The sequence below is a fragment of the Callithrix jacchus genome, chromosome 12, assembly GCF_049354715.1.
Source record: "Callithrix jacchus isolate 240 chromosome 12, calJac240_pri, whole genome shotgun sequence".
NCBI lineage: Eukaryota > Metazoa > Chordata > Mammalia > Primates > Cebidae > Callithrix > Callithrix jacchus.
The window spans coordinates 68,688,144-68,832,322 of NC_133513.1; the positions used below are offsets into that span (position 1 = coordinate 68,688,144).

The 144,179-nt window shown below is 35.6% G+C and overlaps 1 protein-coding gene across 2 annotated transcripts; it reads right to left on the minus strand.

Moving 5' to 3' along the window:
* Positions 1–8,344: 8,344 nt before the first annotated feature.
* Positions 8,345–115,077, minus strand: CABCOCO1 (ciliary associated calcium binding coiled-coil 1). 2 transcript variants are annotated; one of them, XM_002756322.6, is made up of 8 exons: positions 114,959–115,077; positions 104,072–104,175; positions 95,310–95,479; positions 89,490–89,634; positions 84,610–84,682; positions 14,890–15,012; positions 14,068–14,208; positions 8,345–9,062 (listed from the first exon to the last, which is right to left on the minus strand). In XM_002756322.6, exons 1-8 carry the CDS (start codon positions 115,031–115,033, stop codon positions 8,988–8,990), a joined length of 906 nt encoding a protein of 301 aa, XP_002756368.3. In that variant the 5' UTR covers positions 115,034–115,077; the 3' UTR covers positions 8,345–8,987. The 2 variants fall into 2 exon arrangements, with proteins under 2 accessions (XP_002756368.3, XP_054098982.1); XM_054243007.2 differs by lacking the exons at positions 8,345–9,062; positions 14,068–14,208; positions 14,890–15,012 and adding an exon at positions 74,933–78,440.
* Positions 115,078–144,179: the final 29,102 nt, after the last annotated feature.

Below are 144,179 nucleotides of genomic sequence, written 5' to 3' on the forward strand. Positions count from 1 at the left end.
AGGTTCTTAAAGTAGGTATTTAGCAAATAATTTTTAGTGAATTAAAGACCATATCAGCTGAAAAAATGACCTTGGCCTAAGGGGAAAGCTACTTGCAAATTAATAATTTAGGGTCTTGTTTTTACATTTCTTATTAGAGAAATCCCAAGCCAACCATAGACATTTAAAACATTGCTAGTCTCACTTGAAGGAGAAAGTAGTTAAGGTGTGGACCCTGGTAGAAAATTCCTGTGTGTGTAATTCATCATACTTGTGAGGCTCAGTCAATTATTTCATAGAATGCCAGTTTAGGAGGGACTATGGGCTTATATAAGCTAAGAAGTAATTACCTTATAATAAAACTATAAGCAGGTCCCTAGTTAATGAATTTGCTAGTTGTTTTTCCAGTTTATAGACACTGACCCATATGAGACATATTATGTATGCATAACATAGAGAGACATATCCATTGAGTTAATTAGGGCAGGGTAAATTGCTGTAAAGAATGGACCAAAGAAAGAAGTAGCTCTAAGAAGTGGAAGTTTATATTTATTGCTCATCAGACAGTCTGGATGTGTGCTCCAGGTTGTTGAGTTTCTTCTGTCATGTGTTTATTCAGGAACCCAGGCTGATAGCTGCACTGTTACATTCAAATTCTCATTGTCCTCACTGCTATGCTGCTGGCAGAAGCTGAGAGGAGAGAACATGGAGGAGATGTTGCCTGGTCTTGAGCTAAGCCCATAAAGTAGCCAATTTCACTTCTGCCCACATTCCACTGGCTAGAACTTTATCACATGGCCCTACCTAACTGTAAAGGGATCTGGGAAATGGAGTCCAGCCACATGGTTAGGAAGAATGGGAAAATGGATTTTGGTGGGCGGGTTCTGACATATATGTAGGGTAATTGAAAGAGCACTAGGATGGAAAATATCCTAATTGGGGTGACCCCATCCTCCCAGGTTTCTTCTTCATTCTCCTCACTGCAATTAGAGTAATCTTTGCATAGTGCAAAATGCCTGTCCTTCATCAACCACCTTCAAGTTCTGCTTAAAATCTTTTAGTAACTTCTTATTGTATTTAGGACTAAGACAAAAACTCTTTATTCTGACTTACAAGGTTCTACACTCTCTCATCTCCAGTTACCTACTCATCCTCAGCTTTGAAAAATGCTCTTTCTTACTTAGAGACTCCAGCCACACAGGCCTCCTTTCACACCCTCTACCTTCCATGTTCTATTTCCACAGGTATTTGCACTTGCTGTTCCCTTTGTTTAAAAACTTCCTCCTCTCCTTGCTTAATGAGTGCCCAATTCATCCTGGACATATGATTCTCCCAGTAGACCCTTCTTTGATTTGGTCAAATTTCTCTATATAAGCTCTTGTTGCAGGGTGTACCCTTTTTCATAGAATGTATTATAGTTTTTAAACATGTTTATGTGATTTATTAAAATTTATCTCTCCCACTGGACTATAAATTCCATGAGGGCATGGTTATATTTGTTTTTGCTGATGGATGTTTAGCATAGCTTCTGACACACAGAAGACACCCGGTAAACATTTGTTAAATATAACCATGTTTGAATGAATGAATGATAATGTGGATGCTAGTTTGAACTTTGCCATAAATTACTTGTGTTATTACAGTGTCTTTTCATTCTCTTGGCCCTCAGTTTCTTTATTGTGAAAGGGTGAAACTAGAAGATGTTTAGGACTTTTAGTGTCGTGGTCCTATGGTTGCATTATTTTTAAATTGAATGTTGTTGGCCATTACTTTGGTTTGATCACTCAGTTATGCATACTAAACAGATGCGACAATTCTGGGTCTGGCAAAGTGGAGTGAGAACACTTTTTATTTGGAATTTCTGACTTTTACAAATTAATTGCGAACTTTAAATTTATCCTAATCCACAAAGTTCAATAACAACCTGAAAAGGGACTGGATAGAGATGATGAAAAATAATATCAATTTTTACACTGAAGTGGAAAGAAAATCTATATTTTGTTGGTCACACTAACAGTTTAACGCCCATGTGAAGCTGGAAGATGAGTACTATGTTACTTTTATTCTGGTTGAATGTGAGCCTTGGTTTTATGAAAGCTACCCATGTATTAACAATGCATTAATATAAAGTGTCACTGCTATAAAAACAAGGTCTACTTTTTCCCCTTTTTGATTTGAGATGAATATTCAATGACAATATTAATAACCAGGCTATTTTAATCTCTTTTTTTTGGTGATAGGATGGCAGGTGATATGACTATTACCAAGCTTTATTTCAAGTAGCCGGATGGCATTTCTTTATTTGTTTATGTATTTATTGTTTTTTCCATGTTATATAAAACAAGAACTGCTCATTTAGAGAAGTCTTAGCAGAATCTAAAGAAGACTTATCTCATAGTGAGCTGCTTGAGAGACTGGGACCATTTTATAAATGGTTGATATCTCTCTCTCTCTTTTTATTTTAGAGATGGGGGTCTCACTCTATCACTCAGGTTGGAATGCAGTGGTGCAATCATAGCTTACTACAGCCTCGAATTCCTAGGCTCAAATGATCCTCCTACCTCAGCCTCCCAAGTAGCTGGGACTACAGGCATGTGCCACCAGGTATGACTAACTTTTAAAAGTTTCTTTTGTAGAGACAAGGGTTGCCCAGGCTGGTCCTAAATTCCTGGCCTAAAGCAATTCTCCTGCCTTGGCCTCCCAAAGTGTTGGGATTACAGGTGTGAGTCACTGTACCCAGCCTGGTTGATCTCTCTATTTAAGATTAGCTGATAGAACATATTATGATGTTATGTTATACAGTGAGTTTGGTACTAAAAGAAATCAATGTACTCTGCCTTTATAAAGTATGCACATTTTTGGAAAGTTTCAAATTCTACTATGGAACTAAGTTTTTCAAATTCTACTATGAAGAGGTCTAGAATGAATGGCATTTACAATTACCTAATTAAAATGGGAGGCATTACTTTATTTTTATGAGCATATTTTTTCTAATTTGCGAGATGACTATATTTGATTTTTCATGTGACATTTAGAAGGGGGTGTCATTTTATTAATAGTGAAATCTGACCATGGACATTTTTTCTTCTAATTAGTTTTGTTTTGACTAAGATTCTTTTTAAAAAAATGCAAAAATTTTATTCTTTTAAAAAAGTTTTAGATTTTTTTAGAATAGTCACAGATTTGTAGAAAAATTGAGCCGATGGTACAGAATTCCCCTATGCTGTCCCCACTCCATCACTGCACAGTTTCCCCTATTACTGTTATGATTAATCTTACATTAGTATAGTATATTTGGTGAAATCAATGAACTAATATTGACACATTTTTATTAATTGAAGTTCATAATTTATTCATATTTTTTAAGGTTTCCTTTTTCTGTTCGTTCCGGAATCCCATTCAGGATACCTTCTTACATTTAGTTGTCATTCTTCTTAAGCTCCTCTTGGCTGTGACATTTTCTAACACTTTCATAGTTTTTGATGATTTTTGGCAGTTTTGAGGAGTACTAGTCAGGTATAGACTGTTTCTTTATTGGAATTTACTTGATGATTTCTTCATGATTAGACAGGGGTTTTAGGTTTTTGGCATGAAGATCACGGAGATCTTCACCACTTCCACTTCATATCAAGGATACATGCACTAACATGAATTATTGACTGTTGATGTTGACCTTGATCACCTGGCTGAAGCAGTGTTTGTCAGGTTTCTTAACTATAAAAGCACTGTTTTTTTTTCCATAGTATATTATTTCGAAGTCACTGTGTACAGCCCATATATCAGTGGAATTATGCTCTTCCTCCTTTGGAGTATAGTATCCACATAATTTATTTGGAATTCTGCAAAGATATTTTAAGTAGGTGGGTTTATCTGGGTTTGAGGATTATCTTTATAAGCATTTTGTGGTTATAATTCTACATGTTCTTTTGAAAAGGAACATTCACTTGTGTGTCATCCGTCTCTAGATTATAAACGTCATGAATTTCACGAACTCCCTCAAGTCAAGGACCTTATTTGTCTTATTTCATTCTGGTATTTAGAAAGTGCCCAGAATAAATTATAAGCTAGATTAAAAGAAAGAAACAAACACCAAAATGACCATCAACGACATTTTCAATGAACGTTCTCTGAAGCTAAAAATTATGTTAACATATAACACTTTGGCAGCTCTGACAAATAAAATATGATAAACCAATCTTCTTAACTGCAGGTACTTCTGTGAAAAGGAAAGTCATTCTGAAAGTGAAAGGAATATTTAGTATTTTCTCTTTAGTTTGGAACTTGTGAATTCCAAAAGGATGGAATTATTTTTATCTGGATTCATTTTTCTTTGGAAACTTAAATTGATAGGCATTTTGACTGTCATGAGGGGTCTTGATTTCTCTTATTTAACAAATGAAGGTCCAGGAAACAAATGAAACAAATGACTTTCATGTCCAGAAGAAGGACATCTTCCAGAGGCTCAAATTTGAGATGTCAGAAGTATTTCTCCTGTACAATTTTTGGGAAAAGGAACACATTTATTCTCTAGGGGAACTGAAGCATAATGAAATGCAATCTAAGAACATGCAAACTTATTATCTACCAGGATGATTGAATGGTTCCAGTCAAATGAAGGATAGAAATAGGGGCTTTATATTCAGATTTTGGGAAAATGAACTCCACAGTTATCTTTAGGCACAATAGTGCCTGCAAATACCTGAAAAAGTGGCAGCCTGTGGCTTGTTCATAACATAATGAATATATTTTCTCTTTGAAACTTATCTTGGGATCTATGCAAAAAGCTTTCCAAATTATTTCTGCAAATGGAAGAAACACACTTTATTGTGGATGATAAGAGAAAAGCTGCTCCTAAGGGATAGATTGGTAGTATTTTTAAACTGGCTCTTCAGAGGACAACCTTTATGCCAAAGACTACTTAGAGTAGGTGGACTCTGTGACTTTAAAAAAGTCAAGCACTTTCTTTGTTTTTACCACTCTTAGAAATTACTATGAAATGGTGCTATGGCATCATTAGCAGTAGGACTCTGGCATGGGCAAAGACTTCGTGACTAAAACACCAAAAGCGATGGCAACAAAAGCCAAATTGACAAATGGGATCTAATTAAAGTAAAGAGATTCTGCACAGCAAAAGAAACTATCATCAGAGAGAACCAGCAACCTACAGAATCGGAAAAAATTGTTGCAATCTATTCATCTGACAAAGGGCTAATATCCAGAATCTACAAAGAACTTAAACAAATTTACAGGAAAAAACAAACAACCCCATCAAAAAGTGGGTGAAGGATATGAACAGACACTTCTCAAAAGAAGACATTTATGCAGCTGACAAACATATGAAAAAATACTCATCATCACTGGTCATTGGAGAAATGCGAATTAAAACACACTGAGATTCATCTCACGCCAGTTAGAAGACAGTGTGGGAATTTCTCAAGGATCTAGAATGAGAAATATCATTTGACCCAGCAATCCCATGACTGGGTATATACACAAAGTATGATAAATAATTCTACTATAAAGACACATGCACACGTATGTTTATTGCAGCACTGTTCACAATAGCAAAGACTTGGAACCAATCCGAATGCCCATCAATGATAGACTGGATAAAGAAAATGTGGCGCATATACACCATGGAATACTATTCAGCTATAGAAAATGATGAGTTCATGTCCTTTGCAGGGACATGGATGAAGCTGGAAGCCATCATTCTCAGCAAACTAACACAACAGAAAACAAAATACCACATGTTCTCATTCATAAGTGGAGCTGAACAATAAGAACACATGACCCAGGCCTGTTGGGCGGTGAGGGGATAGGGGAGGGATAGCATTAGGAGAAATACCTAATGTAGCTGACGGGTTGATGGGTACAGCAAACCACCATGGCACGTATATACCTATGTAACAAACCTGCACGTTCTGCACATGTATCCCAGAACTGAAAGTGTATATATATATATATATATATATATATATATATATATATATATATATATAAAATTCCCTGTTCCAGGTCTCCATGGATAGAAGTCTTAGTACCAGAGGGATGACCTTTCTCAAAACATAAACCTGATGTCACTTGCTACTTAACTGCTGTCAAAAATGAGTCATTGTTTTTAAGTCAAAAATAAAAATCTGTAATGCGTTCCATAACCCCACAAGTACATAGGCTCTGGCCAATTGTGCAGCTTCAACTTGTGTCCCAGGGATTTGGCACATGCTTTGCTCTGTCATGAATGCATCTTCCTTCACCTTCCCTTTGGCTAAATTTTACTTCCTGGGCCCAGATCTGATGCTGATACCCAGAGAAAGCGTCTCTGACCTCTTTGATGCCACCAAGCTTCTTTGCCCTATATTCTCATAACTCCCTGAGCTTGTCTTTATCACAGTTACTATTAAGTGCCCCCACTAAGTTATTAGGGCAGATACCATGTCTATTTGGCTCACCACTAAATGCCCAGGCACACAGGAGATGCTTAATGAATACATAATACATGAATAGATAAATGGAGATGAGTTATATATTCTATCCTTGCACACGTTTTCCAAATAGTTAAGACACTGATTAGCATAAGCAAGTTTGTTCCCTTATTATAACAAACTTGCTTATTCTAATATTATTATTATATAATAAGGAAAAGGAAAGGTCAACTTTCCCTTTATTTCATGTCAACTATGAGATGGCTAGATGAAGATAAAGGTTAAGTACATGGACATGGGTTTTGTAATCAGACAGGCCCATGTTCCAAACTTAATTCTACCACTTACTGGCTGCAGGATCATGGAAAGTTACCTAAACTTTCTTTGTATTCCAGTTTCGTCATCTGTAAAATAGGCCAGACCTGGTTTGGAAGCCCCAATTCACCCATTGTTAATTGCATAACTTGGTTTAGGTCAATAACTCCTCTAAGCTTCAGGCTCCAAAACTATAAAATAAGGCTAACTATTAAGGGCTAATAGTATCTGTCTACCTATCTGTTTATCTCTTAGGATTATTAGGAAGACTAAATGAATAGAGTCTTCCTAATAATCCTAATATATATTGTTATCACACATTATATATGTTAAATGAATATATGTATACATTTGCTTACAAACATATGAAAAGGTGTTCAACCTATGTGGAGTAAAACAATAAAAGCAAATTAAACAATAAAAGCAAATAATGTGTGACATTATTTTCCATCAGAATCTCAAAGACAAAAAAATTGACTAATGTATGTATATACATACATACATATATGACTAGTATATATATTCTATATAGTATATATATCTATATCATATATGTATATATACTATGTATATATCTAGATATATATATACTATATAGAATATATATAATATGTATATATAGTATATATATTACTATAGATATACAGTATATATAGTAGATATACTATAGAAATACATATATACTATGTAGATATATATATACTACAGTATAGTATATATATCTATATATAGTATATAGTATATATTTATCTAGATATATATAACTATATATACATAATAGTATGTATATATAGTGTATATACTAAAGTATATATAGTATATATAGTGTATATATAGTATAAATATAGTGTATATACTATAGTATATATATTACTACAGTGTATATATAATATAGTGTAATATATATAGTGTTATATATAGTATAGTATAATATATACAGTGTATATATAATATATAATATATATAGTATATAATTATATATAGTGTATGTAATATATAATAATATATAATGTATATATAATATACAATATTTATATATGTATACATATATATGTATATAAAGTAAATATATATAGTATGCATATACTATATATATAGTATACACATATATATATATATATATGTATATATATTGTTTTACCTTAAGGGTTACTCTTCTTTTGCTGATCAGTGTAGTTAGAAAATTACCAAATGCTGTCAGATCTGCCTATGCCCCAAATGAATATATTTTGGGCAGTTTCTTTGAACTGATGGAGAAAGAAGGGTTAAAGCTGATATTCAACCAACTGTCACCCAGATCCAAGTACTGTATAACCTGGAAAATTTTGAAGAAATTGCTGCCTCCTAGCAATACTCTCCATCCTGGTATACTCTGAAGTATAAGGACTTTGGAAAAGACTTTGGTAGTAATTAATAAATTTGTCCAACTGGGGACAATCAGCTGGCAAATTGATATTTTTCTTTTGAAATTATATTTTAATAAAGGTATTTAAAGACTTGAGATTTAAAAAAATCATTCCACTGCAATATAATGGTTAATTCTGGGAGCTCTGTGAATTTGATTTGTATTTAAGATTTTTACAATCTATATATAGGTTGGTCTTTAATAACCATTTAGACATTGCTTCTTTTTATATAGGTCATGTATTCTCCTGGGAGAGTAACAAGATTAGAAATAACAAATACAGTACAGAATAAATTAAAGTGCTTCAAACTGCATTATATAATTTCAGAAAATTGGTTTCACACTGAAACATTTAAATAAGAAAACCAAATGATTTCAGAAAAAAGAACACCCTAGTATATGCATTTGAATTGCTATTGTTTAATAAATTTTATCCTCAGCAGTGTGGTATTGGTATCTTTTCCCAACGTTCCAGTACTGTGGCAGTTCATTTAGGTCAAAATGGATAAAATTTATTTCTGGTTATTTAAAAAGTTGGCTTCATTCTCCTTGAAGATGAATAGCATTTATTAGTCAAAACGTCAAAGGAGTATCGTCAAAGTATTTTTTATATATAATTCTCCAAACTCTTGTATACAAAATGTTCTTATTATGCTTGGTGCAGTCCATCAGAGGCTGTTATGGGACAGGAGATAGCAAAATTGGGACCAATACTTTTCTAATTACTTAGGATAATAAAAAGTGGGGCTTGGTTTTCCTTTCACAACTAAGTGATGGAGATACGACGCTCCAGAGAGTCTATTATTCTGGCTGGTTTTGTTTGTTTCTGTGAAGTTTAGCATCACTCTCCTAGTACGGAGTCCTCAGGCCTTTTTCAATTTTTCTATTCGTGCATTAAAGGCCTCTTCCTGTATTTGCAGTTTTTCGTTTATCTCGGTCTGTGAAGACAATCATAAAAAACATGGCTATGATGGAGCTATCTTTTGCTGCACATTGTCTTTGTGGTTTTGACATACTATAGTGCCTAAAGACAGACATTATCCCTCACACACCTTCCTGTTTTGCAGACATAGCTGTGTTTCAGCCTGTAGTGATGTGATAACACTTTATCATATTTCTCTGCACATTTCCAATGTATAGCATGTCTGCTATGAACAGGAAGTGGTATTTGGACAGCCATTTTTCACATGGCCTTGTGTTGGAAGATAGGATAATTTATCTGTATTTTCAGAAAGACTTTACCAATGAGCACCGAATCAGAATAACTGCTTTGGGCTCAGTTATTGCAGTGCTGTGGGTCCCTCCACCCATCTGCAATGGATGTCTGTGTCTCCTATGTAATTCATTCTAAATGAGATCCCAGGAAGCTTCTGTTGTGAAATAACAACACAAGTAATCTTACAATTAGAACAATTTCCATAATTAAGAGTATTCATCATACATTAGAACCCTTGGAATGATGCCACTTTGTGGTATATTTTTGGTACTAAGAAGTAAGCAGTTGCTGTCAGGTTTTGTGATTGCCGAGGTGGTGGCAGCATTTTGCCCCTGGCAGTGATCTTCTGTGGACTAACATCGATACCTGCACAATTTCAGAAATACTTTCACATTATCTGAACATTAGTAGCCCTGGAAATGTCCTCCCTTTTTCACAAGGGATAATACAATTATGTACAGAAAAACCCAGTGGGTTGATGTGGTAAAATTTATGTTTTTGTTCTTGTTTAGGTGCTTTTAAAAATGTCTAACACTGTATAAGGAGTATATATAAATATAAACATATTTATATATATTTGTAAATATATATTTACAATAGATATTTATAGATATCTATACATTTTTGTAAATTCAAAGTTTAGATTTCTAATGGCTATAACGTTATTTGGAGGCTTCAGGGTAACTGTACTTGACATCTTTTATTATTTTAATTTAGATAGAAGACATTTAAAAAGTATTAAAAATACTGTTTTAAGCCCAGATATACTTTTTCGTATTTATGTACAAGAGTGTAATTATAACGGATAGTTTGAAATGTCCATGCTGCTTTATCTGATGAGATTTGATTTCACCTCACAGTAAGATTTGATATTTCTGGAAAGACTGTATGAGTGCCAACAATTATGGGTTCAGAATTCACATAAGTATCCATCTTTTCTGGTTCAAGCTTTAGTGAACCTTGGAATCAAGCTCTGGCCTTTGGATTCTTACCTTTTCCTTTCTTGGTGGTTGGGTGGAGGAGGTAAGGGGGGTCTGGAACTGTCCTCCAGGTCACAGAGGACCTCTGTCTTTAGGAGTCACTGATCCTAAAGAAATCATCATCCATGCATGATTTTACATAGGGTTGAAAGGAGCCCTGGTCTCGAAGTAGGGAAATCTAGGTACTAGTTCAGCTGCATAGCCTAAGGTAAGTCATTTCACCCCCACCTGGGAGGTTATCTCTTATCTTAAAAACTAAGTAGGGGAATAGGATTATGTTAACATCACATTCTAGTTTTTGAATTCATAATTCCAACTTCCAATTTCGTTATATACTTCACCAATGTTATCTTTTGTTGTTATGATGTCATGAAATACTTAAAAATTTTCGTTACTTCTGCCTTATTAAAATAAATTTATGGCATACAACATGTTGTACCATATGGGGATTAACACGGTTTGAAATAATCTTATCACATTTCCAAAGGATTGGGAAGAATTGCTCTACTCAAGCAATCAATTCTTTCCATTTTCAATTAACGTTGCTCTGTGACCACCAGTAATCTCCTTTCTTTTCAGCTAAGGATTGATATACTTATCATCTACCAGTTTCTGTTTCACTACCTCATAGGGATTTTACATTAACTTGGAGACCTTTCTGGTATTTTACTGAGACAGAATTTATCAGAACAAGTGTATGCCTTGGGGAAAGCTTCATGAAGGTGGACCTGAAAGAGTGGCATACTGACAGAGATGAGTAATGTCTCAGATCTCCAGACTTTAGTGCTTAGTACTTCAGTGCAGTCATAACCAGCAGAGTTTGGACATAAAGCCTCCATGTCTAGTCAAGAACTGGCTTTCATTAGCCATGTCTCCTTGTCATTCTTCAGAACCTTGCTAAATAGACAAGCAACCCTGCAAATTCTATGGTTGGGTCTGGTTCTTTTTTCTTTTTTTTTTTAAGGAAAAAATGGAGAACCCATGATCTGGGTTCAGTAGTCTCTCATTGACCACTTCTGAGGTGATCTCATGCTCAGCTTTTCTAACCTAGAAAATTCAAGTTGACCTAAAAACATCTAGAGTCCTAAGATCGCAAACTTCCCCCAAAGTTTTTACATTATTTTACCCTATTGCTTAGACAAGGGCCAACAGCCAACATTTAATGTAAGAATTTAGTGTTAGCATTCATATTTTTCTGAAATGTAATTCTTTAAATATATTTAAGTTTGCTCCATTGGGTATAATTTTTATTATACAACTCAGGGCCAAAATAATTTCATTTTGAATGTATCTTTAAAATTAAAATACCTAAACTATATAGGCTTAAAATGTTTGCTCTATTCAGTATAATTTTAATTAACATATCAGGGCCAAGACAACTTCATTCTGAATAAATCTCTAAGCCATAAAGTGAGTCAATGGGAAAATAAGTGAATTAACATAAAAAACTTAAGGATTCATACTACATTTTCAGAAATTTCTGTATTATAGAAGGTAAAATATACCTGAAACCACATAGAAAAGGAGTTTTGAAAAAAAAACTGTACTTAAAACAGGAATTACTTACTGCCACTTATCTTTTTTTGCAAAAATTGTAATAATGCATGACTTTTAAACAAAGTAGGGGAAAAAACTGTGGGAAAATTTAAAATACCTTACAAGTAGCAATTCATTAAATCTTCCTACAGCAGGTCAGTGTGTTCAAATGGCCTATATACACTGACCACTGACATACAGCTACCTTTTAAAAGGGTTATGGCAGGTCTTAGAGCCAGGAACACTGGAAGGCAGATTTTAGAAGTGGAAAATAACCTACACATCTAAAATAGGAAGAGGAATTTAGGTAAGCAGAGAGTAATTACCCGACTTGGAATTTGACCAAAACACAAGGGTAAACACGGAAAAAGTGCCATACCATGGGAGTATTAAAATCCAAAGTAGTCTGGTTATGATATTAGAAGTTATGAGGTTTTTGTGGATAATACTGGAATTAGAACTAGAACCCAGGTCACAGCTCCCATTCAGGGTCTTTCCACAGTTGTTGACCCTGGAAACTCTGGACAAATAACGTAGTCTTTCTGTGTCTCATTTTTCAATTTATCAGGGGAAGTGCCTGCCTAACTCACATGGAGTTTACTAGGATTGCAGAGAGAAAATACATAAAGGGGTCTGTCATCTTGAGCCATTGTATAAATCCACATCATCATGCTATTTCATTGAAAAATTGGCAATAATTTGGCCCAGGCTGATGTCTACAAGTCCACTTAATATAGAAATGATTGTGGCACCTAGAGGATCTGCATCCCTGTCCTCTGGTCCTCATCCTCTCCATGCCTAATTACATTTAGGTGAGCAAGCTACTGAACTTCCAAGATGGCTTCAGGCCAATGGGAAGACAACACACAGACACATAGCATCATATAGAGTAGGGTTATAAATGCTACAGACTGTAATATTTAAAATAACTTCAATGAAGAGTTAAAAACATACTATTCACTACACAGAACACAGCTTTGGTAAAGATGTTTTCAATTTTGGGGGCCTGCAAACAATGCAATTACTGTCTAGTAGTTCCTGGGCAATAATTTCAGAGCTGCAGGATCGCAAAGGAGCCCAGAGCCACGATTATACATAAACTATATTTAGATGAAATGTTATCAAATCTAAAAAGGAGATATATTCTGAACTCAGCTTAATTCAACTGCACTCTGCCCTTCTACACAATAACCAGTTATTACATTCATGGGGTTGTTAACAATAAAGCTTTGTGTAAAACGTGTTCTTCCACTATTTCTGGTAAACACTAAACACCCCTTATTAAGCTGAGGACTTTGGCTGAGTCTGTTGGCACCGAATCATTAAATGTTCGTGTAAATAGTGCAATAACATTTGATGACTAAAAAAGTAACAAGGTATGTTTATGCCAAGCTAATCTTTTGCTCTTTTTAAATTAGTTGTTAATACAGTGTGCTTTTAATATATGGTCTCCTATTCAGATGACAACTAAATCGTCTCCTGAGATGCATTAATATTTTAAATATGCACTATGTTGTCCTCCTGATTTATAGTCATTTCTGTAAGAAATTGCAAATATACTCAAAATACGCATTTTACTTATTTAATCATTTGGCCTGAAAAATTATGTGAATTCCTGTAAGTCTTTGATTTGAGGTAGAAATGGTTGTTTTTTGAACAGAAGGAGAAAGAACTAAGCATAAACCTAAGCTAGTTGACAAATCATTGGCAGCTGCTATTCATAGGCTGTTGCTATCACCATTTTTATGTAGTTATTGGTTAAACTGCTTAGCCATTAATGATAGGTGAAGAGGAACAAACTGAGAGGCAGTTTAAGGATCTGAAAGCCTTTAGAAATTTGGTGAGAAGACTTAGCTAAGAATTAAGGTTTGATCTTGGGTGTTTACCATTTAGAAATGCACTCCAATTCCTTTTGCATGAGCAGTGTTTACAGTTTGACAAGGTATGAATTGTTTACCATGGTTTTTTTTGGTTTTGTCATTGATTTTGTTAACTGATAACATGCACCACACTAGATGCTGTTGGAAAATCTATTTTGTGATCTTACTGAATCTCTGATGACTCAACTGAGAATTACGTGAAGCTGTTAAACTGAACTTCATCATAAGCATCACTCATGCTAGCAGTGTGGGAGTGTTTATAGACATTAAGGTTAAGGTTGGCTAATTAACCTGTAATAAAGTAAGTGAGCATACTATCAATACTGAGCACCTGAATGCAGATTAAAATGTCATCTGTGACTTGATCCAGCACTGATTTTACATCTTCAATGGTGAAACCAAATAAAGGATCCACATCTGAGGTGTCAGTTTCTGGCTGAGACTCCTCAGGGCCTTGTTCTTGATCCAACCCCTAGAATATTGAAAGTAAACAACACTCAGGTAATTTCTAGAGCATTTGGTGATTTATATGGAACCTAAAACTTCTTTTTTAAAATTCATTTTATTTTACTTTAAGTTCCGGGATACAAGTGCAGAAGGTGTAGGTTTGTGACATAGGTATACGTGTGCCATGGTGGTTTGCTGCACCTATGAACCTGTCATCTAGGTTCTAAGGCCTGCATGCATTAGCTATTCGTCCTGATGTTCTCCATTCCCTTTCCTGCCCACCCTTCAACTGGCCGGGGTGTGCGTTGTCTCCTTCCCCGTGTCCATGTGTTCTCATTGGAACCTCAAACTTCTGTTGGATACTGTTCTAGCAGGAACAGTGTCAATCTGGAGGGAGATTTTGATTTAATGTTACTCTGCATTTATATTATTATTCGTGAAGGTTATGACAGATCAAGTCATGGTACCAACGTGGTGCCGAGGGGAAAGTGAAGGTGGAGATTAGGGAGGACGTGGTAGAAAAGATTTAAATTGCTGAACTACCATTAGTGGACCCATCTTTGATTCAACACTTAGAGAAATATTTGTATTTGGTTGGGAAAAATCAGGGGCAAAGAAAACGAGGAAAACGTTTAGTACATCTCCTCCCACCCCAAGAGACTATAATGATGAAGTAGGTTGAATGAAAAGACAAAAAGAAACATACCTTCATTTCTCTATCCAATGTTGTGGGGGGTTCTATGAATGTTGAGTAAATATCAAATGAGATTCCTTCTTCCAGAGGTTCTGGGAAAGGGCCACCTGCAGGCTTAACAACCTCTATCACTTGCTGATGGGAAGAAAAAGTTGAATTACAGCACAGCCTTTGGTGAGCAACCACAATTTCGGTCAGTTCCATTATATATGTACCATAGTTCCAAGCCTGTTACGTATGTACCATAGCTCCAAGCCTGTTATGCCACAAGTCAAAGTGCCACCTCCTTTGAATTTTTGATGCCACTGCCCTGTTGGTTCTCCAGTGCTTTTTGACCTCCATTTCTCAAAATTAGCACTTTGTTTTCCCATTGTCTCAGACTCTTTCTGTACTCTGTGGTTTAGGATTTCATGTAGTATCACCTCGGTCTTTAACTGTTTAGGGCTTCAGTATCCCCTTTCTCCTGACTAGAAGCTCTCTGTTGGTGGAGAACCAAGTTTTAGGTGCTCTATATATCTTCTCTAGTTCTGGCAGAGGATTAGGTGTTTAATACACTTGACATCCTGATGGGGATTGCTATTACTCAGCAGAATGTAGCTGCTGAAGTGGCCATCAAGAACTTGGTAATGAAGACAATAAGGGCTGCAAAGGTTAATATATAAAGCCAGTAGATCAGGGAGGAGATTTTCCAAAAACGCAAAGGGCAAGTTAAGACTACACCATGAGCATTTAACAATTCTTTAGCAACAGCGTGCCACTTAGGAGACTGATGATTGGTTAACACTGGAAATGAAGGAAAAGGAGAGTCAAGGAAGCCGACTTTGGCAGCACCCATCTCACCCTGACTCGGGGGAAGGAAAGCGGAGATGAGGGTATTAATAACATTAAACATTTGATTCATTTAATTAGTTGTTGTTCTAATTCCATGTTTAACAAGCAACATTTTAGTTATAATTTGAATTACCAACCCAATTGATCTGTAGAGACATGCCCACTTGAGGGTTCTAGTTTTCATGCCTACCACATGCCTTGTTGGAAATTGATGAATTGTTTTATTTCATATGAGCTTGTTATTGTGGCCCAGAGATGAAGTCACTCACAATACAGTGACAAAGTCAGGCCCTGAGCTTAGAGCTTCAAACACAAGTTTGAAGACAAACTTTTGAAAATGCATAAATTCAACAAATAATCATCCTGTGAAGCCTGAAAAAAAAAACAATGAACTAATCATACATTCATTTTTAATTACATTCATTTTTAATGTCTCCACAATATTTCAAACAAATTTGTATGTTTCATGTCATCATTTAAATATTAATGTTTTTATTTAGATAGGATTTGGAATGTACAGGTAGCTAAATTGTTTTTCTGGTCTTTTGAATGCTTGTGTGTTTTGCATTGAATTAACAGTATTAATTTTAACTTGATTTTATACAAAGTTGCTGCTTAGTATAAATACACAGAAGCCCCAATGTGTCCTAACTTTATAGTCAAAAAGAGTTGGAAACCAAGAGGTTAAATGATTGGCCTAAGGTCAAATAATTAGTTCTTACAGGGCTGGGAGTTAAACCCTGGTATGTTGACTTCTTGTCCTTCGTGGTTTTCAGTAAACTGTAATACGTCATTAAGTTGCCATACTTGGAAATTATTGCTATTATTAAGCACTTAATTTTTATTGTGTTAGATGACATCATTCCAGATTGTTTATCTGAAATCAACTAAACGTTAATCAAAGTTGAATACTGAGAAAACATATCAGAACAGTTCTTTTCTCTTATGCACTTCCACGAGCCATTGCATTTTTCCTAAATGGGGCATACAAGAATTTCATCTTCCCACAAAATGATCTGTGCCTTTTTCACCACTCTTGTTTTTCATCCTTCCTTTACCTTCTATTGCTCTTTATTTTACCAAGCTAGGAAAAGGAAACAGCTAAGCATATTTTAGTGGCCTCTGAAATATTAGAGGTAAAATAAATAAGTTGCCCATGGGAATCAGAGACAAGAGAAGATGATGAAGTATTTACTTGGTGGTATAGTCTTTAATATACAGTAAGGAACAGAAAGTTTGGAGTGTGGGTGGTGGGGATGAGTGAGACACTGACAAGAAGAAAGGAACTGAATGGAGTTCACTGAATTTACTGCAGGCACTGAGATATTCTGCAAGATACAAGTATTGTTTTTAATGCAGTAGAATTTTCTCTGGTCTACTGTCACCATATTTGTCTTGCTGCTGGGCTTGGCTGTGCACAGGCTAGGCCTTCCTGCTCACTTGCCCTCATCGCTGTGGAAGTTCTCAATAGGCTGCCTCTCTAACCCGGTAGTAGCTGATTCTACCATTGGCCCTTTCCTACTTGTACCCGTTTCCCCATCAGGTTGTACACTTAAATGTAGGCAGGTTTTGTGTACCTGCTTCTCTCATTGCTTTCCCTCACATCTCTGTGCCCTGGATTTCTTTATAAGGTTGGTGAATGACTCACCAACTAGCCTGTTTCCTGGTCTTTGGCACTGTGTGTGTGTGTGTGTCTGTGTGTGCTGCGCACACACTTGGAAACTTGGAACTTCCCAAGAACCTGAAGCTCTGACTGAGAGTTGAGCTTTTCTTCGCCTTGATTTTTCTGAGTGCAGTCCACATAACTATTAATTTGATTTAACTGGCACACAAAAACTTGGGGTGACCATTTCTTTTCTTCAGGATGTTTTGCATGCTATTAGTAAACCAAACCCTAGCTCTGTTTTTCTCTTTTATGAAGAATTACACTTAGCTGTGTTAGTGAGATACTGCAAGAGGTAAGAAATGTCCCAATTTCAGATGAGGGTAAATATAGTCTTTTCATTAATAATAATAAAGTACACTGTCAAATATATGGTTTGAAATAAACATAATGCCCAGAAGCATCACAGATTTTTTTTCACATTAAAAATGGTAGCTTTTTTAAAAAGCAAGTTTAAGGAAAATTAGAATCAATAATTGTGGTGAGAGCCCAGAGCCAGAAAATATGTTTAAATGAAACTGTCTGATGCAATAGTTTCTTTACAAAAATACAATTAGGCCTTTGTATTTTTTTTGGTAACAAAACCTCATGTTTTACAACATCACTGGTTCTGTAATAAAATCTATTTAAAACAGAGAGACATGGTCAGCTTTATTAAGTTAGATTTTCTGAAAGAATGTTATAATTTCCTCAAGTCTATGAATAGTTGAAGCAAATTAAATAAAGCTAGTTTTATAACTATTTTTATACATTCCTGTAGAATTGTAATTGTCTCATTTTTTTCCCTCAAAAGTCTAATATGTTACCTCTTAAATCTGGAAAAATAAAAACAGAAAAGGATCGAGAATGTTTATTAAAAACTCCTATTTTGTTCCTTGATTTAGCAACCTCCCTTTTTGTATATGAGAATAGCACCCATAATCTTCAGATCAGGAAACAAAGGGAAGGCCTTTAAGTGAATTGCCTGAGGCCTAATGCGGAGATTAAAAATCAGGAGTTTCTGATTATACACATGCATCCATTTGGCCAAATGACTGGTTTTGCTTGACTTTCAAATACCCGCTAAATATTACTTTGAATGTAAAGCAATAAATGTGTTTCTCTTGCCATTTTTGAATGCTTGAACACAAATGGATATAATAAAAACAATCATGTTGTTCCATGTGAATGCCATTTATATTTTTTCTGATAATGAGCAGACCATTTGAACCAAGGTGAGTACATTAAAAGCTCTAATAAAGAAGAGAATAGATTTCTAAACAGAATAATGGACTGTTAAGTGAACGTACAATAAATAACATCTACAGATGTGGTTGCTAGAAAATTAGTTTTGCATAACTTGCCAATATACATTCCCCCAGATGTTATCTGTTACATGAAAATTAAGTTAGTTACATTGTTCATTACGTGCACATTGCATTAGTGTTATTTAAGATGCTTTACATCTTTAGTTGAATTGGGCTATGGTATTTAAAGTTGAATTGTGCTTTAAGTTGAATTGTACTATGGTATTTGAAGAGTATAAAGTAAATGGCTTTTTGGCATAATTTAATCCTCATAAGTATAAAATTTCATTGCCAAACATTATGAATCTTAAAAAATCAAGGTCTTTATTGACAAGCTAAATAAAACAATAAGAAATCTTTTAAAAATTTGCATATTCAACATGAAATGGACATCCACCATGGGAATAAAAACTAAGAATTTTGAAGTCTTTTGGAACTCAGTGCCGGGTCAGTTCAGATCTAAAAACATGTTTACAGGAATCAGACTCTGCTTCCAGATCTTACTGTGTCTAAGAAGTGGTATAAAGATTCTATGTAAAAATTTTTTCACTTCATGCTTTCTTTTTCTACTTTTCGTGTTAACATTATCAATAGTACGAACTCTGATGCATTGTTTCACTTGAGTAATGCTTGTTTGGAGAGCATGTAGTGATTTGCGTGTAGTGTTTGTGCCACTAAAATCTATAACTAAGGGGGTAATTATTATTAAAATCTTTTATTAAGTTTTTGGAGATATTAAAAGTGTGATTGAGATGATAAATTTCCACTACTCTGAATAGCAGAAAGCAGGATAAATCTGCTCAAGCTTTTTTGAGCTACAGGCACACAGACAAAATACTGGTTTGCTTTGTAAAGACATTTGTTTGGAATTGTCAGATGATGACTTCATATGTAAATCAGAACTTACTATAAAATGTCAAAGTTTCAAAAAGTAAACTTTATTGCAAACTTTCCTGCCTATTAACTAAGGGGAAAAAAAAGGCACAGAAATTCCTGTAATGTTTTAGCTATTTTCCCCACTTGAAGAAAGGCATTACTCATTTGCAAGTCTAATTAAGAAGTACTGTGTGGTTCTGGAAATTTTTAACAAAAACTTGCAACCCATTGACCACAACATACTGCACATAAAGTAACCACATATGAATGCCACCTGCAAAATGCAATAAACTCTAGTAATGTCATACTGAGGCCATAAATTTTAAATGAAAAGAGGAAATTCAAAAGCCAAGATTATCAGAGAAACGAATTAATCCATTTTTAAAATATTTTGCTTTTGTGTTAGGGCTATTACAAACTTCTCAATATACTCTGTAAATGTAGAATATCAATTCTGTTACAAGAGTCCTCCTCCCTCTTTGCATTTTTGACTTGGAAATAAATTTGCAAATGCAGCACATTAATTTTCTCCTATGCTTAATATGCAGTATTTACATTTTGAAAAGGTTCAAAATGTTGCCAGGCTTCTGCAGAGTATGAATAGACATCTAATAGCAAGTTCTATTTTTATCCACAGCATACTGGTAGTTTGAACATTTATAACTTAATAGAGCTGTGAGACCATCAGATCCACACATGCTAATCACCTAAACAGTGAACGGTAACACAGCACAACAAGTCGGGACAGGAAATGAAGATTACCCATTCCAGCTGAAGCTGCAAGGAGAAATTTAAGTTGGCAGGCCACAGTAAACCAATTTGCAATCTGGCTAGGACACTCCAGTTAACACCTTGTGCCCATTTTTATTTATATCTCTTGATTTCATCTGGTTTAGCCTGGGTTTCAAATAATAATTGTTTAAAAAGTTAGATCATTAAAGGGACTGATTCCAGAGTATTTTAGATATCTTTTATATTTTTAAGTGTACTCCTGCTTACGGCCAATATTACAATTTGGAAAGAAATCTGAGTATTCCTATTTTAATGACCTCAGACAATAAAATCCTCTTTAATGCCTGGAATCAACCCAAATGCCCATTGATAATAGACTGGATTGGAAAAATGTGGCACATATACACCGTGGAATATTATGCAGCAATCAGAAATGATGAGTTTGTGTCGTTTGTAGGGACATGGATGAATCTGGAGAACATCATCCTCAGCAAACTGACACAAGAACAGAAAATGAAACACCGCATATTCTCACTCATAGGTGGGTGATGAAAAATGAGAACACATGGACACAGAAAGGGGAGTACTAAACACTGGGGTCTATTGGGGGAAAAGGGGAGGGCCAGTGGGAGGGGGAGTTGGGGAGGGATAGCCTGGGGAGAAATGCCAAATGTGGGTGAAGGGGAGAAGAAAAGCAAAGCACACTGCCATGTGTGTACCTACGCAACTGTCTTGCATGCTCTGCTCATGTACCCCAAAACCTAAAATCCAATAAAAAATTAAAAAAAAAAAATCCTCTTTAATGAATCCGAAAAGGAGCATCTTCTTGTAGTGTAAGTGCAATTTAAAAGGAAAAGATGTTTTGATCTGGCTGTGGTGCAAACATTTCCTAAGGGATAGAACAGTTCTTCAGATACCCAGATATTTTCTAAAGATGCAATAATCTGGAAGATAGATCACTGAATTATAGGCTTTAGACTTGGCTCTATACCTAATTGTGGGATGCTAAGAAAATCCCTAGACCTCAGTTTATTTATCTGTAAAAGGAGGATAATGGTAATTGCTACCTGGCTACTTCATCGAATTGTTTCAAGCACAAACTAGATAATGTGGAATGAAAATGCTGGGAGTTCTTCAAAGGGAAAGTATTATTAAAGCTCAAAGTGCATTATTATTATTACTTATAATTACTGTTATTATTGAAAGGGTCATCTTTCTAATGCCACCATTGAAAGACAGACTAGAGTAGCCATATTGAGGATGCTGGTCCATGCTACTTTTATATGTAATTGCTAACGTTACAACGCAGCCCAATTAACTCAGAAGAATTTGTTAATGAGGACATACCATCACTCTGTTTCCATATAGTGACAGTCTTTAAAATATCAAACATATATTCAATATCATGTTATTTGAAGATTTCCTTGGTCCCAAATGACTTCTCTTTTGAGATCTAGATAGAATGACATAATGAGGTAGATAGGTAGTACGATCAGGACTAGGGCAAGCCATCTATTTAGAAAAGGAGAGTGTTTACACCTAACTTTCCAATTAGAAAATCTGCCTCTCCACTTCCCCCATCCAATTTATCATTCTCTTTATCTTGTGTTTTTCAGCTTCAAATGTGGCCTGTGGTTGCCCCAATTGCATTTACTTTTAAAAGATTTCCTTTAACAAATTTTGTCAAAAGTAAAGAGTCAGGGCATACGGGGCAAACTTTCAGCGTCTCTCTTGTGAACATGAAATACCGGAGCTCTTCAGCTACTGAATTCAGCATTGTAGTTTTGATTCTTAGATTGACCTTACCTTGCAACTTCCTCAGGGTGAGAGATGGAAAAGTGTGGTTCCATTATGAATAGCTTAAAAAATCTAATGCTTTTCAAAATATTTTTTGGAAGCCACTCAGAGTATATTTGTTTAGCTTACTGGTTATACGCTAAAAGGCATACCCTTGAATTCAGTATAAAATATTTCAAACAATTCTAATCATAGATTTTTGTTTGGTTTCTTCTAGACTGTTTTATTTAAAATTGAGGTTTTTAATATTTAAAAATTTGTTTTTAGGGACATTGCATTTTCATTACATCTTCTGATAGCTTGTATTTCACGGCTCTCATATTTGAGAATACTCTTTTTGAACAAGTACCTATAATTTACAGAAGTCATATAAGATGATAAATTATAATGGTTAGAACAGGAAGAGACTACAATGGAAGAACCCTAGGTCTTTAGCTCGAGTTATTCTTTTTTCATGGACTTCCTGTTATTTTGACAGTTGAAACTACCTGAATAGGAGGAGGCTGAAACTATTTGGATAAAGCTATCATGTAATTTACTTAACTTCAAAGCCTACTGACTGAGTCAGTCCTGAAGCCTGCAATTGAAAGGTGGGGGCGAAACTTCTTAAAACTATATTCCTTTAGAACTAAAACGCTTTTGGTGCTAAATTAAAATGTTTGTGATTTGCTATGAAATCTTTAGAGAAGTCAACCTAATATTATTATTTCTGACCTCTTAGAGCCAAGATGTCTATTTTAAGTAATCTGACATTAAAAATGTGCTGACAAATATAGATTTGAAAAACAACACAGGAAGTTGTAAATCAGTTGGTAACCCTTAGCATCAAGGAAGTAAGAGACCACGAAAACGTAGTCATTTACTTTAGTCGACCTCAGCCTTAATTTTTAACTAAAGAAAATTTGTGGAAAGCATGATGTTTACGTTTAGATATTTTATTCATAGTTTGTGTGTTTTCCTTTTCTCCAGTAGGCTCATAACTTATTATCAGGAAACACGTTGTTACAGTTATAAATATTTCCCTCTCTGCTTAGCTCTCCCTTGCCCCTACCCTTTTTCTTTCTTGTTTTAAAAAAATCTCATTTACTGATTCTTTAACCGTATTAGGCACTTTTCTCTAGTCAGCAGGCAGGATTTTCTTGCTTTGGAGGAAACTACTGCCAATTAGTCGTATGTGCTTGGCATTCTAGAAACAGGACACTTAGAGTGAGCACCCAAGCCCTTCCTCCTATGCAAGGCAGCCTTTTATTCCATACATGGCACATGTTATTATTTCAGTGACCTAAAGGAGCATGTTTTCCCTTATAAAGAATGGGTCTGCGTACTCTAAGGTTCCCTGGCTTTTCATGAAATCTGAAATCTTAGAAATTACCAAACTGATTTCGTGGACAAAGGTGTACGTAGCAATACATGTTCTCAAAAGAGACCTTTCACTTACACTCTGCAAATCACACTAATTTAGTTAAAAATAAACAAACTGAAATAGCAGCAGCTCTGAAAAATTTAGGTGGTATCCTTATTCCAGATTCGAATGTTCTAAAAATGTGGATTTTTTTTTTCCCTTAAATATCTAGTCAGAGTTCTGGATTGGCTCTGCGGCTCGGTTGAGAGTAAGTCTGAAATGTGGTTTCTTTATTTGTAAAATTAGGAGTTGGACTAGGTCATCTTTAGTCCAGTTACAGATGTTGTAGCTTATGTTACTAAATATCAAGTGGTTTTTTTTCTCTGTTTATACAAAACTCGAAGTAGCTTGCCTGTGTAGATCCCCAGATTTAGTATTTTTCTGTTGTTATGTAGAATATTTGGATTACACATTTAGTGCTTACTGGAATCTTTGACAGGCTGAAGCTTGTCCACTTATTCCTCCTTAATTACCTTCCCCAAGCCTGCTTGTCCTCCAGATCCTTTATCTTTCGGTGGCCTCACTAGCCTCTCAGTTACTGGACTCAAAGCCTTGCAGTTGTCTTCAGTTATTCCCTCTCCCTCGTCCCTAACATTAAATGAGCCATAAAACTCATTGCGGGCATCTAGTGATGCCTGTCCCACCTGTGCCCTTCTTTTTTTTTGAAGCCTTCAGCTCCATGTTCTTGTCTTCACAGATCTCAAGCTTCAGCCATACTAGACGATTCTTTCCCTGCTTGCCCAGTGCCTGCAGCATAATGGATGCTCCATAATTGTTATATAGGGGAGAGGGGGCAGAAGAGGGAGAAAGAGTTCAGAAAAAAAAAAAAAAAAAGGCAAGGCAAAGTAAAGCAGAGCAAAGCAAACCAAGGCATGGAAGGAGCTGCTGTCTCAGCCCATTGCCTCTGTTGCTCCCTCTGCTGGGGGCGCTTTTCCCTGCATCTTGCCAGACCATCTCATCCCCCTGGACTTCCCACCCAGATCAATCCCTTCTGTGAAGTATCTCTTCATTGCCCTGGTGCTCTCAGAGTATCATGCCTATTTCACTTCATAGTATGTGTCACATTGGCCTTGAGTTACAGCCAGGTAGAGTGATCTCTCGCCACCGTGTGGAGACAACTGGAGGACACGGGGCACGCCATATTCCTCTTAAGGACCCCTAGCTCAGGCCTTGGTAAACAGTGGGCATTCATTAGATGTTGAGTATTTCATTAGAGTATCCACTTACTTAAAAATCTCCAGGGCTGTTTAGTTTGTTAGACCAGCTACAAATCAGTTTAAATATTTGTCTTGAAAGATGGTAACACTTGGAGAAGCAAACCTAGTCATTGTATTGTTGCATCAGTGCAACTATCTGTATTTCCTATCAGTGGAGCCCTAGAGTATTTGTTTGATTAACAGAATGCCAAGCAACCAAAAAGATTCTCACTGATTTGACTTCATTGATAGTTATTATTATTATTATTATTATTCGAGATAGAGTTTCGCTCTGTTGCCAAGGCTGGAGTGCAGTGCCACAATCTTGGCTCACTGCAACCTCTACCTCCTAGGTTCATGCAATTCTCCTGCCTCAGTCTCCTGAATAGCTGGGATTACAGGCACCTGCCACCACGCTAAGCTAATTTTTGTGCTTTTAGTAGAGATGGGGTTTCACCACGTTGGCCAGGCTGGTCTTGAACTCTGACCTCAGGTGATCCACCTGCCTTGGTCTCCCAAAGTGCTGGGATTACAGGTGTGAGCCACTGTGCCTGGCCCAATAGTTATTTTTAACTGACTTATAATTAAACTGTTTTATAGATACAGTATAGTTTAAAATCATAAAGAGTTCTCAGAGATACCACACCTGTCACCTAGCTCCTGATGAAAGTAACGTCAGTAGCTGAATTTCTAGGAGGGCTGACAAGTTGCCTGACTCTAGGGGCCACTGTTCACATTGCTTTCTGTGAGCCTTCTCTGGTCCCGAACTCAGAATACAGTGTGAAAGATACCCACTGGAGCTACGAAATGGGGAGGCACTAAGGGCAGTGCTGGTCACCACCAGGGAAAACAAACTGATGATGAAAAAAAAAAAAGCAGCTCTCATTTATTGAGAACTTACCCTGTGCTTGGGATTGGGCTAGTTAGAAAGTACATTATAAATAGTAAGTCCTTCAAGTCATATTGCATTGTAAGGAAAGGTTTTATTGACTTCATTTTTGATAAAGTGCCAAAAGCTACAAGAGGTTCAATAGCTCAGCCAATGCCACGCGACTAAAACATGGAGAATTGGATCAGAACTTGAACCCGGATCCATCTGACTCTGAAACCCAGGCACCTAGTACTTCAGGGGAAGGGGAACCCTAGTACTTCATTATGGATTCCAAAAAATGTTTCTCTCTAGTTTCTATGTGAGGAAATACAGCTTCAGAAAAGTAAAATGACATGCGTATACCAGCGTTGTGAAAGCAGGCATTCTCTGGTAAATTCAGAAAGAAAATTTGTTCACTGGTTCTACACTGTGTTGGCACTAACTACAGTGCATTGTTTCAAAATAAGTCAGTGAAAGTCAGGAATGAAGGACTGAATACTTTTTAAAGATGGAAAGATATAAAAAGCATTGCATGTGTAAAGAAATCTGAGAGCACGCTTAATTCATTTGTGTAAACAGGAAAGTACGGGCATCAGTTTGCTTTTGGTCACTAAAACTGCATGCTCCTGCTCAAATGGCAATTTGTCCTATTTGTTATAATTGTAATTACTGTTTTCATTGGAAAGAAAACACAGTTTTTTCGAGGAACAGGCATACGGAAAAACAACCAATAGCCTAGAGAGTTAAAACATACATAGAGAAATGGAATGAGCGTGTGACCAAAGCTCTTGCGATTATTCTTCCACTGTGTGCTGTAATGTGCTTTAAATCCATTTCCATATTTTTAATTAACACTTACTTCCAAAAAACTTTCTGGAGGCCATTTAAATCACAAATGGGGGAAAAACAAATTTACTTTATCAGAAAATTGGCTATAGACTATTTTGGTGGCTTTTATTATTTTTACATATTAATGATTAAAATTAAATATAGCCCGATTGTTCACAACAGAAGGCAGTGAAATAATTTCCATGGCTGATATAATTTTAAAGTCAAACCTGGGTGAATAAGATATTAGTTCTGTGGTGGATGAGTCTCATCGTCCATTCTGCAGCTCTGATTCCTGATCAGACTCATGCATTTCGTAAAAGGAATTATACAGCTGGAACAAGTTACTCCTTTAACAGAGACCCAGGGGTGCATTGGTTTTTTCTCATCAGTGGTCCCACAGGGCCTAGAGTGCTGCTTCTGCCCTGTGGATATTAGGCACCTATTTTCATGGTTGCAATAATTTATTTTTTTTAAGTCGGAAACAGAGAATGCGATCTCACTGCACAAATACTATTTTAAAAACTCTAACACCACAAAAACTGTATCATCTGTTAGGTCAAAACACTGTCACTGTCACCAGTCAAAGGCATAACTGCAGCTCTGAGGATACCCGTTCATTCACAGTTCTGCAGCAAGGGTCACAGTTTCCTCATCTAGAAAATGGCCATAATGGTGGTTACCCACTGCCTATTTTCTTCGGAGGACTAAATCATTGTGGAAGGTACTCACACAGTGCCTGCCACGTAGAAAGAGCTTAAAGGTGTGAGGCTTTTTTTTGTTTTTGTTTCTTAAAATTTCCACATCACACATTTATGTCTACAACAATGCTAAACAAAGCTCTCAGAGGGTAAGGACTTGATCTGTTTTTTCCCCAACTTCATGGCCTGGCAGGTGGCTAAGAAATAGTGGGAAAATAGTGACTATTAACTGAATAATTAAATGTAGAAAGTCACTGTAGTTTTATATAGTCAGTAAGTCACTATATTGCTGTTTTCCCCTGTTATATAGTCTCTTGATTAATAGTGCCAAATTTTTGTATTTTTTTTTCCCATATCCCCACCTCACCTCCCCAGTACAAGCTACCCATCAGGCTGCTCCTCATCTGGGTGTCCAATCCTGCTCCTTGACTTTTCCATATTCCTCCTCTGTTAATGGTCAGACTCTTCCCAAAAGTGTACATGCTAGATGAAGTTATGTATAATGAATTGATTGTGGTGATAAGACTGAAATATTAGGATGAGGATAGCCTGCTCCCTGATGAGAGAATTATTCAGGCCAGGAAAACCTTTGAAGGGTCGTTCTGGTTTTCACACTTGTATGAACATGGCCTTGATATGAGGGTTTGCTAATGAAGCTGGTGAATCTGGCCCAGCATGCTAATTTACTCGATTCAGACAACTTCCAATTATTTATAAATTAATTCTGTACATTAGGTAACTAATATTTAGAAAAGAAAATCAGAAAACAGCACATTCTGTAACAAAGCACTTCAACAGATTGAAGTATCAATTGACTCTAGCAAAGCTATATCGTTTAAATAATCAAAAACAAGCAAGGACAAAGAGCTACTGTTTGGAGATTCTGCTAGAAATAGGAAACCAGGGCTAAAAACATTCAGATAATAAAGTAACATTGCAAAAGCAAGCCATAGCATTAACCAGCTTAATCTAATTACACAATCTACAATTAAGCCTTAACATATTTCAGATTGCTAGTATCATTGGAAACACCAACCAACTGATTATCATCATTGCCCCAGGAAAAGATGAAGGTTTCACCATGGAAAGATCAGGTGTTCAAGGTATGTTTTAAAGAACAGATAAGACTATCAAAATGTTATGAAATGACACATTCTATTTCTTTAGCTTCTGTTTGTGTTAGAAGCTTTTTATTCTCATTCTGCTCAACAATGCTGTGTAAATACTAAGAAATGACTGGAAAGGCAATATTACAACATGAATTCTTTATCTAAAAAAAATCCGTTTCCTTACCGTGTATTTTGTTATAATTGGTATATTTATCCACTTATTGGTGAATAATTTTATTTTGGTTTTAGACACAGAAATACAACATTAAAACTAATTTATTCTTTTGTCAGATTGATTTTTCTCTTGGTAGATCATAAGACATTTTATTATTTGAACAAGAATTCTTTAAAGCGTTTGCTGTTATATCTCTGAACTTCACCATCTCACTAGCATCTGTCAGATTTAATCACCTACAGAACTACCTTATAAAGATTACCTTATCAGAAAAAGTGTCATCTTGTGAGCTTAGGTGTGAGAATTGCAAAATAAAGCTGAGCTACACTAACAACTGCTGTGCTAATTTATTGTAAATTATGTTTTTTTTTGTTTGCAGAGATAAGACATGTGAAGTGTTTCTATTTAAATTCATTTCCTATTATTTCAACATAAATACAAAACAGCTTTACAAAAAAGAGTGAGAACATAGAATATTCCTTAAATAGGCTTTAGTGACAGTGAAATTTATTTTCTAAGCTATTAGTACCAGTCACGTCACAGCATTCTAGGTGCAGAATCAGACAGAACCACTAAGACAAAACATGAATGCTTAGAACATGAGATGGAAATTACTGATTGTCATGTGAAGAGTGATGATTTATAGGATATGAACTGGAAATAATTGTGTAGCAAGCTGATATACAACAAAGCTTTAATTCACTGGGCTGACAACATATACTCACAATCTACCGACCTAGCACCAGTCATGATAGATTATAGCCATTCAGAATGTATAAGCATATCTTTTTCATGAACATTCTGGAAACCATAGTTCAGATGACCTCAGTAAAAACAACTGCAATGTTTTTAACCAAGCTGGTTCTTCAAGAAATGTAAAAATCATAATGAGTCACTATATTATTAAAGTTCAGAACTAGGTGGCAATGAATCACATGAAGTTATCATCTTTAAATCACCAAAGAGATCATAAATTAGGCCCTATAAAGCACCACAATTTTAAACAAGATGAACCTCTTATATAAACACAATTTTATTATTATATTTATTATGATTATTATTAAAACTAGAGTAAAATTTAGTGCTCATAAAGTGAAGGGCTAATGTTGCTGGCCAGAGACAGAAAGAGCATAAGCTTATATTTTATAGACTCCTTTGTGTTACTCAGCCAATATATTTTGACCTATTCTCCTTCTTATGAGTACATGATAAACATGGGAATTTGTGTGATTCTTAAACAAATGCATAAGCAGATAGGGTTTGTGGGAAGAGACCCTCAAATCCATCTTGGTTTTTAACTTGAACTAAGATCTGAACTCTAGTCTCAGAGAACCAGTTGCAGGTCAACCCAACTGTTTCACCCCCTCCTTTTTAAATAACACTTTGGGTCATTCAAAGAAAATAGAGTCGAAGTGCATTTAAGAAAAAAGTGAAAAGTCATCTTGCTGCATTTGCTGTGATCCTCTGCCAGTAAGCTTTATGCTACAGCACATCACATGTTTAAAAGAAGAGTCTTGTCTTTTGCATAAGATTTAGATTTTGGTTCAATTCAACTCATCTGTGTGCCTTCTATGTGCAAACCATGTCAAAGGCAGGATTTCTGCCTCATATGAGTTACAGTCTGAAGGTGGAGTAAGAAGACAAGAATACAAACACCTGTACAATTCATTGTAACAGTACATAAAAATGGCTACAGTTGGGCCATAAAGGGAGAGGACTGTTGGGTGAGTCCATGGTTTTAGCTGACAACAGAACAATGTACCTGTTAGGGATGGGCCAAAGAGGAGAGCAAGGACAGGAAGGGTATAGTGCGGTTTGTAGGTGGGCCTTGTCAACCAGCTACTCCTCACAGTAATTACCCAAAGCCAGAGGAATAAGTAGCATTAAGTGGCCTGGAATATAAAAACATGTCAAAATAATCTTGTCTCTGGAAGAATTTAAGCATAGTTGTTAACTTCTGATAAATACTACTTTGATTATAAAGAAGAACAGAAGAAATACTGTTTCTGGTCAATGGTTACTTATACTTAAAATGTTTATAGTTAGAAGGATACAAATAGACCTCTGGTCATAGATTATGAAAAACACATTTGATAGCTAGATATAAAAATCCCAATATTAATAACTACTGACATTATGTAGTTCTTTCCTCCAAAAGCCCTTGACAAATATTACTGACTGTATACACAGTGGAATAGCACTGAAATGCTGCTACCCTTTCAAAAGGCTAGACATTAATTCAAGGAAAAAGTAGCAAATGGAAATATAGGTCTGCAGAATATAGTGTGCATTTGGAAACAAACTCATACCATTTCACCTTGCTTGCAAACTGTTTGCCATATTTTATTTTAATTTTATTGAATTGCTGGTGTTATTTAACTTAATTCTCTTACTAAGACCTCTATGCTGTTTGTCATTTTTCTTAAAGGTAGGGCCTAAGCTGATTTATGATTGCAGTAGGGCAGTAAGTACCAAGGGCTGATGGTGACTTCTGAGGACAACAGCTCTGACTGTCTAGCGCCTCCTAGTGTGAGGAGGGCTGATATGCCAGCACAACATAACAGTGCCAATATACTGTAAGGACTAGTTCAATTTCATCACAGAGATTGTACGTGGTTAACTGAGAAATACCACCTGGCTCAAACAAGTTTCACTTTTGAAATATTAGATCAAATGGGTTGTTGTTGAGCTGCTTGATGACCCTGATTAAAATGATGCTATGTTTGTTCATTTGCTTGAACAAAGTGTAAATTACGTGGCAATAATCATATTTAAAAGCCAGGAAACACAAAATGTTTAATGTATACTTTTAGAGCCCTCACTATAAAATATGAATAATTTTACTGCATTCTCAAAGTATGACTGAAAATGACAGATGTATAAATTAAGATGATTTACATTTCCTGTAATAATATTATACTTTGGAGATTTCAATTCAATTCAGGGTTTATTTCAAATCATTTGTTTTAAATTTTAACATTCCTTCTGCCCTCTTCGGTAAATTCTGTGTATCTTCAAAAGTTAAGTTAAACCCTTAGCATTCCTTAAAGCTTTCATATTTTTTTCAGAAAACAAGGAACTCTATATTTTATAAACTCTCATTTATATGATCATTGTCACCATCACTGAACATGCACTACAAGCCAAGTACTGCACTAGGTCATGGGTATTCAGAGACAGACAACACATAGTCTCTGACTTTCAAGGTCTCGGTCTATTGTGTGGGTGAGTGGGGGGGGCTTGGTAGGAATAACATCATTTGCAGAATGAAACAATTATTAGAAGTATATGTAGGGTGTTCTAGAAATTTATTTATTTTTGGTGGGAGGGAAGAGAAGAAGGGATCCAGAGAAAGCTTAAAAACAGAGATGGTGTCTGAGTTGAATCTCAAAGGAGAAACAGGAGTTAGCATGCAGATGGGGTTGGTAGGGAGGGAAAATACAATAGAAAGAGGAAGTAGCATGTATAAATGAATAGATACATAAGGAGAGCATTCTAGAACAAAAGATGCACGTGACATTGATGAAAAGCTGGGGTTAAACTGGTCTGGTTCAGCCCCAGCTTTGGCATTTTGCAACTATAAGACCTCTGGGCAAATCATCTAATCTCCTATAAGCCTTGGGTTTTCCACCCATTAAATGGGACAAATAACTTGCTAATTGATAATAAACTAATTGGTAGAGCCAATTTTCTTAGAAACAGATAAAAAATTCAAAAATTCAAACAATGGAAAGGAAAATTAAAGTGAAATTTAGTCAAGTGTTAATGTTTAAATATTGAAATGTAAATGTTTTAAATTTAAAATGTGATTTACAATCTTTCAGAGTAAGTCATGTCTACAAGTAAGTATATGTTTGTCTTTTGCTATGGCTACATTGAAAAGATGGAGAAAAAAATAGAAAAGAAATCAAGGAATTTATTTTCCATATGTCAAAATAATATCCATCAATTTTAAAAACAAGTTTAGCAAAAGTTAGGACAATGTATTTCCCTCATCATTTGTTGAGAGGAAGCCTGCTTGATTAATGTAATTAAAGGGTTGCTTGTAACTCAAGATTCAATTAAAAAAATAAATTTGGCCTTATTACTTTACTTCCAACTGATGGTTTTCCTAGTGTGAATTTTGAACTAAAATCTGCGGCTGCTTTGTTCATGACACATGAATTGTTTTAGCACATCCTTTCCCCTGCTGTGCATATGATTAAGAAAGCAGAGGTTAAATAGTGCAGTAAAGAATTGGGTAAATTCATTCTATTTCTGCTCACAGTGCCTTTTAGTCCCCCCTCCCCCTTTTCAGGACTAGAAGAGTACAGAAACCTATTATCTTCTCCTGAAATTATTTCAGATATATTCTTATGCTAGAAAAAAAAAAGAAAACTTCTCTCTCAACATTTTCTAGTACACTGATTTTGTGATGTCTGTGCTGTAGATATTGTCTGTATTGGCAAGAAAACCAAATGTAAGTACCTCCTACCATTTATTGAGCTAATGTATGCTGGGCACTGTAATAAGCATTTTGCACACATTGTTTTATTTTTATTTCGTGATAATCCTATAAGACAGGAATAATCATTCTCATTTTTAGACAAGGAACAAGAAGCTCTGAGAGGTGATGTTACTGTTCCAAGGCTCTGCAATTAGCAGGTGACAGACTAAGGTGCTAACTCTGGTCTATCTCATTCCGAATCTAGGTTCTTATCCATTTGCCCCCTCCTTTTTTTTTTTTTAACTTTGTAGCTAGAGTTTGAGTCAAAGGATTTGAATCTAGCTTTGGTGGAGCATCTTGCATATAGTTGGTGCAACACGTGTTACATTCAATTGAATAGAAATCTTATGTCATGGGAGTAAAAAGCAGTCAGTTCTTGCCCTCTTTGAGTTTATAGTCTAATGTGCATGGCACTATAAAGTACAATATAATAGGCAGCATGGAGAAAACATGACAAACTTAAAGTCCAGGGCAAAGAAACTTTTTTTCTTCCCTTAACCCTGCCTCCTCCCTAGTCTTTCAGTTATTCAAACTAAATCCCGGAGGACATTCTTAATTCCTCCCATTCACTCACTCTTTGCACCCAATTCTTCAGCAAGTCCTGTCATGTATGTTCTAAAACAAAACTGAAATCGACTTCTCTCTACCTTCCCTGCCACCATCCTGCTCCACGTGACTCAGACCACAACCATCACCTTCTACCTGGTCTCCCTGCTTCCCCATATCCAGTAAGAATCATGTACAAACAGCAGTCAGAGAAGATTTTGTGAAGCTGAAAGCTAAATCGGGACACAAAATTAGGTACAAAAGTGAATCTACAGAATTCACAGAAGTGAGTATACAGAATAATAAAGGCACAACAAATTGCATTTATTAAAACTAACAGATTCCACAAATAGCACAAAATTAAAAATTTAATTTAAAAATTAAGTGCTTAACCAATCTTAATAATACACTTTACCCTAATTTTTTTGGGCTTCATATTTTAATCAGCTCTTCAGATACAACAATATTAGGATACTATTTTCCATAGAAAAAAGTAGAAGGAAATCAATAGTTTAGGAAAGCTTCAGCCCCACAACTTATTATTGGTGTCATCATGTAGATTTTAGCATTGTGTTTAATTTCAGAAACATTTAGCAAGTTTTCTTAATACATTAATGACAAGATTTAAGCTTCTTTCTAGGTTATTTTGTGTGTGAAACAAAAATACTCTTTACTCCTTAAGTAGGTGGCACTCATGAACCAATTTGCGTTGCTGCCCTCCTTGTAAAGGCATATTATCCAATTGATGGTATCTTAATCAATATTAGTTTTTTTTTGTAAAAATGCGAGAAGTTTAAAGCTATTTTCAATGTTGTCATATGATTCGCTTCCATTAGTTGGGTTAGTAATTAATAAGCAATGTAAAAACTTATCCATAGCTTCCATTAAAAATGTATTTCTTCCTCTTATTGGATTTTAAGATTTTATTTTATTAAACATTTTTTTTTCTTTGAGATGGAAGTCTCATTCTTGTCACCCAGGCTGGAGTGCAGTTGCAAGATCTCAGCTCACTGCAACCTCCGCCTTCCAGGTTCACGCAATTCTCCTGCCTAGCCTCTCAGGTAGCTGGGATTCCAGGTGTGCACCGCACCCAGCCAATTTTTGTATTTTTAGTACAGATGGTCTCACTATGTTGGTCAGGCTGGTTTCGAACTCCTGACTTCAAGTGATCTGCCCACCTCAGCTTCCCAAAGTGTTGGGATTACAGGTTTGAGACACTGTGCCCGGCCCTCTTATTGGATTCCTACTTTAGTTATAACCTCAATTTTGGAGGGGTTATGATTTATTTCTTGATGTCAAAGTGATTTCTATTGATTTCATTGCTCATTTATATTGCTCTCATTTCACATTTCTACTATATTTTTTTCAGTTCTCTAATAAGTCAATTTAAAGATAACAAAAGAAGGTACCCTGCATGTAAATCCAAATCAGAAGTCGTAATTTCTCACTTGTTGAACTAAAACATTCCAAAAGTCTGCCCAAATTGCAGTTAAAATGGTATATTCAAAATTTACTGAATAAAATGTTTGCATTTCATTTGCACTTTGGTTTTTATTCCAAGTCTTCAAAAATATATTTTAGAGTTCTTAAAATGTCATTTAGCTCATGGCAAGACTTGAATAGCTTTTTACACAGCTGATGTTTAGATGAATATCCCATAGGCTTGCTGCTAGCTCCATACATTTCAAACCTGGTTTCCCCTCCATTACTCACACATATCTAAAGCCTGGCTGCAAAGGACACACAGTCACACTGCAGTATGACCGAGGACCTGGCACCTTTCTATCATGATGTCACAGTGGATGGTTATGAGAAGCGGTATCTGTACAAACATGGCTAGATACGGATTATTATACAAGAGTTCCCTCTCCCCGTTGAGTCAATGATCTTTCTCATATACATATCCAGTTGTATCTGTTTGTTGGAAGTTTATGTTTTGTCATTCCAATATCACATTAAACTTAATATATTTAAAACTAAACTTATACTCACATCTATTATTATGAAAAATTGACTTCTAATTATGTTAATGGCACATTTTCTCTTTTAGATCCTCTTGTTTAAATGTGTGCAAATTTTGGTTCATCTTAACTTCTTATGTCTTTTATATCGAAGTGGTTACCAACTTCTATGTTAAATTTTCTTTATAATATTTTTTACATGTGTCCATTCCTTTCCATTACCATTGCTATATCCCAGCATTTTTAAAAAGACTTAGCAATTGCCTAATTTTCTAATTAATCTTTCTGTCCCTAATCACTTTTCATTTCAAAATGTTGTTATAACATTGCCAAGTTACTTTGCTCAAAATACTGCTGTTATACCAGTCTCATGTTTAAAACTTGCAATCTAAATTGCTGTTTATAACATTTACATGAGAACTTTTACCAAAGATAGAATTAAAAAAAAATGAACTTAAGTTTCTGGAGAATTAAAGCTACTTCCATATCTAGTAAATATCATTAATTTGGATGAATTCAGTGGAAAGCTAGTCTAAATTTTAGAGTAGTCTGAATTAAAGGATATTTCTAAATAAAACTTCACTTTCAACTGGTAGCAATTCTCAACCTCTCAAGCAAGATTCCGAGATAATTTAACCCTCGTGCCCAAGGCATCCACTTTTGTAACGAGTTAATTTCTCTCCTATGCATCTAGAATCTTACTAGCTATGCACCCATCCTTGAGAAAATTCAGAAAATAGACATTTAGTTGTTTTCTGTGGAATGTAGTTCTCTTGCAGAGCCCTATTAAAAAAAGACTGGTATAGTAACTGACAGTGCTAATTAAAGATTACAAGTTGAGATTCTGGATATACCTTAATGACTTCAGAAAAAAAAAACCAAAACCAAAACAAACCTAACTTATAATTAGCAATGTCCATTTGCATATAAACAGCAAATGCTGCCAAATTCCAACTGTTCTGCTTAAGAGAGCAAGAGCTGGTTTATAAACAGCCTCCATGTCATATTCTCTAAGTTATGAGTGTCTTTGTTCTTTTATAGACCAACATTTACTATTAGTGCAGGCCAAGTGGATATATTTAGAAAATCAAAGTTATTTGGGTTTGATTTAATACAGTTTTTACTGTGCCTAATATGCAAGAAGGTTCAAGCCGCTACAACATTTATTGTGCAATTGTTAAGACATAATGTAGACTACAATAATATTTAGTTAAAATTATAAGAAAATGTATCTTTTTGAGAAGAGAAAATATGTTATAATATATGGGATTCTGGAATTATCATTAAGATGTTTTAAATTTGAATTTTTTTTTTTTTTGAGACGGAGTTTCGCTCTTGTTACCCAGGCTGGAGTGCAATGGCACGATCTCGGCTCACTGCAACCTCTGCCTCCTGGGTTCAGGCAATTCTCCTGCCTCAGCTTCCTGAGTAGCTGGGATTACAGGCACGCGCCACCATGCCCAGCTAATTTTTTGTATTTTTAGTAGAGACGGGGTTTCATGTTGACCAGGATGGTCTCGATCTCTTGACGTCATGATCCACCCACCTCGGCCTCCCAAAGTGCTGGGATTACAGGCTTGAGCCACCATGCCTGGCCTAAATATTTAAAATTAAATGTGGCAGTATAAACTCACATATATTATTATAAATCCTAAATTTAGATAGACTAAATCCCCCAATCAAAAGGCACAGCCGAAATCCATCGGTATGCTGCATCCAGACCCATCTCATATGCAAGGATACACAAAGACTCAAAACAAAGGGATGGAGAAAGATTTACCAACCAAATGGAGAGCAAAAATAAATAAATAAATAAAAAGCAGGAGTTGCAATTCTCGCCTCTAATAAAATAGATTTTAAAGCAACAAAGATCAAAAGAGGCAAAGAATATTATTACATAATGGTAAAAGGATCAATGCAACAAGAAGAGCTGACGATCCTAAATATATACGCACCCAATAGAGGAACACCCAGATACATAAGACTTTTTAAGAGACTTAGACTCCCACACAATAATAGTGGGAGACTTCAACATCAATATTAGATAGATCAACGAGACAGAAAATTAATAAGGATATCCAGGACTTGAACTCAGATCCAGAACAAGTAAACTTAATAAACATTTATAGAACTCTCCACTTTAAATACACAAAATATACACTCTTATCAGTACCACATCACACCTACTCACAGGTTTAAATGAAATATTGGGAAAAAAATAAAATAAAAATTAAATGTGGCTAATATATGTTTACTAGCTATATAAAGTAGTGACATTGGTATATTTAGATGGTATTATGTTTAGCTGTTAAAGTGACAGAAAATCCAAAATTCCAGCAGCTTTGACATGATAGCATTTTATCTTGCCTTCACATAGAAATCCAGAAGTAGACAGTACCAAGCTGTTATGGTGGCTCTGCTTTTCACAAAATCTTTTGGGAACTAGGCTTTTGTTACCTTTCTGCTCCTGTAACTGGCCTCCATTCCTGTCTCTTTGGGGGAGTAGATGGTAGATGAACTTATGCTGGCAAATTATACGAAGTTGCAGCAAAATTTAATTTGCTGGTTTGCAGCCACTGGTTGTGCATCGGAATCACCACAGAGCTTTTAAAGACTAGAGATGACAAGCTCTGCCTCAGATCCATTGAACTAGAATCGTGTCGGGGGAGGTGCTGTAGTTTTTTTAAAAATTAAGTTATTTTATTTATTGTTTTTTCTACACTCTTTAATTGGTAAGCAAAGATATTTTCCATGTTTTCCCAGGTATCATTTTATAAAAACATTTTATTTTAGGTTTGGGGTTACATATATGGAGGTTACATATATAAACGTGTCACAGGGGTTTGTTGTATGTATGATTACATCATCCAGGTATTTAAATCAGTACTCAATAGTTATCTTTTCTGTTCCTCTCCCTCCTCCCACCCTACCCCTTCAAGTAGACTCCAGTGTCTGTTGTTTCCTTGTGTTCATAAATCCTTATCATTTAGTTCCCACTTATAAGTGAGCACCTGTGGTACTTGGTTTTCTGTTCCTGTGTTAGTTTGCTAAAGATGATAGCCAACTTTAGCTCCGACCATGTTCCTACAAAAGACATGATTTTGTTCTTTTTATGGCTGCATAATATTCCATGCTGTATATGTACCACGTATCCTTTATCCAGTCTGTCACTGATGAGCATTTAGGTTGATTCCATGTTTTTGCTATTGCAAATAGTGCCAAAATAAACATTTGTGTGAATGTATCTTTATGGTAGAATGCTTTATATTCCTCTTGGTATATACCCAGTAATGGATTGCTGGTTTGAGTGGTAGTTCTGCTTTTAGCTTTTTGAGAAATCACCACACTTCTTTCTACAATAATTGAACTAATTTATACTCCCACCAACAGGGTAGCTGGGTTCCCTTTTCTCTGCAACTTTGCCAGTATCTGTTACTTTTTGACTTTTTAATAATAGCCATTCTTACTGGTGTGAGGTAGTATCTAGTGGTTTTGATTTGCATTTCTCTAATAATCAGTGATATTGAGCTTTTTTTCATATTCTTGTTGGTCACATGTATTTCTTCTCTGGAGCAATCAGGCAAGAAAAAAGAAATAAAGGGCATTCAAATAAGAAGAGAAGAAGTCAAACCATCTCTGTTTGCATATGACTTACTTCTTCTATATCTAGAAAACCCCACAGTCTTGGTGCAAAAGCTCCTTCAGCTGATAATCAACTTCAGCAAAGTTGCAGGATACAAAAATCACTAATATTCTTATACACCACCAACAACCAAACTGAGAGCCAAGTAAGAAAGGCAATTCCATCCACAACTGCCACAAAAAAAAAACCAATATAATATCTAGGTAAACAGCTAATGAGGGAGGTGAAAGATCTCTACAATGATAATTACAAAACACTGCTCAAAGAAATAAGAGAAGATACAAATGGAAAAACATCCCATGCTCATGGATAAGTAGAATCAATGTCATTAAAATGGCTATATTGACCTAAGCAATGTACAGATTTAATACTATTTCTATCAAACTACCAATGACATTCTTCACAGAACTAGAAAAAATCATTTTGAAATTTATATGGACCCAAAAAGGAGCCCAAATAGCCAAGGTAATCCTAAGCAAAAAGAACAAATCTGGAGGAATCATGTTACCCAACTTCAGACTATACTACACAGCTACAGTGATCAAAACAGCATGGTATTGGTACAAAAATAGGCACATAGGTAAATGGAACAGAATAGAGAGCCCAGAAATAAGGCTGCACATCTATGACCATCTGATTTTTGACAAAGCTGACAAAAACAAGCAATGGGGAAAAGATTAGGATTCCTTATTAAATAAATGGTGGAATAACTGGCTAGCCATATGAAGAAGATTGAAGTTAGAATCCTTTCTTATACCATATACAAAAATCAACTCAAGATAGATTAAAGACTTAAATACAAAATCCAAAACTATAAAATCCCTGGAAGACAGTCTAGGCAATACCATCCTGGACCTAAAAATGAGCAAAGATTTCATGACAAAGACACCAAAAATCTCAACAAAAGCAAAAATTGACAAATGGGATCTAATTAAGCTTAAGAGCTTCTGCACAGCAAAAGAAACTCTCAGAGTAAACATACAGTCTACAGAATGTGAGAAAATATTTGCAAGCTATATGTCTGACAAATGTCTAATATCCAGCATCTATAAGGAACTTAAATTTGCAAGAGAAAAACAACTCCATTAAAACGTGGGCAAAGGACATGAACAGACACTTCTCAAAAGAAGACATACTTCTGGCCAACAACCATGTGAAAAAAAGCTCAATATCACTAATACTTAGAGAAACATAGTTTGTTTTTAGAAGTGTTACAAGCAATTCAGCTACACGGTCAGGGTTTGGATAGCTGCTCAGGGATTCCTTGCTGGGACTTCTGAACCACATTACTTCCTAACTGCTATGGGAAGAAATTATAGGAAAAACTGAGTGAGAATTGTGAGCACCTCTTCATATCTTCCTTTCTTCCCCTTTGTGTGAAAGAGGAAATAGAGAGGGAAATGTAATGTAGGATTAAAACAAAAACATTCCTGAAATAAACTTAGGTGATAGAGAAAAGCTAAGTTCACATCCGTACGATGAACTCCCTGAACTCAAGGCCCTCTTCTTTTTCTTTCTTTCTTTTTTTTTTTTGAGACGGAGTTTCGCTCTTGCTACCCAGGCTGGAGTGCAATGGTGCGATCTCAGCTCACTGCAACCTCGGCCTCCTGAGGTTCAGGCAATTCTCCTGCCTCAGCCTCCTGAGTAGCTGGGATTACAGGCATGCGCCACCATGCCCAGATAATTTTTTGTATTTTTAGTAGAGACCGGGTTTCACCATGTTGACCAGGATGGTCTCAATCTATTGACCTCGTGATCCACCCGCCTCGGCCTTCCAAAGTGCTGGGATTACAGGCTTGAGCCACTGCGCCCGGCGGCCCTCTTCTTTTCCAACAAGACCTCCATGGGACATCAGAGGCTTCAGAGAGGTTGTTGGGGATTAGTTATGTTGGTACCAGACTGTAGCCCTCTGTCTAACTTTGGTTGCTCCCGGGTGGGAAACTAGGACTAAAGATTTAAGGGTTATAGCTACCTTGTCTTAGATGATTTCACCTCAATGACTTTATCTGATTTTGTTGATAGAAAGCTGCTTTCAGACCTGTGTGGAGTCTAGGAAGAAAGCAAACCAAGTTCTTGATGATACTAAATTAGATTTCTGGAGAGGCTGTGTTCTGAGCCCCACAGGTTCCCTCTTGACTATGAGCCATATGATGCTTACTTACTTTATAAATGGCTTTTGGGGGTTCATCCTGGATCCTTCTGAAAGAAATTTTCTAGGTGGGTCCCAATTTTCTTCTCCTCATTTGAGACTGTTCTAAAGAGGCGCCTTAGATATCACCTTTGCTCATTAGTGGAACTTCATGTATTCCTGGCCTTGGAATATCTCATTCTTCTGGATTCTCTTTTGAACACAGAAGAACAAGAATGATCAGTACTAAGCATATTTTATTTAAAATTTTAAGGTTACTTTTTAGGTTAGGTTGAGTTTCTCAGTTATGTTCTTATCTAGTCTCGTCTTACAAATTAAGCCATGTTTACTAAAGGAAACAAACACAGTCTTCCATCCTGTTCTGCATTTTCTCATCCTATTTTTGTTTTTATTTTAAGATTTTATCCAACACTTCTAGTTTGGATGAGTTTACTCACAATCTCTTTGATCATGACCATTCCTACAGAAAGCGCTCCGCTTAATTCTCTGGGTTATGAATGTTGCCAGTTAGCTAATAGTCTGCAATTACAGACATTTAAACTTTGAAAATCCAGTGTCTTCCCCTTCCAATTTTCAGGAGACAGATTTAAAAAGATTTATGTGAAGAGACAAAAATCCATTGTATTGCTTGTTGACATAAATGCTGCATATAACTTTCTTGTTTTTCTCTTAAGTCTTTTTAGTGTTTTTTCCCCCCTCCCCATTTCTTGAATAAAGTCTTAATTAGGGAAGGTATGCTTCAGGTTTTTGGTAGTTAACAGGTATCCCTGGCATTCCCAAATTAGAAAAGCTTGGGTCCTGGAGCATTGGGCTGGGGAGGAAAAGAGGAAATGCAAAAGGAAATACTGAACACCTAAATCCATTTATCTGAGAATTTTGTTTACATTGAAACTTAATTATAAATGTGTACAAGTGATAAATGTGTAAAGAGGTCTCAGGGCATATATGAGTGTGCATGTGCCACATATGATAAAACTCACATTTTCATACCCTTGAAACTAAGGGTAAAAGGAGGTTTAGGGCAGAGAGAAAAAACAAGCGAACCAAATTATTTCAAAATAAACATCGAATAAGTAGCATTAATTTATTAAGAAAGAGGTTAACTCTTCAACTGGGAGTTGGGGGTAAGCTGGGGGGAATTATAATAATTTGAAAAAGAATCACAGCACATTTTTTGATGAATATAAATTAGTGTATAGTCTAAACTTTTGTTGTTATTTTTTCTTTTATGATTCAACAATATTATAATCTTTATGCTTTTAACAAGAAAACCTTTTATTACATAAATTTGTAAATATCTTAGCTGAAGAATTTATCTTCATAGTTAAGAAACTGATTATGTTCTCTCCTCTTTAATATTGAACTGTTTAAGTAAAAATTGAGGAAAAAATCCACTAAATATAATAAGAAATGTAGATAAAAAGCTGACAAGTCTCAATTTGTATTTTGAACTGCAAATCTTCTGAACTGTGAATGTTTCTTATATTTTAAAAGTAATTTAATGTCTAGCTGCAACTGAAAAAAAGACTAAACTATATTGAACTTCAGCAATTTTGAAAGTGATGACTGTCATTTAGTGTGAAAATCATTCTCATGGGCACAAAAATTAAGTTGTAACCAAACCTCCACAGGAGGGCACCATAGTGTGAGTCTGGTGTAAGTTGCACTCACAGCAATTCATTCTGTCCTTCTCCAGCTCTTGATTAAACAGCTTAAACACTGAGTCCTTCTCCTGGTTTAGAAAATTCTAGATTTTGAAACTCAAGCTAGGTAGATTTCATATATGGTAAATATTTTTTTTGCTAAAAATGACTATAGGTAATTTAATATTTTTTGAGGCATATATTCAACATAAAATCTCGAAATACAGCAAAAAATGGCAGGATGCATGCTCTGAATGAAATAAACTATAAATAGGTTAAAATTATATAATGCTTTAAAATAACAGAAATAGTTTAGAACATTTGGTTAAGCAATAAAAACCAAAAGATATTACAATGGATAAATGCATTTATTACTTACAAATGATACTATTTATAAAAAGTACATTTAAATGGTATTACTGAAAAATGGTATATATTACTTGCAATGGTACATCTAGCTAACTAGATGATAGTTAGTTACATAAATCTTAGTAAATGTAGAAACAGAATCAAAACGTAAGTACCAAAGCATTTCTGAACTGGTTCTCCTCATCCCAATAAAAGCTCTAAAAACAGTCAGTGTAATGATAAAGATAGAGATTTGGTCAAGACTAAGATTTAATAAGTGTTTCTCATCCTAACTTTCAATTTCACTAGTTTATTTTCAAGTTGTTCACCAGGAGATAGCATACTTTGATATTTTACTAGAGTTTTAAAAATCAATATAAAAGTAATTGTAATCTTGGCAATTGCCATCTGTCTTTGTGAGCCTTGCCTTATTATTTTGAGGACTAACAGAGCCTTGCAAATCCAAGAAAGCTGTATTGAATAGACAGTTTGATAAAATTTGAAAGTCGCAGGAGCAGTAGTTACAGATATAGATTATATGATTCTAATAACTGTTTACATAGCAAATCTATTTCCAGTAAGGAAACTTTTCATTTTTCAGTTCTGCCAAACAGATTCAGGTAAATCCAAGATTGGTAAAAAGTTAAAGTGGGCTACATCAGCAGGGATTAACTTTTGGGTGGTAGCTGTTGTCTTTACAGTCAACTATTGGTAGATGTAAAGTTCTGGGAATTTACAACCGAAACAAGATAATGTAACCACAGTACAAATCTGACAGCTTTCTGAAGCTGCATTCTAGATTAGACATTGATGGCATTATATTTTCCTACAAATGAAAAGTACTTGCTTAAAGCAAAGGAGTTCTCTAAATTTTTGATGGTTCACACCTGGATTGAATAATTAAATTTGTTAGTAATTAAAATGCTAGTTCATCACTCCCCTGGGGAATCCAGACAGACTGTTTTAATTTAAATATCTTTTCTTTCAGCTCATACAGATCTTTATGCCAATAAAGAATTCAAAAAGGAGATTTAAAAATAATGAAAAGAAGGACTTGGGTAATCTGCTTTCACATAATAAAATAAAATTACTTTTAAATATTGTTATGTAAAGCTGGCAAATTTTATACAGTCAGACCAATAATAGAACCATATATAATCAAATTTTTTTTTGCTTTTAAATCTGGAATCTAGTTAATCAGAACATTTTAATTATGAGATTCTTCTTTTTTTAGAAATTTTAGAACAGATAAATTGTAATCAAATGGCTTGATATCAATCACTCAGAATAATGCAACTTCTGGCATCTATACTAAGGGTAAAGCAATTTCTACTGGATTTTGTATGACTTTGATGTACTAAAAGATCTCCCTTTAAAAAAGAAACTTTCCTTTCCTTCCCTCCTTCCCTCCCTCCCTTCTTTTCTTCATTCCTTCCATTTTACATTTTAATCAGTGAGAAAACTGTGCCAATGGATTTTTCACAAAATATCACATGTCAAAAGCAAATTTTGGTTAAGCAAAATGCTCCATTTCTTAAGCACTAATAAAAATTTTGCTGCAAAACTGTTTAATTTCCAAATTTGACTCCTTGGAAGTATTTTGAGGGGCAAGTGTTGTATTTGTCTTAATACAAAAAAAATGAGAAGATAAAATATGAGATTTGGTAATTACTAGAACCTCTACAATACGAGGGAGATTAGAGGGAGATCCTGTATTTTATGTAAGTTTCATCTTCAGGTAAAGAACTGAAAGAACCATGCCTCCTCAGGGAGGATTATATAACAAAACCCAACAAAAACAAGAGCCAGAATGTGTGGAAGCAACTTCTCCGGATAGCCCAGATGAACATTCCTAGAATTCCCAGGACCTTGGGAATTCTGTTTTACGTTTTTTGGAAATAACTTCAAATTTACATATAGTTGGAGAAATAATACATAGTGCTCCCATATAACTATTGAAAATAAATTGCAGACTAATGCTGCATCCCTTGTCATACTTCAATGTGCATTTCTTAAGTACAATTACACTTTCCTATATAACCAGAAAACAGCTATTGAAATTAACTTTGATCTAATATTGCCGTATGATCCCTCTACTCCAATAAAACTTACCAATTGGAGAACGATCCAAGATGGCCGATTGCTAACATCCCGGGTTTGCAGCTCTCAGGGAAGGAGCGGAGAACTAGAGGACGCCACACTTTCAGACAAATTCTGGTCGCTTAAGGAGCAGAAGATCCCCCAATGGAGGAAACACACGGGTGGCCAGCGCGACTCTCGTGGCAGGCGCAGCGGTTCCGCCGGCACCTTGGCGCGGCAGCTCTTGGAGCAGAGTAAACAGGTTCAGAGGACCCACAAGGGCCCCCAGCAGGACACCAGAGCCTGGCGCAGCGGCTGTGACGGCACCTCGGTGCAGCAGTGCTCGGCTCAGAGTAAACGGGACCAGTTCCCCTTCTGACCGAGGTTTGGAGCCCCGGGAAGGCAGAGTCGCCTACTACGGACACAAGAAGGAAGCCAGACAGGAGAATCCTGGGCAGAAAAGCACCGTCAGTTTTAACGCTGCTGCTCTGGCCCTGGGAACTAACAACCTGGACGCCCACTCAAGAGACCTAATCTGAAAGTTCGTAAATTCAAAGACGGCAGGAGGATAAATTTATAATGACGGGAAGAAACCAGCGTAAAAAAGCTGAGAACACTCAAAATCAGAACGCCTCTCCCTCTAAAGATGATCACAGTTCCACATCAACAATGGAACAAGGCTTGATGGAGAACGAGTGCATCCTGATGACAGACTCACTCTTCAAGGAATGGATAATAACAAACTTCGGTGAGTTAAAAGAACACGTTGTAGCCCAACGTAAAGAAACTAGGAACTTTGAAAAAAGGGTTGATGAAATCCTATTGAGAATTGACAACTTAGAGAGGAGTATGAGTGAATTAATGGAACTGAAGAATACAATACAGGAACTCTGAGAAGTATGCACAGGTTTAAACACTTGAATTGTTCAAGCAGAAGAAAGGATATCAGAGGTCAAAGTCCAACTTAATGAAATAAAACGTGAAGAAAAGATTAGAGAAAAAAGGATAAAAAGGAATGAGCAAAGTCTCCAAGAAATGTGGGACTATGTGAAAAGACCAAATTTACGTTTGATAGGTGTACCTGAATGCAACGGAGAGAATGAATCCAAGCTGGAAAATACCCTTCAGGATATTATTCAGGAAAATTTTCCTAAACTAGCAAAGCAGGTCAACATTCAACCCCAGGTAATACAGAGAACACCACAAAGATATTCCTCAAGAAGAGCAACCCCAAGGCACATAATCGTTAGATTCACCAGGGTTGAAACAAAGGAGAAAATGCTAAGGGCAGCCAGAGAGAAAGGTCATGTTACCCACAAAGGCAAGCCTATCAGACTTACAGCAGATCTCTCAGCAGAAACTCTACAAGCCAGAAGAGAGTGGGGGCCAATATTCAACATCCTCAAAGAACAGAACCTTCAGCCCAGAATTACATATCCAGCCAAACTAAGCTTCACAACTGAAGGAAAAATAAAATCTTTTATGAACAAGCAAGAACTCAGAGATTTTATTAGCACCAGGCCTGCTTTACGAGAGCTTCTGAAAGAAGCATTACACACAGAAAGAAACAACCAGTATTAGCCTTTCTAAAAATACACCAAAAAGTAAAGAGCACCAACATAAAGAAGAATTTACACCAACGAATGGATAAAACAGCCAGTCAACATCAAATGGCAGTTAACCCTAAATTTAAATTGACTAAATCCCCCAATCAAAAGACACAGCCAAAACCCAATGGCATGTTACATCCAGACCTGTTTCACATGCAAGGATACACAAAGACTCAAAACAAAGGGATGGAGAAAGATTTACCAACCAAATAGAGAGCAAAAATAAATAATAAATAAATAAAAAGCAGGAGTTGCAAATCTCGTAGCGGATAAAATAGATTTTAAAGCAACAAAGATACAGTGGTAAAAGGATCAATGCAACAACAAGAGCTAACGATCCTAACACCCAGATACATAGAGACTTAGACTCAATGAGACAGAAAATTAATAAGGATATCAAGGACTCGAACTCAGATCCGGAACAAGTAAACTTAATAAATATTTATAGAGCTCTCCACTTCAAATACACAAAATATACATTCTTGTCAATACCACATCACACCTACCCATAAGTTTAAATGAAACATTGATTGGCCATTAATAATACCCAATTTTTTTCAAAATAAAGCAATATTTCCATTTACTCTCCCTCTTTCTCTTCCTCTTTCTTCCTCTCCTTTACTTATTTTTTTTTTTTCCTTCTCTCAAAAAAAAAAAAAAAAAATAGAAATCAACTTGTAAACCTCTAGATCCAGGTCGGCAATGTCTCTCTCATTGCTTGATTTCCTTCCTTCCCTTCCCTCCCTCCCTCCCCGCTTCCTCCCTTCCTTCCTTCCTTCATACCTTCCTTCCTCCCTACCGGCCTTCCTCCCTCCCTTCCTGCCTTCCTCCCCCACCCCCCCCCAAAAATTTACCAGTTATCCCAATAATGTCATTTATAAGTCCAACATCCAGTTTAGGAGCCTGTGTTGTATTTAAATATTCCTTTAGTCTCTTTCAATTTACAAGAGTTTCTCCATCTTTCCTTATTTTTCTTGACCTTGACATATTTAAAGAGCCTGCAACAGTTACTTTTTAGAATCTCACTCTTTGGGTTTGTCTGATGTTTCCTCATGATTTATGCATTTTTGAGAGGAATGTCACAGAAGTCACGTTGTGTTTCTCTCAATGCAGTATACGAGAAGGAAACAATGATAATTTGCACTATTACTTGTATTATGAATGTTTATTACTTAGATAAAATGGTATCTTCCAAGTTTCTCAGCTGTAAAATTAACTATTCAGTACCTTATATTTATTAATTAATAATTAATAATTTTGTCGGAAGATACAATGGCACTCTTTCAATATTTGATTCCTTACCAAACTTACACCTACCAGGTTCAGCGCTCTTTGATCATTTATTACTAAATCAATTACTGGGATGGTTACTAAATGGTAATATTCTAACTCTATTGTTTCTAGTGCATTTGTTAGTTGTCATCCCACTGATGCATCTTCTTTCCTCTTCATATATCTATTTTTTTCATTCACTTATTTATAACTGTCATGCTTCATGGATATGCATTTTACTCAATTAGTTACAATTCATTCCTATCATAATTTATTTGGATGTTCATGTTGGCTGGTAGGAGACCCTTCAAGCTGGATCCTGTGTCTTTTGGGCAAGATCCCATCATTCTTCACTTTCTGTCATGATAATATATTCCAGCCCCATCTAATTATTTTCCTTTCCCAAACCCAAAGTCAGGCATTTCTTAAGAAGCCCTAGTTTCTTTAATTGGACAATGGTGTTTAGAAATCAAGAGCTGGGTGCTCAGAGTACTCACTGTTTTGTTTTGGATAGCATATTGTACTTTTAGAGGTAAGAACACAACATGAGATCTATCCTCTTACATATTTTCGAGTCTATAATACATCATTATTGACTATAGGTACAACAATGTTGTGCAGGAGCTCTCTAGAGCTTACTCATTTTGCTTGACTGAAACCTTATGCCCACTGATCAGTAACTCCCATTTTCCTCTCCCAGCTAGGCTCTATTTCAGATACCTGATATAAGTGATATCATACGGAATTTGCCCTTCTGTAACTGGCTTATTTTACTTAGTACAATGTCCTCAAGGTTTATCCATGCTGTCCATATCACAGAATTGCCTTCTTTTTAAAGGCTGAATAATATTCCATTGTATGTGCATACCACATTTTAAAATGCATTATCTGTCGATGAGCATTTAGGATTTTCCACATTTTGGCTATTGTAAATAGTGCTGTAGTGGACATAGCAGTGCTACAATTTCTTTGAGATCTTGATTTAAATTCTTTTTGATAAATCCTAAGATGTGGGCTTGCTGGATCATATATGGCAGTTATATTTTTAATTTCTGAGGCACCTTCACACCGTTTTCCACAGTGGCTGGAAATTTTGCATTCCCATCAAGAGTCTGCAAGGATTTCCAATTTCTCCACATCTTCACCCTGTCTGTTTGTTTTTGATAACAGCCATCCTGAGGAGTGTGAGGTAATTACCTCATCGTCATTTTGATTTGCATTTTCCTAATGATTAGTGACTTTGAGCATTTTTTCCACATATACTTGTTGGCTATTTGTCTCTTTTCATTGGAGAAATGTCTTAAACTACATTTATGTTGCAATGAAAGTACAACAACAATTACTAGAAAATGAAATAGTCCATCATACACAATCATAGATTATAGTAATCAATCTCAAAATAAAGCATAATCCTTAAGTTTGCTCATTGTTAATGAAGTATCATTATTCCCACCCTCTTAGAAGACAAAGTTAGAAAAAAAATTACATTATATCTTATGATACTTGTCTATTTGTCTTAAAACCCTCTTTCACACTGATACATCTAACACCACATGGTTTATTCTAGTCTTTCCTCTTACCACAGATATAACTCCCTTCTACAGTCACAAAGTGTGTTGTTTTAGATATATTTACTTATTTGCCCAGTTCCCCCCATATGTAACCAAATTTCAAATCTGTGCTAGTAAAAAGCTTGACTGCAGACATGTGCTGCCATTTCTCTCTTGCCAGTGCCCCGGTCATGAGTTCAAGAAGGAGAATGGAAATGGGATGAAGAAAGGAAGAAGGAAAGGCTTTGGAATCTTGGCTCTGGCTACAATAGTCCCCCATACTGCTGCCGGTTATGTTGACTCAAAGGTGGCCCATGGATGGATAAGCTCCATCTCACTAACCCCCTTCTGGTTGTGCTGGCAGAAGCTTAGCTTGGTCAAAATTTCTGAAAATTCAAATTCAGAAGTACTCTTTTGGGATCCATTTAATATTAATTGAAACAATCAAGTTGAGTTTGTGTATTTAAAAACTAGTAATTCCTTGTAATCCCAAAGGTTCAAAACATTTTTCATCTTTAAGGAAGATATAAATGTGAAAAAATAACACAAGTTATGATTTCTTTGTAATTGATGAGAAGATTGCTATTGAATTTACTTATGAGGATTGATATGTTTTTGCCCAGAGATCTGCAGGGGCTGAGTGATATTTGGTGCTGCTTTGCAAACACTGACAGGCCAATTGTAATCCTGGCTGGTCTATCTCCACGATTCCATATTTCAGGAAAGATATTTTATTACCAAATATCTCAGAACTGACATGTCAAGTGTTAAAGGTCTTGGACATAAACATAGGTAAGAATTAACTTTGTATATTTAAAGGAAAAACAAACAAAAAATAGAAAAACCAACAATACACTAGAAGACTTACAGATCTAAAAGAAGCTAAAGAAATCAGAAGGAAAGATAAAAAAAATCAGAAAGATATAATACCCATATCTTTACATGCTTTCAAAAGCATGTTGAAACAAAGGCTCAAAGCTTCAAAAATGGGTTTAGTCCTTTGAAATTATAGTCTAAAAATACTGATGTGTATGACCCACAGGTTTTAAGGGTCTAGAAATAAAATTTAAAACAAATTCTGTAACAGATGCTAATGTAAATGGTGCTTACAGGCATTGATAAAACACTTTGCCTTCCTTCTACTAACATATTCCATAATTATACTGTGACTTAAATAGTTTATATATAGAGGGATGAATGTGGAACAGGAGAAAAGTATTCATACATTAGCATTCAGAGTAAGTAATTCAAACATCTAATTGTTCCAGCTCAAGGAATATTTAAAAATATTACCAGTTAGGTGTTCAAAATTATTTTGGTTTATTTTTTATTGAGTCATGCTGATAATTTGCAAAATTATGAAATTTTCCCAATCAATGTAAATACACACTACAGAAAATACAGAAAAGGAATAGAATGACAATTATCAGGAAAATATTTCTGCTTTTCTTTTATCCAAGATACATGCAAAATCTTTTTTTTTCCTTAACCAAGCTTCTGCTATTTGAAGAGAGTTATGGATGAAAACAGACATTTCTAGTTTTTTCTTCTTTTACTGGAGAGAAATTCTGGTATAAGGGGTTTGATTGTACATTCTTTGAACTCTAGAGCTCTTTTAGATGCATTTTAATTAACTTTAAACAGTTTAAATCTTTCTTCAATATTCTGGGAATACCAGTGAAAATCTTAATGTGAGACTATTCTTGAGATTTATGAAATGAACAATTTATACATCTTTCCATTTGTAACTAGATAAATTTGAAATTTTAAGATCATTGAAAATTCCAGTTTTATTAGTGTAGGTATAGAGATTATTATTATTTTTTGTTGGTTGTACAAATACAATTGGTTCAATTCAATAAATATTTACTGAGTACTTCCCTATATTAAGATCTATGGGCATCTAAAACATAAAATATAATCCTACCTTCAAGAAGTTTATAATCCAATAGAAGGTGATAACTGTAAGATCACATTTTGCCTCTTATTATATATATGTTTGTATACATATAATATATGTATGTATACATATATGTACAAATATATATAATATACATATATTATACATGTATATTATACATATTTGTGTGTGTGTATATATATATTATTTTTGGTGGTAGGTTCTCACTGTGTCGCCCAGGTGGTAGTGCGGTTGTGCAATCTCAGCTTACTGCAACCTTGGCCTCTTAGACTTAAGCAATTCTTGTGCCTCAGCCTCCCTAGTAGCTGGGATTACAGGTGTGCACCACCACACCTGGATAATTTTTGCTTTTTTTGTTTTTGGTAGAGACAAGGTTTCGCCATGTTGGCCCGGCTGCTCTTGAACTCCTGACCTCAGGTGATCCACCTGCCTTGGCCTCCCAAAGTGCTGGGATTATAGCTGTGAGCCACTGCGCCTGGCTTTATTAATACAATTTATATAAGTGCCATAAATGAGGCTGTAGGAGTAAAAAGGTAAAAAGGAGGTCATCCACTTCTGGGCAATCATATATGAATAATAATATTTTCTAACTATTAAGAATGCAAAAGTAACCCCTCTTACAATATTTTCCCCACCAGAAAAAGGGGCTTTATTCCTTTTATTAATAAAAAAAGAACAGAATCATTGTAAAAGGGTTCAAGCAATACAAATAATAAAAAATATTTTTAAAAAAACCTAAAAATCACTCCAAATTCCATTGTAAGTAACTTAAAATTTTCCCAGATACTTTGCTCTGTAATCAAGTAAAAATATGGCTCACATTTTTTACATTGCTACACTTAATATTATATATGTATTTATTTTAAGAAATAAGATAATATAATACAGGTATTTTGTAATTTTGTTGTGTCAACTTCCTGTGAAAATGCACAAGCTCATAATTTTTAATGGACATGTAGCCTTATATTGGATGTATGTACAAATGTGTGCTTAATCAATTTCTTTTGAGGAACATTATTTTCCAAATTTTCATGGTTGTAATAAATAACACTAGAACAAAAGTCTTCATGGATATATTGCTACACATATTGAATTATCTTCTTGGAACAAAGCTTTGAAATTAAAATTGCTATGTCAAGGGGTATGCTTTCCTAAAATGTTGATACATTTTTTAAAAATTGCACTGTAGTGGATTCCCAATTTAAAATTCCACAAACAGTATGAGAGTTTCTCACACACAGGGATAACACACACAGTTGCCAATCTGATAAAGGAGGAACAGTGTCATTCTATCTTGTTTGTATCCCTTTTATTATTAGCAAGCCTGAATATCTTTTTTTATATATTAGTAGCCATTTTCTTTCTTCTTTTAGGAAATGTCTGTTCATGTTGTTTGTTTATTTTACTGTTGTGGTATTTTCTTTCTCTTATTGATTTATGAGATGCTGAAGATATTAACCCTTTAACATGCCTTACAAATAATAGTTCTTTCTAAAAAAATTATCAAGCTTGTTTTTGGTGCCTGATTCAATTAGAAATATAATTTTGATGCTTTACAATTATCCCTCTTTTTCTTTGTGGCTAATGTGACATTCTCAAAGGCCCTCCCATCCAAAACTATAAACAAATCATAAATGTTCACCCCTATTTAATCTACTTCTGGTATCTAATTTTTAAAATTTACTCGTTATATTTATATGACATCTCCTTTGAGGTGAGACGTCAACTGGTAATGAGTGTTTTACAATTTTCCATATTTCAATCATTAATTTGAATGCCATGTTTATCAGATATTAAGATTAAGAAAAGAGTCACAGTGATTTTTTTAAGAAGAAGCAATTCTTAAATTTATGAGTTCTACCACTTTTCTTTAAAAAATTCATTTATTTCCGCTGTTACCATTAATGACTTTCTTCTGATTTCTTTGCTGTTAATGTTGTTTTTTTAATAAACTCTGAAGTAAATGCTTTATTAATTTTTTTATTGTTTCATATTAAAACAATTTTAAAGGCCTGAGTACAGCCCTTATGTATCATAGGTTTGGCAATTAATTTGTAGATTGTTATTTTCTAGCGGTTTTCATTTAGATTTACTCTTTGGCTAAAGACTTGTTCCAGTAAATTTTAAAATTTGCAACAGCTGTTGTGTTGTTTCTTTATACATATGTTTTTCATTCCTAACTATAATGCATCATTGTCAGACAGTTTATTATGTACTATTTCTAATAGAGAAATTTAGTGAGATTTATTTTGTGGACAAAATACTACATTTAAAAATTTGGGATGGCTGCTTAAAATAATGTTTTCTTTGTGGGTAAAAAGAGGATATATAGATACAGTTTGTGTGTATTATGTGTCATTTGTTATTGTTCACCTGAGACCATTTGCCACAGAACTAAACAAACAAGTAGACAAAGTGACTCATCCAATTGACAATAAATAGCTTCAGCCCTCAGCTTTTCTCAGGGCTGGCTGGCATTATGGGCACATGGCCGAGCATACTGGCACGATGTGGAAGATATTTATAGATAATTCTTATGTCAGAGCTCCCCAGTGGGCTGGCTGAAGTTTTATAGTTCATTGTCTGCATGATCATGTTCAACATCTTTCTCTGTCCAATCGTGCTTCTTCTGCTTCTCTTCAGAGGTGTTGATTCCTAAGACAGGTATTGCACCCAAAATTTGTCATAGCTTTTGACAATGAAAAACCTGGCTTGTGACACTGAATTCTATGGAATGTATCACTCCTCAGTCTTCTGCTTCCGGCTGGATTTGGTGAAAGGGAGCCACAAGCAGGAAGTAAAATGGCGGGAGGAAAGAGAAGTTAGGGCATCACTGCCCCATGTCCAACTATTTCATCATGTCTATGGCCTATGCTGTACCTCTCTGCGACTTTAGCTCTTCTTTTGTGGCTCCTCTTCCATGATTCCATCTCTTATTAGACCCTACTAACAGTTCGCTCTTCCCTGTCCTCTTCAGGCTTAGGAGTAGTATACTAGTGAGGAAAGGGGAGATTTGCTGCTTTAAAATTACTCCCAAGTATCGATGACTTACAGCTAAAAAGGTTATTGTTCGTGGTGCATATCCATCACGGATTGGTTGTGCTGCTTCTTCCTGATGTCTAGCTGGGGATCCAAGTGATGGAGAAGCACAAACTGGCTTCAGAAGCTTCTTCCCATTTGTTACATGACATTTTAGCTCATATTTTATTCAGGTAAATGGGCAAAGCTAACTTTAAATGGAGCAGGGAAGTATAAGCCTCCCATAGAAAAAGTAGAGGAGGGTGACCAGCAATACAATCTAACAAAAATATTATGCTTTCCTGCTATTGCTTGTACATAGGTGCTTCAGCCCATGGAGGTTCATCACTATGTAGAGACCTTTCTTTAAGTCTTTTTGAAAATGCTGTTTCATGCCCAGAATACTGATAGCTACTATGGCATTCTCTGAAGTTTTTGTCCTCAATACCCTCCCACCACATAATGAAGTTTTTCTTTCAAGAATTAGAAACATTATTCTGTTTTATAGCAATTAGTTGTTTGGCCTTGATTTTATGTTCAACTGAATTTAATAATCACCCACCATTTCTCATCCTGTGACTTTCTCTTTCCTGTAGTTTTTATTTGGATTAATCTGTATTTTGGGTAGATTGTTAAGAGTAAGTAGACTTTTTAAAAACGTTACCTGGATATGTGGGAGATACACTTCCTCAAACTTTGTACATTTGAGATCATTTCCTATCATCTGGACATTTAAATGTCAATTTAACTGAGTATGTAATTCAAATCTCTTTTCTTCCAAAATCCTGACATTGTTCCACAGTTTTCTTTGCATCTAAAGCTGTGAACAAAAATTTGTAAGTTAGTGTTATTGTTTTTAACCTCTTCCTTTGTTGGTGACGCATTTTTATTGCTTGCATGCTGAAAGAAACACTGAAGTTCAGTAACTTTGTAAGACTCAGTGTGTCATTCTTTATCTTTTTCTTTCAGAACAGTGGTTCCTTTTGTTCTTCAGATTCTGCTTTTCTTCCTTTCACAAATGTTTTTTCAATGATGTCTTTGAATGATTTTTCACTCCATTTGTTCTGCTGTTTCCTTCAGAGATGGCAGTCCTGTGCATGTTCAATCTTTCTTGGATCTCTGGCAATCCTTGTTTCTATGTCCATTCCCTCACACTTTTTGTGTGATTTTCTAACGCTTGTTCTCCATGTCATAGGTTGGTTTTTCTGCAACGTCATTTCTACTCTTTCCTTTTGTTTTTTGAGACGGAGTCTCCCTTGTTGCCCATGCTGTAGTGCAGTGGTGCTATCTTGTTTCGCTGAAACCTCCGCATCCCGGGTTCAAGAGATTCTCCTGTCTCAGCCTCCAGAGTAGGTGGGATTACAGATGCCCACCACAGTGCCCAGTTAATGTTTTGTATTTTTAGTAGAGAGAGGGTTTCACCATGTTGGCCAGGTTGATCTCAAATTCCTGACCTCAGGTAATCCACCTGCCTCAACTTCCCAAAATGCTGGGATTATAGGCATGAGCCACCATGCCCGGCCCAATGACCCCACTCTTGATTAAAAGAACAGGTCAAACACAACAGGATGCTGTTTCTAAAAGTCATTTCCCATCTTGGTCATCAGCAGTGCAATTGCAGACCCTATGCTGAGTATTTTTTGTGTTTCAAAGCTAACCAAAAAAAGGTGTGTGTGTGTGTGTGGACGGTGTAAGGGTGAGAATCTAGATTTTTTTTTTAATCACATGTCACCTGTAACTATATTGTGTTCATAAGTTGGAGAGATTAGGCGTGCATCTCAGTATCTACTCGGAATATTGTCTAAATAATTTTGTACCTAATAATTGCTCTTTGAAGTTTATAAAGTAGGCTTAACTTTTCTTAGTTTAAGTTGGAAATCAAACAAAGCAGTTTTGTAACCATGCCCTTATGTCATTACCTTTCCAAGAAGTCCATTATAACTTTCATAATTCGTTTTTCTAAGACTCAGGAAAGCAATGATCAAACGAATGTTTGGTTTAAGATACAGGAAGCAGGGCCTTATTAATACCTTCCTGAAACTCTGAGGCATTTAGAAGCAAATGATATATTGGAATTATTTTATTCCATTAGTAAATGTACCCAAAAGGTGATTTATGCAACCTAATGACTTTCTGTAAAATTAACAAGGTGTTTTCAAAACATATATATGAAATGAAAAGTAATTGATAAAAGCTTTTCATTTGACAATTTTACTGTACTTTTTATTATGAATTGAAAATCAATTTTTTAGCACCTAGAAGATATAGGTATTGGGTAGAAATAAACACCTTTTTGTGGAACATGTCCCCTCAGTTTAATCAAATTTATTTATATAATCGAGTGACAAGCTGTTAGATGTGGTAAAATAATAGATATATTAATACCTTTCATTAGATAAACTTAAGGTGACTTTTCATAATGAATTGGTAAGTATTTTATTTTAAACTTAATTGCTTGAACTTTTTCCAGTGAACTGTCTACTTTGTAGACAAGGACAAAGACCAAAATGACAACTTGATTGGTTGGCTTGGCCCCTTGCAGTCCTAGTCGGCCTCCTAACCCCCAGTTCGGAAATTCACACACACACACACACACACACACACACACAAATACAGACACACCCAAACTCCGACCTTTGCTTCAAGTTTAAAGAATAATACATTTATGGAAAATTACGCATATTTTTATACCTTTTTTAAACAAACTACGGTTGCTTTTTACAAATAATTCACAACTATTTTAATTGACACGTAGTTGATTGAGCATTTTCCAGTGAATCGACTACTTTTTGGACTGAAACAAACAGCTTGACTGGTTGTCATGACAGCATAGCCCTAATCTGCCTCCTGACCCTGACTTTGGAAATTAAAACACCTACACACATCATAATGTTCATGGACACAAATACACACCCAAACTCTGACCTTTGCTTCATGTCAAAAATAATAATCTCCTTATGGAAAATCATGCTGATTTTATGGCAAACAAGTAGGAAGATTTCATTCCAACTACGCTTTGGGAGGAACTTTCCTATGTTAAAACTCAGTAAAGGTCCCGTTAGTACATTAAAGACTCTTACAGTCAGGGATGAACATGGCCTCAGGTTGTTTACTGTACCAAGCCTGAACCACGCTGACCAGCATCCATTCAGAGCTTGTCATAATCTACCTTACCTATTAGATTCTATCTTCCAGTCATCTCTAATTCATGACCCTGCTATTGGGTTAAAATATTACAATCATTTCTGCCACTATGCCCTTGCTTGTGCAGTCGCTAATTTTCACCTTCTCAAATCTGGAATGTTCTTTGCTAACCTTTCTAAATTCTGCCCTTCACTGAAGGCCCGCCTGAATTCCCAATGCTTCTAACAAAATTTTATTTTGCTGTTATATTCCAAATTAATTCCTCCCTTTCCTGACCTCTATCTTGTTTTTTAAACTAAAGCTTTCCTGTTAATTTTCTAAATATTTGAGTTTATCTTTTCAAATAGATTGCATAATTCTCTGATGTCCAGTACTATAGTACACTCCTTTTTCGTTTTCCACCATCATAAAGCATAGTACTGAATGCATAATACTTTTTGGTTGTTAAATGAAAGTATTGAAAATTTGTTTAATTTTGTCTCCTTGTAATTGTGGATTCTAGATACGGCACAGTTTTTAAAAATCAAGTCATTATTAGGCTTTTCTTTTCCTGGCAGTTAAAGATATTAACATTCTATTAAAAATGAAGGTAATTTAAAGACCTCAAAGTTCCAATTGCCAGAAAACTATTTACTTTCAAAAATAAGAATTCATAACAAATAGTACTCCATTGAATATGGAAATATTTATAACATATTTACACATTTTATAATAAATAATTAAATAATTAAAATATTAATTATAATATACTGAATATGATTAAGTCAGAGGAAAAGTGCCCTTTATTCCAAAGTTCTTTCCTATGTATGTTCTTAGAAGCTGGCTTTCCTCACCATGTAGCCAACTTATGTCAGAATTTCAGATGTTTTGGAGCTGTTCAGGGTTCAGGTCCTAGGATATTTATTTTTTGGCTCTTTTGCTTCCTTTGTTTTGCATTCCTTGGTAATTTTTTCCTCTTCTTCAAAACTTTGCAGGACGTTAGGAGGATGAAGTCTTTAGAAGTTTGCCTGACACATAGTTAAGAATTCAGTTCGCCACTACACTATTTTCTTTTTCTTTTTTTCTCCCCAACATAAGTCTAGTAAAATACACACAACCATGATTTAGTTTCATTTTGCCTATCTGTATTTAAAATATATGATTAGTATACAGAAGAAGGTCACAAGCCAAACAATCTCAGAAATGCCTAGTATTGACCTATTAGAAAGCTTGGATTTTATTACAATCGTCACTTAATAAATGTTTATTAAGCATCTCATATTTGCAAAGCAGTCTGAGAGAGATATTATACAGAAATGATTCTTGACAATTTTCTAAAATACGAATTTCTTATTTCAGTAACTAGAAATAAATGTTATTTAAAATGTACAGGAGATAAGACTTATATAAATAATTCAAGATTGAAAGTTAAAAGTGCTCTAAGAAAGGTAGAGATAAAAATGAGAGTTCACAGGGGAAAATGGAAGAGCTATTTTCAGTTTAGGGGTTAATAATTCATAAAAGAGAGAGGATTTGAAATGAACTTTGGGGATAGAGCTGGTTTTGGACAAGCATAAATTTATGGGAGGTGGGAAGATGTGATGAATTATGGGTGCCTACAAATTCCCTGTCTCTACTCCCATTGAAAGGTGGGGTTTATTTCTGCTCCCCTTGCTTCCTAGCTGACTCCGTGACTGCTTTAACCAATGCAACACTACTGAAGTGACACTGTGCCAGTTGTGGGCCTAACTTCTAAGAAGAGTGGCAGCTTCTATTTCCTCCCTGTTGCAACCCTCACTTTTAGGATACAAGCACTGTGTAAAGAAGTCCACTCAGTTAAGTTGAGAGACTGCATATAAAGACCATGAGACAGGTCAGCTCCCAGCTGATTTTGTCTGCATTTTTTTGATGACTAATGATATTGAACACAACCTTTCATTTGGATATTTTCTCTTGCGAAGGGTTATGTTTGAGTTTTTGTCCATTTAAAATATTGGTTTATCTGTCTCATATCTTACCGATTTGTAGCTCTTTTATCTATTGTGGATGTGCCTTTTGTCACATACATTTTATGGTAAATATTTTCTTCCAGTTGCTCAAAGTGTTGTTCTCTTACTGGTGTCTTTTTTTTGTTGAAAAGAAATCCTTAGTCTTAATGTAGTACATCTTATCACCTTTTTCTTTTATGGTTTGTGTTGTTTTTTTGTAAACTGTTTAAGGCCATGATGAAATTTTACTATGTTATCTTCCATAAGCTTAAAATGGTTACCTTCACGTTTTGATCTGCAATTCATCTGGAATTACTCTTCCTTTATACTGTGGGCTAACGGCCCAGATTCATTATTTTCTTTATGGGATATTCAGTTGACCTGGAGTCATTTATCAAAAAGATGTGTTTCTTCCTGCTGCACAACGTTGTCACCCTTGCTGTAAACTAAATGACTGTGCAAGTGTGGCTCTGTTTCTGCACTCATTCTCTTCCAGTGATCGATTTGTCTATCTAAGCCAAGCAGTGTAAGTTAACTACAGTGCTTTTTAATTACTGTAAATTTGTAACTCTCAAAATTTGGTAGGATAAGCCTTTCAAATTTATTGCAATTCTTTATACCTTTTCAAATCAGATTGTCAAGTGCATGCCTAATTTTTCTCAATAGTTTTGTAGTCTTCCACATATATATGTATATGCTTTACACATTTTCAATTAGATATTTTGTGCATTTTGATGCTATTGTAAAGTTATCATTTTATTTTCAGTTTTGAAACTTGCTAGTATATAGAAACAATTATGTTTGTATATTGGCCATTTGTTCAATGATCTTGCAAAATTCTTTTATAAGTTCCAATACTTTGTCTGTAGATTCTTTTGCATTTTACATATACAATCAATCAGGTCAAATGTAAACAAGTGATAGTTTAAAATATTACTTTCCTATTTTTATACCCCCATTTTTTTCCTGCCTCATAGCACTGGCTAGTATTGCTAGTGTATATAAAATAGAAGTAGTGAAAACAGAAATCTTAATTCTTATTCTCAGGAGAAAAAGTTTCAATATTTAACATCTAATTACCTTGTCTGCCACAGGTATCTTTTAACTTTTAATCATATTAAAGATTTTTTAATCTATTCCAAATTTGCTAACAGATTTTATAATGACTGGGTGTTACATTTATGCATGGATTTTTCTGTTTCTAATAAGAAAATAAAATTTTTCCCATCATTATTCTAATAGTGTATTAAATTACATTACTTCTTAAACATTAAAAAACCTTGCATTCCTGAAATGAACTTAACTTGGTCATGTGTACTATCTTTTTATATACTATTAGATTGCATTTGTTAGCATTTTGTTTATGATTTTTTAATGTGTGTTCATAAGGAAGATATGTCAGTAATTTTCCTTTCTTATAATAAATGCCCTTGTCAGGGTTTGGCATTATAGGAAATATATAAAAACAATATTAAATATTAAAAATGATAGGAAAACCTCCTATAATTTTATATCCTCTTAAATATAAAGCAATTTAGATTGGGAAGTTTGCCTGTGGAAATATTTTTAAATATTATAATTTAATTCCATTTATTTGATGTAGAAGTTTTAAACTTTTGTCATTATTATCTAGTGTGAAAATTTAGATACAATGTTATCACATTATCTTTTAATGTTTGTGTGATCTTTAGAGTTGCCTCAATTTATTACTGACACTGTATCTTTTGTCATCTTTCTTTTTTGTTCTTAAAGTCTAAGATTATTAATCTTACTTAGGATTATTAGTTTTATTAGCCGTTCTGAAGAATCACCTCATAGCTTTATTCCTGATTATATATATATTCTTTTTCTTTAATTTCTGCTCTTGTCTTTTTATTTACTTTCTTATCCTTTCTTTCAGCTCAATATGAGAATTTTAATTTTTACTTCTCTAACTCTGTCTTTGACTAAGGAATCTTGAATCTTATGCCAGTATCTGCAAGATGGTGACAGGCTAACCTATAAGGTAACTAAAATCTGACTCTTCACAGTTCTTGACAATAGTAATAACCTTATTTTTAAAAATATATTTATAGAAATTTTAATAATGTCACCTCTCTCCTCCCTGATTTTGGTAATTTTGTCTTCTCTCTTTTTCTCATCCTCAATCTTGTCAAGATTTATTAATTTAGTTGATTTTTAAATCAAAAGCTTTATTTTTGTTTTGTTTTTTCTTTCCTGTTCCTTGTTACTTCTTTTCTTCAGCTTAATTTGTGGTTAAACTTCTCTTCTTTGTTAGCTCCTTAAGGTGCAAGATGAGGTTAAAGATTTAAGATTCTGTTTGGTGATATAAATTTCCCTTGAAATACGATGTTTTCACTTTGTCCCACATTTTGATATTTTGTGTTTTCATTTTCATCCCATTGAAAATTCTTTTTAACTCCTTTTTTATTTCTTCTTTTATCCATGCATGATGGGGCACTGTGTTATTTAGTTTGTACATATTTGGGATTTTCTGTTACTGATTCCCAAAATTAAATTTTGATCAGAAAACATACTTTGTATAATTTGAATCTTTTGAAATTAGTTTAGACTTGTTTTATGGTCTAGAATATGAACTAGCTTGTAAATATTTTTTGTGCACTTAAAATCAATGTGTTTTCTGTTGTTCTCATATAAATGTCAATGGTGTCAAATTATTTGATAGGCTTGTTTAAGTTGTCTATATTTTTACTAACTTTGTCTTTATCAATTGTTGAAAGAGGGTTGTTGACATTTCCCATTCTAATAGTAAATTTGTCTATTTTATTTGCAGATCTATTGGCTTTTGTGTTATATATTTTCAATCTGTTAAGTATATAAACATTTAAAATTGTTATGTCCTCTTGATGATTTGATGCCTTTTTCATTAGGAAATGACCTTTTGTCTCACTGGTCATAGTCTTTGCTCCGACATCTACTGAGTTTGATACTTATAAAACCACTCTTCCTTTTTATGATTGCTATTAACATGGTATACATATTTTCCATCATTTCCCAACTTGTAAACTGTTTATGTCCTTATTCTTGTAGGCATTATATAATGGGTCATATAGTTGGCAATCTGGTGATCTTTGCCTTTTACACGGGGTGTTATGTTTAATGTGATAATTTATATGGTTAGGCATATATTTCTTTTTTTTTTGAGACAGAGTCTCACTCACCAGGTGCCAGGCTGGAGTGTAATGGTGCGACCTCAGCACACTGCACCCTCCGCCTCCCGGGTCCAAGCAATTCTCCTACCTCAGCCTCCCAAGTAGCTGGGACTACAGGTGTGCACCACCATGCCCAGCTCATTTTTTTGTATTTTTAGTAGAGACAGGGTTTCACCATGTTGGTCAGAATGGTCTCGATCTCTTGACTTCATGATCTGCCTGCCTCGGCCTCCCAAAGTGCTGGAATTACAGGCGTGAGCCACCGTGCCCGGTGAGGCATATATTTCTTTGTAGTGTGATATCTGATTTAGTTTGGTTTAAATCCACCATCTTGACTATTTGTTTCTATTGTCCCATAACTTTTTTGTTCTCTTTTCCTGTCTTTTATTGAGTATATTTGTATTTCACTTTATCCCTTCTCCTAGCTTTTTAGCTATAAGTTTTTGTTTGTTTTTGATGATTGATTTGGGGTTTATAGTATACATTTGGGTCATGTGTCCACCATGGCTTAAGAATAAGCAAATGCCTGGAGTGAAAAGCTGTCACAGAGTATCAGGCTCACTTCTGTATATCTGTCTTCTTCCTTTAATCTTGTCCTCTGATCCTAGCACCTTGACATGCTCATATTCAGAGTTTTGTATTCTAGTTTTAGGACACTGTCAAAAGTTCTGTTGGCTTCTCTGCTTCTTAGGGACTGTCTTCTGCTTGCTTCTCAACTTCTTGCCTTGTGCTTCCTAAAATTCTACAAATTCCCCTAGAGGAAGAGCAACATACAAAATACTGGCTTCATTTAAATATCTTCTCTTCTCTCTAGGATTGTGGCCTCTTAAATCCTGATTCCCTTGGAAAATCTCCAGTGTCTTCAAACTTAGTATCCACCTTTCTATTTGTTCTTGATTGAGCATGGCTTCTTACAAGACAGTCCATCAGAGGTGAAACCAGATGGACCAGTATCATTAGTTTTTGCATGAAGCATTTTTCATCTTTGAAAGATAAAACTATTTGTAAATTTTATGCTTTATTGTTAACATATTTCCACTGTTTTAAAAAGTAGAATATTTTTGTGTTTACTGTTTATTCAGAGAATATAAATAGCATCACAACTACTTTAGGATTCAAACTAGTTTCAACAGAAGGGTTTCTCCAGTTAACGTTAAGAGCTCCCTAAAGAAGCTATTAGGATGATGTCTCTATCTTTATCTCTATATTTATGTCTCTCCACACACACACACACACACACACTTACACACACACACACACACACTCATACACAGACACACACAAACACACGCACACACACACAATTAATTCAGCATGTCAAATCTCCGGTCACAAAACTGTATGTGGAAATGAGAATCTGTGGCACAGAATAAATGTTTCCATCAGTGATATACACACACACAAAACTCACTGGAAAAATTATTTAAAATAATTTAAATTAGAAATCAGGCAAATTTCTTCTTGTTTTTGTCAAATAAACGCCTTATGTTTATAAATCATTCTGCCTACATTTTGAGGTAATAAAAATTTAAATTTACAAATTATGTAAAATGTTTATTTTTACAAAGTCACTCATGCTTTAATTTAAGTGCTTCACCCTCTTAATTCAGTTTATAGTTTTGGAATGGCAAGTAGAGCTAATGTTACCACAAACATTTCCATTTATCTGAAAAATGTGTTTTTTGAAAAGCTGCTCAGCACAAATAAGTCTACAAATAAAGTCTCCTTTGCTAAATAAGTTTAAATTAATTTTGTTTCAAACAGTGATATAGTGCTGGAACCCTAAGAAAAATGAGAGAAATGAGGAGAAACAGCATTGAGTTGTTGTCAATATAGATACTTTTTCTTTTTAATTTGAAGGGGAAAAGGAAGTCAGGCCAATAGTGAGTTAAATGACTTTAGGAAAAATTTTCCAATTTTTTTGCCTTTTAGTTTTAGTGATTTAGTGGTTATAGGAATTTCTTTTAGTATTGTAAAACAAATTTGTTTAAAGGCACTGATTTTGTGAATTTGTGTGAAGGCACTAGGCACTTACTGTGAAATTTTAACTGAGTTTTTACGGCTGTGGCATAAAGCTAATAAAACAATCCAAACATTGTAGCCATAATTTAATGAAAGGTGACTATCTTAAACTGACTTATTTCCAAATGTCTGGCCTTATTTTAATTTAATGGCTCTGTTTCTAAGTAATAATCTAATTTTAAGCTTTTTGTTTATTCCTAGCAAAGTCAAACAATATGTACATTTGTTAAGAATAATCTTTGGGTGACATTTGAATTGATGTATCCTATTAAAAAGGATTTGGGGAGCTTCTTTTGAGGAAGCTGTCCAAATTGTTTCTTCTTATGATTTGTAGAAATAAAAGGAATAAAATCAAGTACATATCTCTCTTATTCAAAATTAACTGTTGAATGTTAAATATTTTCCACATCTATTCATTTTAGATTTATTGAAATAACTTTCAGAAGTAGGATTTCTTCCAAATTCTTAGAGCTTTTTAACTATAAAAGGCATAAAAATATTTTGCAATTCCATGGGCAGTAATCTGATATTTGGAGTTTTTTTTTTTTTAAGAAATGAACAGCGTATAAACTTTCCAAATTAGACGTTTATGTGTGGTCCATCATGGACGAGATTTATTTCCATGTCTATAACGTGTTGAGTACTTGAAATACAAATTGGACAAAAGAAAGGAAAAAAAATGTATGGAGTACTGTCTCTTTTGCAGGTGTTTATAGTGTTATCTAATTTATTACTTACAGAACTCTTACCAGGGTAGTAGGTTGCTACGGTCTGAATGTTCCCATCTCCCCAAAACTGATATGTTGAAACTTAATCCCCAATGTATGGTGTTAAGATGTGTGGCCTTTGGGAGGCAATTAGGTCATGATGGCTGCACCCTCATAAAGGGGAGTAATGCCCTCATGAAAGAGGCCAAAGGGAGTTTGTTCACTCCTTCCACCAAGTGAGGACACAGTCAGAAGGCACTCCCTATAAAGCAGAGAACAAGTCTTCACTAGACATGGAAAATCTGCTGGTGCCTTATCTTGGATGTCCCAGTCTCTAGAATTGTAACAAATAAACTCTTGTTGCTTGTGAGCCATCAGTTTATGATATTTTTCTTGCAGCAGCCCGAATGGACAAGAGAGAGAGATGTCATCTCAATTTTAATGAGGAGGAACCTACAGCAAACCTGCAGTTCTATAAATTGTCCCTGATTATAAAGGCAACAAATGAACACCAAATTTAGAGGGAAGGAAAGAAAGGTAAATCTTAAAGTGACCACTTCCATTGCATCCTCACAATTACACATTCATGAATTCAGTCAGTTACTCACACTAGTTAGAATCTGGATGCGTCTGTCCATGTGCTGCACATGCAGGATATAAAATAAGTAGTTGTGGAGCTTGACCTCAAGGTTACAGTATAAGATAGTAATAGACTACAAATGCCATGAGAGAGGAAGGCCTGAGGCAAATCTATTTTACCCTGTTAGTTGAGATGCTGTCCTATGCCGGGCCCTGTCTTGTTCATCCCTACAATAATGGGAGACAGATATTCGTCCTCTTATTTTGTAATTGAAGAATCAAGCTTCATAGAGATTAAGAAAATTGTTAATGGTAATTCAGCTTCTGAGGGGGAGGGCTTACCTTTGAACCAAGCTGATGTATCAGCTTCTGTTCTTACACTGTGCAAAACTTGAAATAATTCTCCATACTTTTTTGTGTCAATGATACAGAGTATAGTTATTCAAGCATTAGTGAGCTGTGTATATTTTCTGGAGATTTCTTTAAAAAAACTTCCAAGGAAACACATTTTCTCACTAATATTGAACATTCATTTAGTGATTAAAAACATATAAGTGTGTCATTAAAATGTGAGTGTGGACTGTTCCCTTCAGGATGCTCTTCATCCCAAACATGGTTCAAAGCATCTCACACCTCTGCTTAGAAGTCACCCTACTGAGAATAGCCAATACTGGGCAGTCAGTGATGGTGGAAACCTCCCCCGTAAGGCATTCCCGAATGCCCAGATAAGAAGAGTGTATCCTTTGGACATTCACAGGATGATAAGTAGGAAATGGCCAAACAGAGCGTACATTATTTCATCTCCCTGAATATCAGAATCTTTTCTTCTCTTTGCATCCTTCCAGGGAATTTCTGCCACAACAACCTAATTGACTGTGGGGCACCACTGAGTTCAGCCTTCCATTAACCAGCTTAGCAGACTCTTAATGCCACTCCTGGGTGCTGGACTCACATTCTTAAGTCCCAAATCCTGAGTGCACCCACATCAGCACATTCAGGCCTGCCCAACTTTCTATTTAATTATCTTCTGTTGTATATCCTTAGAGTCAATTCTCAGTCATGTTTCTCAGGGTTGCATCCCAACTTCTCCCTACCCCTACTCTTGTCCAGTTAAATTTTCTGGGCACCACCCACATATGTGAACAACCCAATTCAGAATCTCATTTGAGGGTCCGTTTCCTGAGGCCACTCTTGGTATCAATTACTATATAGGGTTCTAAGAGAAAATAGAACAGTGAAAATGGGTAATTGAGGAGGGTTTAGTAAAAGGACTTTATACAGAGGTGCAGGCTGGTTTGAGGGAAAGTAACAGAGAGATGGTGCAGTACCCTAACTCTGTTCTTATCCTTTATGTGATTGGGAAAGAGGAAGGAATAGTTTCCAGAATACAGAGAGAAGAGCTGCATGGACAAGATAGAAACTATGCCCTGTGGAGGACGCACCCAATATGCAGTGATTCAGTGGGGAAGGAGCTGGGACTAAACCCATCTCAGCTTCACGCCTTCTCCCACCCATGTACCCAGCTGGCACAGATAGAAGGCAAGGGAGCCAAGGAGCCTCTGGATGGTTTCCATAACATTAGCATTCTGAGGCACAGGATAGGGTAGAAAAAGGGGTCTGGGGGCCAGTCATGATGGCTCAGGCCTGTAATCCCAGCACTTTGGGATACCAAGGCAGGTAGATCACCTGAGATCAGGAGTTGGAGACCAGCCTGGCCAACATGGTGAAACCCTGTCCCTACTGCAAAAGAATTTAAAAAAATTAGCTGGATGTGGTGGCACACGCCTGTAATCCCAGCTACTTGGGAGGCTGAGGCAGAAGAATTGCTTGAACCTGGGAGGCGGAAGTTGCAGTGAGCCAAGATTGCACCATTGCACTCCAGCTTGGGCAATAAAAGGGAAGCTCCTTGGTCTCAAAAAAAAAAAAAAAAAAAAAGATGGGAGGGGGATCTGGAGAGGCAAATAAAATATATTCAAGCAGTAGGCCAAATATTTAACATAGGATTGTTTCTGTTAGTTAAAATGCATTTGGGAAGCAGCTATGTTCAATTATAATTGTTTTTGCCTAGATAACTAATTATATTGAATAGGTGACTGCATTCATTTTGTGAAAGCAGAACAATTAAATATTCAGAATTCAGCCAAAGAGTTTATCTTAAGGAACATTTCAAGTTTTGAAAAATTTACATTTATATCAGAGTTATGCTCATTTGCATTTAATGATCATATTATTTCAAAAACATTCATTATTTAACAAAGAATAATGAACTGTGTTCCCTTTTCTTTTCCAATTTTGGCTGTAATTTAATACACGGTACAGTGTTCATTTTCATAAACTGCACATAAACTGAACCATATATATTTGGTTAGCAGTATTTATTATATAAAAAGAACATCATGGGGCTCTTGGGTAGAAAGTATAAAGAAATGGAAAGGGTTGTAAAAGAATAATTTAAAATAACTTTGTTACACTATTATATATACCATTCTTTATCCTTTTAGGGTGCATGTTTGGAAGGTAATAAGTTAAACTATGTTCCTCTTTGTTTGGGTTTTAACTGTTGAAACTTCTGTAGGTAATCAACGTCACATGCTGCTTAACTGAAAAATGATCTAAACAGTCTCTTTCATTCAAGGTTTTCTTTGATATGTTTAAGGATTGACTCAAAGTCTTTGCAGAGGAAGTTTGGGACAGTAGTTAAGCTTGTGAACATTAGCCATCAGTTTCATGTTTTTAAAATATGGTTAAAGAGGTGTTCACCCTCTATGGTTGTTGGAAAGATTACGTGTGTGTACTATTTTAAGTGCTTAGTGCGTAGCATATAGTAAATGCTCAACTAACTCCACTTCCCTTGGCCCTACACATTTGCCCAGTTAACATGTTAGGCCCAGATCTCTACACAAAGGTAACTAACTCAGGGAACCTTTCTTGATCCGCTGACCCCTAGATTATAAGAAGCTCTTCAATATAGCTCTTTAGAGTAACCTCTATTTTTCCTTTAAAGTACTTGGTTTGTAATTATATGCCTGTGGGTTACTAAATTAATGCCTGTTTCTCTTGCTAGGCTCTTAGCATTTTGAAACTATGTTTGTTTACTGCCAGTGTCACACAATAGCAGTAAAAGTAATGTTCGCACAGGAACGTACTGACTGACAGAAAGTCTCCAGAGTATTTAGAATGCTGGTAGGCACACTGCATTGTTCAGTAAATACCTTGATAATCAGGTGGCAACAGACACTGACCTGGAAATGCATTTAGAAGACAATGATCTTGAACCTAGAATTGTTCCTAAGAGGAAAGTGCTTGCTGAGCTTTAATTGTACAGCAGCTTTGCTCATGTGAAATTAAAATGTATGCTTCTTCATGTTCCAGAAGCCGGAGAGTACATGGAGTCCAATGTCTGTCTCGCTCAGGTACCAGATAAGGTTTTAGAGTTATCAGTAGCAAGTCTTGCTCACAAAAGGCTTAGCTTCAAACATGGAAGCAGTTTTCTCCATAACTTTAGTCTCAATTGTTAGGAAGATATTTTTGAAATGAATAAATTTTGTTTGCACAAGTCAAAAGAATTTGAAGTTTGCTTATACTATGAACAGATATTTACTCAGCACCTATTATGGATAATAGTTAGGGAGACAAGCCATTCATGAAGGAGAACTGTTTTTTATTTTAAACCAGAAATCCAAGGGGGCTTTTCTGAGATTGAAGACCAATAACAGGAAACTAGAGTGGGTTGTGCAAGGAGCAGCCAGGCACAGGGGAGGAGAAAATGGAAAAAAAAAGAAGTGAGCATTTTGGGGATGATTGAAATATGAGACAAAAGAGAGAGATTTCAGCTGCTGTTGTGAATGGGAAATGTATTAGTTATCTATTGCTATATAATGAACTACCCCAAACATGGCCACTTAAAAGAGGAAGTTTTTAGAAATACACAATTCTGTGGGTCAGGAATCTGAGCGTGGTTTAGCTATGTGTTATTTGCTCAGGGTCTTTCATGATGTTTCACTCAAGCTGTCAATCAGGCCTGCATTCATCTCCAGGATCAACTAGAGGAGGATCTACTTCCAAGCTCACTCAGGCATCACCTTGTGGGCCTCTCCAGATGCTACTGAGTGTCCTTACAGCATAGCAACAGGCATCACCAGTGCAAGTGACTCAAGAGAGATCAACAGAGGAACCAAGAGGGAAGCCACAGGTTTTTTATAGCCTCATCTTGGAAGCGGTATTCTGCCATTTCTGCCACATTCTATTCACTAGAAGAAAGGCACTAAGCCCAGCCCATTTTCAAGGGGAAAGAAATGAATTTCTAGAATATTTCAGAGAATTTGAGCTTAGTCGCCATATGGTGAGCTTGAGCCCCATATATATATATACACATATATACATATTTGACACAGTGTTTCATTCTGTCATCCAAGGCTGAAGTACAGTGGTGTGATCTTGGCTCACTGCAACTTTCACCTCCCAGGTTCAGGTGATTCTCCTGCCTCAGCCTCCTGAGTAGCTGGGATTACAGGTGCTTGCCACCACACCCAGCTAATTATTTTTTTTTTTAAATATTTTTAGTAGAGATGAGGTTTCACCATGTTGGCCAGGCTGGTCTCGAACTCCTGGCCTCAAGTGTTCTATCTGCCCACCTCGGCCTCCCAAAGTGCTGGAATTACAGGCGTGAGCCACCGTGCCTGGCCTTTGCACATATTTTTAAAACCAACAGAAAACTTAGGAGGCTATCCACGTCTCTGTGTGATGTCCTATGTGTAATCTTTGGGCTGAGCTTTTAAAGAAAGCTAAAGATATATAGTAAAGAGTCATCATTTCCCTCAACCCCCTAGGATTCAACTGTGTGTAGGAGGCAGCGAGAGAAGTTGTGTCTGTGTGTGTGTGTGTGTGTGTGTGTGTGTGACAGAGTGACAGAGAGAGAGACAGAGACAGAGAGAGAGAGAGAGAGAGCGCAGAGGCAGGTTTGAAGGCAGCCTAGCTAGTCAGATCACATATAAACTGATACCAAAAAGTACAGTGTCTTAGTTCAAATCAGTGGTGGTCTACAGGATGGAGGATTCAGCATACTCTACAGAAGTCAGAAAAGTCTTCGTAGAAGAAACATGAGTTGTTCCAGATCATGAATATTAGTATATTTATTTAATGTATTTTGCTTATTATTGAAGAAAAGATCATTCAAACCCACTCTTTAAGTTAAGCAAAATAACTGGGTTCATTGGTTAGCTTCTATTGTGTGTTTCTCTCCAGCTAAAATATCTTTTTATATAAAGTCCTTTATTCTTTAAGTTACCGTGTATTGAATAAAGGAAGAAAGAAATTCCTTGAATAATGGATATCTACCTCTTAGGTACTCCCGCTGTTTAGAGTGTGCACGTGTGTACGTGTGTGTGCGCACACGTACCTCCTCACAAACCTTGGCACATTTATACAACACTGTATGTACCAGGCATGCAAATCTTGAAATAAGGGAAAGTAGGTTGCATCTCCCATCTAAATTCTTCTTAGTCCAAAATCAGTGTTCTGGGAGCTATGAAACTCCATATTCATCAGTTAAACTTGTCACTTCTGCTGTGGTCATTACTGGTTCAGGCAAACAGAAGAAAAAGCAACTTCCCTCTTCCACATCTACACTTACATTATTTCCTTGATCGAGCACAAAGCTATTTTGCCACAGAGAACTTTGTTGTTTTTTTTCCCTCTTCACTCCTATGATGTCAATGGTGCTGATGCAGCTGCGTAATTTGCATAGAAAGTTTCTCAGTTCCGTAGTTAGAATACCAATCAGGTGGCCTCTTGCTAAGCATGTTTATTCTTTCTTAATTGACTCTTCACTTGCATGCCTTCCTGCACAATGCATACCTGCTTGTATATTCTCAGCCATCTGTTAAACATCACCAAACCTAAAGAGTGGCTTCATAGGCCAACTTGAATACTATGAAAACATATTGGTATCTGGCCCAATATTATAAAACTGATCAAAATCTTCTCCTTTAAAAATGCAATCAATCAAAATATATCACCCTAGAGTTTTGGTTGACTTACATTTGAGTATATTTATTAACATGTAAGTCTGCATTCACCAAGATAGAACCAGCTATATATTTAGGATAAGTGACCTTTTAGTTATAAACAACTGCATTTATCCACTCCAACTGTAAGCAATCCTACATGATTTCCAGCCCATAGGAAGGAATCCACTTCATCATTCTGTTAGTAATTGCTACCCAGAGTAAGACTGGCTGATCGTAAATTTTGGACTTACTAATGAGAAGAACATTTGGAAGTATACTCATGGGAAAAATAGGACAAAATAGTTTAAATTGAAAGTCCTAAAAAAATCCTAGAAAAATCTGGGTTTGATGGTCACATACTCATAGATCATCTAGCTCAATTTCCCTTCTAGTGCTTTAAACAACTTCACAAAATATCATTCAACAAAAACCATATTGCTAAACTTGAAATATATTCAATGAGGATGTAACTTATTACCTCTCAATTCATTCCATAAAACTTAAAGTGCCGTCTGTCTGCCAGGACCTGTGCTGAGATGAGAGTTGCTAGTATAAAACTGAGGAAGGCATGAACCTCTGCCCTCCCACATCTCATCCCTTCCATTTCTAGATGCTTCTATATTTAGAAAGTGATTGCATTTATTTAGTAAAAGTTCTCCCTAGAACAAAAACCAATGATCTTTGGTTTGCCATCTGGGAGTTATGCAGACAAGACAAATCTCTTCTTTATCTTGTCAGTCCTTTAGATTTGAAGGCAGCTATTATGTCCACTCTGAATCTTTTCATTTTCAGAGGCCTCCAGTCCTGGAAAATCCAGGTTATTTTTCTTTGAAAACATTTTGATTTGAAAATGTCCACTTTCAGCCAGGTGCAGTGGCTCACACCTGTAATCCCAGCACTTTGGGAGGCTGAGGCGGGTGGATCACAAGATCAGGAGTTTGAGACAGCCTGGACAATATGGTGAAATCCTGTCTCTACTAAAAATACAAAAATTAGCCCAGTATAGTGGCAGGTGCCTGTAGTCCCAACTACTTGGGAGGCTGAGGCAGAAGAAGCACTTGAACCCGGAAGGTGGAGGTTGCAGTGAGCCAAGATAGAGCCATTGCAAAAAAAAAAAAAAAAAAAAAAAAAGGAAAAGAAAAGAAAATGTCCACTTTCGAATGTGGGTTGCTGAACAGTTTACCTTAGGCATTATGTCTGGACATCAGGCTGAAAAGAACACTTTAAACCAGAAGTGTAGATTGTTAATGGATTCTGAGGTTTTGTCATCATAGAATAGAAACATGATGATTTTTCTTACACTGCATTCATCCCCCCAAGTCCTGCCATCTATTGGCCAGACAGTATCATAAACAGCAGAGTAAATCCCCTCAGCTAAAGTCCTGGTTTTCTAGGCCCTATTGTTAGCATCCTGGAAGTTTTTTACGACTTATATAACTCATGAATAATAACATACTCATCCTCAAGTAATAATTAAGTCTTCATTTGCAGTAGAACCTTTTGCTTTAGGGAAAATGAACACTGCCCAATCACAGAAACATGAAATGCATCTGTTCAAAATAAAACAGACAATTTTATAATGTTATGCATTTTTAAAAAGTTAAGTAAGCAAGAAAAAAAGGAAATAATACTGAATAAGAAAAATAAAAGGGAAAGAAGTAAAACTTTGGTAGTTTAAGCTGCTACTTTTTAAAAACAAGAACATGTATGTATGCTATAATATACACTGATTGCAAAAAATAATTTCAGAAAAATAATTTCATAAAGATGAGTTTAAAGGGAAAGCAAAGATTATCTGGTATACTATCAACATCAACTGCTCTTCAACATTTTCTTGACAACCCAGGACTACAGCTAATAATCTGATGTTTGTCCTTCAGGACCTATTCTCTCTCTCTCTGTTTGTATCTACCTGTATACATACACACACACAGATGTGGATGTAAAAATATAAACTGAGTCACAATGGACACACTTAGTAGCTTGCTGTTATCACATAATTAACGTGGTGTGAATAACTTTCCATCATAAGTGCAACACTAAATGAATACTCATAATGATGACGGAATTATATAGAGGCACCATAACAAATTTAAACACCCTTCTAATGACAGACATTTAGGTACTCCAGTTTTTTTTCTATAATAATCAAATATATGCACCCATATTTCTGCCCATTGTCTGATTACCTACTTGGGATAAACTCAGTGAAGGAAAATCCTCAGCTCAAAAGATAAATACAAATAAAAAATGTGATATATTTGGCTAAACCACTTTCTGGAAAGTTTGCATTCTTCCCAGCAGTATATGAGAATGCCATTCATCACATTCTCATAAGCCAATGGTATTATTTTAATTTTTGAGAATTTGATTTTCATTGAATCTTTGAGTACTATAAAGGGTGAAAATCTTTGCATAAGTTTATTGGCTATTTATATATTGTCTCTTGTAAATAGGCTTTGTTAATTTTCCTATAAGTGTGGTAACCTTTTTCTTATTGATTATATAGAATATTAAGACTATTATGCTTTTTCTGCCATTTATACTGGAAATTTTGTTTTTAGAGTTTGATTTTTAAATTCATTTATAGTGTTCCCTCCCCGAAATAGAAGTTTTTAATTTTGATATAGTCAATAATATTAGTGGCCTCTGGTATCTTAGAGTCTTGACTTACAATGGGCTGTAGTTAGCCATTTCACAAGGCGGTCCACATAAGGCAGTTTCTCTATAATAAAAATCATAACTAATTTAAACATATGTTATCTTATTGCCAGCTTTTAATTTCCTGGTCATGAGCTTAATGATTAATAATTTAAGAGATTGATTTATGTTTTACAGTCTACACACCAAAATAACATTTTCCAAATATAATTTTGTGGAATTAATCAATAAAACAAAACTTTCCTCCTTTACATTAATTGATTTAGTAAACAACCATTGAACACTAGGTGAATGTATGTAACTTCCATACTTAGAAAAACAAGGAAACAGTAATGTCAGTTACCCAGATCTCATGGAATTATAGATAGCAATCTATTGCTTGAGATATCACTTCATAATTAGAAGTCAATTTCTAGGAGATTGTACGAGGACAGTATTTTGAACAAGGATTTAATGTTGGGGAAATAAAAAAGTAAAAGGTAATGTAAGAGAAAGCACTTTTTATTCCTTCTTTCTTCCCTCACTTTTTTTTTTTTTTCTGTAAGAGAAGTGTCTGTCAATGAAGCTGTGAAGGGATAATAGTAGGCCTGGGTTGGCAGCAAAATGTTGGAGAACTTTTCAGGCAGTAGCAACAGCCTCATACTACAAGACAGAGGGAAATCAAAAGCTGTAATTGTGAAAAGACCAACCTAGCTCGATCAGAGAACTGGTCACAGAGGAACTGAGATTGATGCTCACGGACCAACAGATGAAAAGACTTGGGTGACATACTCAGGAATTGAGATGCCATGTGATCTGTGATGGAAATCACCTTTAAATTATGCTCCTACCATTTATCAATTATTTTGCTGGAGACAGATTCCTTGAATTTCTCTTAAAAGATTTATATTTAGAGAGGGATTATTATTTTTCTGTGCTTCAGAGAAGAAGGACTGGAGTGAAGTTTGATAAATTGTATATCCAAGCATCAACCATTTTCTTTAAATGATAGATTCTAAAGTCAGTTAGTCACACATGCCAGGTAGAGCAGATAGAGTTATTTTAACACAGCAATTTCTGATTGATTTTCTTTAGCAACACCCAATGTGAGTAGGTCAAACTACAAATTATGGCCTGTATGATTTTCCCTTCCAGCAGTTTGCTAATAGGATCATCCAACGAGAAAAAAAGCCTTTTTCAAGATTAAAAACATCATCTGGATAAGTTTAGATTATTTTGATAGGCACATCTCAAGGGTAAACTGAAAAGAAAAAAGGTATCTTTACAGCTATGCTTCAGTTGCCTTCCTCCTTTCCAAAATATTATCCAATGTGCAATGCTGTTTTGGTCCTTTTTTTTTCTTAAAAGGGTGAATGTTTACATAAGTCTCATATTTTGTTTATTCAGGACACTCTAAACGTACAGTTTAAAGAAAGAAAATAAAATTTATGTTTTTATATGGTTATTTTCTGCCACAAGGTTAACAATTTTCAAGTATAGTGTCATTAACACCCATAATCTGTGTGGGTTTTGAAATAAGGAAGGAAAAAGTGTTTTATTTTGGTTTTGCTGTAGGAATAAGTGCTCAGAACATGAAATTATATACAGTTGACATTCACTGACTTTAGAGAGGTCGGAATTTCCTATATTTATTGACTTTAAGTGGTATTATTTTGGATTATGAAAGGCTGCCAAAATGTGACTCTAGTCAAGGTAACCACTTAGGCATATTTATGATTTTCTTTCAATATCTTTCTAAATATATCATATTTATTATAATAAGATTCTGCTACAGAACCACTTTCAAAAAAGTGTATGGCCACCAATGGCCATACAGTCTGTACAATGGACAAGTCCATTAAACACATGGACTGTAATGTGAATGGTGCCCCCCGGAGCTGTGCAGTGGAGCTTGTGTGAAAATGTCTGTGCTGCAAAATAAAATCTTGAAACAGACTGAGTGTGTTGGCTTAAATGGTTACAAATAAAGCTATACCTATCTATCTCACTTTGTAGGTTAGAGAAATTATTAAAGCAGACATAATCCTATGTTTTTATATCCAAACACAAATATGTATATGTGCGTTTAAATGCATACATATGATATAACCTTTGAAAGTACAAATGATCTAAGATTTGATGTGTTGCCATTTTGGTGAAATTAAGCTGAATAAATATTTTTTAAATATGATAAAAATGCATAATTCATGATAAAAATTTTATTTTCTTAGGGAAAATTTGGGAAAATTTGCGATGTTATAGCACAACACCAGATTTTTACTCTGTAAATGACTTTTTAGCTAAACCTCGTTTACATTGAAAATTTAAATATGGTAGCAACACACTTTCAAAGTACTTAATTTTATGGATTGAGAATTCACCTATTTTTTCCTGTGCAGTCTTTCATCTTGTAAAAACCCAGATGAAGTTGCTCTGTCTATCAATATGTTAGTATATAAGCTTGTTTATATGCCTGAACTTAATTTACAAAATGTGCCTTAGTATTATATTTCTCGGGAATAAACTAGGGAACAATTTTATTATTGTACAAATAATATTTGAAGACATTCACATTGTAAAACACATTACATCTGAGATATACAAAATGAAATGTTCCGTTCCACATCCTATTCCATTCCTATTTCTACCCAACTACCAAAAGGTAAGCCACATTAATGGTTAATATAAATTCTTTTGGTTTTTATACAATCACTTACATGCATATACACATCCATATATTTTCAGGTTTATTTGCTTTTAAAAATAAATGGGAACACTATTCATATTGTTCTACTCCTACACTTTTTAAATTAAGAATATATTTTAGAGATATTAACATAACCATACATAGGAATCTACTACATTCATTCTAAAGACTTGATAGTTTTTTATAGTGTAACTATACTTCATTTTATTTAAATGAATGTACACATGAAGTATTTATTGAGCACTTCATTTAAATAAAGTATTTCCCTTCTGATTTACCTTCTGCAATTTTTAGCTATAATAAACCATGCTTTGATGAATATTCAGGTACAAATAGCTTTATGTAATATGAGTACATATGTCTACAGAGAAGATACTTTGAATTTTGGGAAGAAAGATATTCACATTCACAAACACTTTATAGATTTTGCCAATCTGCTCTCCACAGTGGCTTTACAAATTTAACCTCACACCAACGAAATACAGCTAAGTTTTCTTGCATCCTCATTAACAAGGCATTAATCTATCTTTTACTATTAGCCAATCTTATATTTAAGAAATATATTTTCTTTGCAGGTCCTTGATAACTATTAAGGTTGGGTAGCTTTTTATTGGTATTCTTTGCTCATGTTTTTGCTGCCTTGTTTGCCTTTTCCTATTTTATCAAATAAACTTAGGCTGAAGCCAAAGAATCACTTGAAGCCAGGACTTCAGGATCAGCTTGGGTAAAAAGTGAGACCCCCCCATCTCAATAAAAAAATAAAATAAAATAAAGAATTAGCAGGGTATGATGTTGTGTGTCCATAGTCCCAGCTACATGGGAGGCTGGGTGGAAGGATTACTTGAGCCCAGGAGTTCAAAGCTGCAGTGAGCTATGATCACACCACTGCTTTCCAGCCTGAACAACAGAATGAGACCCCATCTCTAAAAAGATAAAAAACAAAACAAAATAAAACAATTTGACCTTCATATGTTAATTTTCAAATGTTTTCTCCCAGTGACTTAAAAATCTTTTATTCATGGTATTTTAAATCAAATCTTTAAAAAATTTATAGGGCTAATTCCACAATTAAAAATATTTCCCTTCATATTTATTACTATAGTTTTGCATTTTTAATTTATTACTTTAACTGATTTTATTGTTCCATCTTCCTCCTCTCTTAGCTTATCATTTATCATTTATCAATGCTTACTCCAAGGATGCACTATGCATCCTTGGCTTATTAAATATTTATAAATGAGTACTTTTACTTGCCTCAAACAATGGAAGAGGCTTAGAAAACGAAGTCACTTACATTTCTGTCAACTTACATGCTATTGTCATTGTGAATTTTAAACCTCACAAAATATTTTGTGTAATGCATCTGATATTCAATTAGATCTATCTATCTATCTATCTATCTATCCATCCATCCTAATCTGTCCATTTCACTTGCTCTTCATTCCTTTCTATTTCTCTCACTTTCCATTTGGAATCATTTTCTTTATGCCTGGAGAGCATCTGTTAGTACTTCCTTTAGTGTGTTTCTGTTTGTAATAAATTTTCTTTTTCTTTTTTTTGAGATGAAGTGTTGTTCTTGTCGCCTAGGCTGGAGTGCAATGGTGCGATCTCGGATCACTGCAACCTCTGCCTCCTGGGTTCAAGCGATTCTCCTGCCTTAGTCTCCCAAGTAGCTGGGACCACAGGCGTGTGCCACCATGCCTAGGTATTTTTGTATTTTTAGTAGAGACAGGGTTTCACCATGTTGACCAGGATGGTCTTGATCTTTTGACCTCATGATTCACCCACCTTGGCCTCCCAAAGTGCTGGGATTACAGGCGTGAGCCACTGCGCTTGGCCAATTTTCTTGTTTTTTATATCTAGAAATCTCTCTATTAAAATCTTCATTTTTCTGTTCATATTCTTTGCCCATGTTTCTGTTGCCCTGTTTGCCTTTTCTCATTTTATCACAGAAACTGTTTTTTCTTAGTATGAAGTTCTAGATTGGCAGTTATTTATTTAGGACAATTTGAAATTACTTCATAGTCCTCTGGCTGTCATTGTGATTGTTAAGTCAGCTGTCAGTCTTATTGTTACCTCCTTCAAGGATATATGTCTTGTTTTCTATGGTTGGTTTTAAGTTTGTCTTCATCTTTCATTTTTAGAAATTTTACTATACTATGCTTAGGTGTGGATTTACATGTATCTAGGGTTCAAGTAAATTCTAAATCTGTTTCCTAATGCTGTTGGTTAGTTCTGGAAAATTAACTCTTCATATGTCACTTTTATATTCTCATTCTAGAATTGACTTTTGTTCTCTCCATCATACCTTTTACTATATGCATACTCTCTTACCCAGTTTCTCTGTTTACATACTTTTGCATCTCCATGCTTTATTTTAGATTTTTTCTTTGGATTTATCTTCCAGTTTACCAATTTTTCTCTTCAGCTATGAACTAACTTGTTAAACATATTCACTTGTTTTAAAATTTTTATTGTGGTTTTCTATTTCAGAACTTCTATTTAATGTTGTAATCATTTTCTGTTATCTGCTGAAATTTATGTTATATTTTCAAGAATATTTTTTATTTCTTAAGGATAATTATTTTCAAGTACATGACTATTACTCCATCATCTGGAACAGTTGTGATCTATTTTTGTTTTCTGTGTGAATTTTATTATGTGACAGACATTGGTTATGAAAAACTGTTGATACAATCTAGAGTGTGGCATGATTTTATTTTACAGAGGAAGTTAACAACACTATACTCAGCTAACCTAAATCTGCCAAAAATGGAGAAAATTTGGAATTGAAGTTAAGTCCACGTTAGTTAGGGCTGATCTCCTAAAATGTGGTCCTGTGTAGACACAACATGCTACTTGTAAAATTTGCTATATTCTCTTGCCTCTCCAATTTTTGTTCTCCTAGCTCCATGCATCTACCAAAACTTGACTTCTCAGTTTCTAAGTTTCTTAGCCACCTTTTCCAAACTAGTAGCCACCTATAGGTAGAAGGCATTTCTAAATGTCAGGCTTATAATCTTTTTTGAGCTTTTCTAGCTGAGCTTTCAAACATTTAAGTCTTAAAAAAATCTTGTCCAATTTTTCTAGTTATTCTCAGTGGAATTGTTGGCCAAATTATAGTTCATCATTATGGAACGTGTCTTCCATTATGGGAAATGAATCTCTTAATAAATTGGTTTCATTTTTAAGTTTGGTATAAGGTAAAAATCTAATTTATTTTTAACAAACATGTAGCCAATTATCCCACTAATTTTAAATGCCAATTTACTAAACATTTGTATATGCCACATATCAAAACCCACATATGCACAGGTTTAATTCTAAATTTCATATTTAAAACAAATGAACAATAATAATCAAGTATTAAAAATAACTATGAGAAGGCATTGCCATATGAGGTAACAAGACAGTTGATAAAGTTGTGGCCTCTTCCTCCATCTTCCAGGCCAACAGAGTGACATCTTCAAATCTTCCTTTTTCTGTCCCCGATCCTCCTGCCTTCCTCTTTTTCTTATATGGAGATTACATTGATCCCACTTCGGTAATCTAGAATAATCTCTCCATCTCAAATTCATTAACTTAATCAAATCTGCAAAGTCCCTTTTACCATGTAAAGTAATATACTAACAAGTTCCAGGAATTAGTAATAGTCATCTTCAACTATGCAGCCAATATTCAAATGCCCCAATTATCTCATAACTGTTTTGTATTTGTGGTTTGGTTTGTCTGTCTGTTTGAAGTGGGCTCCAAATAAGATACCTACATTTAATTTGCTTCAGTCATTTTTTAATCATAGGTTTGCCCTTTATGTATTTTTATTTTTTTGCAATTTGCTTGTTGAATAGTTCATGTCTTCTGTCCTATAAAATCTCCTATACCCTGATTTGCTAATTGCACTTTTATGGTATCTTTAACTTATTCCTTTATCTTCCATATTTTCAGTAAACGAGAAGTTGGTGTTAGAAGACTGACAAAAAGACTAACTAGTTCAAACTGAAAGAGCAATTTATATAGGGTTTCACATAATTTTATTAAAAAGCCAGTGAAGTCTGGTCTTCTTTCTTTTTGTGATGTCAGGAGCCATGCATCATCCTTGCCTAGATCTATTATTTTATTAAAGGTTGACAAATGGTGATATTCTATTTCATCATTCTTTTCTCACTTATGAAAGGGACACTTCTATGATTAGAGGAAATTTATGTTTTGTTCTCATCTATCCATAATTAAAGAAACTAAATTTCGTTGGTGTTATCTAAGTTGAATACTTGCCTACGAGTTAAAATTCAGGCATTCATGTGTTTGTCTTGTGGCCCTTATTTGGTCCTAGAGCCCTGAGATCAGCATGAATAATCACATTACTGGGAAGGCCTCTGCCTCTGCCCATGAAAGGCTGTTAATTAAAAAGCAGGTATTTGTATCAAGGGTTAGCAAACACTTCTAAAATGTCATAAAACGTAGTGGTGTAAAATCTCCTTTCACTAATCCTTTAAAATTCCATGAGTGGCCTAATTCTTGAAGACGTAGCATTCATCTCTTAAGGATTTTATTATTATTATTATTGCTCTGGTCAGCTTGGGGAAAATACAAGTGACAATGGAAAATGAAGCAGCCGATCCATGTCTATTTCTCCATTTCATCTTTCCATAAGCATAAATGTCACCTAAATATATCCTTACAATATAGAAGAAAGGCATGATTGTGTAATTAACAAAGGAAAAAGGAGTTCTTTCTGAAATTTTTTCTTGATCACTCTAAATATCTACTTAAGCTGTTATTGAAGCCACTATCATATTCCCAAAGTTTTGCTTGAACTGATGAGATAGGATTATATTCCAAACTGATAATTATTGTAAGGGCTGTCACACGATATGATGTAATTCTGAAGTGGAAACGTTTTTCAGTGAAATTTTGTCAGTGACACCTAATTTAAGCTACAGTATGAGAAGACTGCAAAGAGGTAATTTTTAGGAAAGTCAGAAGCAAAAAGGGTTCCTTGTTTTCTGGCAGTTCACTTTTAAAAGGCTGGCATTAGAACAAGTACCCAAATGAAGAGTGAGTAATGGTGACTGAGGTGTTTATGAAGCGAGGAATTTATAAATTCCAGAATAACAATACTCATGAAGTCAGAATAGCTGGCATGTTCCATGTGGTTCTTAATATCAGGAAAATTACAAAGATAACGAGAATATCCCCTTACTCACTGTTTATTTCTGATTATGGCCATTCCCATTCCTGGTACTTCTAGGAGGCAACAAAGCCTCCTAAAGTAATTGTGGACCTACAGAAGCAGTATTTTGTTTTTTGGCACCTTTTGTCTCCCTAAAATGTCTTCCTAAAATCTAAAAGGAATTTAAATTTACAAGGAAAAAACAACCCCATCAAAAAGTGGGTGAAGGATATGAACAGACACTTCTCAAAAGAAGACATTTATGTGGCCAAGAAACATATGAAAAAAAAAAAACCCTCACCATCACTGGTTATTAAAGAAATATCACAATGAGATACTATCTCATGCTAGTTAGAATGGCGATTATTAAAAAGTCAGTAAACAACAGATGCTGAAGAGGATGTGGAAAAATAGGAATGCTTTTACACTGTTGGTGAGAGTGTAAATTAATTCGACCATTGTGGAAGATAGTGTGGGGATTCCTCAAGGATCTAGAACCAGAAATACCATTTGACTTAGCAATCCCATTACTGGGTACATATCCAAAGGATTATAAATCATTCTACTATAAAGACAGATGCACACACATGTTTATTGCAGCACTAATCACAATAGCAAAGACTTGGAACCTACCCAAATGCCCATCAACGATAGACTGGGTAAAGAAAATGTGGCACACCCTAGAATACTATGCAGCCACAAAAAAGGATGAGTTCATGTCCTTTGCAGAGACATGGATGAAGGTGGAAACCATAATTCTCAGCAAACTAACACAGGAACAGAAAACCAAACACCACATGTGCTCACTCATGTGTTGAACAATGAGTTGAACAATGAAAACACATGGACACTGGGAGGAGAAAATCACACACTGGGGCCTGTTGCAGGGTGGAGGGATAGCATTAGAAGAAATACCTAATGTAGGTGATGGGTTGATGGGTGCAGCAAACCACCATGGCAAGTGTATACCTATGTAACAGACCTGCAGGTTCTACACATGTATCCCAGAACTTAAAACATAATACAAAATAAAATAAAATAAAATAAAAAAGTAAAAAGTAATGTTTTCCTACATAGGATTCATTTCTAGGCATTACATATATGTGATTATAAGTAAGCCTATTTAAAAGTGTCTCTAGATAGACCTTTCATTGTAGAACTGCTGTTCTATGCACTGAAATGTTTGTATAGTATTAATTGAGTGGTTACTGTAGCCTACATGATACTATATGTAGTAGAAAAGAAGAAGATATCCTTGTGCTCAAGAAAATTACTGCTGAGTTGTACTGACTATATCAACCCACAGGAAACAATTAGGAAACCATATAATACAGTGCGTATCTATATGCTTGTTGGTGCAACAGTAGCCCAAATTCAGCAATAAGAGATCAGTTGGAATACAATAATATGAACTGATTAGAGAGTTTGTCTAAACCCTTTGTTTGAGATTATGATGCAATTAAGGTAGGTTTGATCCATTGAGGAAGTGGGATATGAATTAGGTCTTAAACAATGAGTAGAATTAAAAAAATGTGAAATTAGAAGAGATTTCACTGAATTAAGTTGTCATTACATTTACTTATATAATTATTATGTTTTGCAAATTACTAGTTGGTTTATCATTTTTTTCTGATTTGATTTGTATGCAGACATACGTACCTTATCGAACTGAACTTTGTCAAATAATCCATAAATACACAAAGTATACGTGATTAACAATGCTTTTAATGGCAAAAGACAGCTTAGTTTCTTAATCCAAAGATCACTTTATCTAATTATTCTTTTTGCAAACTACAAATTGGTTATATTAACACTTGAATAATCTTGACAAGAAGTTGCTTTAAGCAGTTAAAGATCCAGATGCTGATCAGCATGCATTAAGTGATTCTGCTTAATTGATTCCATCTAGATAAATTACTTACCTCAGTTCCTATCACAATTTCTTCCCTGGCAGAGTAGAACATAAACTCATAGAGCTTGTAGTGTTGAAATAAGCTGAAATATAAAATAAATGTGCACTCTGATAAGTCAGTTTCAGGAAAAAAAAACACAATAGGTAAAAGCATTTATTAAAGGAAACTTCACATTGACCAAGCGAATGCTATCAAACACTAAAATAGAGTTAGCTACCTCCTTTATTTCAAAAGAAATTGTCTGGAAATGCTAAGAAATTAGAGTTTTATTTTTTAAGGAAATGAAAATATAACACAGTACCTAGAATAATATCAGTAAATCCATCTGTAATGAGTAGGTAAGTTAGGAATAAGGAAGAAATTAGCTGGCATCTTGACTCTTCATAGCTTGAAAGCAAATAATGCACCATTCCTAAATAACATGAAACTTCATATTATTTGCTATGTTTTGCTGCAAACAGTAGTTAATTTCCTCTGGTACGAATGGCACTGAGCTATATAATCTATCTCTGTATTTGTAATTGTACTTCTCACATTCTCAAACTGTTTCAAGATTAAATTAATCTCTAATAATACCGGAAAAATGATGGTGCATGAACTAAAATCCATTTCAAAAATGTCTGAGTTTCCTGCAGAATATTCGGTCACACATGAAAGGGAAAAATTAATTTAGGAAAGATTATTTCTTCTGTTCTTACCCTAAAAACTGGGTGGTCAGCATATAAAAACTATAAAGAACCAAAAGATAGGAGGTCCCTAACACAAGTATTTCCAGTAAGTTTAAAGAGCAATGCATTATTAAGAGTTAAAAATTTACTGAAGGGCTGACTTCTAATATCCTGTTTCTGATAATATTTGAATTTTTCTAGTTCTCTTCCTGCTGGTTGGGAAAATTAATAGACTCATAATACAGCAAAATGCCCAAGAACAAAAAATTGTCTTAGTGGTTTCTCTTTCACTCTGGTGACTTTTGCTATTTAAGAAAATTGATTTTAATATAACTGAGAAATTAACGTTTGCAAAATGTAGCCACAGAGCATGTATAATAATGGCTTCTCCTGGATGTTGTAATGGATCAAAGTTTCAATTCATTTGAAATCAATGAAGAAATCCTTAGGCAGCTGAGTCTCTCTCAGTTATATTAGCAGTTGATCTCACTACTAACACAATCCATTAAAAAGTGATGGGTGTGCAGACTGTGGCATGGTATTATTTTTTGGGGGAAAAAAAATCTCTTGTACATTCAAATTACTCATCAACATTCAGAAAAGTAACTTGGCTTTTGACATTACTTTGATTTGTTGGCTAGAAAAATACATCAAGATTAGTGAAGTTTGATAATTCAATGAAGCAAAATAAATTCAAATTCTTCCTAACTTACACTGGTTACCTAGAGAAAGCCTTAAGGTCAAAAATATTACACTGGAAATAACTGATTTTAAGTAGAAAAATCACAGACTATAGGGTATTTTGGAAACAGCTTGGCTTCCTCTCAGAGAACCAGCATGAAATTTCCCTTTCTCTGTCTTGTGTCACACAAAGAACTTAATTCATAGATCTTCCTTCCTGCAATTTCATAATCTTTCAGCCTTATTCTTTTCATTGCATATAGGAATTAGGTTGTCCCATGCCAAGAGGGAAGTTCACTTCTTAACATTGAAAATGCACGATTTGGATGAGGTGGTCAAAGCTGCAGGCTTGCGAGGCAAGACCAGGATGACGGCCTTTTCTAGCTTCAGCTGGGGCATGGGAAGAAAGTGACACTTCTGCTGTGATCATGCATTTTCTACCTCTTCTGACTGACTCAGCCTCCTAGATTATTTTGTCAAACATTTAGTCTTAGTTCTAAATTGAAGAGAGATAAAGTGAAAATAATTCAAGATGTCTGGCTCAATGCGTCGAAGTGCAATACCCTGTGGTGTACAGAGGGGCAGGGTTGATTTTCTTATATTGAGTATATGCCTTTTATATTGGGTATACACCTGAAATTGCTATCGCCTAATTCCCAAAAATAGGTAGAATCCACAAGGACAAAAGTGTACTTGGGCCATATACATGTAAATGATGTTTTTCCCCCTATTTTTATATTTATTATTCATTTTTTGTCACCCAAAGTGCCTTTCTCACATAATCCCGATGCAGTTTAACTTAGAACAGCAATTCTTTATATATATGTGTGTGTGTGTGTGTGTGTGTGTGTGTGTGTGTACATGTGCAGAACGTGCAGTTTTGTTACACAGGTATACATATCCTATGGTTGTTTGCTGCACCCATCAACCTGTCATCTGCATTAGCTATTTATCCTAATGCTATCTCTCCCCCAACCTCCTACCCCTGACAGGCCCTGGTGTGTGACGTTCCCCTATCTGTGTTCAGGAGTTCTCCTTGTTCAGCTCCCTCCTATGAGTGAGAACATGCGGTGTTTGGTTTTCTGTTCTTATGTTAGTTTGCTTGAGAAAGACAGTTTCCAGCTTCATCCACATTCCTGAAAAGGACATGAACTCAGCCTTTTTTTTGGCTGTGTAATATTCTGCATGATGTTTTATACTAAAAAGCTGCAGAAGTGTTTATATTCCTATACATTATATAATACATAGAAACGTACCACTAGACTTGCACAACTAGATTTGCCAGCACTTATAGTCATGTGGGGGAGGAAATTTGGTATTAGTTTTTTTCAAATCACAGACACATGACAGAGTGTGTTAAGAGCATTGAATGAAATGTCCATCTGATTGTCAGTTAAGTTTCATGTGCTATGGGTCATGTTCTAAAAACTGCTCTCCATAAACGGCTTTTAGTGGTTGGGTAAATTTAATATCAGGTTAAATTCAAACACTCTTATACTTTTGATATCTGGGTTACCTTCATATTTGTAAAACTGCTTTGTAGTCATCAAAATGAAAAATATTATATTATTTCATTGTCATTAAACTTTTCCTTCAAATTTTAAGTTTGAGGGTACATGTGCTGGATGTGCAGTTTGTTACATAGGTAAATGGGTGCATGGTGGTTTGCTGCACAGATCAACCTATCACTTAGGTATTAAGCCCAGCATCCATTAGCTGTTCTTCCTGATGCTGCCCCTCCTTCCAGACCCCTTCAAACTTTCATTTGTGGACTTTTGAGGGGTTCTGAACAGGTGTTGTAAAAAAGCATATTTTCTTTTACACAACTTCAGAATCAATTCTAGATATCCTACTGATATTTTACAGTTCTGTAATAGAAATATTTAAATTGCATAATTTATTTGAGAGAACAATATGAAGACTTAACAGCATCAACAATTGTTGTGATTTACTTTATTTGACTAACTTCTTAACTAAAACTTTTTTGGTTTGTTTAATGAAGTAATAATATTAGGGATTTATAATATGTGAAATTATCCTGTTAGGATCTAAAGGTGGCTAACATGGACGTCTCCTCTTAACTGTTTTCTGAAGGACAATGTCAAGAAATATGCTGATGAACATTCACCCAGAGAGTCGAGATGAAGGGGAAAAGAGTTGCCATCCTTCACCTTCTAGAAGGTGATTACAGCACCTGCATGGGTTTTGTGGCCCTGGTGAACTCTCAGTCCCTGTGCCCATTGGAAGCCTCCTGGGCTGAGAGCTCAGTTGTTAAAAATGTGTTCTGCAAGAGAAACTGGGACTGTTCAAACAGAAGGAAAAGAAGGATGCTAGTACAATGTGCAAAGTGGAATTCTTCTTGCTCAGTGATTCTCCAACTCTGATGGGTAGAAAGACCTTGAGGAATAGTCTCTCCTCCAATTCTGGATTACCATCCTCTCCCGCAATACAAGAACCTTACCTACTCTAATTGATATGAAATCTACTCTGGCTTTGACTGAGAGACAACTCTCATGAGGTATGTTTTAATATTAAGATGCCACATTATATCAAATGTTTTTAGGTAAAAACCTTATTGTATCATATGATATTATTAATTCATGCCAGAAACCAATATATAAACTTTATCGTTTTAAACATACTAATATTTTAAAAGCTTTCTAGATTTCAACCAGGATCCTTGCCAAGCAAATCATGAACATGTCTAGGATATCAGTCAGCCCTCTTATTTTAGAACTTTAAATTTTAAAGTTGAAAAACACTGGAGTGTATAAGAGGAACAAAAATATTATGCAGAAGCTTTCGGCTTGACAAAAGATTTTTACCTACTCTTGTTTGAATATTTGCAAACTCTAAAAATGTCCCTTTCGAGAGATGCATGACTCTACTGCAGATTTTGTGACAGATTATATAAAAAGACAAATTTCTTAGTTCACCAATGAAGAATCACTGTAATAAAAATACTTTCCTTCCACACACCATCATTTTCCAAGCAGTAAGAAAGACTTAATGAGTTTAATTGGTCAATAGTACAAGATATTTCAGGGCATGTAATAAATTTGAGGAAGTATATTCATAAATCTCTTCAATTTCTAATACAAAGCATTTAAAATAAATATTTAAAAAGCAATGAATGTTGCTCTTCAAAATGTAAAATCAGGTAGTTGGAAAGATCAACTACCTAAAATATAGAGTCTATTGTAATTGAATCTGATTAATTTAAGTCATTCTATTAATAAATAATACTAATTAAAGATGCAAAGAAAAATGAAATTCTTAATTTATTATAATTTTAGATGAAATTATATTTATCAAATGCAAACCTTTTTTCAGGAATGCAAAGTTCTGTTCTAACTTTCAGTTATTAGATGAAAGATTTGAACACCTAATTTAAAGAAGATTTAATTACCTAATTATTGGTTGGGCTAATTACTGCATAAATTCTGTAAATATCTGAATTTGCTAAGCTGAATTATTTTTATTTAACATTTTCCAGAAGATGTGAAATGAAAGATAAATGTTACTGAAAATAATCCATACCTGATTTTTATGTAATCAATGATAGCATTGGCTTGTTTTACATCAAAGATACCCCATTCGTCATTTTTTTGTGAACGATTTGGTCCTATTTCAGCCATAACTTCTCCAAGCCATTTTATGCTGTCCTCTAAGGACATATGTAGTGCTGAAATAAAATCCAGAGAAATCTTAAGTATTATTTTGATAGATGTTTTCAGAATAAGATAATCCAAGATGTTTTTAATGTGCCAAAATTTACTTTGTTAAGTATTTGTAAGGATAAATTGTAAAACTCTTGTTTCTTATTAATAAATTAATACATTTTGTGCAAAAGAATAGTGGCTGGCTGGGAATGGTAGATCAATCCTGTAATCTCAGCACTTTGGGAGGCTGAGGTGGGTGAAACACTTGAGCCCATGAGTTAGAGACCAGCTTGGGCAATAGGGTGAAACCCTGTCTCTTCCAAAAAAAAAATACAAAAATTAGCCAGGCATGGTAGCACATGCCTGAGGTCCCAGCTACTTTGGGGGGCTGAGGCACAAGGATGGCTTGAGCCTGGGAGGTGGAGGTTGCAGTGAGCTGGGATGGTGCCACTCCTCTGCAGCCTTGGTGACAGAGTGAGACTCTGTCTCGGGACAAAATAAATAGCAGCTGACCCCACCCCAACATTTGTAAATTACTATAATGCTACACAATTGTCTGCAGAGTTAATGTTTCCATTTTAGGATGAAAAAAAGAAAAAAAAGTCAAACTCTACTTTAAAATCTTTCTTTAAAATGAAAAGGAGTTTTAAAAATATATATACAATCTTAGAATAAAAGCATGAAAATTGCAAAAAAGATGTTTGACAGCTGGTGAGGAAGGGAAGACTTAGATGGCAGGCTCAGTTACTAGACAGCAGAGCTGAACTTGGAGCTGAAAATGTAAATGAATGGAGTCAATCAACTCTGGGTTTAAGCCAATTGTTTCCATGTGTAAATCTGGGTCTGAAGATTTTCAATAGAAGTCAGAAATATGGATTTTTCTGTAAAACATCAAGTTTTTTTGTTTTCTTTTCCACAGATACAGACTTATAACTTATCCATTTCTCAAATGTCTGCCCAGTGGTGCCGATGAGAGGCGGATGAAAATGCACAAAGAGTGACCACAACCTGGCCGCCACTAGAAGTAACCAGCACAGTGATTCTCATCTATCCTCTCACAGCTTCACACCATTGAATACAAACATTTGAAACTATCTTCTGTGGCATTTGTCCAGTTGAAAAAGAACACCTTGGACTTAACTTTTAAAGTGTCTGTAATAATAATATAAACTTCTATCTTCTTTTCTCGTTTGGTTCCATTATGCTTGATGTTACTTGTAACAGATAAAATATTATTTACAACCCTCACACATGCTATCCACCCTTTCCCTGGAAGATAGAGTCAGGTACGTGGACTGGCCAGAGTGTCCTATGTTTGCAGAAAAGTGATGAGTGTACGGACATAAAACCTAGGATCCTGGAGGTGGAGAGCTGAAAGACACTAAAGCCAGGCTGGACCAGCTGCTTAGGGGAGGTGAATGTCAATAGGGGGCCTGAATGCGGGATCTGGGGGAATTGTGCTGCTCAGTGTGGATCCCACCAACCAAATCTCTCTCTCTCTCTCTCTGAAACCATCAGTAAACATTACACTTGCTGTAATGCAGTTGATTTGGAAGGGAGGGGGTGTAGATTGAAAGAAGTTATGAGAACATAGGCTGAATGCTGGACCAGGTATTTCTGGATTACACAGCTCCTCCTTCCCACTGGGGTGAGTTGATTTGGAAGGGATGGGGGTGTAGATTGAAAGAAGTTATGAGAACATAGGTGGATTGCTGGACCAGGTATTTCTGGATTACACAGCTACGCCTTTCCATTGGGGTGTAAGTGCTCTACCATAAATACCAAAATTACTAATAAGGTAAAGTAATTTAAAATGTTAGGAAGACACTATATATACTAACTTGTAATTTGTTCAGTATAGCTTCTTGTCTACTTATAGGAATTAGAAAGAAGCACAAAACTATATATGACAATTAAAATCTGGTTTAATGAATTACAGTTGGTTCATTTCCCATTGCCTCCTTCCAGATCATCTTCTATGTGTGTCAGATATACTGAATTATTTCTGGATAACTGGGTGTTCCCATATCATTCTAAGTGCAATTCAATTATTATAGTACATTTCTCTCTTCATGATAAACTTTTTTTGATAATAGTGGAAGAAGCTTCAGAAATGAAAAATCTGTTGGACAAAAGGAATTCATAAATGAATGGAAAATCTGAATCATTTTATTAATAAAATAATATTAATTAGAGATGCAGGGAAAAGAGAAGTTCTCAGATAACTGATTATAATTCTAGATAAAATTATACTTATCAAACAAAAATACATTTATATGACTATATCCTTCTGAAAATAGTTGAATCTTTAAAACTGTTTTCTATGTCTGATGTCTTTCTGTAGATAATTCCTTTAAAAATTAGAGAAGTTATAATTTCATTTATCTAACTGAAATATTTGCTCTTTTAAAAATCCCATTTAGCGATGTGATTAAAATATCAAAGACTAAGCCACTCAAATAGTAAAAGTTTCTAGAAATAAAATTTATTCTTGAAAATTTAGACTAATGAAAGAACTTACTAGACTTAATTTAATTGGAAAATGTAGGATGATACCTAACTGACCTTTACTATTAATAGCTGGGTGACCTGAGTCTCTTTATATTTATTTACTTTTGGAGACAGGGTCTTGCTCTGTTGCCCAGACTGGAGCGCAGTGATGTGATCATGGCTCATTGCAGCCTTAGCCTCCTGGGCTCAAGTGATTCTCCCATTTCAGCATCCCAAGTAGCTGAGACCACAGCTGTGCACCCCCATACCTGGCTAAGTTTTAAATTATTTTTTAGAGATGGGATTTCTCCATGTTGCCCAGGCTGGTCTTGAACTCCTGGACTCAAAAAGATCCTCCTGCCTTCGCCTCATAAAGTGCTGTGATTACAGGCATGAGCCACTGCACCTGGCCTCATTTCCTTTCTATGTAAAATGAGAATACTGCAATACCTATTTTCAAAATTATAGTGCTGTTGTGTGGATTGAATAAGAAATTCGTGGCCAGGTGCAGTGGCTCCTGCCTGTAATCCTAGCACTTTGGGAGGCGGAGGAGGGCACATCATCTGAGGTCAAGAGCTTGAGACCAGCCAGGCCAAAATGGTGAAACCCCATCTCTACTAAAAATACAAAAATTAGCCAGGTGTGGTAGCATGTGCCTGTAATGCCAGCTACTTGGGAGGCTGAGGCAGGAGAATTGCTTGAACCCAAGAGGTGGAGGTTGCAGTGAGCCGAGATTGTGCTACTGCACTCCAGCCTGGCCAGGAGATAGAGTTAGACTCTGTCTCAAAAAAAGAAAAGAAAAGAGAAGAAATGTATGTGGAATTCCTGGTGCTATTATATGTGTATAGTGGTTTTCTAGATTTAGCCCAAGGCCAGGACATTTGTTGTAGTGTTCAAAAGGATGGGCTCTCACTTGCTAGTGTAGACCCTGTGTGACCTTAAGGAGTCACTAAACCCCTCTGACGCATTAATCTCTCTCATAAGGTAGCATGTAAATTAAATAAGACAATATTTGTAAAGCAATTGCACTGTGGCACAAGCTAATCTACATAAATGTCACCTGAATTTACTATTCCTATTAAGAGGAAAACTCATAAGAACTAAAAAATATTCTATACTTACTTACTAACATTCATATCATACACAGGGAGGTCCATCTAGGCCTATGGACCTGGATAAAGGCCCAATACTCAGTCTATCCAATACTCTAGAGCGGGGGTGTCCAATATTTTGGCTTCCCTGGGCCACATCGGAAGAAGAAGAATCGTCTTGGGCCACACATAAACTGTATTAGCACTAATGATAGCTGATGAGCTTAAACAAAATTGCAAGGAAAATCCAATAATGTTTTAAGAAAATTTACAAATTTGTGTTGGGCCACATTCAAAGCCAACCTGGGCCACATGCAGCTTGCAGGACATGGGTTGGACAAAGTTGCTCTACAGCTTATTCTTGGTCAGGCCTAAAAAACTAGACCTCACAAGATATACTGTTAAGATAAATCTACAAGTTCTATGTTCCCTTTTTTTTTTGAGACACAGTCTTGCTGTGTCGCCTGGTTGGAGTGCAGTGGCGTGATCTGGGCTCACTGCAATCTCTGCCGCCCGGGTTCAAGCTATTTTACTGCCTTAGCTTCCCAAGTAGCTGGGACTACAGGCCTGTGCCATCACATCCAGCTAATTTTTGTATTTTCAGTAGAGATGGGGTTTCACCATGTTGGCCAGGATGGTCTTGATCTCTTGACCTTGTGATCTGCCTGCCTTGGCCTCCCACAGTGCTGGTATTACAGGCATCAGCCACTGTGCCTGGCCTGTCCCATATCCAATTTGATCCAATTTGATTCTAGATGGGTTGACTGCAGACTGCCTGGTAGATATGCAGCTCAAGTTTGAGACAAGGATCAGATTGGAGACTGAGCTAGCAGGAAACACAGTTCCAGTGCTGGATAGAGCACACTGCTGCTAGAGGCCCAGAGTGTGCTCTTTTGGGTTTTTTCTATTATGACATTGCTGAATGGGAGTGGTGGCTATGTGCTCAGGACCCTACTGCTACCTAGCTGAAGTGTAAACATACTTTATCTCCTTCCTTGGCTAAAATTATATTCTTTCCTAATGATGTCTATGACCTTGTTAAGTTTAAAAGTGTGGAGGAAATTTTTTTATTTTAATTTTTTTTCTGCCAGAAGGTAAAACTAGATTCTTTGCTTTTTTTTTCTGGTTAGGTTTCACATATGTATTTTCTCTCTCGTGGTTTATGATAAGCTGTATGGATCCTGTTCAGGTTTTAGAAAGTCATTTTTGCAATATCAACAATATAAAGTTTCACCTAGAAGAAATGTTATTGAGTCTTATAAGGTAAGGGAAAAATTTAGAAAAGAAATATCTTCTCAAATTTGGGATGTAAGATTCATGAAAGTTTTTACCTTCCTTTATTCTATTTCTAGTGTATGAATACTCAGCTCAGAAGTTTCTGAGGCTTAGGAAAGTCCCTGTTACATATTCTCTTTAAAAATTTAATTTTTGCATAAGTGATGTATTCACATTTCAAAAATATAAATGCAGAAATCTTATGAAAAGACATCCTTCAATATCTGCTGCTCACATGCCCAGTTCTTACTACCGTTCACCCCAGGGAATTTTAATTATTAGTTTTTCTGTGTCTTTCAGCATTTCTTTGTGTATACACAAATAAAAATATGGATAGATTATTATTTTTGTCTCTTTTGTAAATAAAAGCATGCAGTTCTGTACCATGCTTTATTTTGCAGTTCTGTACCATTCTTTATTTAATAACTATATATTGTCTCCCATACAGTACATAGAAAGCGTCCTCATTTTCTCCTTTTTATAGCTTCCTAGCCTTCTATTCTAGGGAAAGCTAATACTTACTGATAAACTTTTAATTTGAGTGTAGTTTTAGATTTACAGAAAGATTACAAGAATATTGCAGAGTCCCAAGTTATTTAGAGGGTGATGGCACCAATACAACTTTAAAAGGAAATTAACATATCTTTGGCAAATCGATTATTAAGAAAACTGTTTGTTTTTGTAACTCAATGAAGGCATGAACTATATATTTGCTATACTCAGGAAAACCCCAAATTTTTCATGAAAGGAATTAAAATAAAATCAGTAACTTTTGCTTAAGAACCTCAGTTTAGATGGTAAATTTCTTTTACTTAAAAAAAAAAGAAAAATAATGTACTTACTTTTAAGATTCTGAAGTAACATGGCTAACAAAGTCATAAATTTTGAATACTGAATAACAGAAAAATCCATTCTTCTAGCCCACAAAAATCCAGATACATAATAATCTAGTAGAATGGCATCCTTTAAACAAGTTTCAAGGTTTTTGAAATTCAAAAAGATTCTGAGTTTTCTGCAAAATAAAAGAAAAATCCAGACATTAAGTCAGATTGTATATTGAACCATTTCTTTCCTAAGTTTTGAAAACAGGTCTTTTTCTTGAATGAAAATTCTATAATGCCCATAATCTGAACATATTCAGTTACATCAAATTTCATAAGACCAAAGTGACATTCAGACAAGATTGGGCACATTCAGGGTGGTATGACCATAGACCAAAGTGACATTAGGAAAAAGAAACAGAAAGAATTATGAAGGGGACTATAAATCGTTCTACTATAAGGACACATGCACACGAATGTTCATTGCAGCACTGTTTACAATGGCAAAGACCTGGAACCAACCCAAATGCCCATCGATGATAGACTGGACTGGGAAAATGTGGCACATATACACCATGGAATATTATGCAGCAATCAAAAATGATGCGTTCGTGTCCTTTGTAGGGACATGGATGAATCTGCAGAACATCATTCTCAGCAAACTGACACAAGAACGGAAAATGAAAAACAGCATATTCTCACTAATAGACGGGTGATGAAAAATGAGAACACATGGACACAGGGAAGGGAGTACTAAACACTGAGGTCTATTGGGGGGAATAGGGGAGGAACAGCGGGTGGGGGGAGCTGGGGAGGGATAGCCTGGGGATAAATGCCAAATGTGGGTGAACGGGAGGAAGGCAGCAAAACACACTGCCATGTGTGTACCTATGCAACTATCTTGCATGTTCTGCACATGTACTCCAAAACCTAAAATGCAATTAAAAAAAAATAAAGAGAAAGACAAAAAAAAAAAAGAATTAGGAAGGGGGAGCACACTCTATTTTTTCTTCCTCCTCTTCCTTATTTTCTAGTTCTCCTCATTCTTCCCCCTTCCTCTCCTTTCTTACCTGTTTATGTATAGCAATTTTACTACTATTTTTTCCTCTGAATTTCAATGTATTTTTTCATTTATAAAATTTTCTTTTATTTCTGAAAATGTTCTGAAACTAAATTGTTAAATATTCTGATACATGAAAGATATATATCATATATATGAGATATACCTATGAAATATATATATCTATATATATATTCATATTTCACATATATATATGAAATATATATATCTCTCTCTATATATGAAATATATATATATATCTATATATATATATATATTCAATATACATATATATTTTGAAACAGGGCCTGCTCCATCTGCCAGGTTGGGGTGCAGTGGTGTGATCTTGGCTCACTGCAACCGCTACCTCTCCCATTCAAGCAATTCTCCCTCAGCTTCCAGAGTAACTGGAATTACAGGTGCCCGCAACCATGCATGGCTAATTTTTTGTATTTTTAGTAAAGACAGGGTTTCACCACGTTGGCAAGACTGGCCTTGAACTCCTGACTTCAAGTTATCTACCCACTTCAGCCTCTCAAAGTGCTAGGATTACAGGCCTGAGCCACCACACCCAGTTCATTCATTAATTTAATTTAATTCTGAAATTAAAAATAATTTTAATTATTCATATTTTGGTCATTTTTTCTAGAATTTTAATTTTCTTTTCAACCTTAAAATTTTTTCAAGTCTATTTCTTTTCATTTTGGATACTTTTATCATTACTACATACCTTAGTATGTTTTCAGCAGGGTTATTCTGGGGGTGGCTCTAAATTTCCCCTCAAATTCCGCAAGGTCTTTCACTTTCTACTCTTTCTTAAAAACATGTTTGATAATCTTTTATTTCTTTATCTCTTTCTTGAGCTTTTATATCTCTGTTGTATGCTTTTTGTAAATGCTTCATATGTTTTGAAATGTATGGTAAAACACATATTTTTTTGGTCTGCTCATGGTTATATCTTTCTGATGTATTTTATTTGCTATTTCTCTTTCCCTCTCCTCTTCTATTTTTTTTTTCTTGCCGTGTCTTAGAATGCATATCCTTTGTTTATACCTTATCTTTGTATGAAGTGAGCTTTTGTCCTTAATAGCTACTTTCAGGAAATACACTGGAGGTGAAGACGTGGTCATATTACAAACTAGTAGGTATTTTCTGTATGAAGTAACTTTCTAGCATTTATTATTTATTTTTAATTAGTAAGGAAAAATAAAGAAAAGAATGGATAGACTCTCTTTATTATAATATAAACAGTCAATTTCCTGTGATACAGAAAGGATCTGCTTCAAACCTACACACCTGGTCCTGCTATTGCAGACCAGGGTTCCTGGAATGGCACTTAAGGGTTTCTCCTCCCGGGAGAGTAAGCAGATTATAGATATAGATATATAGATATAGATATAGATATAGATATAGATATAGATATAGATATAGATATAGATAGATATAAATTAGCTCATTCTAAGCTCTCTGACTATGGGCATCCTTCTTTATATCTTCTCCTGCATTCTGGTTGATCTATCATGACTGTGGCCATCATCTTTCTTCTTGTTATTTGGACCACTAGCATTCTCTTGGTTTTGACAAAGACGAAAGTGGTATTTCCTTGCTGTTTTTATGTGATTTCTGAGAGGGGTAATAGGTGTGTGACAACTTTTTACTGCCATCTTCAAAAATGCAAGGCCTTATTATTCTTTACATCAAAATAAATGATATAACCAGATTAATAAATATAGCAGGATTAAACAAGTTTGGGAGCAAATAAATCTGATGTCGATATGTGTCTATTTCTTCAACATTTCATCTACAGTGGTATCAGGATAGACCTCAAACCCAAAAGAGTTAGGATTATTCCAAGGCAATCATGTTAATTTCATCCCCTTGCCATAATGTCATTTAGTATATGGCATGTCTCAAAAATAATTATTGTTCTATGACGGGCATGCTCCTAAATAATTCTAAATAATTAATAACAGAGGATAAAGTTCTTTTTTCTGTTGGATAAAAATAAAAGAGCAAACAAGTGGCTCTAGTTGCTACTGCCAAGTTATCTTGTAACCTTAAGAAAATGGGTCCTAAGATTAGCCTCATTTCTTGATGACACTATTTAGACATTGACTCAATTAACCTTGAAGTTAATCTATTTCTGAGTTTCCTGTTATGCCGTATAATACATACATGTATATATATGTATATGTGAGAACTATATATATTTTTAATTTTTAGGTCAATATGGTCAGTTTTTCATGTTGTATGTCACTACACATTTTGATACATTTTTTCAAGCATTCAACTCAACTGGCAGATATAGACGTCCTGATGGTGGTGGTGATAGGGTTTTCCTTTATTAGCCAGGCATCTTTAATTTGCACTGGACATCATTTGGCAAGATTTATTTCTCAATGTTTAATGTACAGTGTCATTTACTCTTAAGTGAAAGTCAGTAAGAAAACTTCTACATTAATGAAAACTTGTGGTATTGTTATGGGATAAATAAGTAGGCCAGTGGAACATGTAGAAAGCCCAGAAACAGACCCTATATACACAGGAGCCTGGTAAATGGCAAAGGTAGTATTTCAAATCAGTAGAGGAAGTATAAATTCTTCAAAAATGGTGCTGGGAGAATTGGTTATCCAAATGGAAAATAAAATAAATACCAACCCACGTAATACATTAAAATAAAATCCAGGTTGGTTAAAGATTTAAATGTCAATAGCAAACATTACAAACTTTAAATAAAAAAAAATTCTGACATTTGGATAGGCCAAAATTTCTTAAAAGTGACACCAAAAAATACAAGCCATAAAGAAAAAGACTAATAAATTGGTCTTTGTTAAACAGACAAAACACTTCTGGAGAATCAGAGACAAATTACATTGAAAAGACAAGCTGCAGACTGTGGAAAAACTGTAATGAACATAACTGAAAAACGATTAGTATTCAGCAAGGAAGGAGAAGTAGGAAGCCCCTCCATTCTTTAGTCTGATCGGTAGGATAGAGACCTAAATGCAGTTAATAATAGATCAGACTTCCCAAATGGGCTTTGATGTCCTCCATTGGTTAAGAACCTAGAGTAAAGAGAAATGATTAATTAAGATCTTTCCAGCCTGGCCCGGTGGCTCACGCCTGTAATCCCAGCACACTGGGAGACCAGAGTGGGTAGATCATAAGGTCAGGAGTTTGAGACCAGCCTGACCAACATGGTGAAACCCCATCTCTACTAAAAAATACAAAAATTAGCCAGGCATGGTGGCAGGTGCCTGTAATCCCAGCTACTCAGGAGGCTGAGACAGGAGGATCACTTGAACCCGGGAGGCAGAGGTTGCAGTGAGCCAAGATCGCACCACTGCACTCCAGCTTGGGCAACAGAGCAAGACTCCAACAAAAAGATCTTTCCAAAACTCCAATTATCTTTTGCAATAAATTCCCAAAATTGGGACTGCTGAGTTATACTGACCATGGTGAGATATGCTGCTAAACTTCCCTCCAGAAAGGGAAGTGCCAAATAAGTCTTTCATCAACACCACACAGGAATGTCCGCTTCTTTATACTCCAATCTAGTTTGGATTTTGTCCATAATCTTAATATCTATCAATCTAACAGAAAAAATTACTATGTTATATATGTCTTTGCTTATTCATTAGCATTCCTTATTCAATCTAACAGAAAAAATTACTATCTTATATATGTCTTTGCTTATTCATTGGATTTCTTTTTAATGTCCTCTATGGGTTACTTTTTCTTATAGATTTATCAAAGATATTTTGCAAACTTAAGGACATTAACCCTTTACATCTATGATACAAGTTTTTAAAAGCATTTTGTTATGAGTCATTTTTTAAAGCAATTTTCTTGTGATTACATGATTTTTGTAACAGTAATCCTGAAGTATCTGCACTCACTGACTCTCAATTTAAAATAGCATTACTATAAATAGGGGTCATCTGCTTCAATTCAATTTTATTTTTGGTGAGAAAAGGAAATTCAATTTTTTTTTCTCATGTGCTTGCCTATTTTTGTTGACATGTTCTAGAATATTGTTTTAGTCTATTATTATGATATTATATTTTATTTTAATTTTAAATGGTCCACAGTTACTGCCAGACTTCTTATATCACAATTTCTCATTGGCAGGTTTTGTTGTTTAACATTCACCAATGAACTGATTTATCTTTCAGCTGGGTTATGAGGGAAATTTTTCAATTGGACCACACGAATATTGCATTTTCTGAGTTGTTCTATATATTGCAATGTCGTGTTGCCATTATAACTAAACAAAAGACACAAATAGTATTTTATTTTGCAATCAGATTCTCTTGACTTCCTAAATTTTGGCTACTTGTCACACTACTGAATTTTGGAGACAAATCTTGCTAAGGAAAAGTCCAAAGCCTGTTATTTTCCTCTCTAGGTGACTTGCTTTAAATTTATCCCAGGAAAAAGGCAATACATGAGATTTTATTCTACTAAAATATTAAAATCAAAGCTTTTATGAAGTATAGCTTCTTTTTTCTGATTCACTATGTTGAAGGTTGAAGGTATATTCTAGTACCTTCAAATAACTGCTTTATCTACACTTTATGTAAGTTCTCTTAACTTTGTCTTCCATATTACTGACTTGATTTTCAGCAAGGCAAGTTCTACATTGGTTTTACTCTTAGCGTTAGTTCCTTGCCTTGGTTCTAAAGGCTTCTTCTTTATATTTTTTTTACCATTTTTTTCGGTCTCTTGTTCTGTGAATTTGATGTCCTCTTTAATTATTAGCTTTAACCCAACATTTTCTTCTGTTTCTAGCAATTAGTTTTTCTTCTAAGTATACTCATCATCTGCCATCTGCACACTACGTATTTTAAATTAAATATTTGTCCTGAATATTTACATATGTTCTTTGCTTTTTATTTTTACTTTTCAATGTTTAGTTGTGTTTGAATGACAGTAACTACTTGCCAAAGAATATTTTGGTGAAATCTCTGTGACTTCTTTCAGCTTTGCTGTCCTCCACATCCCCTTTACCATTTTCCCTAATACAATTTGTCTCTTCGCTTTTAACTTGACCCACAGGGCTAAGGATTTACCATTTCCTTTCTTTCCTCAGTCATTTCACTCCAAAGGAGATTATGTAGGGAGGCAACTGGAGCAAGAAACTGCTATGGTTTGAATGCAAAGTTTCCAGTATTTTACTGGCAAATATGTAAACTTTTTCTCTGTAAGAGGAGATGGAACAGGGGAGAGGGAAGAGATGGCCACAGCTGTAGCATGACAGAATGTAGGGAAAGAGAAAGATGATTCATTGTGTTTTAGAAAGTTTTGTGTTGTGGTGATAGGTGATATACCTATCTGTTTTGCCTCACCAAGAATTTGGGTAAAAATGTTACCATATTCTTTCATGCTCTTGACAATGGGGTGCATTTTACTTCTTAAATATGACATGCAGAAATAAGCCTCAAGGCAAGAGCTAAGTAGTTCATGGAGGCCCAGCTACTGAAAGATTATTAAAGATGTCTCAGTGTTATTTTTGTGTTTATATAGTTACTTTTCTTTTTTAAAAAAGTTGATATGGATCTATAAATAAAGTCAAGGTTACATTAAAATATTTATGATTGATAGCAGCTAAGCGATCATGAGAAATGTACCCAGACATTTAACTGCTTAAAGTGAATTTCAGAAATATGTTTTAATGACACTTTAATGTTTCATTTGGTTGGCTGCTTTCATGGAGAGCAATTTTTAATTTTAAGAGGTAGGGAAATGTGCCGATTTCTAACTTTAATAGGCTTATAACTTTGTAGACTCTGTGATTTTCACATACTCCTATCACTTGGTGATAGGATACTTAAACTGTATTTCTGTCATTTTGAAAAGCATATAACCCCCATTTATAATAATGCTATTTTAAATGGAAAGTGAGTGACTGATTTCAAATATTTCAGGATTACCATTACCAAATCATGTAAAGAATCTCAAGAAAATTGTTTTACAAAGAAATGGCTCCTAATATAATACTGATGTTATTTATCCAAAGATGATGTCTTAAAATTTGAGATCACTTCAGGTGATTTCTACATTAATGAGACAGTCTAAAAAGGTCAATGTGCTATTGAACCTGGATGCTTTTATATTGCTAACTTCTGCATCACCTTCTGTATCACTTACTGCATCCTAGGCCTTACCAACTAAAGATTAAATATACGCTCAGCATTTAGATATTTAACAACAAAGAGAGCCAATAATTTAAAAAATTCTTGTCACACAAAGTATAATACATGGCACAACTTACAATGTGGGAAGAACTAATTTTAAAAAGCATTTGTTTGCCACACTTTTTATTTAACATTAATTGTACTTAATATAACATCTTTTACTTGACATTTAATATAAACAAATGATGAACTGTATAAAATGTCTGCTATCTGCATTGTACTATTTTGCCTAGTATGAAATACCTAGTGTTTCACATTGCAATGATCAATGACATTTGGGGGTACCTGGAAATGGAAAATAACATTCTATGTGAAGACATGATCAGTGGTATTAATGATACATGCATTTTACGGGTCCATTCTTACACTATGAATCAGAATTGCTAACAAACATTAATTTCTATTAAAGTGGTAAAATCATCAGGAGATACTTGTTTAAAATCTGTGTAATTTTAAATTCACTAATACTTGTAGAGGTGCAGATAGTAAGCAGTATGGCCGATCACAGATCATCAATTTCTAGCAGAGATTGCCAGTGCTGGAGCTGAGCAGCTCAGTAAAAGGCCTGTCAGTGTTATTCACCTGCTCTTGATAAGCCTTCCCTTCTCAGATTTTTCTTCCAGCCAGGACATCTGTCATATTCCCTTCTCAGTAGCAAGTCATGTTTATTCTATACATTTATAAAATTTGTCAGTGATAACCACTGACAGAGTCATTTTCTATTCGTCTGTTACAGTCCACGACACCCTGCTCGTGTCCCAAGGACTGGCCTTCAGAGACCTGATACCAGGATGGTACAGTCTAGTGCATGACGTCATCCCCACTCTCCATACATTATGGCCAATTAGGCTTCCATTCTAAAGTGAGATCATTTTTTAAAGGGTGATTACTAAAAACAACATTTAGGATATTATGTTGTTGGATGTATCTGAAAAAGTTCTAAATAGATGATCTACTGTAGAAGTAAATGGGCTAAAGAGTGAGATGTATATATATTAGAATCACTGCCTGTAAATTCCACTGTAATCACATTTTTAAGTAACATGTATGCAATCAGAGTACTTAGTATAGTATTATGCCTGATAATAAAATCACAGATGGATGGCTAGTATTCAAGATTTCCAATATAACAAAATGCATTTTCCATTTTCATTACAGAAAACACAACTTACTCTTCTCACAATGAAGGAGAACATCCTTTAGGTTAATGTGCATATTGACAGTTTTATGAATGAAAGAGAAGAAAAGTAGAAGATGGCATATGCTAGAGCCTGCTTTTACCAACAAACCTCTGCTCTTGGTAAATATTAGTAAGTTGGTTTACAAGGTATTTTCTTCATGAAGGAGACTATTGCGTAGTGTAAAAAGTTCTTTGAGAATTTTTGTGTTTTGGAGTCCAGATATATTTCAGAGCATAATATTATAACAAATATTTTGAAAAAAGCATAACTATGTAATCACAATCATTTATAGCTGCAAAACTAGAACTGTTCTCCTATATGCGATTGTAACAGTGACTTGCTTACTCTTGAACTCCATCGATGTCCTCGGTTAACAAATCATTGATTTGGGCAACTGACAGAAAATCCGGAGACAGAATCTGTTCATGCTCCTGGAATTCAGTGTCTCTCTACAAAAACACAATGCAGAGTGAGTTATTTCAATTGTACGTTTGATATATTATACCCCATAATATCAAAATTTGTTCTTCTTATAGTCTAGTTGCTGTCAGAAAAAGACATTTAAAAATGACAATCGTCGAGATGATATTTTTTCTTTTCCATATTTATGCAATGGCACCTTTCACCTGAAAAGTCAAATGGCTAGTCAATCTGTCTTTGGGGCATATGCACAACTGGGTGACAGTTTTCAATTCCACAAACGTTTATTATCTACACGTTCCTCATTGAATCCGGGACTCATGAGGAGGCAAATACAAACAAGAAAGATGTGCTAACCTCAAGTAGCTTAACATCTAGTGAGAGGAACAAACCTAGGGTGCTGTTACAAGAAGAAAAGAACACAAGTAAGCTATAATAAATGCGGCATTCAGTCTAAAAGAAGGGACAAGTATAGGCACAAGACAAGGAAATTCTACAGAGAGGAGCTCAACAGGCTTTGCAGGGCTGGGTGTGGCCAATGCCCAATGTGAATAAACCAGCAACACCAAGGTTATGAAGACAGGATAGTTAGGAACAAGTTCCGTAAACATCAGCATTCACAATGGTACTTAGGGTATATGAGAGGGACTAGGTGGACTTAGGTGGAAGTGGGCATTGGGAACGTATGGTGGAAGATCTTAAATTTAATGATTTAGCAATTATGTATTGGGTGCTCACAAGGTACAGGACATCGTGCATCATAAATATTTTAGAACCTGGCTGGTTGAAGAACAGTAGTCTGAGAAGTTTGTTTCTAGTAACACAGACAATAGTGCTCAGAACCATGAAGGTTCTGAACAGGTAAATAACAAGACAAAGCTGTGTTTTAAGAAAGGGTAATCTACTGCAAGGTGAAGGAAAGAAAGGAGCAGAGGAAGAGTTAAAGAGATCGTTAAAACAGTGTAGGGATGAAGCATTGGACTGCTCTGGTCTCCTTGACCCTGTGGATGATAAGAAAGTGGTGAATGTCATCATACCATGGGGGCCTAAAAGAGGGGAGAAAGAATGGAGATTCTGTTTCTGAAATAGGTGACTTGGAGAAAGTGATGGCAATTCTAATAATACATATGTCACCTTTGTGTGAGTCAGACAATAGTATTCTCTTTAGGTGGAGGAAGTGCTAAAAAGATTTCCCTAAGGCTGATACAGCCCTGTGCCCAAGTATATTGCCTGTGAATAGAGTCTAGTTTTAGTCCTTACTCACTCCTCAGCCAAGTGCTTTTGTTCAGAGCACCACCTGCACAACTGTACATGTCGTCCTTTTTATACTGATAGAAATACAGTGTTAGAAGATGATGCTAGTTTTTAAATAGCAAGTTGATGAGTTTGATTTCAGTGGCTGAGTTTAAGGTGGAATACTAATAGTGAGGAAGGAATGTGTAGAGTTAGTTAGAAATGTTGAATCATAAAGGTCAAGTTTAGAAACATTGGTTTAAGAGTCAACTGAACCGTGAGAATGGATAAGACTGCTCACAGTCAGGGCATAAAGGGAAGAGCTGTAAAGGGGAGACAGAAGAGGAGACTGGGAAACAGAGGAAAGAGAGCAGCAGCTACGCAAAAATAAAAAATTGTGAGATTTTAGGAGGCAAGAGGGCAAATGGTTTTCAGTTAAACAAATAGTTATTGAGGCTTCCATGCAATTCCATCTAAGGGCAGCAAAAAACTGCCTTGCTGTAGTTTACCAGATAACACACCAAATCCTTTTTCTTTTTCAAGAGTAGAAAAATCTCAAACCTACCACTTATTGGTAATGGTAATTGGCTTAATGTCTGCAATTTAATATTAAGTTATTATGCTACATTTTTATCTTTGAAAATCTAATTTAGAAATAAAATATGCTACATTATGAGCCACTTTTTTTGTAAGCTAGGGTGGGCCAATTAATCTAAACTAGGTCATATCATTAGATTATAAAATCATTAGGAAAAAAGTATTTCAGTATGCTGTATCTAATTGCAAATTGAATTAAATTCACCCAGTTTTTGTTTAGGATAGTGTTGATCTATAATATATGGTTATATTTGTTTAAACGATTTTTGGTAATATATATTTTTATTAGTGGTAAAGTATAATTATTCCTATAGTGTCAATCTCATTAGATTGTAAATTCCTCAGGTACAGTCATTCAATCTTTTATTTTTTTTTTAGCATTCCGCAGTTCCTGATAATGTCAACATAGTTTGCTAACCGGCTGTCTAAATTCATCTTCATCATCTGATGACATTGTTAGATAGCAGAGCATGATGAAAAGCAGGACTTAGAGGAACTCCAGATCTCATGACAGTTTGACTACTGATTAATTTTATGACTTAAGGCAAGTCATTTGAACCTAAATTTGAATTCATATTAAATATCATTTTTATGTGTTTTAATACACACAAGATTGCTGTCAGATTAATAATGAATAAAGATATACATGAAAAGTGAATTATACAGACATTCAGATCAATTTATCTGATTTGAAAAGTCTCTGGATAGGAGAAAAGTAGGTCACACAAGAACTATATGAAAGAGAATCCAGCATCTTAACCTTTTGGACAGTAATCATTTTAGCTAAGATGCCTCATATTAGTACCTCATTCTTTGACTAAAATTTGCAGGCTTAAGATAATCATCTTTTAGGGGAGTTTGCCTCTGGCTTTTTTCTTTTGTTTTAAATTATATTCTTGGACCTATTTTAAACCAGACCTCTTTTTGTTTGTTTATACAGTGCCTTGCTTGAGAAGGATATCAAATGGCTAAAAATGTTTAATTTTTCAACATGTACATTCTGCTTTGTAAAAATTAAAGATATAATAGAAAATTCATAAATAAGCTAAAATATGTGGATATGTAATTATGGCTTTCTCTGTAAAATTAAATCTCCAACTAGAAAAATATGTAAGCTAAATGACACTGTTAATTTATTTTATTCCATCACCTGGTGGATTTTAGGAGTTATTCCAAGAGCAATAAAACTGTAAGTCTGATATTATCTGCCAGATAATGTTTTCCTTTAATTTTTCCCTCTCTAATGTCAACTAAACTTTTCACATTTGTATATATTTTTTGTTTCTAGAATGTAAACTTTTAGGGCCATCTTTGTATCTATCACTGGTAGTGCTTTATATGAAAAAGATTCTTTGTAAGTACTCACCAAAAGAAAGATAACAGATTTCACCAAAGATTACTGAGGAGAAGTTTCCTAGTCACAGAGGATGTAGACTGGTCTGCAAATTCTACACTTGAAAGGTTTTGTTGTTTTTTTTTAAGCCTGAAAATAAATGAACTAAGGAGCAGGAGCAGTGCTATGCTAAGCCATGTTGGAACCAAAGCAAAAGGAAAAATCAGTAATACACATCTGGTCTTTACTGAAAATTTTAATCCATCAGGGATGTTTTGGGGACATTAAGCTTGATTTTTTAAAAGTATTGCATTAAAATAGAACTTCTTGACAACTGAGTTTTTAGGCACTTCCTTAAATTCTGTGCCCAATGAGAGTGCCTCATTTACCGTACCATAGTCTTGCTATGAAGCTAAAAAGCCAGTATTTTTAAAAACAACGACGAAAAAAGTGAAAGAAGAATAAGTAAAAGCAAGAGCTGATTCCTTAGAATAGATAATAAAATAGGCAAATCTTTGGCAAATGTGACTAAAACATAAAGAAAATAAATTTGTGTCACATTCAGTGACAATACATTTGAAAATTTTAAGAAAATGAGTGATTTCTTGGGAAAATGTAAATTTTCAAAATTGATATAGGGTAGATGAGAAAATTGATCTGATCAAACATGAACTAAACTGGAAGTCTACTCTCTAAAAAATCACCACGCCCAGATGGTTTTACACTTGTAGTTTTACTTACTAATCAAAGAACACATAAATTCTATGTCAGTCTAATAATTATATACTATAGCAAGTTCATTTTTAAGAAGCCAGCATAGTCTACACACAAAACCCTGAACTAACAAAAAAGGAAATTATAAACTAAAATCACAAATCAATGCAGATGCAAAACTTATAATTAAAATACATTTTAGAAAATTAAATCTTAAAATATACTAAAAGAATTACAAGCTATACTTATGACCAAATCAGAATAATTTGAGATCCAAGGATGGATCATCATTAACATGTCTAATATAATTTTTATGCCAAATTAAATGGTACAAATTATATTTATTTAAATATATAATAAATAAGTACTTACTAAGATTCAGCAGCAAAACTCCCAGTAAAATATGAAAAGAAAAAAATGCTAACCATGAAAGAGACTATTTGCCAAAATCATATTACAAGCATCATATTTAGTAGTGAAATCTTAAATCATTCTTACGAAAACAAGGAACTAAAAAAAGGTTATGGATACCAATATTATTGTAATTCAACACACTATAGAGGTTCTAAGTAATACAATAAGAAAACTAAATATGTAACTTAAAAAGCAGAAATGAGGAAATTTGAAAATCTTTGTTTGAAGATTACATGGTTGCATACCTAAGAAAGCTGACATTGTACTATCAAAAAAGCTATTACTAATAAAAAATTTGGTAAGATGGTTTTATATAACATAAATATATAAAAGCCAGTTTTTTCCTTTATAAGAGGCTAATTAGAAACAGAAATGGTAAAAACTTGATTGAATTATATTTGGTTATAAATATAATGTGAAAAGTATAGTATCTATATAAAGAAACTATAAAACTTTATTAAAAGTTCAAGAACAAGACTTGATAAAAGAGATCTATTAAAAACTTTCAAATTCCAAGAACTAAATCCTTCCTACATTATGAATGTAATGTAGTGACAACCTCCAACCCCAATGAGATTATTCTGGAACTTTACAAAATAACTTTTTAGTTCCTATGGAAGAAGACATACTTGTAAAACAAAAATAGTGAAAGTGACCTTTCCAAAATAGATTTAAAAAATGACTATAAAATGACATGATATTGACACAGTAATGAACAGTCAGTGGAAAAGCATAGAGGATCCAAAAATTTATTTTATACAGATAAGTATGTGTATATATATATATATATAAACATATTTAAAATGTAAAAATTAAAATGTATATAATTTATATTATATTTATATGTAAAATATAAAATATATATGTAACATAATGTATACTATACACATATTTTTGGATTCACTATTCTCTTCTGCTGCCTATTTTGTCCCTTCATGTATACATATAATGTGATAGCAACAGTCTGTTCTCAATGGGAAGAGACAAGATAGTTTAGTAAATGAAGCTGACATAATTGCTAATTCACTTCTAGAAGGAAATAAAATTAGATCCTCATTTCAAATATAAAAAATACTAACTTGCTAGTCCAGGGAGGGGATCCAAGATGGCTGAGCAGGAGCAGCTCTGGATTGTAGCTCCCAGGGAGAGCACAGAGGGTGAGTGGTTGCCATTTCCAGACATGTTTTTATTGCCCACAGATCAGGAGATTCCTGGGTGGAGGACCACCACGGGTCTCCAGTGTGGTTGTTTCAGCCGGCGGGGCGGGTCTCCTCACAAAAAACTCACATGGGTCTGGGTGCTCTTTCAGCTGGCGACTGGAGCACCTGGTAGACAGTCTCCAGTTCAAGTGAAAAAGAGGGGACTGAAACAGGGAGCCAGGCCAGGAGATTCCCAGGCTAAAAAGTGCCACGAGCCCCCAGAGTGGCTGTTTCAGCTGGTGCAGCTGGTTTCCACACAAGAACTCACACAAATCTGGGCGCCATTTAAACTGGTGACTGGAAAGCCTAGGAGATAGAGTGGCCTGTTCAACTGAAATAAAAGGGGTCTGAGGCAGGGAGCCAGGTGATCAGGCTTGGCCAGTCCCACCCCCACAAAGACCAGCAATCTGAAATGCTCTGGATTGAGAGTTTCACAGCAAGCACAGCTGAACCGGGGATGGTCCAGCTCTGTGGGGGAGGGGCGTCTGCCATCACCAAGGCAGCCCGCCACTGCTGAGGCAGTCCGCCATTACAGAGTTGGGCTGCCATTGCCAAGGCAATTCTAACTATACCCCTATAAACAGGACTGCAGGGAAGTTCACATGCAGCTGGGCGGAGCCCATGGCAGCTCAGCAAAACCTCTGCTGGCAGACAGTGACTAGGCTGCATCCTCACTGGCAGAGCATCCCTGAAAAAAAGGCAGCAACACACAGAAACTTACAAATAAAGCCCTACCTTCCTGGGTCAGAGCACCTGGGGAAAAAAAAAGGCAGTTATGAGTTCTGCTGCAGCAGGCTTAAACGTACCTGCCCAGCAGCTCTGAATGGAATAACAGAGCTCACAGCTCAGCAGCTTAGCTCTTACAAAGGACAGACTGTCTCCTCAAGCAGCTCCCCATCCCCAGTATATCCAAAGAGTCACTCATAAAGGAGAGCTCAGACTGACATCTGGCAGGTATCCTTCTGGGACAAAGATAGCAGAAGAAGAAACCGGCAGTAACCCTTACTGTTCTGCAGCTGCTGCAGGTGAGCCCCCAGGCAAGCAGGGCCTAGAGTGGACCTCAGCAGTCCTATAGCAGAGGGGCCTGACTGTTAGAAGGAAAACTAAGAAACAGAAAGAAATAACTTCATCATCAACAAACAGGACATCCACTCAGAGACCCCATCTGAAAGTCACCAACTACAAAGACCACAGGTAAATAAATCCACAAAGATGGGAATAAACCAGTACAAAAAGGATGAAAACACCCAAACCCAGAATGCCTCTCCTCCTCCAAGGGATCACAACTCTTCACCAGCAAGGGAACAAGGCTGGATGGAGAATGAGTCTGATGAACTGACAGAAGTAGGACCACTTTTACACTGTGGTAGGTATGCAAATTAGTTCAACCATTGTGGAAGATAGTGTGGCAATTCCTCAAGGACCTAGAAATAGAAATTCCATTTGACCCAGCAATCCCATTACTGGGTATATATCCAAAGGATTATAAATTGTTCTATTATAAGGACACATGCATACGAATGTTCACTGTGGCACTGTTTACAATAGCAAAGACTTGGAACCAACCCAAATGCCCATCAGTGATAGACTGGACAGGGAAAATGTGGCACATATACACCATGGAATACTATGCAGCCATAAAAAACAATGAGTTCGTGTCCTTTGTAGGGACATGGATGAACCTGGAAACCATCATTCTCAGCAAACTGACAAAAGAACAGAAAATCAAACACCACATGTTCTCACTCATAGGCAGGTGTCGAACAATGAGAACACATGGACACAGGGAGGGGAGCATCACACATGGGTCTGTGTGGGGGTGGGGAACTAGCAGAGGGACAGTGGGGGGTGAGGAGTTGGGAAGGGATAAGATGGGGAGAAATGCCAGATATAGGTGATGGGGAGGAAGGCAGCAAACCACACTGCCAATGTGTGTACCTATGCAACAATCTTGCATATTCTTCACATGTACCCCAAAACCTAAAACACAATAAAATATATATATATAAATAAAAACACAAAAAATACTAGACTTGCTAAAGACCAAACTTCATAGAAAAATTAAATTTTAAATATTAGAAAAATTTTGATGATTATTTGTGCCATCTAGGGAGGAAGACAGAAGGGAGAGGAGGAGCAGGACATTTTAAACAAGACAGTAAACCCAAATACTGATAGTAAGAATGACAAGCCTAAGTGCTATTAACATCTCCATGCTGCAGCCAGAATTTGCTACAGGTTCTAAGTGTCTGATAAATACGACTACTGTGTACTCACATTTCGAGGTCCATTAGTACTGTTTTCTCAACAATATTTTAAGAGACTTTTTAGGCATTGTCCCCACAGCCTGCATAGGTTGATCTGTACTATGTGATCACAGTGTGTTCATTTATGTTGAATGATTCGTAATTTCAAGAAATACTTCTTGAATGACAGTGATGTTGCAGGAAACTGATCATTTTGCTGCTCAATTGAGCCCTGAGTTTTCTCTGTAATGATTGAGTGGGGTCTGTTTTCTACAGTGTGTAGGGACACCTAATGTAGAGAGAATTGTCTATGCCTTGCTCCAGGATGTGTTGAGGATCTCCTAGACAAGTTGCATCATCTTTTCCCTCAAAATTATATAAACATCCTGTCCTGATAAAGCCCTGAATGCATTGAGTAATTGTCACCTATTGGGTGTGGTAACACTTTAAGAGACATTATTCAGAAGAAGAAATTGGGAAACAACCATTTGTGCTTTCTTTTAGGTCTCTGATGGAAGGTGAAGTATATTCCTTGTAGGTGTACTACTTATGATTCCATTTCTTAGATATTTTTGAATATTAAGAAAGTCAATAGATGAACAAATTATTGATACATGACTGGTCACTAAAGTCCGAGTACACATTTATAAACTCCTTTCACTTACAGGTCTATGCATAACAAACATTTATTTGCCAGATTTTTGTCATTTTTTTCTGTTATGCATTTATACAGGTATCTGCCAAAAGTTTAGTCTTGCTACCATTTAAAGGGAGGCATTTCCTCCAATATTACTAAAGAATTCTGGCTGTTGAATTTCGAAGGCTGGCAAGCAGGTCTTATTCAGTGTCACAGAAAAAATTATTTCCCTGGATCTGCATCTCATATCTGCTTGTTCACAGTAACTCATAAAGTAGATTTTAATCTATGATAACTACCTTTTCTGGCATGCCTCAGACCACCCATGATTTTAATTAGTCATCATAATTTATTGAGTGTCTACTATGTGGTTGGGATAATTACGTCTAGGTATTGGCCACAAGCAATAAATGGGAAACATCAGATTAGTGGAAACTTATGCTTTATTTCTGATAGACCAGGCAAGAAAGGAAATAATTCAATCCTGTTTGGGCTACTGGCTACGTCATTTTGGATACAGAATTTATTAGAAAGACACCATAAGGGATTAGATCAACACTGTAAAGATTCTGATCTGAGAAGAACCTTTCAGTATTTACCTAAAAAATGGTGGCCTTGGGAACAGACCACAAAAGAAATCTTGCCATCTTCTCTGTCTAACATCTGAAACCCCCAATCAGCATGAATGGGTGGCAGGAAGGACTTGTTTTAAAGAATGACACAGATCTATGGATCAACTATATTCCCCATGAACTTCAGGAACTCTGCTTTCATTAAAACGGAAAATGGAGTTTCCACCAAGCAGTGAATTAGTGTGTTATCTTAGTAAATGAGCACTGCTAATTGAGTCCCTGTTACAACTTGATTTCTTCTGTTTGTTACTGAGTGATTGAGTACATCCTGAATTACATGTCATGAGAATACCTGCTCCCCCAAGAAGCTGACAAATGTGCAAGCTGACAATCCTAAGAGGTAGATAATCATCTCAGATCTATAACTAGCTCATTCATCTGACTCAACCATTATAAAATGATTTCTTTTTTCCTGAAGTATAGCACTTCTTTTCATCTTTTAAAAAAGTTATGTATTTTTTTTAAAGTGCAGATTCATTAAAACACCGAATGATCAGTCTTTTTGGAAAGGACATGACCTACATGGGTAAGGTATGTGTACACACTGACAATTGTGCATTGTCTTATGCTTGTATTATTTAAATAACACAAGTTAATTGGAAAATTTCCTATGCTACTTTTGAAATTGTATTACTTACATTAGAGATCACAAGGGAGTAATTGGCTTAGTAACCAGTTTATCACATTAAAATGTACTTTTAATGTCTGCTAATTTCAAAAGGCTCATATGAGAGTCCGCATGCCTTAGCGATCTGTGTTTAGTATTAGTAGGAATCCCGATTGGGAATAGCTTACATATCTATGAGGCAGGCGTGGAATTATTGGCTCTCTGTGTTTCCTCATCTATAAAATTGAAACTAATACTTATCTTCTGCACAAGGAATGTTGTTTAGATCAACGAATAAGGAAGTCAAGCAAAGCAGTTAATTCAGACATGATTATTCACCTTTAGAACCTTAACAAAACGGAGAGAAAAAAAACTTCCTAGGAACAATAATAGTAGACTCTGTGTGCAAAGATGCAAGCATTTTTTGGTAATATCTGGCACCACAGATGTGTTCTTCAAATCTCAGGATATTAAGATTATGAGTAAAGTTACTTAAAACCTACTCATTACTGAGAGTTGGTGATGGAAGGGGCCTAAGAGCAACCTTTTGTCACACAGGAGGCCACTGGAGTCCAAGGAGATTAAATAACTTTCCTAAAGTCAAGTTGATGAGCAACTAAAGCCACAACCAGAAGACCGATTTTCAACCAGTGTCCTTTGACCTGCATCTATTTGTTTAGAAAAATGGCAAACTAATGGAAACATTAACCTTCTAATAGTAATCAGTCCATCACCAGCAAACAGCTATTATTTCATGACACCTTTTGAGCAATCGCAACTGTGATCATTACAGAATTAGTAGCAATTTCAAAAAGAGACTGAACCACTAAAAAATCTGAGATCACTTGTTTTACTTAGAATTAAAAACAAAACAAAACAAAACTGCGGTAGAAGCGCGTGGTTATGAGGGCGTTTGGGTACGGAGCCGTCCAATGGAAGAATTCATACAATTTAGATTCTCTGGCACCGTGCACGGCGCGCCGGGGCCGGCTAGGGGACACCGGGCAGCAGAGGGTGTCGGGGACCCCCGTGCCGCTCCCAGCCCCGCAGCCTTCCCAGGCCGCTTCCCCGCCGGGGCCAGACGTGGGCGCCTCTTTAGAGACCTGACTCTGCTCGGCCTCGGACTCCGAGGGCGGGGAATGGGCGCTTGGAGGCCGCTGGGACCCGCAACGGGACCGGGAAGGGAAAGGGGCGGCGTACCTCCGATTCGGGTGTGGTTCCCGCTGGGGTCGACCCTGCCGGGGTCGACCCCCAGGGAGTAGTCCCCTGCGACATCGCCGCAATCTCGGCCGGGAGAAGCGGCCCCTCGTCGCCTAGGCAACCGGGTGGGGGCGGCGTCCCTGGGCCTGGGAACAGATCCCAGCGGAAGGCGGCGGCGGCGGCGGGCCCGAGCCTCCGCCCCCCCGGGGACGGGACTGGGGACCACGCCCAGGAACCGGAGACCGGGAGGGTGGCCGACAGCAGCATGCTGCGGAGTCTCTGAATCCTCTGGGAGAGACAGTCGTTCCTTTTAGTAGGAGTGAAAGAGGGGAAAAGGCAATTCAAGTAGCAGTAATTTAAATGAAATGGTATATGTCAAAGTGCCTAATGCTGGCACATTGCAACTTTCAACAAATATTAAAGTAAGATATGTATTAGAACTTTAACCACTGATTGATGTTTGATACTAAGCAATCATTGTAAATTTTAAAGTATCATGATGATGGTATTGTGGTCATGTTTAGAAGGAAAAATATGTCTTTATCTTTTAGAGATACATACTGAACAAGTTAGTGGTGATTGAATTTTATAAAATCGGTGATTTACTCCAAAATAATGAGGGAGAGGCAAAGGAAATGAGTGAAGGTATAATAGATAAATCCAGATTAGGTATGTGAATAAAGGAGTTCAGTTAGTATAGTATTTGTTCTATTTTTGTGTATGTTTGAAGTGTTCCACAACAAAAACATTGAAAAACAATAAGAAATATCACATGGCAGCATGAGTATTCTTGACTTCTTTGGATGATCAACGCCTGCTTTGAGAAGGAAATGTACGTGGCTTGTATAGACCTGCATGGAGGTTGCTATGCAGAACACTTATTGTAAAAATCAGACATTATTTAAGTGCTTCAGTTTCCCCATCTGTTAAATGAGATAACAGTATTGGCCTCAAAACACGACTGTGAGGATTTAACTGGTTTATATGCATATGAAAATGTATATATCAGCCTTGACAGCTAGCAATGGTCTGTTTGATATTATTAGTGTTAGTGTTAATGCTGCGCTTCTCCTGACATTAGTCCATCCTGTACACAGGTGCCAGGATAATATTTCATCATGATCCTTTCCTTTATATTAGTCCATTGTCTTTTAGACCAAATTTAACGCATTTGCTTTATATAAGCTCATGATAATTGTGCCTTTGCTTCAAATGGTCTCATAGTTGAAAGTATACAATTTGTACTGTCCACTTGTGTTTGTGGGTCATCTCTAGTCTGGTAAATGTATGGCCCATCTTTTCAAGTGGGTTTTATTTACTGTTTCCCTTGATGTTTTCACTTCTGAAGGAGCAAGTTTAGTTCTCAGTACAAATATTGCAGGCAACTCCATTTAAATAGGACCATATTAACATTTCTTCAGTTGGTGAAAATATAGTCACTTTTTAGTGATTGCTAGGGTTAAAACAAGAGCCACCACCGTAGAAACTCATTACAGTGCTTAATTTTTTTTCATTGTTTCCTTCTGATTGCTACTCCCAAAAAATTGAAAATAGCTGGTCACTTTTCGAGGTAAGGACCCTTCCTCATTCCTTGAATTTAGTGTTTGGTGAAATGATAAAGCGTTTATTTCTCTAACATGGAGTTCTAGTTTTCTCAAAGATTTGGTTTACTTTTCAGGCCTTTAATTTTGCTGCCATTTGTTTGACAGGTTTTAGGTTTTCTTCTCCTGTTTTTGGTTTTGGACCCCAGAACGAGATGGAGAACTCCATTAAAGATGGAATCAATTCTGACAGTAACAGGAGGGTCACCTCAGGGGGAGGGAAATTGTTTTGTAGGAATTACAATTTTACTTTAAAAAATGTAATGTTGTAATTTGTTAGAGAAGTCAGTTTTGAGGAGGTAATTTAATTTTATGGGACACAAATGTTTTGCTCAGTAAGGAGTGGTGTTGAAAACCCATTAGCCTGAAGGTTACTTTTAATTTGCACAAGTTGAAGCTGATTTTACCCTCCCATTTCTTTTGTAGATAGGTGCCAACAAGTAAGACAAATCTCAGTAGGTGATATGCTTTCTTACATGGAAAGGTCAGTTAAGTCTTCCTTCCTAGGTCTCTTTTGAAGATAAAGGCCTCTAACCAAAGCCTGCAAAATTCCATTTGTTATCATAGTCTATTGTTTTAGGACTGGAAGAGAAAAGGAAGCATATGGGTCTTGTAGTTCACAGTTATTTTTGGAGAAGATCACGGACTTTTACCACATCACATTGAAATATGGGGTAGCTTGATATTACTTGATCAATTCAGTTGATTCCTGTTCTAAAGAAAGTTTTCCAGTCTACATATCCGTAAACCTGTGAGTTGCACAACACTTTCTAAATAAAATCAGGTTCTCTTCAAGAGGAATATTTTCATAATTTTACCAGTGGGACCAAATATTGAATGTTTAAAATGAAGCATGCCTTTATACCAGGAAAACACTCAGGAAAGAGCTAGATAATTTTATAATGGATATTGATGGTCCAGTGTGGCCATATTTGGCAATGAATAATGACAGGTTTTAACTGTGTTCTCAGGGTGAGTAAACATTTCTACTCCATTCTTTGTGGTTCCTGTGTCTCTGGCTCATTTTATTATTATTATTATTTTATTTGTATTGTTTTGAGATGGAGTCTCGCTCCTGTTGCCCAGGCTGGAATACAGATGCGTGCTCTTGGCTCATGGCAACCTCCGCCTCCTGGGTTCAAGGGATTCTCCTGCTTCAGCCTCTGTATTAGCTGGGATTAGAGGAGCCTACCACCATGTCTGGCTAATTTTTGTATTTTTAGTAGAGATGGGGTTTCATCATGTTGCCCAGGCTGGTCTCAAACTTCTGACCTCAGGTGATTGACCCACCTCGGGCTCAAAAATTGCTGAGATCACAGGCTTGAGCCACTGTGCCCAGCCTCTGGGTTATTTTAAATATGATAAGGTTCTTCAACAGTGAACAATATAGTGCCATTAATGAGATTAGTGACATGTTAGTAATTCAAACACTGTGATTCCTGAGGTCTTCAATCTGTTAATTGATACCCATGATCTTAAGATGATCAGGCAGGAAACAATTCAGTATGCTCCTAAATGGAAATGAGAGCTCTCATAATTCTAGAGATCAAATTTAGACTGCTCATTGTTTATTGCCTTGAGATCTGTGAACTTGATAGATGTAGAATGAAAAAAGACCAAAAGCAATTTAATTGGTAAGTAATTGCCTTCCTTAGTTACATATTTTATTTTTAGCAAAGAAAGTATTCCCATAGGTAACCAATTTTGAAATGTATTTAAAGTTTCCTTAACCTTTACCTAATCCTCAAATCTGGTCTTCTCATTTCAACCAAGTACTGTAGTCTGTTCAAATCATATGTGAGAACATTGTAAAGTCTTACAATACACTTAGGACATGACATAGTAAAAATACTATAGCATACATTCTAAGAGTGAGTAATTATTGTGGGCTGGGATAATGATTTCCAGAAGACAGTTGGTATAATACTATTTGGAGAATATGCATATAGCACTAATACTTGTCTTCAAAACTCTATCATCTCCCATTTGGGGTCCATATTTTGTCCCTCTTTCTCTAGTCACTCTCTTTAAAATGGATCCTTTTGCTTTTCAGATGAAACTTAAATCCTTTTTCCAAACCAGAAATTCCCTACTACAGAGATCTCTTTAAGATAATTTTGTGACTTTTTGCTTTCCTTCCTGATCAAAATATTGAAAAAGCAGTCGCCCTCTTTTCATCTCTCCTTACTCACTCCAGCTCTGTAATCAGCCACTTATCTCCTTAGCTCTCCGAAGCCGACCTCTCAAAAATTGCCACTGCTTTCTGTCTTCCTTAGTATGTGGTCATTTTTCGCTTGCCCCTCATATTCACTCCCTCCCCTTCTCTGCTTGGTCTCCTGCCAACCTTTGTGGTCCCCATCAGCTGGTTTTGCCACATATTTTGCCCTCTGACTTGTGGTTGGGTTTTGCCAATGGGAGCATCACCAGGGGGTTGGAAGGGGGAAGAGTGAGATCAGGGTATTTATTCTCCCAGTCCCCTCTCTGCAGGATTACAGGTTAGAAGTAGCTGGATACCTGCACCCATAGCCCTGAAGGCCACCATCTGTCCCTCAGCCCCTTCCACAGCTTGAGCCATCTCGGGGTTTTGGTAACCATGTCTCTTGCCTTGCCCCTTCAGGCCTAGAGGTGGTAATGGCTTCTTCCTGCTGCTAGACTGAGGACGCATCACTGTCTCTTGTTGATTTTACTTATGGCTGCCCACCTGTTTGTGAACAGTTCCTTTAACAAGCTGTCCTCAGTTACCACATTTGTGCTGTTTCCTGCAGGGACTTTGACTGGTATTTGCAAAGCCTAATTCCAAAATGTTTAATAAGGAAGATGTCTGGCTTGTTCAACACCATTGTTATTGCCCACTGCTTAGTTCCTGTGCAGCAAGCAGTATTGTCTGTAAGTGACCCTGGGTACTTATTGTGGTTTTCTTGAACAATTATCTAGGCAGCGCTGCACCCCAACCCACCCCTTCTCCAACTGTAGGGGCTGCACCCAACTACCCTCAGGACTGATGGCAGACAGTGGGGACTATAACTACCCATGGGACCTGTGTTATCTCTGTCCTGGACAGCTGGCTGTCTCAGACTTGTGTAGATGGCTCATTCCCCAAATCCTAACTTTCCAACGTCAAGCAGACTGTGTAGTGTAGTTCCCCTATTGATGACTCATTTAAAATTTGTTCTGGAAAAAGTCAAAAGAACAAGTCCTGGGCCCTGGCAAGCCTTTCCGTAGACACTGGTGTGTGTTCGGGTAACAACAATGCCTTCCTTTTTTGTTCTTGCTGATCCTGGCCTTCAAGCTTTGACCTTTCCCAAAAAAACCTATTCCATATTATTCCATGTCATAGGATGTTGTGACTTTGTCTGGAAACTAGGAAGAGCATACCTGGCAAGGGTGCTGCTTGTGAGAATGCGTGTCATTCACACATTCGCTTCTCCCAGCACATTTAGATTCATAATCTATATTTATGTGAAGGTCTTGTTAATTATTTTCATTTGAAGATTGTTCTTTATGGCAGTATTTACGTTAGTATTTTCATCACTCCTTTTATGCTTCAGTGAGCCACTTTTAGGTCACTGATCCATGTTCACGAAGTACGTAAAAAAGAAGTTAACAGACCTTAGCAGGGACATACATATTATGTGAAAAAACTTCAGCTGAGAAAACACTGCACCCTGTTTCCAAAATGTTAGCCAAGGTAGACTGACTCAAATTCCTAAAGCACAGGCAGGATTTTTAAACAGATGATTTGAGCTAGCCATAAATAATTTTTGTAAAAATCAAAATTCATCCTACACTTTAAATTTGCAAAATATGTATGATCAAATGGTTTTACAGACTTTTCCTTTTTTCTTCTGAAACTGCCTAAAAGTCATTGGGTGCCACTTAATTAATGGCAGGGAACTCCATCACTCTTTGAAGACGTTTTTGAGGAATCCTCTTCCAAGAGATTCTGGGAAGTGATTCGCCTGAACAACTATTGCCCCCTTCTCTGCACCACTTCTCACCCCCTAACTTTGAAAAATAGCAATTCTAGCTTTACCTGTTTTACATAACAGCTTCTTATACATTTTGTTAGAAGGAAGGATTTTGAGCTTTACGAAGTTTAAAAGCCACTAGATAATCTCTAAGGAAGCTTCATCTCTGAAAATTCTGTTGTGATTAATTTCCCGAAGAATTCATTGCCTGAGACATTCACCTTGGCAAAGACAAAGTATTACCGTCATTAAACATTTCTGGTGTATTTGTACATTTATAATTCCAGGAAAATAAAATAACATGCATTATTTTATCTAATCACCAGACTTGCACTAAGGAGGTGGATAGTATTATTTTGGTTTTGCAGAAGAGGACACTGAGGTTCGGAGGGCCAAGGTAACTGACCTAATGTCTCATGGCTAAGTATGTGGTAGGCAGGTACAGGTATTAACTAGTTTCTGTGATTCTGCAGCCCACCCATTTGGCTCCCTATGCCACGCTACTTCAGCTGTGTGGCTTGCTCAAGACCCTGGGCAGATCGATGAGATTTATCTCTGGAGTCTTTCCATGTCCCCTTCAATGATTTTCCTCTCACCCTCTACTTCCCCGTTCCCCAAGGCCTTCACAATAATTGCTAATCCATTTAGTGTGTTACTCTTGTAGGTTGTCAACCCAGGTATATAGTAATAACTAAAGTATGAGATGATATGGCTTAACACTTACCAGGGGGCATTATTTGTTTTGTTTTGTACTGGGAGACTCTTGAAGATGGAAAATTCTTTTGCAGCTCAAATGAATGAGGTTTTAATAGAGGATTGCCAACTTGTGGAGCATATATTTTCAAAACAGAAGATCTCTTCTGGTGCCTTCTGAGACTTCACCTGAGAGACAGCTTTATTCCATTTATTAGTGTCAGAAGCTGTTACAATAATTTCTTCTACCCTCCACAGAATCTGTTACAGTGCTTTGATAAGCATCCAGTAAACAGTAGAGCATGATGATGAAAAAGTAAATTAATCAGTAGAAAATATTCTTGTAGCTACGGTTAATCCTATTCTAGTATACTACATGGATTTTTTTTTTTTTTTTTTTGAGACAGGGTCTTACTCTGTCTCCCATGCTGGAATACAATGGTGCAGTCATGGCTCACTGTAGCCTCCAACTCCCAGGTTCAAGCGATTCTCCCACCTCAGCCTCCTGAGTAGCTAGGACTAGAGGCACATGCCGCCACACTTGGCTAATTTTTGTATTTTTAATAGAGAAGGGGTTTCACCATGTTGGTCAGGCTAGTCTTGAACTCCTGACCTCAAGTAATCTGCCCACCTCAGCTTCCCAAAGTTCTGGGATTACAGGCATGAGCCACTGTGACCAGCAGGAAAAATTTAAATATGATTTTTCTACATAGCCTAAAGGCCCACATGCCTTTGTTTTTTTTTCTTTTTCTTTTTTGAATGAAATGAATTTCGTGTGCCTCAAAGCCAGGTTAAGCATCTACACGAGAGAAATTCAGAAAGTCTTTGTGCAGCTTTCAGAAGATTGTAACAAATGATCACAGGATTTACTATGCCATTTTCTATTTTATTTTTTAATATTAGAAGTCATTAATTTTGGTAGGATATAGACTGTTTGCCTGTGTGTGCTGGAAATTTAGGTCTGTAAAGAGCATGAGAAGATTATATATATTTCTGAAACTAGAAATCATAGCCTATTGATGGCTAATGGTTGGTCTCCAGCCTATTTTGATGATCATCTCATCATGTCCCTTATGGTGCCACCTCATGGTCACTGGTGCAGAGATGGGCATAGCTTTGGTGCAAGTTAGAATAGTGAATTCAATTGAGGGAGATTTTTGACCAGCTAAGAAGCCTTAGGAAAAATTACTCTATCTCCATGTAACATTGATGATTCTTCTCAAAAAAATCTTTAAACCATTCCTTATGCTAAGGAATACAAACTTAAATGTTTGCACAGAAAAACAACAGTAGACAGTTTGAAAAAAGAAAAGAAGGAAAGGCGGATGGCAGAACAGAAGTGATGTTCAGATTTTGGAGAGAGAAAATGAAGTCAAATAGAATGTCTGAGTCAGACTATCGTGACATTAGATCACACACCTGTCATCAGGAGTCGTATGAGATTAGGCCACAATATTCCAGTAGATTCTGCTTTGCTCAGGAATTACCCTGGTAATTAGTAGGAGGGTCACTAGGACAATGTCCTCCTTGGGACCTACATTCTCTAGAGAAATGATACTCTGAAATGAGACTTTTTATCATTAGACTTAAATTGATGCCATGGCCATAGATGCAAATCTGACTGATGCAACTTAACTGCAATTCAACAGATGAATTAGGTAGTAGAGATATGTTTAAACTACAGATTCTTAAAGGCTTGGTGTATTACTCTTGCCTGGGCAGTCCTTTCCTGAATGTCTTGCATTCTTGATGTGGCAGCCTTCGTGTCAAATCTTGGCCATGCTCAAGAAGAGTAAAACTACTTGATGGACTCCATAAGTGGGGGAGTCCAGTGGTCATTGGTCCAGGGTTCAAGGACAGCTTAAGACAGCAGAACAGAATGTTTCTGATTTCATGTTGCTATTGCATCCTCTAAAAACCAGTGGCAAAATTGCTGTCCTTCCTTGACTGCACAGAGGGCCCTTTCTCTTGTGGACATATGTTGGAATAATTTTTCTTTGGCAGCAGCATATGCTAGATGAAACATTGTAGACTTTATCTCTGGTCTGTGCCCAGATAGCTGTACCTTTCTTCCTTATGGAAACCCTAACTCCTGGGGGCACCAATGAAACTGGCTTGGGTTGTATCTGTATATGAAGAATCAAACTCCTTATTAAGGCCTGATTTCTGACTCTACCTTTAGTGATTAGTGCTTAATTATACTATTATACAGAGAACCAGGAACAAAAAATGGAGTAAAGACATTTTTTCCACAATTTAAGGCCAGGGAAAATTGCTGAAAATGCATACTGAGACATTTTCCTATTAACATGCATTCATCCAACAAATATTTATGGACTACTGTATACGTATCAGGTACTATTCTAAGCATTTAGTCAACAAAAGAGACAAAAAAACTCTGTCCTCTCAGAAATTCCATTCTAATGATTGGAAAAATCTGGATTCTATCTTAAGATTTAAGAACTCGCTAATTATTATTTTGGAAGGCATCCTGTATTTGTGAGTCTGAGAAGTTAAGATCTACAAACCCTTGAATTATATGTGATTTAAAAAAAACTTGAAACCCTATGGGGTGACGGTTAATGGTTTATTTAGCAAGTGGGAAAAATAGAGCAGATTGAGGAGATCAGAAGTTGGAGTTAAGAGAATCAAGGTATGTTACAGTCTTCAATAGGACAGTCAGGATAGGCCTTAGAGAAAAGAAGATAATTGAGCAACAGGTATCATCGCCATTACCATAGCTAGCATTCGGGCTAACTGCCTTTTGTGCATTTCTTCCTTAAACCTTGCAGCAGATGTGGTCTCTAAGGCTTAAATAAGTTAATTATCTACCCAGAATTACACAGCTATTTAGTAGAGACAATAGAATTTTAACTCAGAGCTATCTGATTAAGAACCCAAGTTACCTGCACTGTACTATGTCTCAAAGCAGTAGCTTACAAACTGTATTTGTATTTATAAATACAGATCACCAGAATACTATTTATTAGCTTTCAAAACATCTATTATTAACCATATTTTCAAACTATACTTAAAAGCACATGCTCAAATATATTATAGTCCACATATTAACATATTGGAGTAACCTAACTTATTAAACTATGTTAGATAGGTACTTTTTGCAAATGTGCAAATGTTTTTGTCTTGATGCATTTGAACAGTATGTAAATGTTTCCATGACTAAGAGTGTTTTAATTTTTCATGATGTAAAAAAATATCAGACCTTAGCATGCCTGTTTACATAAAATTGCTTAACAGCTCCAGTGTAGCACCAAGTAGAATCAAGTATGTCTGGTGGTTACGTGTTCATATCATAGTGGAATCATTGATAACTCATTAACAAGAAAGCCTATAACATATTTATATAGTATGGTATATAAAGGTAAGACATATTTATATAGTATGGTTTTTCTAGTATTATTTATTAGGTTTAGGTGCTTGTTGCTTGCTTTATATTTGAGAAAAGCTGGATAATAACTTGTGATTAAACCTTGATTTTAAGCTCTGAATTACGTAATTGAAATGTATTCTGAGACAACTAGGGAAGGTTTTTGTTTTGTTTCAAACTATCATCTGCAATTTGTTATGTAGTTCAAAAATTTCTTTTAGTACTATGAAACCAAGTCAGAATATTGAAATAAATTTGATGTTGAGACCGATGTGGCTGGAAGAGTCTCATTACAATAGCTTTTATAATGATAAACAAATGTATATTTTAATAAGTAAATATATGTTTATAGTTATAACAGATATGTTTATAGTTATAATAAATATAGTGCAGACAATAATTTATATAAGTAATATAACACATTTTATTTACCTTTGAAGTTTAGTTTTTACAAAATTAGCAAGGGAGGTGCATGGGATGAAATCCAGTGATGTAAACATGGACATGGATTTCTAAAATGGCAACTGCAGTAATACCCCCTTTCCAGGGTTTTGCTTTTCATACACGTGGTGCAATACAATAAGATATTTGGTGTGGAGGAGAAAAAGAGAGAGATAATTTTATGTAACTTTTATTACAGTAGATTATTGTAGTTGTTCTATTTTGTAGTCATTGTTACTTTCTTCTGGTGATTAATTTTTAAATTAACCTTCATCATAGGCATGTGTATGTAGGACAAAACATGGTATTTATAAAGTTCCATACTACTTGCAATTTCAGGCATCCACTAGGAGTCTTGGAATGAATCCCTGAAAATGAGGGCTGTCTACTGTTCAAAAAGAAATAGAAAGCATAGATTGCACACATACTTATTTTAAATGAAACTAAGGAATATTGCATGTATTGTGAATGTACATAGTCTAATGACCAAAATTATTTGTTTTCTCCCACCTATTTTAATCTATATAATTATACCACTAAAGAAAGTAGAATAATATGAAAACTTTTACAATATACTTTCTCAGTCATTGACTTTAGATGCCTAAACTTGGAGAGGCGTTATTGCTGGAGTGGTGGGTGTAAAGGAAAATTCACAGGAGTTTACGATTGCCACTGCTGTGTACACAGAACCTGTCCCTTCCATTCACTTGCAGACTTACAACTAAAGTTCATTTTCTGTAGAGTCTTTATTAATTTTCTTTGCTTACTTGTTATTTATTCTTTCTGCAATCAGTGTTAAGTTGTCATAAGTTTAAAATAATAGGTTCTAAGATGTTATTTGCAAGCCTCACAGTAACTTCAAATAAAAAAGCCTAGAATAAATAGACAAGAAATAAAAAGCATGAAATTTAAAAGTACAACCAGAGAAAATCACCTTCACAAAATGGATGAAAAGAAAGAAAAAAGGAGGAGAAGACCAAGAACTACCAGAAAACAAATAACAAAATGGCAGGAATAAGTCCTTATTTATCAATAACAAGATTGATTTTAAATGGACTAAATTCTCCAATCAATGTAGAGTTGTTGAATAGATTTTTAAAAAGACCCATTGATCTGTTTTTACAAAAAACATCCTTCCTCTATAAAGATACACATATACTGAAAATAAAGAGATGAAAAAAGATATTCTATGCAAATGGAAACAAAAAACAGAGCAGGAATTGTTTTACTTATGTCAGATAAAACGGATTTCAAGACAAAAAATATAACAGACAAATAAGGTTCATTATACAATGATTTAAGGGATAAATTAGCAAGAGGGTATAACAATTGTAAATATATATGCTCCCAACATTGGAGCACCCAGAAGTATAAAGCAAATATAATTAGAACTAAAGAAAGATTATTTTATAGACTGAAGTACAATAATAGCTGGAGACCTCAACACCCACTTTCAGCATTGGAAAGATCAACTAGACACAAAATCAACAAAGAAACATCTGACTTAATCTGCACTATAGACCAAATGGACCAAATACATGTTGACAGCACATTTCATTTGATGGCTGCAGATTGCACATTATTCTTCTCAGCACACAAGTCATCTCAAGGTTAGCCCATATGTTAGGCCACAAAACAAGTCTTACAAAATTCAAAAACATTGAAATTATATTAAGTATCTTCTCTGATTGCAGTGGAGAGAAATTCATAAAACTGGTAATCAATTACGAGAGAAATTGTGGAAACTATACAAACACATATAAATATGCTTCCTAATGACCAGTGGGCCAATGAAGAAATTAAGAAGAAAATGTAAACATTTATTAAAACAAATGAAAATGAAAACACAAAATCAAAACTTATGGAATATAGGAAAAGTAATACTAAGAGGAAAGTTATGGCAGTAAGCACCTACATCCAAAAAGTAGAAAACTTTCAGGTAAACAACTAGTGATACATCTTAAAGAACTAGACAAGCAAGAGCCACTAAAATTACCAGAAAAAAGAAATAGCAAATATTAGAGCAGAAATAAGTGAAGTGGAAGCAAAGAAAACAATAAAAATCATGAACAAAACAAAAGTTGTTTTTTTAATAGATAAAAAAATTGACAAATTTTTAGCCAGACTAAGAAAAATGAGATAAGACCCAAATAAATAAAACCAGAGATGAAAAAGGAAACATTACAATTGATACTGCAGAAATTCAAAGGCTCTTTAGAGGCTACTATGAGCTTGTATATGCCAATAAATTGGAAAACCTAGGAGAAATGAATACATTCCTAGACACGTAGACTCCATCAAGATTAAACCACAAAGAAACTCAAAACCTGAAGACCAAAAACAAGTAATTAGGTTAAAACTCTAATAAAAAGTCTACCAGCAAAAAAAGTGTGAGACCCAATGACTTAACTGCTGAATATGACCAAACATTCAAAGAATTAATACCAATCCTAATGAAACTATTCAAAAAAAAAAAAGAGGAGGGAACACATTCAAACTCATTCTATGAGACCAGTATTACCCTGATACCAAAGCCAGACAATGATATTTCAAAAAAAGAAAACTACAGGCCAATATCCCTGATGAAATTGATGCAAAAATCCTCAACAAAATACTAGCAAACTAAATTCAACAACACCCTAAAAAGATAATTAATCAGGACCAAGTTGGACCAAGTTGGATTTATCCCAGGGATGCAAGTATGGTTCAATACATACAAATCAAATGTGATACATCATATCAAAAGAATGGAGGACAAAATATAAACAATCATTTTAATTGATCATATGAAAAAGGATGGAGTAAAATTCAACAACCCTTCCTGATAAAAATCCTAAAAAAACTGGCTGTAGAAGAAAAATACCACCAGAAAATGAAAGCCATATATGACAGACCCACAGCTAGCATCACACCAAAAACTGAGAAAAATTGAGGGCATTTTCTTTAAGATCTGGGACAAGACAAACATACCCATTTTCATACTGTTATTCAACAAAGAATGCAAATCCTAGCTATAACAACAAGAGAAAGAAATATAGGGCATACAAGTTGGAAAGGAAGAAGTCAAATTATTCTTATTTGCATGATATGCTCTTATATTTGGAAAAACCTAAAATTTCCACCAAAAAAGATTTAGATCTGATAAAAAAATTCATTAAAGTTGCACAATACAAAATCAACACAGAAAAATCAGTGGCATTTCTATATGACAACAGTGAACAATCTGAAAAAGAAATCAAGACAGTAATTTCATCTGTGGTAGGTACAAATAAAATAAGATGCCTAGGCATAAAGTTAACCAAAGAAATGAAAGTTTTCTACAGTGAAAACTATAAAACATTGCCGCAAGAAGTTGAAAAGGACACAAAAGAAAAGATATTCCATGTTCATAGATTCAAAGAATCAAGATTGTTAGAATGTCTGTATTACCCAAAGCCATCCCTGTCAAAACACCAATTGCATTCTTCACAGAAATAGACATAATAATTCTAAAATTTGTATGAAACTACAAAAGACCCAGAATAGCCAAAGCCATCCTGAACAAAAGGAACAAAACTGGAGGTATCACATTACCTGACTTCAAATACAGAGCCATAGTAACCAAAACAGCATGCTACTGACATAAAAATAGACACATAGACAAATGGAACAGAATAGAGAACCCAGAAATAAATCCATACATCTATAGTGAATTCATTTCAACAAAGGTGCCAAGAACACACAATGGGGAAAGGACAGTCAACTTCAAGAAATGGTGCTGGAGAAAACTGAGTATCCATATACAGAAGAGTGAAACTAGACCCCTATCTCTCACCATATACAAAAATCAAATCAAAACAGATTAAATAGTTTAATCTGAGACTCAAACTATGAAACTACTACAAGAAAGCACTAGGGAAGCTCTCCAGGACATTGGTCTGGGGAAAGATTTCTTGAGTAATACCCCGCAACCACAGACATCCAAAATGATAGTAGACAAATGGGATCACGTCAAGTTAAAAAGCTTCTGCAAGCAAAGGAAACAATCAACAAAGTGAAGCCTCAACCCAGATAATGGGAAAACATATTTGCAAATTGTCCATCTGTTAAGGGTTTAATAACTAGGACATATAAGGAGCTCAAACAACTTAATAGAAAAAAAATCTAATAATCCAATTAAAAATGGACAAAAGTTCTGAGTAGACATTTCTCAAAAGAAGACATACAAATGGCAAACAGGTATATAAAAAAATGCTCAACATTATTGATTGTCAGAGAAATGCAAATCAAAACTACAGTGAGATAACATCTCACTCTAGTTAGAAAGGCTTTTATCCAAAAGACAGACAATTACTGGTAAGGATGTCAAGAAAAGGGAACCCTTCACACTGTTGGTGGGAATGTAAATTAGTATAACCACTACAGAGAACAGTATAGGCTCCTCAAAAAAATGAAAAATAGAATACCATATGATCCAGCAATCCCATTAATAGATATGTATCAAAAAGAAAGGAAATTAATATATCAAAAAGCCATCTGCACTCTCATGTTTTTTGCAACACAGTAGCCAAGACTGGAAGCAACTTAAGTGTCCATTAACAGATGAATGGATAAAAAAGATGTGGTATATACGTGTAATGGAATATTGTTCTGCCATAAAAAGAATGAAATCCTGTCATTTGCCACAACATGGATGGAACTGGAGGTCATTGTGTTAAGTGAAATATGCCAGGCACAGAAAGACAGACTTCTCATGTTCTTGCTCATTTGTGGCAGTTAAAAATTAAAACAATTAAACTCATGGAGATAGAGAGTGGAATGATGGTTATCGGAGGCTGGAAAAGGTGGAGAATGGGGGGAGGGAGAAAGCAAGGATGATAATTGGGTGCAAAAATAAAATTAAATAGATAAAATAAGATATGATATTTGATAGCACAATAAGGAATACAATTGGAATTGGAATGTTTTTCCCACAAAGAAAAGATAAATGCTTGAGGTGATGGATATTCCATTTACCCAGATGTGATTATCACACATTGTATGCCTATATCAAAATATCTCATGTAATGCATAAATACATGCACCTGCCATGTACCCATACAGATTAGAAATTGTAAAAAGTTCACTTCCTTACATAGGCAGCATGTAGTTGTTTTTTGTCAGTGATACAAGGGGTGAGTCATAATATTATTTCCGTAATTATTACTTTGGCCACCATAGAGAATTGTCTTCAGTGGCCAATTAATATATTGAGGATAGTTTCACCTGTATGGACATCACGTCTTTTTATTTTTTAAGTTGAGACAGGGTCTTGCTGTGACACTCAGGCTGAAGGACAGTGGCATGATCCTAACTCACTGCAGTCTAGAACACTTGGGCTCAAGTGATCCTCTTGCCTCAGCATCCCAAGTAGCAGGTACTATAGGCGCATGCTACCACACTTGGCTAATTTTTAAGTACTGTGTGGAGACAGGGTCTTGCTATGTTGACGAGGCTGGTCTCACACTTCTGACCTCAAGTAAACCTCCTGCCTTGGCTTCCCAAAGTGCTGGGATTATAGGCATAAGCCACTGTGCCTGTCTGGAAATCATGTCTTGATATGGGGCAATTAAGGCATAAAAATTTAACAATTTTGTATTGCATTAGTAGAACTATTGAAACAAGTATGGGATAATAAGAAAAAGACAAATCTCCTATCCCCATAGAAAAATAAGTAAGAATGTGAGTGTATCTCAAAAGAAAAAATAATGAAAGGCATGAAAAGTGTTCAACTTTGCTAATGATGAAAGAAATGCAAGCTAAAACTGTCATAGCTCCTCTTGCCCATCGATATTAGCAAGCATGTGGCAGGACAGTCTCGTGCACTCTTTGTGGCCGTGCACGTTAGCAGTACTTCTGGATGTTTGTATGACAATATACATAAAAATTTATGGCGCTCCCTGACAATATGCATAAATTTTGCATACTCCTTGACTTGGAAATTGTATTTCTAGAAATGTGTCCTAAGGACAGTCATAAATGTCTGCAAATACACCTATAATTTTTAGTCTAATATTGTTTATAATTGTAGGGGGAAAGGGAGAAATAAGGTAATGTCCAGTAATGGGATAATGGTAAAGTAAATCAAGTCAGACTCATAAAATGAAATTTTATACGGTTACAAAGTATCATGTTTGAGAAGTTGTTAATGATAAATTAAGAGAATACATTATAAAGTAAGACATATATAACATGATACTCACTTGTGTATCCATCTGTATAATTATAATAATATATGGAAGAATTACAGGAATGTTGACTAAAGTATTAAATGTCTTCGAGTGATTTTTTTCTTGCTTATTTGTACTTTGCAAGTTTCTACAACATATAAGCAATGTTATTTTTCACTTCTTAATAGAAATTTACAAACTTACACAAGAGTAGAAAGAGTAATATAATGAACTTCTGTGTAGCTATTCCTCCCATTTCAGCAATTATCTACCATGCTTCTTCAAAAAGAAAAAGGAAAATTTCTTTAAAGTTGAGTTACCCAGAAACCATTGTGCTCAAACCTCCTGGAGCAATTTACTAATTGTAATTCTTCATAAAGAATTTTTTACATTTTCCCTTGAAAAACGTTGTGTTTCCACTGCCCAAGTGCTGGTTTTCAAAGCTTTGGCCTACTCACCCACAATTTTTGTATGAGAAAGCTAAAAGTGTTTCAGTGTTGTTAATGAAAATAGTAAATCAATAATGTGATTTCTTATTTTTTATCCAAGTAAAAAACATATAGGTTTTCTGGCAGTTTATTACTGTTTCTTTGAACACATAAACAAGAAACTTAAAAACAGTAAGCTCTAAAAGGTTATGTGATGTGTGTGAGTTTGCTATTTCTCTTCATCTAGTTTAGGGATCAGCTCAGAACTTGGTAAAACACATTTCAGTAAAAGGGCTCTCTCTATATGCTCTGCAACCAGTTGTGGGAGCACTTTCATTCTTGAGTTCAGAATTTGAAATATGTCTGTGCTGTGCAGGCAGATGTTTATAAGGAGCTTCTAGAATAAGGTAAGAAATGTGGGTACTCCAAAGGATTATGTGCCTACATGCAAAAAACAGACTCCTGTGAGTTTAAGCATAAAAGACACAAAGAGATGCAACAACCACCATTTATTATATTTCTAACTAAAACCCTCATCTCTAGACTCCTGTGTTCCTACTAAGCTTTAAAGGCACATTTAAAGGCACATTTACTGTGTGTTAGTGGGAGTTGTGCATTTTGATGGACTAACTCCTCTGGCTAACTTTAATGTGTGCTATTTGAAAAACTCCTGGATAACTTACTTTTGGAAAGTGGAAATTGTTTATTTCTTTTATTCACAGGCCCAATGCTGTGGTTCCAATACACTCGGTATAACTGGACCATAAAAATAATAAATGCATGACAACATGAGTATAAACATAATAAATGTCATGCATTCACATGGCAAATTGTCAATATCTATTGACATTTGTTCTTATGGCATCTATTAAGGCCACACCATATTTATTAACTTTGGTTTGATTACCCTGCTCCATTAACTTGGCAATTTCATTATAGTTTAAGAGGGATTTTAGCTGCCGGATTTAGTTTAAATTTTATGCAAAAGCCCAGAAGTCCTTGGGCAGTGAACACATTTTATATAAACCAAATAAATAATTAATGAATGAGAGCTATTTCAGAGAAGCAGAACGCAACAGAATCAGGATCAGATAACTTTTTAATAACACATACTGAGAAATTGCTCATAGAGATTAGAGTGCTAAAGCTGTGTCAGGTATATTCATACACTTGTTAGTCAAACATTGTCATGCAGAAATATCCATGTCAGAGGGAAACATCACTTCAGTCACAAAATTGGTGTTAAGCTCACATAGACAGTGTGAACAACAAAAAGAGACACAGGGGCCGTAGGATGAGTACATTTGCTTGTTTCCGAACTAATTTTAAACGTGATATGCCAGATATTTGGTGAGGAAAATGCTTCCTTGATTAAAAAAAAAAAATCCTACAAAGGTTGCCAAAAGAACTGGTTAAGAGTGAATATACTGGATAAGGGCCTCTTTAGCATGTAGTCAGTCTCGTCTGTAAAATATAAAGAATGTTGTTCCGTGTTATTTTAGTTACCATCTATTGACAAATCATAGATTACACTCAGGTTTGACCTTTCTGTTCTCAGACCACTAATTTGTTTAATTTATTTTTCTCTTTGAAAGCCCTTGGAACAAAAGAAAACATGTTTTCAAAGCCTTGAAAACAAATGAGTAAACACATGTTCTACTTATCATTTGTCAGACTGAACAAAGCTCTTTGGATGTGCTCAACAGCTCTTGGAGGAAGACAAACACTATCAGTGAAATAAATGAACAATTTCATCAGGATCAGAAAGTTTCAGCAGAAGCTATTAATTTTTTTTTTTTTTTTGAGACTGAGTTTCGCTCTTCTTACACAGGCTGGAGTGCAATGGCACGATCTCGGCTCACCGCAACCTCCGCCTCCTGGGTTCAGGCAATTCTCCTGCCTCAGTCTCCTGAGTAGCTGGGATTACAGGCACGAGCCACCGTGCCCAGCTAATTTTTTTTTTTCATTTTTAGTAGAGACGGGGTTTCACCATGTCGACCAGGAAGGTCTCGATCTCTTGACCTCGTGATCCACCTGCCTCGGCCTCCCAAAGTGCTGGGATTACAGGCTTGAGCCACGGCGCCAGGCCTGAAGCTATTAATTTTTATGAGCATTAACTCTGACAAAAATCTATGTATCTGTAGGCTGCCCCTCACTATATTAACATCAAAAATAAAGAATCAGGCAAATCAGATGAAAATTGTAGCATATGGTAGGGTCTTTACAATGGTGGGAAGATAGGCCAAAAATTATGTTTGCAAATTTCTGAAATGATTTCCAGAAACACATTACAGGCTAAGTGCTTTATACAGTATGTATTGTTAGCAGGTGTTGTGAGCACTTTATTTCTTACACACAATGCTGACATTTTACTCCTTTATACTCTTTAAGGGAACAAGCAGCATAATTGGAATTCCTTTGAGAATGATTTGTTAGTTATTCTGGACCTTTACAGGGAGTAAATGGTAAATAAGAGCTGAGTTTTTGGACATTAGTATCTATTGGTTGAGCAGATTATACTGTAAATTTTAAAAAGGAAGGGCAATTTAGGCAATGATGCTAACAGCTGCACGGTTATTGTGTAATAGTGGCCCACCTGGGCTGAATTGTGAATTGCAAAACAAAGCTGAATGCTTTCAATTCCTTGATGTATTATGCTACAAGGGAAGCTCTCAGCTAAGCAAAATGTAGAGCTACTGTCAGACCATTCCTTTGCCAAATTACTACTGCACTGAAAGATGACTACAGTGATATCACTTGGTGAGATCATCACAATCTACTTCTTTTAATGTTTCCATCACTTCGGATCCCAATTTTACATCTTAGTAATTTGATTTCAGTAATGAAGTGTTGTCTCCTCCTTCACTTTGGTAGATAATGCACGACATTAAAAAAAAACGTATTCAGCCCTTTGAGAACGGAAACACATGCAGTACCCTCCCTCCATCATGAGCAGTGTAATAAGTGACCAATGTCTAGGCAATGAGTTACTTGTTATGATTTATATGTGTAGTGTGCAATTATTTTAAACATAAAGGAATGTTCTTATAAGTAGATTAAATGCAGCAAACATAAGCTTTCTTGGACTTACGCATTCACTACCAAATGATGTGATTGACTAGCTTTGTTCACGTTTACTTACAAAGAAAAAGAAAAAAAGATTCCTACCTCTCCATAAAGATCCAAACCTTACATTTCTCCAATTTTCCTCCATACTCTATAGTGTTGAAGAGAATAATGGAGGCTTCTCAAAACATGAATTCTTAGAAAAGGAAGGAGCATAGGGAAACCATGTGGTCTTGCTGTGAATCATTACAGATATGAGCCAAAGAAAAGTTGGGCATGATATCAAGCATTGTTTTCTTTCCAGGTTTTGCGAAATCTGGCCAAGTTTTACAAACACTTCAGGGGAAGTTCAGAGTTCTGCATTTTCTTCCTAGATCTTTCATATGACCCTGAGAAGTCACTTAAGCTTACAGATGTGTGTGAGATGGATTTGAAGCCAGCTTTCAAAATCGATCTGTAATAAAAGATGTTTATTTGGATGCTTTCTCTTGTACACACTCAGACGAATGCATGGAAACTGTGATATTGTATTTTGATATAAAGAATAATTCAATTTTTAATAAAGCAAACGGCTGCCTGCATAAATCTGTTAATCAGTTTTCTCTTTACTTGTTTGCTTCCAGTAATGTGGTTTCCATTATACATTTCAATTCTGCTTCGTTGCTGGTAAGCATCTGTTTTAAAATACAGTTAAAAATTGGTACTCTTGGTCCAATTCCAAGGGGCAAAATCAGCAGGAATAAGTAATCCCACAGCCTTAAGAAGAACCTTCTTAACCATGGAAAGAAAAGCAATAAGTACTAAACTTTGAATAAAAGAGCCGTAAATGAGTCTGGAAGCCTCATTTACATTGTAATGTGCATACCAGCATGATGTCATTATCAATTAGTATGAGTATTTTCTAACAGCCATCTATTCGGAGCATGTAGTCATTTAGTTTATGGTTATGATTGTGGTGTGTGTGTGTTGGTATCAGAGAGAGAACACTAAAGCAGCAATGTCCATGGAAAATAGTAATACGGAAAAATTTATGCCAGTCATGAATCAGTCCTCCTTCATTTAATATTATTTATTGATATGAGGTAGGTAGAGTACCTCAATAATCCATGTGTGTTGAATAGAATAATAAAATCTAGATGTAATATGATCTTTCTACTGCATGAGTTAAAGCAATAAATAAATATATGTATATTATTTTTGTCAGTCCTATCACAGTGTGATTTTTTTCTTCTGGATTTTGGAATGCTATAGTTATTGTTGAGCCTAATATTTCATTCTCTGTGTTTTGTCGTGCTCAATCAATTTGATTATGTTTCAAGACTACTGGTGCATGGATTAGTATAGTCTGAGGTGTGGAGTGAGACCATTCTCCCGAGTTTGGATTTATTCTTTATAACTCTGTGAGATAAAGGGCATTTGCGTGGACATTCATGCAGAGGTGTGCAGTGATTTTGATGAAGCAACTATGCGTCCTAGACCTGGTTTCTTGCTTTGAGGCTGTCTTTTGAAATTAAATTTCATTTATTTTACTTCCTTCTGTACACTCTGAAATATTGCATAGATTTTTTTAAAAAAAACCTGTTCTCCTTTGTTGCATTTCCACATGTGAACTCATCCGAATGATTATGAAATATTTTCTGATTTATGAATGACAAATATGAATGGCTGAGACTTATGAGTGAAAAGTATCCTGGTCGTTCATGTATTTATGGAGAGTATTTCTCAAGGATATTACTGAAAAATAAATAGGGTTATCTGAGAAATGTACATGTTGCTTAAGAAAAAAAAAATGGAAAATGGTGCTTGGTCTACCTGTACGGTAAAGGACAAAATAGGAAGCAAAACAAAACAGCGACAACAGCACCTTGTTTATGGACTCTGCTGTAACTAGGCATTTTTACCTGAAAGGCTGTTTTTTTTTTTTTTTTTTTTTTTGGACAGCAGTATCTTTGGGTGTCTGGGCTGTTAGGCTGGGTCTGTGGTGCTTTGCTGCGAGCATGCTGCAGTTTGGTGATCGGCGTAATTAATGTCCTGTGTCTTTCTTAATCACACAATGGAAGGATTGAACTTACTGAATCATTTGCTTTATTACAACTCCAGAAGAGCACTGGAACTGCTTTGTGGGAACTTTCTTGGAGGGAGTTATTCTGTTTGCAGTCACTATGTAAATGCATCTCTTCAGTGTCTGTAAAATGGCGCCAGGACATTTTGCTATAACTGAGTTAAAAAGCAAAACAACTCTTTTGGTAAGCTTTCCTAGTGGAGGTTTTTAATGCTGCATTTAATGCCTTCATGGTGATAGCATGCTAAATTGCTAGGGTGGTAATTGAATGAGACAATGTATGTAAGATCGCATCGGTACAGTGCCTGGGAGATGGTGAGAGCTTAACACATGCTAAATAATCCACAATGATGCTGACAATCCACTGTGTTCACAGTGGACATTAGGTTTCAAATGGGCATCCACCTAACTGCTTTGTTCAAAAATCTGGATGTGCTCCATTTTTTTTCTCAGCACACAAAAGTGTATTTTTTAAAAACCTTATAAACTCTTCCACCTGATTCCATTCTCTCTCTTTCCTACACTTTACCTGTCAGAATCCTAACTCGTGTCCTATCAATCTCTCTTGCTTTGCTGTCCTCTTTTCTGCATCTTATTATAAGCACTCTCACATTTCCCTCCAAGCCCTGCTTATAAAACATATTACTTCTTGATCCAGCTTTCTCTTTAAGCAATTGACTTAGGTTTATTCATTTCTTCCTAGCCAAACTTCTTAAAAGAGCTGATTACTTGATGTCACCTCCCAACTGCCATATAATTCGAAACTAATCAGTGATATGGCAGAGTGAATATAAAGATATAAAGTGGTATATGCACCATTTAGTGAATCAATTGCAAATCGAGTGTGAATGGGGAAAAAGAAGATGCTGCCTCTCTAAGTTGGCCTCCCAGTACACATTGTGAGCCTGGATTGTTAGAAATTGTCTTACATACTGTGGGGGATGCCGAGAGAAGCAAGGCATGGTGTCTACCTTTAAGCTGCTTATGAACTACTTGCAGGAGGACTCCATACATAGCAAGATAATTGAGAATGCAAAGGAGTGTCGTGTGGGGCGTCCAGGCAATGTACGTTATGTACAGGCTCCTTAGTGCATATGGAGGCACATTTGAAACTGTCTGAGGCCAGCAGGATCACGAAGACAATGATTCCTGAGGTTAAAAAGCAGACAGACACCCCTTGGATGGAAGGGGGATAGTGGCAATATTGGAGCTAAGTTTGAAGGTTGGGTCCTTTAAATGTCACAAGGTTGTGGATATAGTTCCAGGTGAGGGAACAGTATGTAAATATGATGAATGATTTAATAAGGTAAAATGTTTTCAGTAGACAGAGAGGAACAATCTGGTTAAGAAAGAAAATTCTTACGGAAGGGTAGTGCAAGTCCACACAGAAGTATTATCTAATGTGTATGCATTCAATATATATGTTCCTGGAAAGTGAAATGAAATAAGGATGAATGTATGCTGTTGTTTCAGAAATAACGACAACTGGCTCTCTTACCAGTGAGTGAATGCTAAATCACTAGGTTGTCATCGTGGTCAGTTTTTTCTTTACATAAATTAAGCAATTGCATTAACTCTTTCAGGTTTTGTGGGACTCCATCATTTGCTATGTGAATAATTAACTGGCATCTGTCACTTGATGTATTAATGATGGATGCTACCTACTATAGAGAGTGTTATTGAATTCCTGAATGCTATTTCGTTAAATATTTGAATGTGACTAATGTCAGTCCATTTTTTACTATTAAGTATCTCAAGAAATTCTTGAGTTATACTGCACTCTGTGGGGCAAATAAGGAATTATATTGTGCTTATTAATCACCAGATATCTTACAGGTCCTAAGTCATTTTAAAATTCTACTAAGCACATTATGTTCATAAGAATAGAGATAAAAGGGCTATTCTTTCCCAGAATGTAACTTACTCCTCAAAGCCACTCATCAGATTTTACATGGCCAGAGGTTCAATCAATAAAAAACTTTTTCTGTTATTTAGAAATGACTCAAGATATCTGACATTGTTTTTGTGGCTTCCAGTCACCCACAGACCTACTGTGTTTATTTATTGCTTAATGGCAATATTTTATTGGTATCTACATGTCAGTTTGTCAGGTTGGGTTATTCTGTGTAACATTGCAAAATAGTCCTTATTTTTTTTCCTTCTGAAAGTTTGTGTTCCTCTAAAGAGGTTCTGTGGAATAATGTTCCATTAATAATTTTAAGGGATGCTGCCAGTGGGGTCTAGAGCTATGGGAAGTGGAAGTTATAAACAGAATGCATTTGCTTGTTTATGTACAACCTGGTGGATGTCTAAAGAAAATGAGTATTGTTATGATAGAAAACATTAAATCAGGTCATGCAAATTAAATCAGGTCATAAAAGGAATATCTAATTATCATGTACAATACATGATTTTAGTCTCCTCTTTAAAGATTACACATGTAATCTCACATGGGGTTGCTATGAAATCTTCCTCAGACAAGGCTCACCAGACACTGAGAGCTGAAAGGAAAGTTAAGAATTGTTCAGTTCAAATGCTCAACCTTAGTAATCGTCAGGGTTTTAGTCTAATTAAAAACCACAGTGAGATCTCAACTCATACCTGTTAGAATGACTTTTATCAGAAAGACGAAAGATAACCATTGTTGGTCAGGATGTGGAGAAAAGAGACCCCTTGCATGTTGCTGGGGGGAATGTGAATTAGTATAGACATGGAAAACACCATGATGGTTATTCAAAAAATGAAAGAGAGGGCTACCGTATGATCCAGCAATCCCTCTGCTGGAAACATCCAATGAAAGTGAAATCAGTATCTCCAGAAGATAACTGCACTCTGTGTTCATTGCAGCATTATTCACAATAATTAAGATATGGAATAAACCTAAGTATCCATCGATGAAGGAATGGATAAAGAAAATGTGATATATATATATGTATATATATATATATATATATATATATATATATGCGTAGTGGAATACTATTTGTCCTTTAAAGCCACGAAATTCTGTCATTTGTGAAGCATGGATAAACCTGGAGGACATTATGTTAATTGAAATAAACCAGGCATGGAAAGATATATATCACATGATCTCACTTATATGTAAAATCTAAAAAAATTGAACCCATAGAAACAGTGAGCAAAATGGTGGTGGGTGGTGGGGAATTGGGGAGACATTGATCAAAGAATACCAACTTTCATTAGACAAGAAAAATAACTTCAAGAGCTCTATTGTACCACATGGTGACTCTAGTCAATAACAACGTATTGAGTGCTTGAAAATAGGTAAGGGAGTAGATTTTAAATGTTCTTACCACGAAATAAATGTTTGGTAAGAAAGTGTGATAGGTGAAGTGAGGCATAAGTCAGTAAGTCTGAGTTAGCCATTCTACAGTGGTATATATTTTGAAACATTGCATTATACAACATAAATATATACAACATTTATTTGTCAATTAAAAGATAAATTAGTAAATAAGCAAAAAAAATTATTTAGTTTGGCAGGCTATTTTCCAAGTGAGGAACCTGAGGCCAGAGGGTAGATAAATTACCCACCTTATTGGATCTAGGCCACATGTCTTCCTTGTACCACTCTGTCACTTACACAAAGGCCCTGGATTCTGAAAGTTCTCTGACATTCTGTGGTTCATCATTTTGTTGTGCTTTGGTATCATGTGGTTCTTTGATTACTTTTCTTGGGAATGCAGGATATACTTCCATGGTGATACAAACTACTGTTTGTAGTTTAGCAAATGAAAAGTATTTACATGGCTGGGTGTGGTGGCTCACACCTATAATCCCAGCACTTTGGGAAGCCAAGGTGGGTGGGTCACCTGAGGTCAGGAGTTTGAGACCAACCTGACCAATAAGGAGAAACCCCATCTTTATTAAAAATACAAAAATTAGCTGGGCGTGGTGGTGCATGCCTGTAATCCCAGCTACTTGGGAGGCTGAGGAAGGACAATCACTTGAACCTGGGGGTTAGAGGTTGCAGTGAGCTGAGATCTTACCACTGCACTCCAGCCCGTGCAACAGGAGCAAGGCTCCATCTCAAAAAAAAAAAAAAGGTATTTTCATCTGTGGAGGTAGTAGTAAAATTACTTTTCATTTACTAAAGTTTGGATATATGGTGGATTCAGAGGCTGAGCTTTGCTGTCTGACCGGCATATATCCAAGTACTGACCCTGCCACTTCTTCAGTGACGTTTGATAAATTACTAAACCTAAACCTCAGTTTCTTCATGAGTAAAATAGCATTTGTTTAGTTATATGAGCATAGTGAGTAGTCAATAAATATTGCCCTTGTTATCATTCAGTAAATACTTACTGGTCAGTTGAATCTGGCAACGAAGTTCAAGGGCTTCATCACTACATTTGAAAATGTTTCTCATTCCATATTTTTTGAAAAAGTGATAGTGATCGTATTTAGAGAGAAAATTTGTGAATTTGTTCAAGTATGCTCCTTGTTGGTGATATTTCTAGATGTATGGACTTCATTACCTATGTGTGCTGAGCTTGTGTGAATGACACAAAACAAAAACAACCCAAAAGGTAATTTATTGACATTGGTGAGTCAGAGGTAGGTCAGAATTCAGGCCAGGCTTGATCCAGGAATTGAAACCGTGTTACCAAAGATCCCATTTACTTTCTGACTATCCTCTTTGCCTGCCAAAGTGTCTGCTTCATCCAGGAAAGGCTCTGTTTCTGGGAACTGAATGCGTCCTAATTCAAATTAAGCAGTGAAAGAGAGAAAATCTCTTTTGATAGCTCTCAAAGTATAGAAATATATTTCTTAAAGAAACTCTCAGCAAAGATCTTGTATTTCATTGACTCCCCACTAGGCTCTGGTTGTTATGTCACAGGTTGAATGTGCTAATTGGTTTGCCAGAATCCATTTCTGGTGTTGAGAATGGAGTCAGCTTTTCCTGCACTACATACTATGTTGGAGAAGCAAGGATACTCAAAAGGAAATTGGAGAATGATTACTAAGAGAGGACAATGGAGAATGGGTAGGCCAAAATATGCACTACATATTCCCAAAGCTACTGGCGTGTTCTACATTTGAGGTCTACTGTTAGATGTGACCATGGCTCTCTATTTTTATATGACATCAAATTCTTGCCTGTAGTACTGATTAAAATAATCATTATGAACATAGCATATTAGCATGGAGGTATTTAAAGAATCACATCTATTTGTTCCCAAACTTTCTCAATGTCTTCCCAAAGCAGTGACCCACAGAAGAGTTTGCTATTCTTGGACAGGAGGTCTAGTTTAATTATAATAAATATAGCACATTCTGAGCAATTCTGAATCTGGAGTCTGGTATTTGAAGTTTTGAAACCAAAGACAAATTACCGGCATTATTTTGTATTATCATGTAACTGAATTTTCATCTTCAGAAAAAGGTCTTATTAAGCAAGATAGAAATGAGATTGGAATGGATTCATTTGAATCATTTTGGCCAAAAACATATTTTCTATTTTTAGCAAATTACAGCATTATCAATATGGAATCCTTCTTATTTTCCCACATGTTATTTAACAAAATATTAGTCGAGTTGGATATTATTTTTTTGTTGTTATCAAGGAAATGTATGCTTTCAATTCTGGCATACTTTAAGCAATTACAGATGATACTTCACAAATGTCTGAGGATACAGTGTTTATCCAAGCTGCAGTGGACTAAAAATAATTATGGCTCCAAAGTGGTTTGCATCCCCATGGAGAATATATACCTCACTCACAGGAAAATAATCACAGAACCAAATGATACCAAGCACAGCAAACGGATGCCACCATAAACTCTCAGAGAACTTTCAGAATAAAAAATTATTTTGGACTTTGTGGTTTTTGAGTGCACCAATGAGTCTCATGAGAGTGACTGAACAGCCTAGAAGAATGCAGTATTTTGGACAATCTGTTAGTACTTGGAGCCACAGACTTTTTTGAGTCAGGCGAAAGACACAAATGCTCCTAACAGAAAACTGCTTTTCCACCCCAAATTTTACATAGAGTTTTGGCGGTTCATGCACTCCCTAAAGCTCATTTTTAGACCCAAGTAAGTATAAACCATTTTCAAAATCAGAATGCAAAACGAAGCCTGCCTTCCTTGTATTTTAAAATTTAATATCTGGCTTCTTACTGCAAAGATGTAGTGATTTGAAAGACCTGAGTTCAGTGTTCCCCAAAATATATTTCTAGTAGTTTAATCTAATTGGAATAAGAACCTACAAAGGAGTATGAAAAATGTAGCATCAGTGGATTCTTCTAATGCTTTACACATTGTAAGTACAATGAATCTTATATGAATTAATAAAAAATCAGTCTTAGAATTATGCAGAGCTAGCAGCTCAATTCCAATGTTATAAAAGTAACAATGGGAAAATACTTATTAAATGATTCCTGGTTATTTTTGTCATACACAAACTACTTCATTACTGTACAGTTTTTAGGCTTCTAAATAAGGCTTTCTTAATATGTGAATTCATTAGAATATGCAAAATAAAGTGCCTGGCTAGTAGTCTTCAATTTTTTTGCCTTTAAAACTTAAGTGAAATTTTAAAAAAATAAATAATATGTTTATGGTGGGATGTAAATAATCCCATGAAGATATTTCTTACATTCTAGATTCTGGAGTCTATTTTACTTCCGTCTTTTGATTTTTATAATTGCTAATAAGCTGAGTGTTTTCTAAAATCACTGTTCTCACTGGGGAGATCTGAAAGATCGACTCAAATGACTGAAAAAACACGACTGGTCCTAATACTGAGCAAAACTATGTGGAAAATTCGTAACAATTTGTAAACATTTTCACACTTATAATGATTCAGATATGGACTGTGGCCCAGAAGAGATTTGGATTTATTTTGATTGTCCCTGTAATTAGCTCAGCAATGATTTTCTAAGTTATGATTTCATGCTATTAGAACTTGCACATTGTTGAGATGCCACATACAAAGAAGGTGTGGGATTCTATGGTAATAATTAAACACACTACAAGATAAATTAAACAGGACTGCAAACCAAGAAAACATGAAACAAATGTAGCATAAATAGACTTAAGAAAGCAAACTGATACTTGTCTTATGTTTTAGATGAAATTCTAAGCACATAGCCCAATTCAACTTTGTGCAAGCAGAGAAAAACTACAGTACTAATGAGGAGATAGAAAATACAGACTTTACTACTGTATTATTACCATCAGTGTGGAGATCAAGGGAACATGTGTTGGCCCACATGCTATACCACTGATGTCTTTTCTCCTGGGATAAGTGACAGCAGGACTGGCTACATAATTTGTGGAGCCCAGTGGAAAATAGAAATGCACGATCCCTTGATCACCATTCATTAAGGATTTCAAGATGGCGACCAGAAGTTTTAGACCC

Excerpts from the sequence above, each read along its gene's own strand:
- CABCOCO1 (XM_002756322.6), bottom strand. The coding sequence starts at position 115,033 with ATGTCGCAGGGGACTACTCCCTGGGGGTCGACCCCGGCAGGGTCGACC. Across the intron at positions 15,013-84,609 it reads AAATTGTGATAGGAACTGAG|CAAGTGATAGAGGTTGTTAA; the intron begins GTAAGTAATTTA and ends TCTTCCCATCAG. Across the intron at positions 9,063-14,067 it reads ACATTTTAATCTGCATTCAG|ACCGAGATAAACGAAAAACT; the intron begins GTGCTCAGTATT and ends TTGTCTTCACAG.